The sequence below is a fragment of the Phaethon aethereus genome (genome assembly GCF_964289735.1).
Source record: "Phaethon aethereus genome assembly, chromosome: 1".
In the NCBI taxonomy this organism is placed as follows: domain Eukaryota; kingdom Metazoa; phylum Chordata; class Aves; order Phaethontiformes; family Phaethontidae; genus Phaethon; species Phaethon aethereus.
This window is the reverse complement of record NC_138575.1, coordinates 15402034-15546212: the sequence shown is the minus strand read 5'-3', so window position 1 is coordinate 15546212 and position 144179 is coordinate 15402034. Positions and strand designations below refer to the sequence as shown.

At 40.4% G+C, this 144179-nt stretch overlaps 4 protein-coding genes across 7 annotated transcripts; 2 read left to right on the top strand and 2 right to left on the bottom strand.

Annotated features, from left to right (window-relative positions):
• Nucleotides 1-42091: 42091 nt before the first annotated feature.
• Nucleotides 42092-78087, top strand: ATXN7L1 (ataxin 7 like 1; the record flags this gene model as incomplete). 2 transcript variants are annotated; one of them, XM_082009296.1, is made up of 9 exons in its annotated part: nt 42092-42312; nt 55158-55441; nt 60362-60444; nt 61291-61547; nt 63840-64032; nt 66461-66582; nt 69735-70680; nt 74656-74730; nt 78049-78087. In XM_082009296.1, exons 1-9 carry the CDS (start codon nt 42107-42109, stop codon nt 78085-78087), a joined length of 2205 nt encoding a protein of 734 aa, XP_081865422.1. In that variant the 5' UTR covers nt 42092-42106. The 2 variants fall into 2 exon arrangements, with proteins under 2 accessions (XP_081865422.1, XP_081865421.1); XM_082009295.1 differs by having other exon boundaries at nt 78046-78087.
• A 12976-nt stretch (nt 78088-91063) lies between these two features.
• Nucleotides 91064-92614, top strand: EFCAB10 (EF-hand calcium binding domain 10; the record flags this gene model as incomplete). The annotated part of the gene is made up of 4 exons (XM_082006929.1): nt 91064-91163; nt 91267-91431; nt 91712-91796; nt 92336-92614. 4 exons carry the CDS (start codon nt 91064-91066, stop codon nt 92370-92372), a joined length of 387 nt encoding a protein of 128 aa, XP_081863055.1. The 3' UTR covers nt 92373-92614.
• Nucleotides 92615-93412: 798 nt separating this feature from the next.
• On the bottom strand, nt 93413-103999 carry RINT1 (RAD50 interactor 1; the record flags this gene model as incomplete). The annotated part of the gene is made up of 13 exons (XM_082012618.1): nt 93413-93626; nt 94961-95079; nt 95169-95349; nt 96128-96342; nt 97579-97778; nt 98527-98664; nt 99264-99489; nt 99686-99796; nt 101572-101728; nt 102832-102981; nt 103064-103237; nt 103396-103637; nt 103823-103999. The coding sequence occupies 13 exons, from the start codon at nt 103997-103999 to the stop codon at nt 93413-93415; spliced, it is 2304 nt and encodes a 767-aa protein (XP_081868744.1).
• A 2728-nt stretch (nt 104000-106727) lies between these two features.
• On the bottom strand, nt 106728-127266 carry PUS7 (pseudouridine synthase 7; the record flags this gene model as incomplete). 3 transcript variants are annotated; one of them, XM_082014429.1, is made up of 16 exons in its annotated part: nt 106728-106864; nt 107419-107510; nt 109030-109159; nt 112771-112872; nt 113616-113742; nt 114629-114789; nt 115218-115279; nt 115570-115695; nt 115937-116065; nt 117769-117846; nt 119154-119265; nt 121612-121629; nt 123650-123794; nt 124708-124809; nt 124931-125015; nt 126902-127266. In XM_082014429.1, the coding sequence occupies 16 exons, from the start codon at nt 127264-127266 to the stop codon at nt 106728-106730; spliced, it is 1971 nt and encodes a 656-aa protein (XP_081870555.1). The 3 variants fall into 3 exon arrangements, with proteins under 3 accessions (XP_081870555.1, XP_081870556.1, XP_081870557.1); XM_082014430.1 differs by lacking the exon at nt 121612-121629 and having other exon boundaries at nt 124919-125015; XM_082014431.1 differs by lacking the exon at nt 121612-121629.
• Between the last annotated feature and the right edge of the window lie 16913 nt (nt 127267-144179).

Here is a 144179-nt window from a genome sequence, read left to right as displayed (position 1 = left end):
GTTGCAAAATGTGACTGGGATGGTTAGCTTTACATGAGGTTTAATCAACTTCAGTTTAATCAAATTAATTTGAAGGTGATTGCATAATAATAAAAGGTAGCTAGTACTGAGGATGTAATCAATTAAATACATTATGAAGAAAAAAAAAAAAAGACCCATAAATCCTGTGCCCCTTTCAGTCATCCTGACAGCAAAGCAACTCGGTAAAGGGAAAATGTAAGTGGGCTGAACCAAATATAATATCTAAAAGTTTATTTACTTTTAAAGAGATATTACAAAAATATTACCTTGGGTTTGTATGGATGGACTGCTAACAACCAACCAGGAGCAGTTGCATTCATGTTGAAAGGCAGTTGTACGATTCATCACTACTTTTAGCCCAGATTGAAGTAACTGTGAAAAAATGGTGATAGTGGAGTATAGCATTTGTATCCAGTGAATAAGAAAAGGTCTGAAAGTATTAGTATACTGGGAGAAGGGCTTAATAATTTAATGGTGGCGGCTGGTGTTAATTTCAGTGTTTCAACAAGCCATCCTGCTATTTTTTCAAAAGTTGTTTCTTTCCCTTAGTCTTACGTGGTTTCTTCCTGCCCAGCTTCAGGTATCTTATGGTTCTTTCAGTGGCAGAAAAGCTTCTCTGCATATGGTCATAGGTACAGTGGGTACCATAAACATTGAAGTGGTGCGTTAATAAATGATCCACGACAGAACAGAAGAACCTATATAACACCTTGCTGTAGCCTTCCAGAGCTGTGCTGTTTCCTGGACATGACCTTCTGGTTTGAGGAGCAGTATGAAAGTTTTTGTCTTGTTTTCATGTAGGAGGCATATAGAATGATGTTTCTTCTAGATGAGAGTAAAGTAATCCATGTTAGAAGGAACTTTTTGAGCTCTTTGGAAGTAACGAGTTACCATCATTGTTAGTGTGTTGCCTGTAAACCGCAAAGATTCTGTGAGTCACTGTCCTCTTTTTTTCTTCTTCTCTTTTCTCCATTATGCCATTATTTATACAATTCTTTTTCCTTCATTTTCATTATAGAAATCCTGTTACACTGAACAATTGAGCTCATAAGAAATGAGTAAGATCTAAAGAAGAGCTTCACATGGATCTTAATAATTGATTTGTAGTTGCATTGTATGGTGAGAAAATGATAAAAATCTTGCATTAGAGAACAGCTCAACCGTGAGCTGCTTGTGGCTGAATAATCTCTTGCCGGATATGTTACGATATCAGTAGTCCCTTGAGAAAGGTCAGGAGAAGGCCTCCTTTGAGACATTGGTTCTGGCTGCCTTGGGCTCTTCTCTGAAGCAGGAATATTTAATTTTCAGTTTTGTTTAGAGTTTTGTCACCTGTTGGACACAATCAGTTTGGATCAGAATTTGTTTAATTAGGCCATGCAGCAGTATACCTGTGAATTCATTATTCAGTGATACTGAACACACCTGTCAGTAGACTTTGAGATATTGTAGGCTATTATATTTACCATAAAGTGCAGTATTTTACATGTCTTGAATTGCAGCTTTGAAGTTGTAATAAAGACAATGGCATAAGGAAGCATTAGAAGCCACTACTGGGTTTTTTTGGCTCTTGAAGGCTGTGTCACAGGGAGTCTTTATTGCTAGTGACAAGGACTTGTAGGGACCTGTCCTCGAATCTCACCCAGAGTGTGGTTTGTTATTAATAGCTCTGGTAAAATCCAGTCCATATTCTCTCATTAAGGATTTAGGTCCATACAAGACATGTGCTTTATGTTTCTAGATTCCCTGCATTGTGACTTGAAGGTCTTGGCTTTGGAGCAGCACTAGAGCACTTAGTTTAGCGAATGTTTTTGTAACACTTCTCTTGAGCTGTTGCTGGCATTTGCCTTTCTCCAGAACATAAGAAGACCCACTGTTTCCTTTGTCTCTAATTTCAGACATGTGGCAGCCATCCTTGATGGCACTGGGAAGTTATGAAGATTATAGAGGCAGATGTTGTTATTTAACTTTTAAGGGTGTGAGTCCTGTAATATCAAGCAGAAAAAGAGAAAAACTTGGTTGCAGTTCAGGCTTTTTTAATGTGAGGCGATGCATCATACAACCTTAGACCAGTAGAAATCAGGAAGGTAAAAGAAGAGATCTAACTGGAGGACTAGCTTGCTGGACTTGAGAGTCTTTGTAATAAACACAGCATAAAGCTCAGTGTTGCAAAGTAGATCTGTTCTAGCCTGTACGTCAGAGAAATACTGAATTATTTTTAAGAGCAGTTCCACATCCTTATATCTGTGGGATAAACATTTATATCCATTTGTAAGGATTAAACTGTTCATGTACATACGGTATAAGCCCAACTGAAAGAGAGACTTGCTGTTATAGGCTGCTGGATAAACTATAGAAATCAAATAATTTTTTTAAGTCATTCAGTATTATTGTGCACTTAGAAAATAGTATATCATAATGTCATCAACAATAGGGCTGAAATAGTGTTGTTTGCTTCTGAAGCAAGTTCGTTTGAGTAACTTGTTGCAGTGGTACAATATCTTAGATTTATTTTTTTTTTAAATGTGTGGACATGTAGTTGTATTTATTTCTCCATGAAGCAGTTTGAAATGACAAGTGAGTCTAGTTATACAGCCTGTAGCATTTCTAAGTGTACTTGGCAGGGGGGGAATTTTAGTTTAGAGACTTTGTTCTCAAATGCTGACCTCAGTGAAGATACAGAGCACTTCTTGGGACACCAGAAAAGTAGTGTTTTAGTATCCCTGAAGTACCATAACGTTCTTGCTGTTTGTTTGGTTTTTTTCACCAATGTAACTGTTTTCTAGAAGATTTTTAGAGTGATAGTCTATGCTGAGCTCTGTCCATATGATTTCTGTTAACTCCAATTCTGTGACAGTCTGTTGCTTGTTAAGGTGGGACCCATACCACTTCCTAGGAGACGTTTCTGTTTTCCTGTGGCCCCAGAGAGAGTAAAGCTTAATATTCTTATACTGCATTGTCCGTTACTAGACTAAAGAGCATCAGATACAGTTCTAGTTTGTTTTTGTTTTGTTTTGGTTTTTTTTAAGTTCCATACAATAAAAGGCTTGTGAACTTTGTTTTTTTCCTGTTGAAAGGAAAATCTCTTCTGAAGGTAGCTCTGGCGCACAGTGAAGAGCAAGCAGTGTACACATAGAGGGCTTGTCAAAACATCTTGACTTTTTCTTTTAATATGAGGAAATAAATTAATGACGGGAAAGTGTTAAAAGTAAAGTTGGGGGGAAAAGGTGAATTAGCCAAGCTAAATAATGCAGCTTGGTTAAACAATAACTGCAGTATAACCATGGAAGAAAGTTTCCAAACATACTCTGGAACAGTTTCCAAAACTGTGGAGGGTATCTTAATGAACTGAAAGTTAAGATCCCCATTTGATGAAGTTGTAGCATACAGAGGAGAACAATTTTGCTTTGTCAAGGAGAAATGACCATGAAGATCTCTTTTGCTAATTCCCTTATTGGAGGCTCATTGCTATCTATCCTGCCTGTCTCTAAGGTTATTCTAACAGGCTTCTAATTAAAAAGTAGAAATTCTTATTCCTTAAAGAAGAAAAAAATTACCGTTGATTTTCATTACTTCTGAGTTATAAATCCTTGGGTTGACATACTCATGTCCTCATGAAAGTTGGAAAAGGATATTTCCTTTTTATGCTTCTGTTTGTCTATACAAGCATCATTTAAAAGAAAAACAAGCTAGAAAGTAATGGAGTGCTGAAGAATATAAATAAATTATTTTCCATATCACAATTATTTTCCTAAAAGAGGTTATATATTTTGAATTACTCAGACTAGCTGTTTTACATTGTACTAGTTGTGCGTTACAATTTAATGAACCACAATTAAAAGACAAGAAGGCTGAGCTTACAGTATGAATAAGAATGATTTGCTTTCTTAACGTGAGCTGAGACATTACTAGCGGGCATCTTTTTTTACATAAGGATTTTGATACGGGTATCACTGTCACATTTGATGGATTATTCTGTTTTGATTTTTTTTTTCAATTATTCAGTGCCTTGTTTTTTATCAAATACAAGCTGTTTGGAGTTTTGTAATTGTTAATATTTTATCCATTGCATTTGACCTTTTATCAGGGGAATGCTCTTGTGCCCTTCAAGGACAATGGCATTTTGAGCGATTCTCCTTCTGTTACTGCTATTTTCTTTTTTCACAGCCTTGTCAAAACTTGTTATATGATACCATTATTGATTGAATAACTTTCTGGTCGTCACATGGTTAGGTTTCACTGCATAAAAGAATTAAAATAATGAAAATTACTCTTGTCCCTCCTGCTTTTTGTTAAATATGGAAACAGTAGCAGCTAGGCTGATATGAATCCCAGTTTTCTTTTTCTTTGATGGGGGTGGAGTGAGAGGGAATTGAATGTTTTATGGGTACCGTATTTGTACATTTTTACTTGTGCAATTGCCTAGGAGACACTGATTTCATCTGTAACTTTCATTTCCATTAGTTTAAATTGGAAACCACTAGTAGCTGAAAGCATACAAAAAATTTCCTTTAGCTTTACAGTCCTTCTATCAGAAATCTTGTTCTCAAGACCAGGGTACAACCAGTGGCATAACCCTCTGTCTCCTGACTGCGATGAAACTCTAAGCTGTAGTTCCTGCAATGGTACAAGCAGGTTATGTCTGTCATGTCCATGTCATTGCAAGTTCTCCAAGCCCAGCAAAACAGCAGTTGCCGTGAAACTGTGGCCACAAGCCAACTTTTGCACCATTCCCATAGAGCTTAAATAGTACATCGCTGCGTGGACAATCCAGGTAGAGCGATTATTACCCTTGTAGAGGCAAAACGTAAAACAACACTCCTTTGAATTCATCTTTTCCCCTACATATTCTTGGAGTGCCATATTTTTAGACTGTCAGAACAATTCTTGAAACTCTGAATAGGTACAGAAATGCAAAATCTGTCCTTGTTTACTCTTTGGAACGACTGGCTCTATATCCTAACTGCTGATAGACTCTGGCCAGATTTAGAAAAGCAGTTAGATGCATAAAAGATAATTAATTGCCATTTTAATACTTGGTTCAAATAAGTAATAAATAAAAATCCTTCTTAGCCGCTCATATGCGTGGTAGTATTGGTCACCTCGTATATTGGGTCTGGCTGAGATGGAGTTAATTTTCCCCATAGCAGCCCTCATAGTGCTGGGCTGTGTCTTGTAGCTAGAAGGGTGTTGGTAACACACCAGGGTTTTGGCTAGTGCTGAGCATTGCTGGCACAGCATCAGGGCTGTTTCTCCAACATTCGCCCCTCACCGGTAGGCTGGGAGTGAGTACGGTCTTGGGAAGAAGGGACATAGCCAGGACAGCTGACCCAAGCTGGTACCAAAGGGATATTCTATACCACATGATGTCTGCTCAGCAATAAAAGCTCAAAGAAAGGAGGAGGGGGAGGGGGGGCATTCGTTATTACAGTGTTGTCTTACAGCGCAACTGCTACTGAAGCCCTGCTTTCCGGGAAGTGGCTGGACATCGACTGCTGATAGGAAGTAAAGAATAAATCTCTTGTTTTCCTTTGCTTCCATGTGCAGCTTTTGCTTTTATTAATCTGCCTTTATCTTGACCCGTGAGTTTTTTCCATCTTATTTTGTCCCCCCCCACCACTCCCCATGTCCTGCTGAGGAGGGCAGTGGTAGAGTGGCTTGGTGGGCACCTGGCATCCAGCCAAGGTCAACCCACCACACCTCAGTATTGGCGACTGTACTCATCCAGGACTGCAAACAGCTGCTTTTTTTCATATGTGCTCTGGAGAGAGCTCAGTGAAAGATACATTGACAAGGCCATATTCATTCAAGAAAAACAAAAAAAAAATCCCACCTTCTCTGTAATTACTTGTCCACGAAGCAGGAGATTTGGATTTAGTAGCCTTACCACCTAGGAGCTGTTATCTTTCACCTCCTAGGAGAGGAAAATGTCCTAACTACCAGGTGCACTGCAACCCAGGCTAAAACAAGACAAGTGCATGCTTTTTGCATTGGAGATGTGTTGGACAAAGTAAACCTGAATGTGGAGAGTAACACCCAGATCCAAGGGATGGACTGTGATAGGGACTGAAAAATGTGCAGCTGATGCTCAGAGCAACAGTAAGTGTAACATGTCTTCACCTTGCAGGTTGCTGAGATCTGCTCAAGACTGGAAGGAGTTTGTTGTGTTTTCTTTTCTTAGTCTAGTTGAGTGAATTAAAAGTGGATCTGTGTTCAGACCTGCTGACCTGCTTGCTTACAAACAAGCAGCACAATACTTGATAGGGTTGGCTTTTTTAATATTTTCTACTATCATCCCACTGCTTAAGCTGTTTTCTTCTTTGTTGTTACTAATTCATCGTTAGAGACAGAGCCTAAACCAGAGAGGTTCAGGTATAGAAATAGATATGATACAGAAAGAGTTACAAGGTCAATGACTAGCGTAAGTAGGAAGCTGACAACTTCCCATAGATAACTTCTGCACTTCGAAAATTCACCCTAGGTTGATGTGTCAATAATTGAAAATTTCTTCATTCAAAAGATTCTTTGAATGAGAAAGCAGTAACATTTTGGCAGCGTTGAATCTCAGAGGATTGTGCATTGGGGAGCAGTGAGTATTCAAAAGAAGAAAATGTTCGGCAATGAACAAAGTGCTACACATGTATGCAGTTGCTATTAAGCGTAGTCACCTTCTCCCTTGCCCGCCTTACCTATTTCTAGATGTATGTATGAAACTGAAAAGTCTGGAAGTAAAATGTTGATTAATTGTCTTTTCCCTAATTTTTTCTATTAAGTTGTGCCTTTACAGTGCCTTGGCTGTGCTGTAATTTTACAATGCTGCTCTTAAATAAATTGGCACAGGAAATGGATTGAAAGAGTAATAATGGGGCTGGGCTTTTCAGTGCACTGGAAGTGTATTGTTCTAGTTTACACATAATTCCTCTTATCTCTTTTGCATAGTGTATTCATTAATAGTATTTCATTAGTGAACCCTTTTGTATTTTTTTTAACTTCATATAAATTGTGGTAAATGACGCAGGACATACTTGAACTGGGTGATGTTGTCACGGCATTGATGGGAGATACATATCACTTGTAATTTCTTTCAGTCCAGATTTTAATAGAGATGTAGTTTTAAATAGTAACCAATAAGGATTTCTTTTAAGGAGTGTCCATTAATAGAAGTCAGCTGTTGAAGGTTAACTGTAGCATTAGGCTTAAGTTTAATCTCCTACATACTATAATTTACAGGGCTGCGTTTAGTGCATCAAGCTTCCAGCTGCTTCACTGGTGGAGGGATGGGGGTTGTGATAGTGGGGGGCAGGGGAAAGGTATAGTGAAAATTTTCCATCATAACCTGTAAAAATCTGTCAAAATTAGGAGTATTTGGCTTGAAGTTTTCCATAGCATGTCTTACTTGGACAGAATAAGGTGGATGTCTTCCATCTTAGAGAAGTAATGTTTTTAAAACTAATTTTTTAAAAAAACTTCATGGTCCTATTCCTAGATAAAGTCCAAAACAGAATTAAGAGCTTTTTGAATTCACTGTTTGGAATTGTTTTGGTGAGTAGAAGATCAGCAAGAACAAATACTTCTTTATATCAAATTCTGATGCACTGTAAAGAAAGGAAGTTTGAAGTGGAATTTGAATTTGCCAAAGGCCCAAATAAGAAGTCATTGTTTCTTCACTGTATTCAAAAGCAAAGAAGTGTTAAAAGCAAGTCTCTTCTTTCTGTTCTCTCTTTGTTTGTCGTGCATGTGATCAGGCAAGGAAGATGTGGTGGGGTTTCTGAGGGTGAGGTGTGTGGTTTTTGGTAGTACAGGTTTACTCTGGATGTGTTACAGAAGGTAATTAACATTTGGATTAGTCACTACCAAATATTTTAAATTCCATTTCAAGTCTGTAGAAGTCTTGTCTGCATATAGCCCTGCTCGTTGACAATGACCTTTAGCAGTTGTCTAAACATTTTGGGTTTAGTTAATTTTCTGACTGTTGCAATTTCTAATATGTTATCATTTGGCAATTTCTTGCAAAGCATATTACAAGTTTAGGAACTTCTTACTCTCCTTGTACTAAATTTTTCAATGTAAGCTGGCTCATAAAGTTGATTCTTGTCCATTGACTCTTGGCTTTTCCCAAAGGAAACAGCAGCAATTTTTGGGTAGTGTCTTCTCTAGCAGCTGCATGTCTCCTATGCCGTGAGTTGTGGTTGCTGAGTCTGCATGTGAGGTGGCAGGTGGGGCTGGAGGTGCAGCTCAGCTTGTGCATTCAGGGCTCACTTCAGAGCTGGAGAACTGGGCCTGGGAGGTGGTTGGAATGACCCCAGAATATAGCTCTGGCCCTCAAAGCTGCCGGGATTAGGCTACCTTGTTATGTACCGTGGTACGAGTGGAAAGAAAACTGGAGTCACGGTTTGTTACTTCCCAGAAGTACTGCTTCTGTTAGTCTGAAATACTGCTTTCCAACAATGTTTCCATTGCCTTTTCTAACATCTATAGGCCACTTGGGGTGCAGCAGGGAAGACAAAAGTCCCTTGACATGCAGGAGGAGGAGATGGCATATGTCCTTTTTCATAGAGGTGCACAGGTGCATTGGAGAGCAACTGAAATAAATACCGAGCTGTGGTTCAAGAGCTTTATGTTTTTTTCAAGTTGGAAGTTGTTACATTAAATGCCTTTCATGAAGAAATATTTTTTTTTATTTGATGTTTAAAAAAAACTCCTTGTTTTTAGTAGAGGGAAATCTCAGCTATGATAAACTAGCTAGTACAAGGCTTGCAAATCTACTTTGGATACTTTTCCCACAATTTTCAGTAATAATATTTATCCCAGATTTTGTATACCTTCTTAATTTAAAAAATATTTCTTGTTTATTTGAATATGATTTTTTTTTCCTCTAGTATGCAAGCATGTTTGTCACAGCTCCAGCTTTACAATCTAGTGAGTTCTGTTTATTTCGTTTTAATAGTAATACACAACCCTTTGGTACCTGACTAGTGCCAAATATATTCAAAACATTTTATTTGCATGCATAAAATACTGTACTTAAAATTCTCATCATTTCAAATACAGCTGAAGCTCCGTGTGCTTCCCATTTCACAATCCTGTAGTGATTCATATAATTATCTTAATAGCTTATTGCTATTCTATTTAACTGGTGATATTAATGTAATAATTGTCATATTAAAATCTAAAATATTGAATTAGGCCTTGTTCTAAAATATACTTTATTGTTACGGATAGGTTAGATGCACTGTAGGCTTCTGTTTTCAAAATAAAATTTCTTGCATTCATCTAGATAGATTAATGAAATTATATTCTACAAGACATAATGAAAGAACTGTTTAAAATACGTTAGGCAAATGATGGTAGGCAACTCATTCACCTGACTATGTGTATATTTTGATTCAATTTCAAATACTAGCTTCCTGCACCAAAACCTACCTATTGTTAAGATGTCTAAATAAAATTCAGGAAACTTGCCTCATTAGCTATTTATGTTTGTGAAACTAGTGATGCTGTTAACCAGGAACATTTTCTTTGACTAGTGTTCTGGGAAATAACAGTGGGGGTTTTCTTTCCCCCGTTTTTGGATGGGCTTCTTGTTTCTGTGAAATAATCTTTTATCATGCCTAGCATCTGCTCTGCAGCTAGTGAAGTATAACTAATACCATACTTACATAAAATATCAAGCGTTGCATATGAGAAATGTGTTTAAGGCAAGCATTAATGTATCATTACTTGATATGCCAGCTTTCAGTTTATTCCTTTTTGTATAAGGTATTCTTTTCATGAGTATATCATCAATGTTGTGCTTTACTAATGGTATAACTAGATAATTTTTTTTTTAATCTAGTTTTAGGTTTGAGATTGGTGATTGAAAAATTGTTTCATTTTTTGATTCAGTTTGTTAGGAGAAGGATTGGCAGGGAGGAGTCTCATTTTTGGTGCTGCTTTTATCTCAAAATACTGAAACAGGAATAAATCTGTGCAAGCTGAAACATGGACCAGCAATTGGCCAACAGTACTGAAAAGGTCTGCCTTGATTATAAGTGTTTCAGATCGCTTTAGTGTGTGTTTGATGGTGATTGGATTGCATGAATTGTGGAGACCAGTTCATCCTCGTGTGTGCTTTAAGCTTTCTCAAACTTGCAGTAGTGATGTGGGTGTCCAGATGAGTCTGAAGACAAGTGTTTTTCATTCTGTGACACTAGGTAGATAGAAACTTTAAAACATGAGTAAAAATAATGCTTTTGAATTTGGCTAGGACAACGAAGGATTAGTTTGGTGTTTAAATAAATCTTTTTGTCACTGTTTAATGCCAGATGCATTTAGTGGGAATGCTGAAATGAGTAGTAAAGCTTTTCAGCATTTTTGCATGGACAGGAAAGGCATAGTGAGGACCAGACAGTTAAGGCTGTGGAGAAGAGCACAGCGCAGAACTGCATGTTGGTAAGATGAGTATAGAAATGGTGCAGCAAAAAATTGAACCTTGGAAAGAAAAGTCTGGTGTTTATCACTGTGCTGCCAAACAACTTTGTTGACACAGTGTTGTTTTTTTTTTTGACTTAATGGAAACTTGAGAGCTAGGGGGTCCTGTGGAAAGGATTCTCAAAACTTAGCTATACACTGTGGGGAGAAATACTTCCTTTTTGTTTTTTTTGTTTTGAACCAGCAACAAACAATCATTTCCTGTCCACCTTCATAGTAAATGTGCATCATAACCCTCCTCTGTCTTCACTCGTCCAGTTTGACAAGTCCGAATCTGTCTAATTGTCACTCTTGTAGAGACTCCATGTCTTTGCTATGTGTTTTTGTATCTTCCCTAACTCTTCTAAACCATTTTTGAAAGGAGGGAAGAGGTGGTATGATGTGCTGTATTCCTTGCCTAACATTTGGGTTGCCTTTGTGACCACTACAGACCATTGAGATGATAACTTCATAGAAGTGTTATAAGACGAGTGTCTCATTACTGTGTAATAATAATTCAGAGGCGATCGTTTTGTATATAAAGTTAAGATTGTTTTTCTTCTGTCTGTTGCTTTACATTTCTCTACACTGAATTTCATTTACTATTTTATTGTACCATTCAGTAATTTTAGGTCTGATTTTTGTCTGTAGTACTCTGAGTAATTATATACCAAAGATCTTGTTCTCTCACTAACCACCTTATTTTTTTGATCATTTCTGAATATGTTGAATAGTTCAGGCTCTAATGCAGGCCCTTTCTGCATGCCACTACTGAAATTTTTTCTCTGAGGACCATTTTTACCCTCTTTTCCTTGCCCTGTAAGTAGTTCCTTAGCCTTTGGATGAGGCCTTCGAATCCTCCTTCCTGTCTCACAGGAGTTATCTTTCCTTTAAGAAACATGAATACAAGGCCTCATTTCACTTGGAAATGTAAGTAGATTGTGCCAGTTGCATTTCTCTTGTCCACATGTCCCTTTATGTCTTCTAGGACATTTGTTACAACAGTCTTTCACAAAACTACGCAGACTTTTCCCCAATACATCATACTTATCTATATGTATGCTAACTTGGTTCCTTCTTACAGCTTCTGCCCCTCTGGCTTGGATACATTTGAGACTTGCTACTCTCTGTTTCCTTGGGCTCCCTTAAATGTTGATGTTGCCTTCTGATCTTCAGGTACAAGGTGGTTTTCAGTGACAGGCTTTGCTTGCTCATTAATAGCTCAATAACACCATCCATGGGTTCTGGGGAGCTCCTGGACGAATATGGATTCTCCAGCTCTGTCGAGCCACTTTGCAGCCTCCTCTGCCATTGCTTCAGTTGGAGATGAGATCTCCAAGGCCCTTGGAACTTCTGGACCATGAAGATCATTTTTGTCAGGACTAGAAAAGAAGCAAAGTTTTATTTATGCGCATGTGCTATGTGTGCATGTGCATTTCTTTGTGTATACATGTGTATTGGCTGATCAATCCATTGCACCCCAAATGCAATTGTAGCCTTAATTCTAGAATAACTGCTAGGGAGTGGTTTACTGCCGCTTCCTGGCTAAATGCGTTTGGAAAAAAATGGAATTCTTTTTCTATAGCTTGTGGAAGAAGAAAACACACAAGTTTTTCACATTAAAGAAATGGATTGAGTATAACTATTTTTTCTCTCATTTTCTTACCAAAATAAATTTTGTACCTGTAGAGGTGAAGCGTTGCACTTGGCCTGAGGCAGAAATCTTTCTTTAGGAGACTGAAGAAAAAACAGAGGAAATTAAAGTCTAGGTCCACAAAATTATTTCTGATCCTTTTAGCCACTAGTGCGGAGACTAGAACAGTTAATGTGTGATGTGTGAAATTGTATTTACTCTTTTCTTCCCTAATCTGAGGAGAGTTGAATTCAGAGTACCTTAAGCAGGCTACGCAGTGTCAGTGGATGTTTGTAATCACTCACATGGACTGTGTTCTCCTTACAATAAAGAAATGATGGTGTGAACAGGGGTATCTCATCTGCCAGGGAGTGGTGGAACAGCTCTGCTTGTGAGGCTTTACCTGCTTCTCCAATTGTGTGTTTTATATGGAAAAGGAATGGAAAGGATTGAATGAGGCTCAGAATTACCTGCCAGCTGAGGGACTGGGTGGTTCTGCTACTGGAAGACACAAATTCAAGTCCACACTGAATTATTCTCTCCTACTGATGCTTTTATTTTGCGTAAAATAATTAAATAGCTATTGAAAAGAGTAAGAGAGAGAATTAATCCCTAACTTTGACAAGTAAGATACTTGGGATGCAATCTGTGGTTCAGGAAACGTGTTTATAAAAGGTTGAAATAATTTCAGCAGGAGAAACAAACACCTTCAACACCCTTGACAATGCTTTGTCCTTGTAGTCAGAGCCCTCTTCAGCAGAGGGGAAGATTTGGGTTCAGACTGATTACAGCAAGGTGAGTTCTTTAATCAGGGAAGTAGTCATCTAACTGGGGTTCATCACCTTTCTCTTGTTTAGAGACTTAGCATTTAAATATCTTTTTAATTAAAAAATATTTAGAAATATTTAGTATTTTATCAGTCAGAATTTTGAAAACAAATCCAGTCTCTGAAACCAAGCCAAAGTAATAGAGAAATAAAGAGTCACAGAAATAAAGAAAATAAAATAAGAAATAAAACGAGTCACAGAATTGTCAGAGAATCGTAAATTAGTATGGGGGGGGAGGAGGGGGACGCATAATAATATCAGCTCCTGTGTTTGTTGGATCAGTGGTAACTACTGATGTGTCCTGAACATAAAATAATTTTGAGGACAGTCAGGATGCTCAGACAGCAGTTACCAGCAGTGGGTTGGTTGACAAAACCTGAGTGTTCCCTTACAATTTGTCTGTCTCACCACTGCACAGCTCGTGTCCAGTCTGGTGGCTGTGGTGAGCTATGGGCTATTATCTGCACTGAGTTAAATATTGTCTAACACGTGGCATGATAATACCCCAGGTGCCCTGCAACATTTACCCTATTGAGGTAATTTTTCTTCTTTCTTGCAAAGAGGTAAAAGGGGAAGAAAAAAAAGAAAAGACACTCCCCCCTCACCCCCCCCAAAAAAAACCCAACAAACAAACAAACAAACAAAAAAAAACTACAAAAAAAACACCCCCAAAAAACGCCCAAAAAACCCTTTATATTTTCCCCTAAGAGCAGAAGAATGACATGCACAAGGATGTTACCCGCAGCCCCAGTGCTGCAGTTCACATTTCTAGCTTGGATTCCTGGAGTCATGAAAGCTTTGCCTAGTCAGACTTGGGGAAAAACTGAAGTATTTTGGGGTTTCTTCTTTTCCATGGCCCAGATCCCTACTGTTCCATAAGCTTTATTTGGCAGACTGGGAATAAATCAGATCAAAATTAGCCTCTCTGCATTTGAAAAGGGGCAGGAATGAAAGGTCAACAGCGATGCTGCAAGGAGGAACATGCTTAGCAGGGTTTTGGGCTTTTTAAGGGAACTAGGAAGAGAGGCAGGTCAGGATATTTTCATATCCAGTCCATGTCATGTTCACAACTTTCACTCAGGTTTATTTTTGTAAACTAGAGACACAAAACCACAAATACTGGACTACTATGTCTCACAGGCATTAATAGTTTTGAGATTACTATGATACCCATTCAGTCATTGCCCAATTTCGGAGTTCTTGGGATCAGACAGGCGAAAAGATTTTTATCTTACAGTTAGCATGGGTCAAGTGAAGATCCTGCGTGTACACGCTCGGAGGTCCTTCCTTCTGCGACGTTTCGTGCCAGTTCTGTCCAGGTGCTTTCCTGCCTTGCCGTCGCGGTTCTCTCTCAGCACTCGCAGTGAACGGTTGTAGAGTCATACGGGAGCAAAGCTGAATTGTTGCTGCTGCCCTAATTTGAGGATGCCCCGCCATCTTGAGCCTGTGAGTGGCCTGTTCACTCTTTGCGTGATGAAAAGTCAGAACACAAAGGCAGATTTTGGAAGTGCATGCAGGAAGAGGTGCAGTGCCTTCCTCCCTTGCATTTCTGGATCTGTGTCAGTGACACCTGGCAAAGTTGGCTTCAGTCTCTTCTCTTTGCTTTCATCCGCACAGGGGGATTCAGGTTACCCTCTAGCCCCTGTTCTTGGACAGATTTATTTCCAGTTGCTTATCATGTGATGCAGTTATATGAAGGAATTACAAAGTTGTTGCCAGCATTTGCACCAGAAGCACTGCCTAAGCAGACAACTTGGGTTTGGTTTTAACTCAGGGGTGTGGATGTGACAATTCTAGCTAGATAGTATCGCTGAGATGAAACAGAGTTCAAATAAATGGTACATAGAGCTTCAAGTACCATGAATTCAAGAGAGACCTATAGAACAACAAATATGTTCCACTGCACGTTTAAAAATTCCGCTAGGTTGATGCAAGACTTTGTTTTAACCATTAGTTACTCATTAAGTTTTTGCTCTGTAGTTCCATTTTATAAAACAGAAAGACTTCCACTTTTTAAACTCTCTTAATTTAATGTAATTTTAGTAGAATTGCCATGTGCCTTGGTTTTGGGTTTTTTTAATTTTGACCTTTATTGTAGGGTTGGATTGATTTGATTTCCCCCCCAAAACTTATATACAACACAAAAAAAACCTCCACAATGTAGTTTTTTTCTTTAATGCTTAAGGAAAGTCAGAATATCTACTGGAAAGTTCTGATTAATAGCAAAAGAATAGATGTATGCCAGCTGACACTCTGCAGTCAGAGTTGCATAATGTCAACTGTTAAGCAAGTAAAACAGGTGATGCTTTTACTTGTTTATGATCTAACAAAATTGTCATCTCTGCTGCTGCTGCACACCTTTATTTTGCAGCCTTCCCTTCTTTAGCTTTGGCAAATACAAACTGTACTCCACTCGGATCTACCCAAGCAGGTTTCTGAGGGGGCCACTACTACTTTCATTTTTTGAAACCTCTTTTGTGAGAAAATCTTCTTGAAAAAAGTGTTACAGCCTTCTTAGTTTCAATTAGCATAGACACATGAAACTTGTGTGTCTGTCTGTGTAAGATTCAGCTAACTGAAGATCTGACTGGGGCTTTTTATGTCTGTGAAGGAAGTTGATGCATAAAGCGTGACTTAACTCAGCTTTGTAAAGCATACCTTTGGAGTTACATTGGATGCCAAGGAGGCATTTTCTTTATGGTCTTTTGGTGCTTTTCTTGTAAATTTGAAAGCAGTCATTTCGTGTTCTTATGTGGCTGTACAGCATCTGCTTAAAAAACTTAATGTTAATTTATAAAGTATAAGTTATAAGCTCTTTCATCACAAGTAATCTTACTGGGCAGTCCAGACAGCATAAGATCTGAAGGTGGTCGTTCAAATGCATCTTCTATCTCCTCTAAAACTGGATGTAATATCAATATGGTGCCTCTTTTGATACACACGTGTCTGTGAAGCTGATAGATTTGATGTTTGGTTTACTGCCAGCAGCAAATGTATTAAGTAAGCGCGGGGAGTTGTGACACAGGAAGGGCTCAGACCCTTGCTTCATTCAAAAAGGAAGCTGCTCAAGCCTCAGTGTTTCTGTTGCAAATCGTGCTGTGCTTTTAAAGCCTCTGTTTTACCCAGCCTGGCCCTTTTTTAGTGCAATTCACGTAAGAAATTTACACTGGGTGAGGCAGCATCAGTATTGACCTAAGCTGGTTTTACTGGTTAAGCTTTGCCATTCTCATTTTTCTGATATGCTTTATTCTTTGTATTCTTTAAAGCTCAGCATCAGCTGAGCCATATGGGTCAGCCCCAATCGTTTTTTAAAATGTTCTATTTTACAGTTATCTGGGGGGAGGTCGGTTTCTTCTAAAGTAGTTCAACCCTGCAAGTTGAAGGAGGACCCTGGATATAGCAGAGGCATGTTACGTTATGCAGGCATAGCTGGCTTCTTTGAGATCCTCTTGGTTAGCAGAGGTGTGTACTGGTCTTGTTTGGGAGAAGCGGTTTTAGGGCTCCGAGTCTGCAAAGTTTCTGCCCAGAACTGCCAGGTAAGTTTTCTAAGATTTGATAAAGTTGAATGGCCACAGTGCTGAGCTAGTGCCATTCCTTGCATGCTCAGAGGATAAAGTATGGTCAACGCAATGTTTTACAGCCTTAGGGACTGCAGTGTCTGTATTAATTGTCTGATTCAGATCACCTAAGGAAACCTCTGGAAATTTTGAAACGGTATCTATTTTTGTTGTTTAAAAAATAAAGTTTACCTATTTGCAAAACCTAAACTGCTTTGTTTACTAAGAACAAGAAGTTTGATTAGATCATCTAGTAATATGCATAAGAAGTATTGCTAGGTGAAGCTGTAGAAATTAATAACTTGTTTCAAATGAAAAATGGCAGCTGTGCTGAGTATTGTATGGGAAGCTGTGCTTGCGGCGTAAAATACCTTTTGTCTGTTGATTTCTCTGTAAAATGGAAGAATGTTGACATTTCAAGAAACAATATTATTACCAGAAGTAAGATTTTTATCATGCGGGCTTTGCACATATTATCATGTGGTTATTTATTTTATTGCCTTGTATTTTCACCACGATGCAAGAGTATCTGCTTTACCTTCCCTGCGAGCGCTCCTTGGTATGCAGGGCCTCCCCCACGCCGTGGGACTCAGCTGGCCGAGCAGCGCCTCTCCCCATTAGTCATCATCGCCTTCCCTGGCGCTGTGTGCATGAAAGTAATTCTTGAAAGCAGCTGCTCATAGTTCATTTTTTAGAGATTATTTCATAATACATCATTGCAGTAATACCTTCTTGTAAGCATGGACCAAATCTTGGTCGCTAAGCACAAGCAGTTTTATGTGGAATAAAAAAAATACATGGCAAATAAATCACTACTTATTTCCTTTAATCTAGTTTCAAAGTATTCAACTTCTGCCGTTCAAACACAGCTTCCATTCACGTGTTCGGGAAGCTTTTGAAAGCATATGAATGGTAATTTTCCCAGTTTTTCTGGAACTTAAGGTAGTTAACTTCCAGCAATGTCTGCAGCTGGCTGCCTAATAAAAATAACTTGCATACCTAGAAACATTAGCTTGTACTGATGGCAAAAATGACTAAACAATTTTAAAATGTAACCTATACTGTTACATTAAAATATGTTTTGACTTAGTTGATACTAATCTAAAGTAAAAGAGTTACTGCAGTGATTTTTAATAGTGTTTTTATTACCATGGATTAGCCATTGACAGAAGAGTTCTCATATCGTAGCAGTTTGCTTTTTTAACTTTGACTGCAATCCATCTATTCTTACGTTATCGAAAGGCTTCCTGATTTCTGTTGCTTTAGTCACCTCTCTCCTTACTATGTGGAATATCAGTGCTGCAAGAAATGCAATACCTACTTTGCTTGTGGTGCAGATGAACACTTACATCTTCACGCCTAATAGTGTTACACTGTCTTTCATACATTTTTTTCTTTTGATGGGAAATATGTTTTATTTATTCCATGCTGACTTACTGGTTTTTAGTGTAGTGAAACTTTGTTTTCCTGTAGAACTAAGTTTTAATGTTGTTGAGAGGTTGTGTGTTTTTTTTTAATTCTCAACTAAAAAATGGTTTTTGATTAACTAAGAGAGAAAATAAACAATGCAACTGTTGTATTTCCAGTTCATCTTTTATGTGAAAACTTTGGGGCGAACTAACAATGCAAAATGTTTTCATTTTTAAGTTTAGCTTCTAAAGGATTCTCAGTGGCAGGATTAGAATTTTTTTGTAATGAAATGTGTTCAGTTTTTCAATATGTATCAGCTGTATCCCCAGTTTTTCAAAGGCTGGAGATCAGAACAAAAAAAGTGAGGTACTAATATGATGATAGCGTTGAGTCCCAAGTCTAGCGAGGTGCACTGAGTATAGAAGTGTTACAACAAATTCCCTGTTCCTCTGTATTACTTCTCTAATTGTCTTTTCTTATATATGTATAAGTCACTGATGAAGTAGGTCTGCAGTGTCCAGAAGGCTCAGCAGCTCTAAGTTATTCTAATGTTTTGTTCTTGAAAATGAAGCACACTGTTTCTTGGTGATACACAGAGGTAATGAATGAAGGGATTTTCTCCTTCTGTGTCCAGTTCTTTACAGACTCTTGATCACGTTTTACTCATTCTTACCACATTTGTCATGTCCCCTCTACCGTATGAAGGCCGTATCTGAAGGCAGTGAGGTCAGCTAAGGCCAGCCAGCGTGGTACATGTACCAGGAGATTGAGGCCCGACTGCTAACGTTTGCCACTGTTTCCCAAAATAACTTTGTTATAAACAGGGCAGCGGTCAGTGACGTTTTGTGGGAATAAACTGTTGAACCTCGGTGGTAAACCTTCATAGACTGGAAGGAGACCATACAGGTTGGAGGCTCATCTGCGAGAGCAGCCCCAGGTCACGAGGCGCAGCGGTGCTCTTTTCCAGCGTGGATTGATCACCAAGTGAGAGCCGCAGTCCTCATAAAATAAGCAAGAACCTGTTTCAATACCAGCAAAACCTTCAGCAGCTTTAAAATGTTATCACCTCCAGGGTGTCTTTTCTCCTGGTGACACCGGTGCCCTTCTTACACCTCTGTTGGCTATCCCTGTGCCCGGTTGTCGCCCGTTGGGCATCTAAGGGGCACCTGAGTGGATCTAACGGCACGCTGCTGCAGAGGGGCCGAGCCCGCTCCTCTCATCTCGCCCTCCCTGCCCCGACCTGGGATCCTCTTCCTCACCCGCAGCGCTTCTGCTGCTCGTCTCGCCCTGCAGTGGCACTACTCAACTTGCTGTCGAGCAATAGGAGAAAGCTATTCATTCTGATTTATTTGTGGTTTTGCACCTTTCCCCCCTTTCTTTGGTTAGTTTTCTGCTGGTTTGGCAAGCTGAGCTCGCCCATGAAGGCAGCAGGTGAATGCCAGAGACGGTGCAAGGAAAAAGCAGGGAGAATTGCATGGTCCACAGTAGCATTTACAGGGGGAACAGCAGCAGCAGCAGCAATTAATTATTAAATCAGCTCTGCCTGTCTTATCTAAAAGATAATCTTAAAAGCCTATCTTTTGAAAAGGACACCTGACCTTGAAGATGAAAGATTTGCTGTTTGAATTAAAGTGGTATTTTTCTGGGCTATGCCTGTTCGGAGTATTTCTTTGGTAGTTGTTATCTGCAGACTGTGGATATTCCTAAGAACTGGTGGCAGCATGCTGTTTGTTTCCCCAAAAAGTCATGTTCATCTCTAACAGGACTTCAAAACCCCAGAGGGGGATGTGGTAGGGAGTAAGTTTTAATATGTGGAGTAAGCCTGTTAATACTATCTAGAAGACAGAAAGTCTAGAAGGACAACTCAAACTCGACATATTCTGCCTGAATAGGATTGAAGTAAAAGTTGTAAATTACAGAAAACTATACTTAAATAGGAAAAAAATGGTGAGGACTGCTGGACTGCATATCCAGAATATTGCCTTCTGCAGCACTGAATTCAGGAGGGAAGAGATAACAGATTGAATGCAAGTTTCTGCAAAAACTTTGTGAATTTTACTTAGGGATTGCTTTTATTGTACATTATCTGAGCAAATGTAGTCAATGAGACTACATGGAAGTTACAGTTTTTTGAAGGCTGGGGATCAGAACAACAAAAAAAAAAATTGATGTTTAAAACTTTTTTTTAATATTTTTTAGTCTTAAAAGTAGAATTTTATAATATCCATTATGTGGAAAAAAATTCTGGTAGTCTGAGGTGGTACATGTGGTTGCAGAGCAAATAATGGAAAAAAGCTGTAAAATGTGATTTGGGAATTAAAAATGTAGTAATAAAGCCTGTATGCCTTCCATGAATGGAGGTGACTCTAAAACTACTTCTGTATGTTCAAATAAATCCACTCTGGACTGTTTTTCATAAGTCAGTGTTGAGGTACATGTCAGCAAGCAACTAAATACTAGTTTGACGATTTCAATCAACTTGTATGCAACTTGCAGTACATTTTTGCAGTACTGTCAAAACGTGCATACCCGCAGGATGTGAAAATAATGTGAATTTAATTTAAATCTAAGTCACTGATTCTAATGTGAGACTAAGACTAATTGAAATAAAACCTTTATTATTAGTTGAATTAAGTCAGTAAGAGACACCGGCTAGTTCCTGTGATTGTGGAATCTCACGGCTAAAAAATGTAACGTTGGGATGCTTATGAAGATGCATGAAGCGTTGCACACATTGTCAAGCAATGAGCGTGCTCTTGTTTGCTCTAAGTTGTTAAGGATACATTTGAGGCATTTTCCATGTAACACCTTAAGGAAGCGATATGTGTTTAAGGACAAAAGTAATAAACTTAGAAAAGCACTACAACATACAGCAGCATTGCTCCTTTAGGAAATACTGGTTTTGCATATTGTGCATTCAGTAAGTCTTTATGTATCATTTGACATGTAAATATTCTTTGAAAATATTCAAAAGCTTACAGAGCCTTAGAGCAGTGGGAAAAGTTGTATGAGAGAAGTACTGAAGGATCTGTTGTCTTCATGAGCTTGCTTGAAGAATTGCAGGTTTAAGTATTGGAGGAGGAATGTTCGTTCCTTGTTGGGTTAGTTTCATCCGTTGTCCTAGAAGCATGTAAGCATGATGCTGCACCTGTAGTGATACTGCTGAACTCCATGGCACTGGTGAGGTGCCCAAGTGTTTGGTATCATCATTTACAAGCAATTGAGAACATGGACTAGTTTTTATGTGATTGTACAATATTAACGCTAGCTACATTTTGGAAGGACAGTGTGATCAATTCTTGGTACTTCAACTTGCTTAGACAATTTAGCTTAGAGGTTTCACAGCAAGAAAACTGTGCTCAACTCAAAACAGAAACAAAATTTTGTTCTCAGTTTTGTTGTTACAATACTTTATTTTTAACAAGAGAAACTTACCTCTAAGGAACCCCTAGGGATCATGACCAAGAAAAAGAAACCTTGTGCTAGACATTAAATAAGCACTTTCTGAAAAGATGACTTTTTCCTAAGAAAGCAGATGGTAGGCTATCTTGTCTTATGCTGTTACAGTACTTGAAGCTGTTTTTAAAATGTCACTTGTATGCAATGGGCAACAGCTTCTTGGCCTGGATGAAGAATGAAAAGGGAGAGAACCATGTTTATCATACATCTCCGTATGGGAAGGATGGGGCAAACCTCATGCAAGGACTGACTGCAATCAAGTGAAAGGGATGGAGTGGCTGTTCCTTGCCTGAAATATGGACAAATCTCAGATACATGGACAGGGCAAGCAGAAAAAAAGGGAGTACCTCAAGGTATGGATATATCTCAGGCCTTCTAGGGTTTCCCAGAAATCACAGTCTAATTTATGCATTTAGGAGTGAACAGTGCAGGACTAAGGCACTCCTCGGTTAAACCTGTGTTCACTACTTTTCTGCTTCTCGTTTCCAAGAGGTTAAACAAGAAGCCAGAATGCCATGGCCTTTCTGGAGGAGCTGCTGTGAAAATTTGGGAGTGCTGAGGCATCAGTCTATCTGTAGGGTAATGTAGGCACAACTGAGAGTCTGTCAAGCACCACTTGTTACTTGCAGCTTTGTTACTTTGCCTCAGTACAACAGTTGTTTAATTTGTTTGTGAAGGTCTATGATGCTTTAAGAGTAGCAGGAGTGTTTTATAGGCCACAAACACAGCTTCATAGAGTGTGTTTCTGAAAATGGATGAGATGCTTGATCTGTTGGAGTTTTTGAGTCAGGATACTTGGAATTAGTAGAAATCTGGGTCCCCTCTTTTGTTTTCTGCTAAATATGGTTTAGATAAGATACCTGTTGGTAGTTTTTACCAGCCATCTGCAGAAACAATCAGCTAGAGTTTTAGAGATTCTTCTGAAATAACCTCTACAGGCAAAATCAGTACGACTTTGGCTTTCCCAAGTGCTCTGACTTGCACTTCTCCAACACCCCTCTTCTGTCCTTTGGTGCTGAAATAGCCATGGCACTGAAACATAAGAAACCTGATTTGGGGCTCCGAGTGAGAGTAATATACAATTACAGAAAAACCCAAAACACTTCATACAGCTGCCACTCAAATATATGTGCTGGTGTTTTGTTTCTCTGCTGGGTTACATTTTTTTTGCCTGAAGTTTGTTCTATTGTTTTTGCTGGTGCTGAATTGCTGAAGCTGTAGCCTTGTTTCTAGGTGGGGAAAAAACCCTGTACGTTGACCTACCTAGCAGTACAAGGAAACAAAAATTAATTTTGGCACTATTTTAGGCCTGCACAGCTCTAGCAAGAGACATGTATACTCCCAACAGATTGGACTCTTGTTTCTGCATTTTAAAGTTTTAGTCCCAGAACACATTCCAGACTAGGCGGTCTCCGTGTACTGGGTACTAAGGAATGTTCCCAGGTTCAAGTAGCTTAAATGTGCAAGCTGTCTGATAGTGCCAGTGTCCATCAGGAAAGCACTTGATATTTAAATTTGGGGTCTCCTATGGAAAATTTTATGGGAATAGTCCTCCCATGCCCAGCACAAAAAGTTGTTACAAAGTCCTGCTGGTATATCAGGGTTTTTTTTTCAATAGGGACAAACCCAGTTAGTCCAAACCTAACTACAGAGATTAGATGTTTTCTTTTCAAGATAGTCTTGAACCTAACTTTGTGCTGACATCAGGCAAGTTATGTCTCTATCCAGACATTGGTAAATAGGCAGTCTCCTTAATGTTTTTATGTAGTACTACTATTACCAGAGCCACATTTATAGCCTGAAAAAAGCAGGGTACAAAGGAATCACTCTTAGCTGCTCCTTATTTCTTAGCCACTTAATTTAAGCCCAAGAAATGAGCAGAGAGAGTGATCCTTTACAAAAAATAAATCCTTTTTTTTTCCCCCCATATTACCTACAATGAATTGTACTTCTGACTGTTGGCTTGTTTTGTTCTCAGCCTTTTTACAGATTGTGGGTTCTGTAGCTGAAATTTCTGTATTTAAATCATAGAGTTTGAAAATAATTATCTACTGTGCAGTTTTTTTCTCTGAGTGTAGAACTTGTCCATCATTAGCACAAAACTGTCTCTGTTAGTATCACATTGTACAAAGAAAACCGTTTACGGCAAGTCAATCTATAAGGTAAGTCTGTGGTCTTCATCTGAACTGAAAAAAGTCCTTTTATATTTAAATAAGCATCTTGGTATTGTTGATAAATTCCCCTTTTTAGATTGAAAATGAAAGCATTGGTTATCACTTCCTGAAACATTTGGTTCAGGAGATCTATCAATGGATCACTTAAAATAACTAATATTAAGATACAGAAAACTGACAACATCCTGATTGTATCTTAAAACAAAAGCTAACATTAGCCTCTCTTTGCAGAAGATGGATTTTTATTTTCAGATAGCGAAAGCATCATTTTGAATTTACTTCTGTGAGGTTTTTTGCCCGGTTACTATGCATCCCACCCCCCCCACCCCCCGATTCTGGTGCTTTGTTTGTACATGGAATTTCACCCTTCCTTAACATTACCCTGTGTTATATTTTAAATATTGAGAACCCATAGTTTCTTTCAGCCTTCAATTTCTCAGCTTTGCTGGAGCTTTTTATGAGCATGTATTTCTGTTGGATTTTTTTCCAGTCAGTTTTAAACTTTTTACTTAACTATTTGTCTTACATATTGATATTACTTACCTATTATTTCTATTCCTATTACTTGTTTCTCTTCTGGTTATTTCTCCTTCCATATTTTATTTTGTTTTATTATTCCTTGGCTTCAGTGATTGCCTCTTCTGTGAGACATGTATACCTGGAGTGAATGCTATCCTACACAGAAATCCCAGAAGCATTCAGGATTATTTTGCTTAGGTAGGCTCATGCCCCAAACATAATCTGTTTTATTTTCAAGCCCCATGTTCAAATTAAATTTAAAAAAAACCACAAACCAACAGATTATGCACCTTCAAAGTTCTATTAGCTAAATTTCTGGGCTCTGGGTCCAGAGGATCAGGGCGTTTTGAATCCAGTTCTGTCTTCTGCCCTGTTGAAACTGCTGCCAGAAGGACCCGCAGTGCCCAAGGAAGAGCTTGCTTACCATGACTAATCTCTGAGAGTGCTGGTTCTGTATTTTCACACTCCCCGTCCGCTTTCTCTCTTCTTCCAAGGCCTCAGGCAGATGATTCTGTGATTAAGAAGCCTGAATAAATTGGGGCCATTCCCACTCCTGCCCCACTGGAATCCCTGCAGAGTCAGGGAGGGTGTGCAGGTAGGGAACGCAGTGCTCCAGAGAGCATCTTTCAGCTTAATTTCCTGGCGAACACCGCTCCACGCATGTGCGCAAATGTATAGAATTTAATCTGAAGATACCTGTAAGTACCTTGTGATGTGAGCTTGCATTTGTCAATGTGTTTCATGTTGAACACAGCTGTGAGAATGTATTTACATTTAAACTGGGTTCCCATGCTGGTCTGCTGCAAATTCATGGGTTTGGCTGGTTTTAGCGGACAACCCAACAACTACTCAGCTGCAAGAGGAGTTGCATGTACGTGGGGAGAGCCGAGGAGCTGCCCTTTTAAATATGGTTGAAACAAATTACTTGTCATGGCATCAGGTAAGTATTAAACTTACTTCCATTCCGAATCTTGAGAGCTATGCCGAAGGAAGTATTTCTGGTTAATGGGGAACCCTCCATTTCCAGCAGCAGTTGGCTGGAGGAGGGTTTGGCTGTGGGATGCTTTAACATGCAGAGCTGTGCCACAGCAAAGCTCAGCTTGTTGATGTAGCTTTTTATTTTGGGTGGTGACACCACAGCTCTGATATCTGCCTACTTGTGAGTACAGAGTACTTGTAAGAAGAAAAATAGGCAATAAAGAACTTTTTTATCCATCAGGGGACTGTAACAGGATCTTGATTCTGGGTCCACTTGCACACCACTGTGTAAAAATCAAAGATCATCAGATCCTTAGAAGCTTACTGTTTAATTATCAGTTACTGTGCATTATTCTGTGGAGTTTAGCAAGTGCTAGAGCCTGGGAGAGGTGGACAGAGCGTGTAACCTCATCAGAGGGGGCTGAAGCTGTGGTACTGCTGGCTCGTTGTCTGCTTGAAGGACTTGCTTTCCAAAAGCCTTCCTAAACTAAATGAGGAGTTTGACAGCTTTTCAGGAGAAGAATCAAGGGATAAACAAAACAGAGTTTTCACAAGGAGAATTTTTGCATTTACTGTGTCACTTCTGAGCTTTTCACTGTTTGGGTTTTTCCTGCTCATAGCGTTGAATAAGGGGGGGGGGGAGTGGGGGGGGTGGGGAGGAAAGGAAAGATTAATGTTCCCCCCTGGGAGCACGCATCAGTAAATATCTCTCGTTTATGGAGCAGGCCCGGGTGGGGGATTTGCTGGCGGCCGTCCCGCGGCCGCTCCACAGGTGAGCCTGTCAGCACAGCGGCATAAGGTGCTGCTGGTGGGGTTGTTGCAGCCAGGTGTGAACGTGAGTTTGGGTCGCTAAAGGCCCCTGGTTGGTTTGTTGCCACCGACCATGAGCGGCCTGAGAAGCCTGTTGCAGGAGCTGCATGAGGTTATGCGACCCAACTGATGCTGGAGAGAAGCATCCACAGTTTTAGATACCTGTGCGGTGCGGAGGGAGGTGGCAAGTATCTAAGGGCTGTCAGCAACTCTTAAGTCTCCAAACTAGCGTTAACATGAAAGGGTACAAGGGCACCTCTGCAACTCCCGCTCCGGGAGGCTTCTCCTGGGCTGAGCCTCCTGCAGCAAGGCTGAGCACAGCTCTGGCCTGCGTGACTAATTGGGGTAATGCCTCCTGTGGACTGAGGACTTTTTAAAACTGGCCTAATGGTTTATAATAATGTAAGTGAGCAAATCAGAAGTAGACATATGAAGGAGCAGGGGGGAGAGAGAATAGTAGCTCATTCCTTTAGCATAGAAGGACAAAATAGATTTAATTGAGAGTATTTTAGACTGTGGTCAGGAAGTGCCAATACTGAAACGTCAAGCATAACCAGAACTTTGACCCTTGGTTATCTGTACTGTTATTTCCCGCCCCCCCCCCCCAACTATATCAGCATGCTGTTGTAGAGATACGATAGCTTGTGTTGCTTACAGTCTTGGAATCTAATATAGTCTGTGATTTTTATTTTTATCTGCATAAATTACTGCAAGAATTTTTAACTTGTGAGCAGACACTAAGTTCCATTTGCAGCCACTTCAGAAAGGTTAAAGAAAAAACAGAGGCAGGTAACTAGAAACTTAGCTAGACCCATATATGCAAAGAAATTACCATGTTTTGTCCCTTATGCATAGTATGTATTTGTGTATTCTGTGTTTTGCTCTGCCACATGTATTTCACATGTGACAATGTGGTAAAAAAAATAGTTTCTGATTACATTGTAATAGGCAATGTTTTAGAAATATGTAATTCATAGGTGGGGAGGGGTATTATTTGATTAATAACATGACAGTGGTACCAAAGCAGTTTAAACACAATGTGCCACTGTAATGGGAAACTGCTGACTCTTGAATTAGCAGCTGTCAACTTTTTTCTGGACTCCTTTGTATATATTCCATAGAGCTTTTTAAGTAAAGAACAAGGCAATTACTGAGCATTTTCTTTTAGAAGCTTTGATATGGTTCTAGATGTGTAAGTTCAAATTAAAAGGAAGTGAGTACCTTCATGATAACTGCATTATCCTTTAAATATATCTGACTTCTCTTGGTGTGGAGTTCTTGGGAAGAGAGGGATTACCTGCAAGCTTTAAGAGCTATATAGTATCAGGTTTAACGTCAGCATGACCACTTTACCTCTGCTATGCTGTACTATGAGTTACAGCTGAATTACTTGCTGTTTGCATGGATTACAGCCTCCCTCTATTTGTACTAATGAACTTAGAATGAGGAAACCTTAAAGTTCCTTATCTCCATTACATTATTTTTTAAGTGGTTATAACTATGAAATCCAAGTGACACTAGAAAATCTTATTAGAGTTTTGGGGGGAGTGGGGGGTTGGAACTTGTTTACCTGAAACCAGTGTCATCTGATGGAGGTGGTGTCTGTCTAAATCTGTGAAATACTATGGCTGTTAAATGAGCTCTGATTTCTGTAAAGCTAGAAATGTCTTGAGGTATCTGACCAGTATTGCTTTAAATTTAATTAAAATACAAAACCAGCATAAAATAATTTGTTTTAAACTTGCTATGTAACAGATTTTGACAGATAATTATAAAGAGAAAGACAAGTCATACAAAAGTAGAATGTATCACTACAGTATTTAATAATTTTACAGTTAACCAGGAAGCTGGGGGGGGGTGTGTAAGATTTGTGACTGGTAAATTGGCATAAAATTATTAAAAAGGGAGAGGTCCCTGATACAGGATGAATCGAGATTGCTTGTGAAAGCGGCTTCAGTAAGCCTATTCAATGTACTGAATCTCCGAGGCTACCTCTGGATGCAGCAGTCCGTGCTGTGCTTGCAGGACGAGAGCAGTCTGTTCTAGGAAGCGGTTGCTGAAAGACTCAAGGTTATGTTCTACACTGTGCCTGGTCTCTATTCCTGCACTGTAATGCAGCCGTGTATTAATACCAGGTTGAAGCCAAAGGTGAGCCAGGAATGTTTTGAAAGGAAGGAAAAGCACAAACAGAAACGGCATCTCTTTGATCTGCGGTACGACTGCAGCCGAACACGCAAGGCCTGATGCCAGCCGCCACGCTTTGCTCTGGGACCTTCGGGCCGTAAAATTTCACTGTCCTTTTGTAAGTGCCACCTCTGAAGTTCTCTGAAAGTGTTTCACAGTCTGTTGCTAATCAAGTTCCTGGCTAGAATTGATATCTTGGGGCGAGGGGAGCAGTAATGGAGCGGAAAGTTTATGTAAGTGTGGTTTGCATGTATGTGCTTGACAGATAGGCAGCCAGCTTACCTGGAAGTTACAGGCTGAAATTTGCTGTGGCAGTAGCCCCCAGGAAGGGGAAATACTTGGGTGTCTTTTCTCAAGCGTTACAGCAATTGAGGCTTTCAGCAGGGCAGTGGGGTAGTGCAGTGGTTTTGCGTTTATGGTCTTTCCCAGTTTGATGGGGCTTAGCAGGGGACAAGGGGAGTGTTGACCTAATCTTGTTACAGCAAGTAAGAGGTGAAAACGTTTAAACCTCCCGTTGATGTGAATTGTTGAATGTTTAACAGTCTTTTTGCTCCCAGTTGTTTACAGTAATTGATTCCTTTCCCTTCTAGTGCTTGTGCTAGTGTCCTCATTAGTGAGTATTCCAAGGTAAATATCATACACGAGACCTGCAAATACTGTGCAACAGAAGATACTTCTTCCGTTTTTCCTGAATGTTAACACCTTCCAAAATATAGTCTATTCCAAAACTAGTCCCTAATACCAGGAATAAACTTCATGTCCTAAGGTAAAACAGCAAAGACAGACAATAAACTTTCTGTAACTTCCAGTACCTTTTAGGCAGCAGGCATTTAGGGATCTGAAATAATAACTAAAACTGCCAGCGTTCTCTGAGAAGTAATATCTGTCGTAGGGAATTTTGGTCTTGAACTAGTGTTTATCTTGAATTACTCGTTTTTCTAACCTTAAGCGACCTGGAAAACAAGGTATTTGGGACTAGGGAGAGGGAAAGGAGGGGTAATAGGGCTGTAGATTTAGGACCTGCAGATTTCCACAAGTTTCACAAGGATGTTCTGGTGGGATGGGTAACCCTCTTCCTCTACCTTGTCCTACGTGGTGACCCTCTGTTTCTTGCTATCATTTGAAACTACTTGAGCAGTTCTCTGCTACACGTTGTGCTCTTCAGTGTAAATAAACCTTTTTTTCTCAGTATTTAGATACTGAGATAGCTCAGGCATGGTTACTTTTGGTTCACTTGTTAGCCATTGCTGGTTAAATCTGCTGTGCTGTCTAGCTACCAGTTGGCAGACTCAGCAAAAAGCTTTAGAAAAGACTTGCTCTGTGATCCATTTGCCAAATACAGAGTTTAGTTCCTCCTCTGTAATCAAGCTGGAGTCAGCTGATTATAGCTGAGATTTTTCATGCCAGTATCCTGCTTGTTGTCCTTTCCCTGCCTCTTTGGTCAAGTGACTCCCATTGCTGGAAAAAAATAAACTGAATCTCAAACTCCTCCAATTTAGAAGTATCTTTTGTTATCTCTAAACAGTAGGATTTCTTTCAACTATAGCAGCATCAATTTGATGAGGAGGGACAACTTCCAGAAGAGTCTAAAGAGCCTAAAGTCTCTTCTGGAGTTTGCTGTTTCCTGACAGATGGAGAAAGGTTTCAGCCCTTCAGCATGAACACAGATAGTCTGATTCAGAGGAAGCAATTGGCAGGTAGGAAATACAATGTCGGATTTTTTCCATTTTCTTCCCAGTCTACCTTTTTATTTCACTGTCAGTTACACTTCTAGCATTGTGCCAGGAAAACAGCTTCAAGCTGGATTGGTATTGTCTCTTGCTGTGTTTTTCTTACAGTTAGGAAAACACTTGGGTTTAAAGTTTTCCCTTATTTAGAATATCTGGTTTAAATGACTTAACCGTAAATCATAATCTCAAGTGATCTCACAGCTCAGTCCCTCTGCACAGAGGCCATTCCAGCTGTATTTGGGTTTATTAGTGTTTGCCATGCTGGCTGGTGCCTGGCTCCTGCATGGTCACAAGTATCTTGTGCTTGTCTGCACCAAGCTCCCCAGCTCCCCGGCATCCAGGCGGAGGACGCAGCCCTGACGCAGCATGGCAGGAATGCACACAGCCAGCTCGGCCTTGATGCTGTGCCTCAGTTAATAGAACTTCTTGGGACCCAGAGCACAGGGGTAACGCTGCAAGGCAGTGGCTTCACCTGGAGTCTTTGCCAGTTTTCCCCAGTGCTCTTGCCTTTGGAAATGCCATACAGAAACAACCGAAGAGCCTCACTTTCGATTAAAAAAGGACTTCAATCTTATGCTGAAAAAAAGTTGTTGCATAATTTCTGGACCCACGCTGCCCCTATAAGTATAGGAACATTTGCACCAAGCTGCACCTATGGCTGATGAGCCCAGCTAGAGCTGATTTGTTTCTGCATCTCTCGCACAGATAATCTGACCATGGATAATTGAGTGTTGACTCTATAAATATCCCACTTTGAAATCCTTGTTTTAAATTTGTTTTTTGTTCTCCCTGTTAGCTTCCAAGCTTACTCCCCCTGTAATCATTTCTTGGCTGACCAAAGGCTACTCTCATCTCTTGACAAGCAGATGTACTATTCATTCTTCCCACCTGAAGTGACATGTTACACCAAGCATGGATGAAGCCAGGTTCTAACACTGTAAAAAGCCAGCTAAGCCCTGGTAGGAAATAACCATCCTAAAATGTTTTACCTATACTCCAATTGACTCAGGTGGTTTAAATCAAGAATGACTGATACATATCAAACATTTGATACCTTGGAAACATGTTGATTGCATAATTGTTCTCAGAGACCTCCTGTTGCATATTTCGTAGTTAAATGTCTTCAGGTAACACTTGTTCCTTCGTGTGGACTTGCTTGCACACTGGACTTCTGATGATCTTGGTTTGTTTGCTTACTGCCCATGTTAAAACCCACAAGAATTGTTCTGAGTTGAGCTGTGCCTTGTTTTAATGAAAAGTGATTTTTTTTTATTTTCCCCCAAAAAGCTTATGCAAGTAATTGTAGAAAGTAATTAGAGCACCTCATAGGAAAAGTATCCCATGTCTTCAGCTGGTGAGCATCTACACATTTATTTTTCCCTAAAAGTTTTTCTAAGATACAGTCTGTGTGTGCTTCTGAGAAGGTACATAGAAAGTTGGAACCACCTGCACTGGATGACAGGTTGTTCAAGGCATTGGAAGTGGTAGGAGGGAAAGCTGAATTGCGCAGCTGTGCTGTCGCAGCTGTGCTGTCGCAGCTGTGCTGTCACAGCTGTGCCACGATGTGGAGTTCATGCACCTTGGTAGGTAGCTGTAATGGAAATCATCTGTCTCTTTCCCCTGTGCCATTCCTGACACATTAATACATGACAGAGGCAACATGAGTAGGTGAATAAACTTAGAATGCCTTAAATTCGGATCCACACTCTAATCGCCATGTGGCCTTAGAAAATGCCTTTCTTCACACAGCTTCTGAAACACTGACCATGCTTCAAAAAATTTTAAAGTCTCGATATGTTATTAATTGTATAGTAGCTTAAAAAAAATGAGTAAGGCCCGTCTGAAAGAAATCTTTTTTATAGGTAGAACAGACGTTTAAAATTGTAGACAAATGCTCTCTCTCGTTCAGGGCACCGTTGGGAAACAGTTAGTATTATGAACAGGTAAATAGTCTACCCAAAACTAGTAATTTTTAATACGTGAAGTTCATTGCAGTGAAGAATGGTTAAGAGGTGCTTCAGAGGCAGAATACGAAGTAGTTGTCACTTGGACTCTTAGAGGTTAATTTGCATCTATCTGATTCATGTGTGGTTAGGTCTGAGTTTCTTTAGTTTGCACAATTAGCAGCCATAAATGATGCAAGTTAAAGTACAAACCACCTTTTAAAATCTTTAAGTTGCATGAAAATATAGAACTAAGGAGATTTTTAAGGGAGAGGAACAGATAAAAAATGCCCTACAAACCCACTTTTGAATGAATGTATGTCTTTTGGTGTTGTCTGTTCAGTTTTGTTCTGTAGAAGGTTCAGAGTTTGGTTTCTTGTTTTTAAGAGCTGTTGTATATAGTGAGGGAAACGTGAACAAGTGACCTCTTCAGGAATTATCTTGCACATTCACTTTGGAGACTGTGTATTGGGGGTTATCACTTGTGGGTAGTCTTGCAGCATTCTAAATAATAGATCTTATTCTTTGTGGCAAATAATGTGCCTGAAAGATGAGTGAGCTGATTTATGTACAACGTCTGGAATGAGGAAATATTCTGCATGAATAAAGCGAATTGAAACTTAGTATAAGGTCATTCAATTTTCAAAACAAAACAGTGTCCTTAGTTGGGCAGTTCTGTTTGGTTACCTGGATTTTCAAAAGATGTCAGAATATTTCAAGGGGATTAATGCGATGCCTGAGAATATCCATGAGGAGTGGCAAACACAGAAAAGCATGTAAAAAATTTCGTATATAAATTTTAACTTGAGTTTCCTAAGAGTTTATAAATATTGTAATAATTATAGTAGTAGTAGTCAGCAACTGTGAAGAGGCACCTTAATTCATGTGCCCCCAGAGAACAGTTTTTCATGTGGCAGTAGCTCACTTGTGCTGGCAGCTGTCACACGTGTACCTACAGACCAGGCAGAGTTCACCCTGTCTCTTTTGGAGGTGGGGGGCAAAAGACTGTGGATACAGCATGAAAGGGTGAGGGTGCTGCGGGCCGGAGAAGCTCAGGGTAACAGAGGTGGAGCAAATTCAGTGACCAAACCCACAGATTTTTAGAAAAACGTTTTTCATTATTTCTCTGCTTATAAAACAACTTGTTAAGAAATATATTGTTTCACCAGATGCTGGTTTTGGATCGCAAATAACAGAGCTGAAAAAGCCAGAAGGTTTAAACAATAGATTATATACCAGTCCTGCAAAGCTATTATTCTGGGCTAATTTCAATAAAGTTACTGGTTTTGTACAAGTTCTTACTAAAGAATGATAAAATGAGCCAATGTTATCTTGATATGGAATAAAATCTGACATGATATTATGCGCAAAAACAGATCAAGAACATAAGTCTCCTAAAAACAGTAGTTTGTTTTCTTAGAGTTGTAATACAGCATTGTTTTTTGCCAAACCACCTCAGTAGTCCCATCTCACTCTTCTATGGCTTAGCTTTTCTTATTGGTAAAAAGAAATGTCATTATATCTGTTTGGATTAAGTAAAACATTAAGGAATTACCAGTTTTCTGCAATAGTTTTATGATAGATGGGGGAAACATCTGATGAGTTCCTAAAAGAATAATGTACATAGAATTTGTTTTTAATTGTTTTGTAAATATCATTGAAGTTGGAGATGGAGATATGTGAAATATTTCATCTGATAAGTATAAGTAAATAAAGAAGAATATGTATCGTCAGATGACCTTGAATGTGAAAGATCTGCCTCAGGCCTGGGGAAGTGGGTCTGATACACAGGACAAAGTATGAGAGGACGGCAATGCTAAATTTTCTTCTATTTGCAACAATGCATCTGGAGTAAGATTGTTTTAAGTCAGATGTTTGGAGGAATGACTAGGTGAGTTGCTTTTAAATGTGTATATTTAGTAAACTGGAGTGCTGTTCCACTTGTTATATTTCAGTGTTAAATGTAAAGATACTTTTTTTTTTTTCCGATCTCCAACAAATAGCCAAATAAAAGATTTCTCTTCACATATAAAATCACCCACAAAACTCTGATTTGTCAGCGGTGCTTACCTTTACTTGAAAGAAGGTACTGTTGCTACGTTGCTAGAAATATTTGAGCATTTCACCTCATGTACCTGCCCTAAGTTTAGGGCTTATAATACATTTCCTTGCTCTGAGAACAAAAATGGTGGAAATACTATTACTACTGGTCAGCACATAATAAGATACCAGTGCAGAGGAACTGGGGCAAAAGGATGGTGAGGGCTGTCCTTGTGATATAAGCCCCGGACAGGAGGTGTGAGATGGTATTTACCTCAAACACTCACAGACGCCTCAGGTTGTCGCGCTCGTTTCGTGTTGGACTACCAGAGCATCTTCTCCAGCAGAACGGGAAATTTCTTTGCATAAGCTCTGCTTGCCTTTCTTTGGTAGAGTGTCACCTAAAAAAGTGTGTACCCGGGATTCACTTGCTCTGTTATGTTTTTTTCTTGCCCCTGGGATTTTTGGCCTTGCTGAGCTGAGAAATGTGTGTGACTTATATAGCTGAAAATTGTCCTTTTTTTTTTTTTTGCAGTAGCGGTGTGTCAGGTGGCAAATGCTGATTACACATGTGGAATTGTGTCATTACAAGAAGTGATGAATTCCTGCTTAAATCTCCAACTCTTTTTTTAATCAAGTTAATACTCTAAATCATTAATATCCCCTTTTATAGCTGAAGAAACAGGCCTTGACACCAGAGTTAAATCTAGGTCTTCCAGCTCAGCATTTGAAGGCTGATACTGTCACCAGGACAAGGTATTCACTCTTCCATCGTTTTTCTTTCTCTCTGATACATCAGTGATGCCTTGGAGCTTCGCCTTTAGATCTCAAAATCCTTGTAAAAGAAGCAGACAGGTACCCAGCAGCTTCATTTTACATTTTGTGTAATTAATTGCACTATTTGAAGCATATTTTTGCCGTGCTGGAGTTCTATTTGACCCCCCTTTTTTTTTTTTTTTTAAATGCTTTCTACCGAAGAGGAAGGGAAGTGTTCTGGGAAATGCTGAGTCTATGGCTTTTTATGGAATTTGGCCATTTTTAAGAGATTTGGCCACTTAAGAGTAATTTAGTGATATTCTAGAGATTATTCCTCCTGTTTCTTATAATTACCCTGGCAAATGCCAAGTTATATCCCATAAATAGAATATTTTTCAGGAAAACAGCAGGTTCATCCTACTGTGTTAAACACAAACACCCTCCTTTCCCGAATCAAGGAAGAAAAAATGCAGTGTCTTCCTCTAAATATACACTTGTGTTTTTTGCTGCTTTTAATTTTGCACTTTGGTTCATTTCTGCAGTTACTCGAGTTGTATCAACAATTATTTTTAAAAAAAAAAAAAAAAAGAAGGAAGAAGAAAAAACCCGCAGACGTTTTCAGTGCTTGTTGTTCTTGGCACAGGATCAGTTCTGGTGTCCAACTGGTAGGACCTGAAACTTGGTGCTTAACAAGTGCCTGTAGTCAAAACAGTTGGTGTGTGCGAGCGCTGATCTGGTATTTGCTGCGGCAGGTCATCTGCCTGATTTTTTACCGTGTGCAGAATACCTAATCACGTTGCTGTGCTTCTCTGACGGCATCTGTGGCAATGTGAATCGTTTCACATTCCAAAAGTACATGTTTACAGTCGTCGTAGAATCAGATTAAGTTGGCAGCCTGCTCCTCTCTGTAAGTGGCTCAGTTTACATTTCTTCTTCTAGCAGGATGTTTTGCATAATTTTGCTGATCCTACTCACTTGTAGACTTTGTGAAATGGAGAATCGTTTTAGTGGGTTTATGTCAGAAAGCGAAGCTTGTGCTTCTTGTAAATAAACACCAGCGGAACGGTGGTTATTTTAGCACTTGATAATTTCCCAATTATGTCATTTGACCTGGAATGAAGCTTGCGATTGTCGAGCTGTGTTTTATGCAGCGGATCAGTCCGGGCGTTTGAGCTGGCAGTTTATTTCCTTTGTCAGTTTACAAGAAGTATCAAAATGAAACCGACTGTGCTGTTTCCTTTCCAGTGCGCAGTGCAAGAAGGGTGGAACGGTTTGCAGATATTATTTCCAAACTTTTTCAGCCGGACTTGGAATAGTGTTTTGTCAAAAAAGCTGGTAAAGTTATCCTTCGGTCTTGCAACATTGTGCTGTCGTTTGCTAGCATGAAATCCAAATTTATTTTTGCTTAACCTCACGTACTGGGTTTTGTTGGGTTTTTTTCAGACTGCGGCTGCAAAATGAAAGTGCTTACAAGGTGTTTATGAACTCTTGTTATGAACCAGCTGCCAGTTACTGCAGGATGACACATTTCTGCAAGCAGTCTAGTTGCTCAGTTTTCTGGTTGCTGGCTGTTGCTTTTCGGGCATGTGTGGGTTTTTTGCTGTTTTAGTTTTATTAGAATTAATGCCAAGTGTATTTGCAAACTTTGAACTGGGATCAGTACAAGGTGGCAGGTTTCACTTACTATTTACTGAAATTGTAAGTATACATTGCTCAACTTTGCACAGTGAAGGGCTGTGCAGCAAAACACCTCAGGATATACTGTAAATAGAAAAACTGTAATTTCTGCATAGGTGCTCTATGGAGTTACCATAAGTAACCTCTTCATCAACAAGACTGCGCTACGTTACTGGAACAGAATCACGTTGTGGATGAGATACTAAATTTCATTACCATCTGCTTAAATATTGCAAACGGGGAATAACAAACAGTACTCATACTATGTTAGGGGCAGTCAGATAAATTAGTTTTTGCTAGTTTAAGTAAAAGGGCTATGAACTCACGGGTTATGACAAATAGAAGCTTATAAGTTTTATTATTCTGTAATGTTTACTAACAGCAAATAACTTTCTTACCTTTCTGGGTTTTAGCAATTATATTTTGTTTGTTTTTATGAAATGTTGTTTTTTATGTAATGCCAAGCTATAATCTGTAACGCTGGGTCTCTAAGTTATTCGTGGGTCAACCTAAAATTGATTTTTGCTTTAGGCCTCTTGTACGCAGGAAGTCAGATCGTGCTAAACGAGAGTAATGTTTCAAAATGACTAGTGCTGACAGAGCTCTAGTGTCTCTCTTCTGACAACGTTAGAGGGATTTTTTGTTTTGTTTTGTTTCAACTACCTGCAAAAAAAATGCTGCAAGACCAAAGTCATATCTTTCTCTATGCTCAAGCTGTACCGTGACTTTTTTTCCTTTGCAGTCTTCTGTGTCTCACCGATGGAGAAGACACTAACTGTGGGCAGACACTGTTCACTTGATTTGATCAATTTTGAGTAGCACATGTTGGGTAAGAATGGCTGTAGGTGGGCTGGGATATACTAAGAAATGTTTTTTGTTTGTAGTCCAAATTAGAGATATCTGCAGTTTCAGGATCATATAATGATCTTTTTGGGTACAAAACTTCTGTGGTTCACTTGGAAACATATGGTTGGCCTATTTTAGTGTTGTGTCATTGCCTGTAAGGTTTGCTGTGAGCTAAGTGAGTGCTTGATCTTGTGTGAGAGAGTCGGCTTTCTACTCAGGATGTTGTTTAGCCTCTTTTTCCCACACGCTGTGCTTGTGGCTCTGGAGCTCATGTTGCCTCTCTGTTGCTTTGCTTTTTGCTTATGATTAGAAGGAGATGTGGCGTTTCCTGCAAAACAGCTGCTAGTATTCCCTGGTGACCAGTCAGAGGATCCAGTGGAATTACAGATTCAAAGGCAGACCTAGAGGACTCTGGCAGCTGCAGCAGAGGTTTTGGGGAAAGGTAGGGGGTTGCATTGTGTAGGATGCAGGAAGGAGGATTAGAAATGGAGTACAAAGGCATGGGAGAGAAGCTCTGGAGATTCAGGGACTGTAAAGTCTCCAACAACATAAGGACTTCACATCTACGAACAATTCATATTTGGCTGAGAAAGCTGGACTATATCCATGTTTCCATAGGATGTGGAGAATCTCCTGGAATGATTTAAGATCGTTTGCAATGCCACTGATGCTGAGTTTGCAGTGCGCGTTAGGACAATATGTAGCGTTGGGCTTTTAGAATCTTGCCGCTAGAGAAAATAACAGGTATTGATCTGAAATTGATTCCTTAGAAAGTGGAGTTAATTTGGTGAGAAAGTGTTAAACTCCCCTCCGAGATTAATGTCATTAATACATTAACTGTTTGACAGCAGAAGTCACATGTTGCTTGTCACTTGCTGCAGTGGCTGCACTGAGACAGCTGAGAGGTTGCAGAAGGATTAATGCGCTAAAGAGGATTGTAACTTTGATTGTCTTCTCTCTGCTCTTGGATTTGACAGCAACTGGTATTTAGAAGCAAAACAGAATATGTGTTGTTATTTATGTGGAATGTAAACATCCATTTGGAAGTATTTAAATGAATCTGAAAAGTTCTCTTTCATATGTCAAACTTGAGCACACATTCATAGCATTGCAGGCTTCTGCAGAAACTGAAATGCATGTAGAATTCAGGTTAGTATCTTATCAGTGATAACTGATTTTCTAGTTGCCTTGCAGGTTTTTTGTGTTTTTTTTTTTTAGGGGCAAAGATTTTGATTCTACTTTATGTTCATTTATGTCCAGTGACTATGCCACTTCTCTATGTAAACAGGGACAGCCATGTCCAGAGTTGTGTGTGCACGAGTTCACCTGCCCTGCAAGATCTAATCTGTCTGCACATGAACTGCAAACGAGCATAGAAATTTTCACACAGATGGCTTGTTGTCTCCTGAATGTGTTAGTTTGTGAATATCTAATTTTATAACAGCTATTTCATGTGCAAATGTCTATTATTCACATATTAATTTATTACATAGGCTGTATAATAGCAGATTTCTGTATTGTGTGTAATTCCTTGTATATAAGTAAAATATGAATAGACAAATTAGTAGAAATTTTTACAAAACAGAGGTGACCAGGAAACTCAGTTTGATAGAGGAGCACCGCCACCCTGGTTTAGGCAGTTGATTTTGACAGCTGACAGCCTTTGATATGCTTTGTCATACATTCCCATTATTTCTCTTTGAAACTTATTACTGGTGTCTAAAGCTGATTCACTACCACATACACAGTAAGGAAGGAGAAAGCAAGAGGCAACGCAATAGTTGTTGAGAAGGAAGATATCGATATTTAGTTACGATTTCTGGCTCCACCATCGAGATTTGTCTGTGAGGCTTCACGCCTTTGGCAAGTCCAGCCTCCTGTGGCCATGCTTGCCCGGCTCAAACGGTGGTTTTTCGCCCCCATGGCAGGAGTTACTCTTCCAGCTCTCCACTGTGGCCCTGCCTGCACGGTGTTGCTGCCGTCTTCTCCTGCCGACACTGAAGTGACGTTCGCTTACTTGAGTAAAGGTGCAAATTTTACCTGTGCAAGCAGTGTCAGAGAACACCGATGGTTGTGTGGCACTGGCTGTTTGCATTCTTCCTTCTGTATGACTTTACAGTGGTCATAATTTCCATTTTGCTTCTAGGAAACTTTAAGAGAAGCTGGGTAATGCTGATAATTCTCAAATGTGTATCAGAGTTTGTCTAAAACGTGGAAGACTTTCTGTAGCTGGTGTCTTGGGGGAAGAGGGGAGTTTGAGGGGGTAAAAGGAAACGCCAAATATAGCAGTAGGTTCTGATCACAAGAATGACCACTAATTTGACACCCTCAGATAAAATAAGTAATGTTGTAATGTTGTAATCTTTTCCTTCCCTATCTTTTAAGTAAACATTTATTTTAAATGGTGGGATGCATTTTTTTACATTGTCATATCACAACAGTGCCTCTTCCACCATTTTCTATGTTATAGTAAAAAAATCCAAAGTTAATGTACTTGTTTGCTCTTGGGAATTAATAAATTGAGACGATTGTCTAGGGAAAAGCACCAAACATTTAGCTGGACTAAAAATCCAGTGTAAAGAGACTGTTAAAAAATAACTGGCTATGGCATGTGATACTTAGATGACTTTAAAATATAATTTTAGATGGTCAGTATCTTGAATGTCTGTCGTTATGGAAGGTTAATTTTAATAGCAGAGTAGTGTGTTTCACTTCCAAATATATCCATAGGGATGATATCGAAGACACTGTTTACTAGAAGGCGGTTGGTTTTGAGAAAACCAGTAGCTGTGGTGAAGATTGGAGTAATGAATCCTGAATTTATGTAATTTGTGTATGGAAATCATGTTTTTTCCCATGTCTCAGTTTAAATACAGCTTAGTTTTGTTGGTTACATCATCAGTCCTCAAGTAATTAATGAGAAAGTTGAACATTTTTCTTAACCTGATTTAAATTAAGTAGTTGCTGAGGAGGTTGGTGAATCTTGAAACAATAACTGTTATTTAAAGCAATAAATACTCTGTGAATGGAACTCAGCATTTCAGAGGCAGATGCGTAGCTTACACGGTTGTTGCCACAAATGTGAGGTGAAATGAATGTAAATTAACTGCATCTTGCAAAGGCAAAGGCTGCACGCTGAGGTGTGTGGCGGGGTGAAAACTGGCAAATGACAGTTGGCATTTGGGGTGTTAGGGGAGCTACTTTCTGTATTTAAAAAAAATTAAGACACTTTCGTTCTTCAGTTGCAGGAGAATCTGGAAGGAATTTCAGCATGTGTAATTAAAGTTGTGAATATGAAGATATGGAAGAGCTTGATCTTTAATAGAAAATGCCTTTATTTAGTCACTGGAGATAGAAACAGTTTGGAATATTCTTTAGTATTTTTTTTTTTTAGCATTTATCTTTATTCTTGAGGTATTCGCCTATTGCAAATTAATCATGGATGAATCCTGCTACTGGCAAGTTTTTACTTGTGAGGATGCCAGACAAATTGTCATGTTTTGATTCTCTGTGGGAAAATTTTTCTTAGTTATCCTTGAAATACCAACCTAGCGAGCGCCGGGCTGCTGATGTCAATACAAAACCTTCCTTGGCAGCAGCAGGTCGCTACTGCTTCCTTAGCCAGCTCTTGGCCGACGGGGCGATGCTGTGCAAGCTCGAAGAGTAGCACCCACTTGGATTCGTCAAGTGAAGGGCTGAAGGCTTTAGGCGAGATAAAATCTCCGCGTGTTGAAGGAGAAACTCAGCTTGCCCGAAGTTCTCGGTCTGTAATTACATTACGCTTGCTAGGTTTGACTAGTGTGTCAGTGGTGGTGGTACCCGGCCGGTCCCCATGTGGAGGCCCTCGGTGCCGGGGTGCCAGCGAGCCGGACCAGCTGCTGCGGAGCACGGCCCTGCTGACTGGAAAATTCCTCTTCGTGCCGCCCGCTGCCTCTGCCTGGGGAGCCGCGGGGAGAAGGGGAGCCCGCAAATGGGGGAATGGGACAGTTAAGGATTTGTAGTGCCTCTCAGCAAAAAACGACGCCTGCCTCTTGTCATATTTTGTAGCTGCGCTTAAGTTCGCAGCACCAAGCCCCTTGTTCGCAGCATGCTGTGAGCCAGCCGGCTGGCCGAGCACTAGCGCTTCTCCCCTGGAGAAGTATATAATTTGTAAAGAATGGACAAATAACTTCTTAAAACAATCTTTTTATTTAACAGTATCAGGGGTAGGATATTCATATTTTAAAAAAACAATGATAATAAACAAACCCAAACAGTTTTACTGATGTCTGTCTGCCCTGAAGCCTGTTCTGCTGTTGCGGGGTCAGCGAGGCCTTGCTTTTTGCTGTACTTAAGAGGTCTCTGGTGCGAGCCCGAGCAGCGCTTACACAAGGGCCTGACCTCTAGATGCAACGTTTGTGACCCGTATATAAACTTCCTCCTTTTTGGCACTTGCCGTTTGCTCTGTGTGGAAAAAAATAAGCTTTTAGCTTGATTGGAGCTTGGAGATAACCTCCAAGCTGGGAACCAAGCGGAGCCTGCCCCTCTGGAAGGGCTGGGAGCCACAGAGCTCTTGCTACTTTTCCGTCTTCCGGCTGTTTTCCTTGTAGCTTCCCATTAAACTTGAAACAAGGTAGTCATAAAGTAAACTGCCCAGTAACCTGGTGACATGAATTCTTCGTAAACCGTTACAGAAGCAATCATGTCTGTCACAGAGTATTTCACCGAGTCATCTAGGCTGTTGTTACGTGCTCTCCTCTTTCTTCTTTACGTGAAAGAGCTGGGATACCCCGTGTACCTCACATAGGGCTGGTGGTTGCTTATTGCTTAAAAAAGTGGTTTGAGATTTCTTGGTGAAATTTTCTGGTAGGTTATTAGCGTTTATTTTACTATTTTTACATTTTTTAGAGCACTTCATGGAGTTGATTTTGTTTAATTATCATTTGGCTTGATTACATTCACAACAGTAATGAACTGGTGTTCTTCAGAGTGGTAAAATCGTTGTAACTAGCATAGAGAGGAACAATTTCCTCTTCCCTGACTTTTTTTTTTTCTTTTAGCTTATGAAATGCTGTGAAGTTTATTATTTTTCCATTACAGAACGAAGACACGGTTCAATGTGTAAACCTTCCCCTTCTCCAGCTTCTCCAGCCTGTAATTCCAGGACATCCCTAGTACAGATGAAACCGAAATCCTGTATCAGCGGCCATAACCCTGTCAGCAGCAACTCAAAGCCATTCAAAACGCCCAAAGACAATCTACTTACCTCCAGTAGCAAACAGCACACAGTTTTTCCTTCAAAAGTATCACGGGATAAACCATGGTAAGTACCAAAATAACAGTTACTGAATATGTTGGTGTTCAAAAAAATAGTAAGTATCTCGACATATATTTTACAATCATCAAAAAAATCCATATTCTCATCTTATTTAAGCTTACCGTTTAAACCTCTACATTTCCTAAGGGGGGAAACTGGGATGGTTTTAAATTTTAAAAAAAACATATATATATATATAGGAAGAGGAAAAAGGGCTGGATTACTTTTCTGATGTTCCATTGAGTGTCTGCTTTTTTAAGATGCATGTAGCAAGTGAGATATTGACCCAGTTTGCTATCTTTATGGTCCATCTTTCATTACAGTATCAGCCCTTAAAACTGATGCTTTTAAACAGTAGGATAATTTTTGCAGAGGTCTTATTATTGGCTTAACTAATGTTCATGAAAACTTACTGGTTATAGTCATTTATCTTCAATAGCAGCTGCTGTTGGAGTTCATTCTGTAATTTGATAATGTTTGATGCCTTATAAGAAGACAGAAGAAAATTCTGGCTGCAAAAATCACTATTTTGGGGGCATCTTACATCATCTACTGTTATATATATATACCTACAGGCTTTGAGACTGCCAGGCCCATCCTCCCGTGACTGATGATAGCAGCAGAGTTGCAAAAATGTAAATGAGAGCAGAACTGGGTCACTATTTTATAAGAAACTGTTTTGTCTTTAGTTGTCTACAGAAAAGATGCTTTGTGATTAGGTCACTAGGTTGGTGACTCAAGATGTGGGTTCAGTTCCTGGTTCTGCACAGGCTACTGTAACACCTTACTCGGCCTCAGTTCTGTGTCTGTAAACTTGAGATAGTAAGACTTCCTTTTTCTTAAGTTTTATCTACTTACTGTCTAAAGATCCTTCCCTTTTATATGTAATACCTAGCATAAGAATGTCATGATTTTATGTAGGGTTTCTGGACACAGCTGCCTTAAAGCAGTAATCTAATGTAAACCGTTCACACATGAGACAAAGCATAAACCCAAATGATGTTTAAGTAATAGCTCATGTTTTCTGCCTGAAACGTGCGCTAGTTGGTATGGTTTCAAAGAGAGCAGCTTCTGCCTAGCTGTAGAATTTACCTCACACTGGAAAAAACTTGATCAAAATCTAATCTTCATATAAATCTGAGCCCACCATCTCTATAAGCACGATAACCATTGTGGACAATTATGGTATATAATTCTGAAAATAGAACATCTGGATGTTTCTATTACACACACATATACACACAGATGATATAGAGGCTGTTCTAGTTAAGGTATGCCTCATTTACTATTTAAAAAGAAATATTATTGACTGAACAGTGACCTTTTCTTCTGAGTGTTGGAGAGGAATTTTATGCAAGAGAGGATTTGGTTTTTTAAGTCTAATTAAAAGAAAATCAGAAAGGACTTCAGAGTATTAACACTATTGACTATAAACCTGTTTCTCATCCTAGCATTACAGACAGCAACTTACACATCCACATTTCAGCATACTAACTGAATCTGTAAACAATATCTTCCGTTCTGGCAACAGATGGCATTCTGTCAGTCAGTAAAAGCTGGAAGGGAACAAAATAACTGAGCATTTCCACCAATCCCTTTTGCCTTTATTGGGAACATCCCAAACATTTACTAATGATTAACAAGGTAGATCTAGCTTTTTGAAACTGTTGTACTGCTCTGTTAATACTTCAGCAATGAATATGTGAGTAGTTGTACCGGTGAATTTACCCAATTCTTACAGCTCTGCTGGGAGAGAGTACTGTGGTTTTGTTTACCAGTGGGGAAAAAAGAGGCATGCAGTAGTTAAAGATACTGTAATAGTCACATAACAAATCACAAACAGTCTGAAGTGGAGATCAATGAAATTGTCTTTCAAAATTAGTGTCAAGTGCCTTAGATTACATGAGTTGTTAAAGAATAAAATCAGTCTGATAATCATCACAGGTTATAGAGAGCTGGCAGCTCTCTATAAGGGGAATTTCTATTAGGGAAGAAAGTGTTTGTTCCTATTCCATTAGTGGATTATAATTTTTATTTAGAATTCTAGAAAATATTCAGCAGGTCTGATTTTCTTCAAGGAGAAATTATTGATAAAATTTATTCTTTTTTTAAGGTAAGATTGTATCTTCCACTGAGCTATCTGTACAAGCTATAGAATTTCACCCACTTATCTTTTAGAAGAAATACTCAATTGACACAAATACATTTGTCTCAAAAATGCTAGTAGGATTCATCGTGTATCCAGGTGTGTTGTGGTTTATCATCCTCAGAAGCTTTCAGTTTTTCAGTGCTTTTGTCTGTTACGCTGTAGTCTCGTACCACAAATGCTTACTTTACATCAGTTCTTCCAGACAGTTATCAAATTAGCATAATGCAGCAATGTTATCACTTTTAATGATTGCTTTCCAGGCCTGGAATAACCTTTGTTGTGCTTGCCTGATTCTTTCATACAGCATCTCTTTGAAATTTTAGCTGTTACAATTAGTAGTAGTATTTCAGCAATGGCCTCAGCAACAGCATGGCCCAGCAGATCTGTCTGTTGTCATGCCTGCCTACATGTAGACCCAACTCTTCGTTGTTTAATTCATTATAGTTTTGGTTGAGTCATCATCTTAAACATTGACCGAGTAGCTGTTTCTCTTCTTCACACCCTGTGTTGTTCTAGGATGTGCTGCAGAGGTTCAGGTTGCTCCTTGGCTAATGCTTTAAAAAGCATGAGCAGATGAAAGAGATCTGTGTCATTTTTGTAGTCGCTGTTTTAATACTTCCCTTCTTGTAGTTAGAATATGAAGGATTATTGCAAATGCATCATCCAGAAATATCTGTCAGCTCTGATTTTTTTTCCCTGTATCTCTCTAACATCGTTGCTATTAATATAGCAGTGCTTAGAGACTGGAGCAGTGCTGGAGCACCGCTGTGCTGTGCACAAAATAAATGTAAACCGTCGTTTTCTGAAGCTTGCAGTTGAGGTGGTTAAGAGGTGTAGCAAAAGGGTAGAAAATAGAGAGAAAAAGGCAAAGAGTAAGAAGATTGGTGGTAATAACAACAATAATGAGCAAGTGATCATAATAAGAATACCCCAGACACCCTTTATAAAAAGCATTCCTGGGGCCCGGAACTCTCTCCCTCTCTGCTGACCTGCCTCAACGATGCCGCTTGGCTTGTTGTGCCCCAGTGCAGCTTCTGAGCACTGCCCTGGAGGATTTTGGTGCTGTGATGCTACAGGGTGTTCATTTCCACCTACCTGTGATCCTGAGGCATTGTAAAGTTGGGGTAAAGTGTTAAAGTAGACTAGCCCTGTGACACCAGCTGAAGCAAGTCACCCTGACCTCTCTCCATGAGGATCAGCCATTGCCTGCCGGAAGTTCAGAAAATGAAGAGAATGAGATAGGAATTATGTCGTTTTCATCAACATGTAGAAAACTGACAATCTTTCTGTGAACAGAAATAGGATCACAACGTTATACCTATGGGTAATCATTTAACATTTATAATGTCAACCTTTCAAAGGATTTTTTTAATCATCTCTTAGGTTTTTTTTCTTTATGTTAGGAAATTATTCATACTGAGGTTGAGAAAGTGAAGTTAGTCAAGATTTGAGGATATTCCTAATGCAGCGTGGAATTGGAAACAAAATTCAGCAGACTTAACTTGAACCACATAACCACTAAATCACAAATACCTTGTTACATTATAGAGGCGATCCCAGCAATGTAGAATAGAACAATGTTTTATGTTTTTAAATTTTTGCGAATTTCTTTTCTCACAAATTTGAAGACAGTTGAATGAGTGGCTGAGGTTTTTAGAATGCATATAGTTTTGAGTGACCAGAAAAAAAACAGCAAAATTACATAACAGCAAGGAAAAACAATTTCAAAAAGTCTGAAGAAAGGAAAGCAGATGTAATAAGGAGCTACGGGTATAACGAGTGTTGCAACATACTACAGTTATTTTTCTTGCTTGGGAATGACATTGACAAGCAATGGCTTGGAACTAAAAAACATTGCCACAAGATACTTAGGAGGGAAATTCAGTCTTGTTTCAGGAGTTTGTCACAGGTTCTGCTGAAGGAGTTGGCAGGATAGAATAGAATAGAACTAGACTATGTCAGTTGACAGGTACCTACGATGATCATCTAGACCAACTGCCTGACCAAGAACATGAGAAAACAGAAGGAAATCAGTTATCTTACCTGAAAGAGAGAATGAGCTTTCGAAGCCTGTCATGATCAAGCACTTTGTGTAGTCCTCAGGTGTTTTTGTAGCCTTTCTCTGGTTCCCTTCTAATTCATCAACATTGGTATTGAACCAAATTTGCAAATTTGCTCCTTAATCTTATTTGCCATATTCCTTCTTTAATATAAGCACAACAGTACAAGAAAAGCTCATATTGCTTGTCCACTGTGACCACTAAATATTTTTGTCACTATTTTCCAGTATGTTGTTTCCCCGTATTTCACTGCAGACTGAATAGCTTGTTATTTCATGTGTAGCTTTACATTTGCGTCAGTTTGCGCATCAGTTCGCGCCGGCAGGGCGTGCAGGGAAGGCGTGCGGGCAGGGCGCAGTCCCCCCACGCCCGGCACTAGAGGCTCTCTGACAAGTGGCCATCATCCTCCCAGAGGAGGCTCAGCCATGGTCGTCACTCGGCTGAAAACCGTGTCCAGAAAGAATGCGGTGACACAGACAGAGCTCCCGCGCAAGCAGGCGGCTGTCCAAGTATCCGGCTGCAGGGAGTGCCTGAGCCTGTCGGTTGTACCAGAGACCAGCGGAGACACCACCTGCGTGCGGTGCGACCAGGTGAGCAACCTGCTCAGCCTGGTGGCAGAGCTGAACGAGGAAGTGGAGAGGCTGAGAAGCATTAGGGAGTGTAAGAGGGAGATAGATTGGTGGAGCCACACCCTGCCATCCCTGAAGTAGGGGCAGCTGGTGGAGGCTCCACAAGCAGCCCAGGATCCCCTGCCCTCTTGCTGCTGGGCAGAAGAAGGGGACCTAAGAGATGAGGGGAAATGGAAGCAGGTCCCTGCTCAGAGAGGCCAGCGAATCCCCTTCCGGCCTCCCTCACCGTCTCAGCTGCCCTTACACAACAGGTATGAGGCTCTGGAACGTGAGGGACAGGAACATGAGGACCCTGACGAAGGTCCATCCAAGGGGGTGCCTAGGGTGAGTCAGCCAGCCCCACGCATCAAGACATCCTCTGTTAAGAAAAAAAGGAGGGTAATTGTCGTGGGCGACTCCCTTCTGAGGGGTACAGAGGGCCCAATATGTCGACCAGACCCAACTCACAGGGAAGTCTGCTGCCTCCCTGAGGTCCGGGTGAGAGATGTCACCAGGAAACTCCCTGGTCTGGTTCGGCCCTCTGATTACTACCCACTGTTGGTCATGCAGGTTGGCAACGATGATGTTGCACTAAGAAGCCCAAAAGCAGTCAAAAAGGACTTGAGAACACTGGGGCGACTGGTCGATGGAGCGGGAGCACAGGTAGTGTTTTCATCAGTCCCTTCAGTGACAGGGAAGAACACTGAAAGGAACAGGAAAGCACACCTGATCAACACATGGCTCAGGGGCTGGTGCTGTCATCAGAATTTTGGGGGTTTTGACCATGGGGCGGTCTACACAGCACCAGGCCTTCTCGCAGCAGATGGAGTGCAACTGTCTCCAAGGGGCAAAAGGATTCTTGCTTATGAGCTGGCAGGCCTCATCAAGAGGGCTTTAAACTAGATTTGAAGGGGGAAGGGGATAAAACCAAGCTCACTTGAGATGCGCCTAGGGGTGGCGTGCCAGAGTTGAAATCGATAGCCCAGCTCAAGTGCGTCTACACCAATGCACGCAGCATGGGCACCAAACAGAAGGAGCTGGAAGCTCTTGTGCAGCGGGACAGCTATGATGTAGTTGCCATCACAGAAACATGGTGGGATGCTTCTCATGACTGGAGTGCTGCAATGGATGGCTATAAACTCTTCCGAAGGGATAGGCAAGGAAGGAGAGGTGGTGGGGTGACTCTGTATGTTAAGGAGTGTTTTGATTGTATAGAAATCAATGATTGTAAAGACCAAGTCGAGTGCTTATGGGTAAGGATGAGGGGGAAGGCCAATGAGGCAGGTATCTTGCTGGGAGTCTGTTACAGACCACCCAACCAGGACAAAGAGACGGATGAGACATTCTATAAGCGACTGGCAGAAGTCTCGCATTCGCTGGCCCTTGTTCTTGTGGGGACTTCAACCTACCGGACATCTGCTGGAAGTATAACACGGCAGAGAGGAAACAGTCTGGGAGGTTCCTGGAGTGTGTGGAGGATAACTTCCTGACACAGCTGGTGACTGAGCCCACCAGGGGAGATGCCTTGCTTGACCTGCTGTTTACAAACAGAGAAGGACTGGTGAGAGATGTGGTGGTCGGAGGCCGCCTTGGGCCTAGTGACCATCACATGATAGAATTCTCAATTGTGAGTGAAGTAAGGACGGGGATCAGCAAAACTGCTACCATGGACTTCCGGAGGGCAGACTTTGGCCTGTTCGGGTCACTGGTTGAGAGAGTCCCTTGGGAGACAGTCCTGAAGGACAAAGGGGTCCAGGAAGGCTGGACAGTCTTCAAGAAGGAAATCTTAAAGGCACAGGAGCAGACGGCCCCCATGTGCCGTAAGAAGAGCTGGCAGGGTGGGTGACTGACCTGGCTGAACAGGGAGATTTTGCTGGGACTCAGGGAAGAGAGGAGAGTTTATCACCTCTGGAAGAAGGGGCAGGCAACTCATGAAGAGTACAAGGAATCTCGTTAGGTCAAGCGGGGACAAAATTAGAAAGGCAAAAGCCCAGCTAGAGCTCAATCTGGCCACAGTCGTACAGGACAATAAAAAATGCTTCTACAAATATATTAACAACAAAAAGAGAGGCAAGGAGAATCTCCATCCCTTACTGGATATGGCAGGGAACATTGTCTCCAAGGACGAGGACAAGGTTGAGGTACTTAATGCCTTCTTTGCCTCAGTCTTTAATAGCCAGTCCAGGTATCCACAGGGTATTCAGCCCCCTGAGCTGGAAGATGGGGATGGAGAGCACAACCCAGGAGGAAGCAGTTAAGGACCTGTTAAGCCACCTGGATACCCACAAGTCTATGGGGCCTGATGGGATCCACCCGAGAGTACTGAGAGAGCTGGCGGAGGAGCTTGCCAAGCCACTCTCCATCATTTATCAGCAGTCCTGGTTAACAGGGGAGGTCCCAGAAGACTAGAGGCTTGCCAATGTGACACCCATCTACAAGAAACCCATCCTCCTACCAGAAGGAGGATCCTGGGAACTACAGGCCTGTCAGCCTGACCTCCGTACTGGGGAAGATCATGGAGCAGTTCATCTTGAGAGTGCTCACAGGGCATGTGCAGGACAACCAAGGGATCAGGCCCAGCCAGCATGGGTTAAAGAAAGGCAGGTCCTGCTTGACCAACCTGATCTCCTTCTAGGACCAGGTGACCCGCCTAGTGGATGAGGTAAAGACTGTGGACGTTGTCTACCTGGACTTTAGTAAAGCCTTTGACACCGTCTCCCACAGCATTCTTCTGGAGAAACTGGCGGCTTCTTCACTACGCTGAGTGAAGAACTGGCTGGATGGCCGAGCCCAGAGAGTTGTGGTGAATGGCGTTAAATCTGGCTGGTGGCCGGTCACAAGCAGCGTTCCCCAGGGCTCAGTTCTGGGGCCGGTCTTGTTCTGTATCTTTATTGATGATCTGGATGAGGGGATCGAGTGCTCCCTCAGTAATTTTGCAGATGACACCAAGTTGGGTGGGAGTGTTGATCTGCTGTAGGGTAGGAGGGCTCTGCAGAGGGATCTGGACAGGCTGGATCGATGGGCTGAGATCAACTATGAGGTTTAATAAGACCAAGTGCTGGGTCCTGCACTTGGGTCACAACAACCCCATGCAACGCTACAGGCTTGGGGAGGAGTGGCTGGAGAGCTGCCCAGTGGAAAGGGACCTGGGGGTGCTGGTTGACAGCTGGCTGAATATGAGCCGGCAGTGTGCCCAGGTGGCCAAGAAGGCCAACAGCGTCCTGGCCTGTATGAGAAATAGTGTGGCCAGCAGGAGTAGGGAAGTGATTATGCCCCTGTACTCGGCACTGGTGAGGCCGCAGCTTGAATCCTGTGTTCAGTTTTGGGCCCCTCACTACAAGAAGGATGCTGAGGTGCTGGAGCATGTCCAGAGAAGGGCAATAAAGCTGGTGAGGGGTCTGGAGCACAAGTCTTATGAGGAGCGGCTGAGGGAACTGGGGGTGTTCAGTCTGGAGAAGAGGAGGCTGAGGGGAGATCTTATCGCTCTCTACAACTACCTGAAAGGGGGTTGTGGCGACGTGGGTGTTAGTCTCTTCTCCTAGCTAACTAGTGATAGGACGAGAGGAAATGGCCTCAAGTTGCGCCAGGGGAGGTTTAGATTGGATATTAGGGAAAATTTGTTCACCGAGAGAGTGGTCAAGCGTTGGAACAGGCTGCCCAGAGAAGGTGGTGGAGTCACCGTCTCTGGAAATGTTCAAAAAACGTGTGGATGTGGTGCTTCAGGACATGGTTTAGGGGACGTGGTGGCACTGGATTAATGGTTGGACTTGATGATCTTGAAGGTCCTTTCCAACCTTAATGATTCTGTGATTAAAATATTTTTTTTTTATTTAATGAACTTTACCCAACAGTCCATGCTGCTTTTTATAGCTGCCTTTGTCTCTTCATTATTTAGTTTCCATCGATCCTGATTCCATTAGCAAATGTTATCACCAGTAATCTTTTATTCATTTGTAAAGACCAGTGAAGTTTTCAGTCATGTCAGACTTGGTAATGATGGCTGAAAAGTCCCCCTAGCAAGCATCCTTTTTGAATCATAACTCTCTGAAAAACTAATTTTTAATTTTATGTTAACATTTGCTTTTAAACTGTTCTTATTTGTGTTTTATAATGCCTTTCAAAAGTTGGAACATTTTCGGTTATCTTCGTCAGCTTAACTGGTAATCTCATCAAAAAGTGATACCAGACTTCTTTGCTGACATCTGATTTTCAGCAAAACCATGTGAACTAATTGTTTATCAGTTTATTTTTATTAGCTTTTCCATTATTTCTTCCAAGACACTCTGGCTTTGGTTTTCAGTGTGGATGCAACAGCAGCACTCAGTTAGCTTCTCTAAGTGGCAAAATATTCCAAGATTCCATTAGAGAGAGACCCAATATCACTCCAACTCATTTGGAACTCATGGCCACATTATCCAGATTTGCTCAAGTAAACCAAACAAAAAAAAAAATTTCATTTTTTTTCAGCTGGCACTTCACACTGACTGAGGGAATCAAAAAACATTTTTATCTGATTGGAGAGCATTAACATGCTTCCTTCTTAATATAGAAATACTGAACGTTTCTGTCATTTTTGCATCGCTAATTGCTACTTTACTGCCCTTTAGGTAGATGCTGCTATTATTATTAGAATTTCTTTTGTTAAAAAAAGTAAACTTGTCTTTGCTGAATACAGATTTTTCTCACCTATTGTTGGCAATCGTTTGTACTCCCATATTTCTCATTTTTACTGATTGTCTTGTGCCCTTCCTCAGTTTTTATGTTTGTTGCATGTTGTTTTTCTCATTTTCCCTTTCAGCAGTTGTCTTTAATAAATCTAAACAGGCTCTTCATTGAAAAATTCTTTTTAAAATACAGTAAGTAAGATTAAAAAGCTGATTTTCTTATTTTTCTAACAAACTTTTTAAAGAAATCTTCAATTTTCACTCAGAAAACTCAGTTTGGGAAAAGAACTCTCTTTAACCATCAAATATAAATATAAGCATGTGTGATTTATTTACCTTCTTAGTCCTTAGTAGTTGATCGTGGTCACTGGTCCTGCACAGCTTCCAATTTGCTGTTTGGTTACCAGTTAATCTCTATGTGTTATGCTAAGATGAAACTAGAGTTCTTTAATGTTGAATGCAGTACCCACTTATATTTAAAAAAAAAAAAAAAAAAGGAGAGAGAGAGAAAGTATAATTTGTAGCTTCTAAAATCTCAAACAATTTACTGTAGACTGCCAGGAGTCCTATAGAAGGTGTGTCTTCAAATACTGGAGTATTTTTCTTTTTTTCCCTACATTGTGCTGAAATGCATAATGAAGGTTGACTTGATCTGTAACAAATCTAAGCAAAAATGTTCCCTCCCTTGGGCTTTTTCCATTATCACAGTGACCCATCCATATGTGCCCTAGGATTTGGGGTTCTGAGCACTGCAAAACAGAGAAACTTTTTTCATATTTATTAAGCATATTTTGCTACTAGACCAGATAATACATTTGACTCTTTCACTGTGTATCAGTACTTTCACTTAAGGTAGATCTTGGAAACTGGGCCTGAAGATTTGTTGATATGTTTTTACATAGGTTTTATATAGAAAAACTATTTTACAGTAAAAAAATTCTATTTTCAGAAAATGTAATAGCCATCTGTTTAAAAGCAAAAAAAATTAATACCTACCCTGAGGTGTATAATTTTTGTCAGTCATTTAACTTAATAAATCCAGAGCAGTTTAAAAAAGGATTTTAAAAAATCCTCTCTTTCATAGCTCCATGTTTGCATTTATTGAAATATTTAATGAAATTCTAGTTTTGTGAGTTACATTACTTTTGCTTAGTTACTGGCCAGCGCTCTACATTGTACTGCAGTTGGATCTGTATTCTGACTGCTGTATTTATGGTAGCACAGGATATGGATGTTTCATTAAATTTAATTCCAGCTCCAGAAGATGTCTTGGTGTCTAAATCTTCTTTTTAGTTTTACATACATATTGTTTATATCAAGGTTTGTACATTTTTCTATCTTAAAATACCCTTAGAACAAAGATTAACAGCTCCTGTATGGGACAGTTCGCTCCAGCCACGCATGTCACACTTTTTGCTTATCATCTCCAGCAGCTTTGGAGAAATGGAGGTTTTGTAGTAGCCCAGGCAGGTCAAGACTGAGTTATTTTGGACCCTGCTTCCGATGTTTCCGAGGGCGTCCCATGGAGAACGCCATCTCAGAGTCATCTTTGTCTGATTGTAGAAACTCCACAGCCGTTAACCGTTCCTTCTGTAGGAGGAATGCTATTTTTTCAGACAGAATTTATGTGAGACTTGTGAATGGGAGGAAGCCCCAAACCATACAGTGATGTGCAGAGAGGCAGATGTTGCCTGTCTTGGGGCGCTCTGACCACGGTGCGGTCTCTGGCAAGAAGCTCTGCTTACCTGAACTGCAACGTGCCGGGGTACTTCGGAGCATATACTGATTTAACAGCTGTTTGCGTGTGTAACACACGTCACGGGAGTAATGCACTTGTAGTAGCTCTGCACTGCCGTGCAAAATTACTGCAGTAATTAATTTAAACATGCAAGATTGTTCTTTGAGTACAGTTTGTTAAGGAGTAATTCACACTATTTATAAATACATTTCATTTTACCTTTAGCGTGTAAATCAAGTTAAAACTTTAAGATAATAATAGATTAAAGAATCCCCGAGTTTTAAGAAATCTTTCAGTGTGGGACAGCCTTCTCAGCTGTCCCCTTTATGCTGGGGGTTAAAATTACAGAGATTAGGTTAGTTCTGTGCAATTCCGAGAAGAAAAGATGGGAATACTGTTAGGGAGACTCTCATGCTTCTAAATGAGGAATTTGTTTTACCTTTTAAACATCACCATTGCATTTGCATTTAAGGAAGCTTGTCTTTCTTTTGTTTGCTCAGTGTGGAGTGATAGTCTGAAAATTGTCATTTTTGCATGATCCGTGTGTGAATTTGCTTACAAGGCAGATAGTCAACTATTTGGCAAAAGCAACTCTTCAGGCGGTGTACAGGGAGAACTGAATAAGTGAGATGTTTTCATTTGCGGCCTCCAGTGAAACCTGGGCTTAAAGCTCTGAGAATTTAGGGGTTTTAATTAATATTTTCTGTCTGGGTTTGTTACAGTAAGGAAAGGTATATAATTTATATATTATATATTAATTGATAGTCAGAAGACATCCAATTTTGGAGTTGGTGGGTAGGTAAAAAGCAGCTACCATTGCTGGATATTTTCTCAAGCAGATAGGAGCCAGAAATGTTAAAATAATGTTGGAATTGAAAATTACTTGTCTTAATCTTTTTTGCTGCCAAATTGAGAAGGTAACATTTGTTAGTGTCACAAATACGCTGTGATGGTAGTTAAGTCAGGAGAAGTAAGTTATTGCAGACTTTATTCTGAAAAGGGCCAACTAAGCTAATAATTATATTGGGAATTTTTGTTTTTAAGTTCACAAGATTTTATTAAAAATACATTTTAGTAATGTTTATTTTATCAAGGATTGTAATACTTTTAAAGGGAGCTGTTAAGATTTCTATGCTTAAAGCCTCTTTTCTCCTTGTTTCCGGAACTCGTATGTCATTCAGACACAGCTGAGCAAATTAATTATTTTTGTGTTAGTTTAAAAATACTAATATTGTTAGCAAAATCCTTAATTGTCATGGTGAGTTTAGTACAGCATAGACATATCTGATATGTGCTTGTCTTAAAGGCATGAGACCATATATGTTAGGGGCTATGTTTTGCTTACTACCAAAGACTTATTTTGTTTATGGATAGGATTGGATTGGATCTTAAAAAAAAAAATACAAAGGTTCATTTTCATAATTCTCTACTCTGCCAGGCCTTAGCAATGCCTAGTTTTCGAAACATTTGATTGAACAAAAATAGTCAATAATGGTATGAAGTATTTCATTTCAGTCTGCTCTGAAGATACTGTGTCACTTGCATAATTTTTATGTCTGTGGAAGGGGTTTAAGTAACTGTAATTCTTTGGTACAGAAAATGCAACTTGAAGATTTTTCTTTGGTTTTGCAGTGTTCCTGTTCCAGTAGTCAGTCTAGAGAAAATTCCTAACCTAGTGAAGGCAGATGGTGCCAATGTTAAAATGAATTCTGCAACCACTACCACCATCACCTCCTCCTCAGCCTCTTCATCCACCATACCTGCTCCAACTTTGGTTAAATCTGGTTTGACATCCAAGTCAGTGCCACCGTCACCAGAAAAGATTCTGAACGGCAAAGGAATCGTAGCTCCATCAATAGACAAGAAACACCAAAATGGCACTAAAAGCAGTAACAAGCCTTACAAAAGACTTTCAGGTGAGTGATGTCGTAGTTTTTCTTTTGAGGTGGTTCCTCTTTCTTCACTAATATTTCTATAGCTGAGAAATAATGTACTAATAAAATGCGGTTGCGTGGTTTTGGTTTGATTTTTTTGCTGTAAGATGCCAGTTTGCACATATGAAAAGGAAAGTTTTCACACTCTTAGCATGTGTAAAATATTTTAAAAGTACACATTCTGTTTAGCTTGAAATTAAGAGTGTTTAGTGCATTTCTCAACTGGTCAGCAGGCCAAATATAAATTTTTAAGGTAGTAAATCCATTAAAACAGAAAAGCAGAAAGCTTCTTCAAGCCATTATGTAATTTGAGTCTGTTAACCACAAAAGAAAATGTGCCTTGGTTGGGTGACTTTAGTATAGTCATGATCAAGTTCAACAGTTGAGGTTTAACACATTGGATTATCCACCAAGTCATGATTTTTTAAAGAATCTTCTTTCTTGGTTTTAAATACTAGAAAATTCTAAAAAGATATGGGAAATGCTGGGGAAGTCTTAAAAGTAGTAATTCCCCTCCACCCCTCTCCCCCTGCAAATCACACGAGTGAAGACATCTGCAGCATGGGGATCTCGCTCTGTCTCAGGAAGACAGGATGGTGGGGTTGAGGGCGCAGCATTAAATGTGGAAATGCCCTGGGTGGCCTTGGGCAGGGCAGTACTGAGGATGTGGGTCCCCGTGCAAATCTGCCACCGAAGCACAGAACACCCCATCATGGGAGGTCAGGGGCTCTGTTAGAAAGGCTGCCGACCATTGGGAGGAAGAATTATTTTCCATGGAGTTCCCCGAAGGTGACCCATGACAAGTGTTGGGCAGCAAGTAGAGAATTTGCCCCCTAAAGCTGAAAACATATTTTTGTTCTGAATGAAAGGAAACAAAGCGTTTTGAGGGATTTTAATTTTTTCTTTAAAGCAAAAGTAACTGACTCAAGTTTACGGCTTCAGAAGCTGTGCAGGGTCTATTCATCAGCTGGCAGAGCTTTGTGATTTGGGCAGGAACTTCTTGTGTGTACTGAAAGGCTAATTTTGCTAATGGCAGCATGATCCGCATTAGATCGTCAGTTTGGCGGAAAGTTAGTTCACGTGATTTCTAAATGTGCACTAGTTATGAACCAAATATATGTTGTACAAGACAAATGCTTTCGTTTCCAGTTAATGAGTGTGCTCTATTTTTTGACTGAATATCAGGTTTATTTTTCTCATTTTCTCAAATTTGGCAGTTAGCCTATGGTACTGCTGCCTTGGCTGGATTCCAGACCAGTGTGAGGTGTTTGCTAGGGCTGTGTGGGGTATGGAACAACGCCATTGCCTTAAAGGATTCAGTACACTGATTGCTTTCTTAACTAGTTAAAGGTGGCACCGTTGTTCATTTATAGCGTTCCACAAAGGGAAAAAATATTACGAGAAAGTAGCTGATTAGGCTTTTAAATCTTGTATTTCATTTGCTAAGATCCAATTTGTTAGTCTAATAAAAACTCTATATATTCTGCAGTTAATTTAAAATTAACAAATTATTTCCTTTAATGGTTTAGATGCTTAATTTGGCTAATCAATTCTGAATTCCTACTTGGGCAGTTGAAACTGATACTATTTGAGATACTTGTTCTCCTCACGTCACCACGTACCACTGCAGGGCTGTAGGTGGTTCTTGTACCTTTTCTGTACAAGTGCTTGCTGAAATGTGTGCGTAAAAGGAGAATCATTTCTGTAGGGCCTTCCTTCAACTTGCTTGCTTTCTCTGTGGAGGTGACTCCATTGCTATTCTGTCTCTAAGCTGTCGCTTGCAGTGTCTTCTAGGCTAGGAAATGTTTCACTGGTGGAAATTTCTGCACAGGACTGTTTTAGCACTCCGACAGGCATTACTTTACTTTTATATGGTTAACAAATCCACAGGACTTATACTTTTTTTTTTTTTTTTTTTTTTAAAGCTTCTCTGTCATTATCAAGTTTAGAATCTGTTTGGTCTTGCTTCTACTGCCTCATGTATTGATGCTGCAATGCAACAATTTAGCGGTGATGCAAATGGAAGTCCTGAGAGCGCTGTAGGTGAATTGCCTGCAGATTGTGTGTGACTATGATGGATTCCTCTCCATTATTATACAGGACTGTGCAAAGGCTGAGAAAAAGATCTTGGAAGGTCAATGAGATGATTATTTTAGATATCCCATAAAATTAATTCATTTCACATTAAAAGAATGAGACAGCGTCTAGGGGATTTAGGTTTCCCTCAGTCTGCTGCTGTGGAACTGTACAGCTGTTAATTTTTGAAGCTCCTTAATAGGTCTGGCCAGTTTACATCTGTTTTCTTTCCTTTTTAGCAATCTTCACTCTCTCTTATGCCACTTCTCTGACTGTGGCTGAAGTTTGTTTTCTTTCTTTGCTGAGAGCTGGTGGTTGTTTGGGTGATGAATGAACCTGCCCTCTTTTCAGAAGCACTGTCGTTGGTGAGAGAGGAAGCAGCTCGTGGAGCCACAAAAGACAGTCGGTAGCTGCCCAGCATAAGTGGATCATTGTTCCCTAGTAGCAAACAGGAAAAAAAAAAAAAAAATTTTTTTTTTCCCCTAAATCTTCCTTAGTTCTTGTTCTCTTTGGGGTGAAGTTGAAGAATGCAGATTCCCAGTCTACACCAGGAATGTCTGTTGTGTTGCAAACAGGAGTCTGAGACAGTTCAGTTTTGACCCTTCCTCCTCTTTCAGTGAGGTTATAATGAATGCTCTTTACTCCATCCACCAAACATGAAGAAGTGGAATCCATTCTGGAGAAATGGCTTCTTCAAGCTGTGCCTGTGCCCAGGAGTCTAGGGGTTCTCACGCTACACATTTCCGAATACAGAGGTAGTCAGAAGCTGCATTTTGTTACTCATAAGAAGGTGATAATCTTCATTTAATGTGGTGCCCAAACCAGGCGTGTCTGTAGCCTGCAATTAGACATTCATGACTTCTCTGGAACAGCCACGCACGCTTCACCCAAGACAAGTGGTTCTCTGTTTGGTTATCTCAGGGAAAGCACGTTATTTTGTTGTTTGGTAGATGGAGGAGACTTCTGTTTTTTCTGACAATAATTCATTATGTTGATTTTACCTCTATATGGTTTCCTAAAACCTGGCTTTGCTATAATCAGTGCTGCAAGTCTTGCTTGGTTGGGAAGTCTTACTGACAAGTAGCAACCTGGATGCTCCCAAAGGCAGCACTTTCGATTTTTGAAAGATGTTTCATTGTTGGTCCAAAACAGTCCTCACTTGGTGACTTCCAGAACACATTCCACAGCCTTATGATTACCCTCAGGATTTTTCATTTGAAGGCATATTTATAAGTCCATGTAGTCTATTTAGTTTGTTCCTAAATTTGCATTGAAGGTTTTTAGGCACGGGATTCAGGAACCTATGATGGGAACATCACACACTCAAAAACCAGGAGTAATTAACTCCTTTAGTTCATGAGCATGCGTTTTCATCCATTAAGCAGAAGAAAATTTTTATTACATTTAGTCATACACAGCTACTTTTCTGCTTCTGTTGTGCTGTAAACACAGAAACTAGAACTACTTGTGAGAGATTTCAGACCCTTTGTAGGTTTCACCGAAAAAACAGCTGGTTTCTCCAAGCTCGCTTTTTGGTATGTCTCTGCTAATAGGTTGATAACAGAAACAATTGAATGTTTGCTTTATCATTTTTAAGTCCATATAGCAGAATATGTAAAACTGGTAGTAATTGTGGTATCTGGATGACAGTTGTCGTCTGACGTAGGCCACTTGGGCTCAGGTTTCTTTTCCCAGCTGTTCTACTTGCTGTGATGCTGTCATTACATTGTAACATAGCTGTGAATTGCTGTCTTCATCTTAGCTCTGATTTCTTTGTTTATAAAGAATATTTAGATCCGCAGATTAAGTGCTGTATTTGAGTACAGGATGCTTATTATATCTGAATGTAACACCACTGTATAGTTATAATAGGCTTTGGTAGTTTATATTCCACTATCAAACACAAGCAAACCAGTCTGCCAATTAAAACAATTAAAACATTAAAACGATGTCAAGGTTTCTAAAGATAATGGTAGATTTTTTTGCTGGCATAAACTAAGAAGTGTATGTCCATAGTTTTGTTACAGCTCTGTAGTGCAAACCTTAAAATTATATTAACGTAACCTAAAGGAGGTGATGCTATCTGTGGTATATAAATACTAAAATATTAATGAAAATGAAATATGCAAATACAGCATATTAAATATTAATGCGCTTTTAATGTTAATCATGAGTAGAACTCATGTAAATGCCTTTTTTTTCCCCATAATCTCTGCAAACTTTAAATTCCATGCCTCCCTTCATTTAGGGAAATAAGAACTAATATACATGTTATTTCTACAACAGATTTCGGGGACAGATTTAGGTAAACTTCGTTTTTAAGATGCCGCAAGTGATCTTGCATTAACTTTTGAGACACCACTGGTTGTTTTTCAGAGTTTCTGAGTATGTCAAAGAAATGTTGTTCAAAGCACTTGTGATATTTAGTCTGTATGTGTCTGAGCCGAACTCAGAGGCTAGGTTTGCAAATGCTGTATTTCACAGCCTCAGAGGCAGTCAGCGTTAGAGAGGGGGTTGAACTTGCGGGTGTTTGGCTTGGTCCTGTGTTTGGGCCACTGTTGAGCACAGCTCTGGAAGCAGACTTATTTCTATGAAGTCTGTAACTGAAATCCTGCTCTGTATAGTTCGAAATGTGTAAGGACAAAAACAATGAACAACTGCATGAGAGGTGCACGTGGCACTACTGTTGGGATGCTGGGTTGGAATCAGTAGTTCAGGCTGAGCCTGGTTGAATTAAGTTCTATCAGGCAGAAATTATAGCTAATCTGGTTAAAGTTTCTATAATAATCTATTTTTTCTCCTTTTTCTACCCATTCCATCAACCAGAAAGAGAATTTGACCCAAATAAACACTGTGGAGTACTGGATCCTGAAACAAAGAAACCTTGCACAAGATCGCTCACCTGCAAGGTATTTTTCTTAGAAGATAAAATATCAGATGCTTTGTTGTAGTTTAAATCCTACTACAGTAGTTTGAGAGGTCATACCTGCTCCTGTCTTACAGACAATGGGTATGGTATTCAGACGCTGTCTTCAGGTAATTCTTTTGAGTAATTCTGTTTCTTTGAATCAGAGCATCTGCATTATTCCACTGATATTTCTAAAAAGATTTTTTTTTTTTCTTGTCATTTTGTTATGCAAAAAGCTTTAACGTTTCATGTAGAAGCACAAGTGTTATTTTAAATGCTCCTTTTTTGGTTCACTGAAGTATAGTCAATTTTTAGTAAAAAATTAACATGATTTTTGTATAATAAATTACTTGGAGGCTGCCCTTGTGGTAGTAATAAGTCTTATGTCAAAAAGTAGCAGCAATGTGAGATATTTATAATGAACATTTGTATGTATATGTGCTGCCTGTCAGTAGAGATGATCAGTTAAATTCGCTTTAAACTGTATTCACATTTTTCAATCCAATGAAATCAATTTTTCATTGTAAGTTAAGAGCTACAATGATGTTACTACTTAATATTTTAAAATTATTTGAATTATATTTTCTGTCTTGGAAGAGGTAAGTCAATAGATTCTATTATATGTAAATCATCGCAGAAAGTAATTTAAGCCTTGATGTTGGCATTTCTTAACAATGACTTCATAAATTATCAAAGATAATGTGGAATAACAGCTTTATTTCCATAACTGTGGCTAAAGTTGTTTGAAGTAGATTTTATCTTTTAGAGTTGTGGTGTATCGGAAGTATAGAGGACTCATAAACAATGTCATGCACACACAAATGCTTTTTAACCACCCTATTTTTAGACTCATTCACTTAATCATCGACGAGCAGTTCCAGGCCGTAAAAAACAGTTTGACATCCTTCTAGCTGAACACAAAGCTCGATCCAGGGAAAAAGAAGTTGCAAAAGACAAAGAGCATCCACCATCTGCAAGGGAGAGCTATCAGAGCCAGCCCACACCAGCACAGGACTCTCTGTCAGGAACTTCAGTGAACTCTGGGCAAGAATCTAAAGTAACATCTCCTGCAAAATCTAGACCACCAAATTCTGTACTTCCAAGGTAAGCAGTTCTCCAGAGTGGAATGCTGCATTCTGAAGGTGCTGTGAGAAATGTCATTCACGCAGCTTATTTGATAAGCATTTGGTATTTCTTTAGGCTATTGCATGATAAAACACATTAATAGAAGAGTTCTGGTAGCAGTAGAAGATAGACTGTGCTTACATTAACCTCAATCTGTCCATGGTAGCCTGTGGTCTGACTGGGAAGGAGAGTGGTGTCCACCCTCAGCTCAGAATCTCAGACTAACTGCATTTTTTGGCGAAGATGTTCAGTAGTAATTGGGAAAATGTACATTCAGGTCATTGTGGCACATTTAGGGATAAAAGTCTATTTACATGAATCAGGTTAGGTATCAGTAGTGGAATTCTGCGCATTTATGTAGAATTTTTCTCTGCAAATACTTCACCAATTACATCAGTGGAATGTCTTGTCAAAAAAAGGTGTAATTTAGTGTAAACAGCAGTGTAACCAGATAGTTCTTAAAGCTATTGATCTGAAACTGTCCATGTCTTGACTCATTTGGAAGGTTTTTCTTAGAAAGGACTTCAGAAAGACAATGCAAACTTCTAAAGACATCCCTTGAAAAAAACTAGTATGAGGTATTGGATCTACTGAATTCTGATTATGCTCTGGTAAACTTCCCATAGGGTTTGTTTGTTTGTTTGGGGAGTTTTTTGGTACTAGTTTTGTCTGGAGTAGATAGAGCTAAGCTAGTTGATTTTGTTCATATTTATTTTGTTTCATATTTCTTTTCTTTGCAGAAGCCTTGGTCAGGATTGTGTGTCCTTTTGGGGGCTTTTGTACTAAGATAGTCCCTATTTCAAAGAAATATTTGTTGGTTTTGCTATCTCAAGTTTTACAGAGACAGCCATTTACAATGTTTTCTGTGTGTTCATCAAGCCATAATGAAATTTTAGTCATAGAGTGGCACAGGTGGGTCTTACAGGGTTTGAGTGGAAGGACAACGAAAGAATACGCGTAGATAAATTGGTGAGAAATCTGCATAATTCTTGTAAAAGGAGTGGCCTTACACAGTCCTTACATAGTAAGGAGCACAGAGGCAGACGGACAGGCAGACATTGTTTTTAGTAGGTGCTACAGTCAAAGAAACCAAACTGGAATGCGATTCAGCGAGAGTCAGCTGAAGAAATTGCAACAGTAGTGGTACGTGAGGAGGAGGATTTTAGCAGTCATACGCTGTGTTTGTACAATCTGCGCTTCTGTTTCTGCTGCAGTGCCTCTATTCTGTCGTCCTCTCTGTTTTTGCAAGCAGCCGTGCCAGAGGAAAGCCTTGCTACCTCTCTGCTGGGAGCCAGCAAGCCTGCAGCTCTGCTGCTGGAAGAGGTTATGTGAGTGCTCCCTGCTGTGCTGAGGCAAAGGTTGCTGGTTTCGCTTGAAGGTGACTTGGCTTGACCTGGACAGCTTTTCCTGAAGGCTGAGGAGTGCTCGCACAATCTATCCCTTGCAACAGCAACTGCAGAAGTTGTTTCTAGCTGATGGACATTGGTGAGCAATCCCTGCTCAGTTCAGAAGAGGGCACCTGTCTGCAGTTGTAGTGACTGCTCTGTCCTGATAGCATAAATTCAGGAAATGGAAGATCTTCTTCAGATTTTGCTCAATGCAGACAACTCCAACCTCAGAGGTCCACATACGTACTTGGTTGTACAGGGCTGCAACTGAGAATCCTTTTCATCCCTGCTTCTAATCCCATTTGTTTCCAAGCTACTTTTGAAAGGCGAGGCACCGTTGTGCCCTGTGGTGCAAAGGCATCCCCACTTTGTTTTACTGGATTTTAGACAAAGGTAAAGAAAACCTACATGCTGTGCAAGGTCCTCCCAGTTACTTCACTTACTAAGCTAGCTGTAGAGGGTGTCAGCTAAACACACTTATTATATTTAGTACGCTAATTTCAGTAGTATTTTGGTATGAAATAAAATTTCCTAACTGGACCCTTGGGATCAATCAAGTAGCAGAGTAATGGTGCTATGTAGGAAGATCATACCCGGTCTGATTTGTGTTTGCTTTTTTAATATACTTTGCCTCTCTTAAGATCTTAAACTCAACCTCATGGCAAATTTAAAATCTCGGGCAATACAAAGGTGCTTCTGCTAACATTAACTTGATGGTAACCCGTGATATATTTCTGACAAGACCAAATGTCAGCTATTCTGTATCTTACTGTCCTTCTTTATAGGATCGTTTCTGGTATAATTTACTGTGACGCTTGACTCCAGCAGGTAGGTTTGCAGAGCTTTTGAACACTGATGATTTAAACGTATATTCTCCTCCTAGACCATCATCTGCAAATAGCATAAACAGCAACAGTTCTTCAAACCACAGTGGGTACGTACCAGAACTGCCACTGCCTTCCATGGGAGGAGATTTAACAAACAGATTGTCCAGTGATGAAGGAGAAGCGGATGGAGCTGAAGAATCTGAGAAATTAGACTGTCATTTTTCTGGACACCATCCCAGACCTCTTGGGGTATGTGTCTGTCTCTGGCATGCCTTGCCGTTATTCTTATGTAATTAGAGAGGGGAGAAAAAAGAATTAATTTCGTAAAAACGTAAGGAATGAGGATCTTACGTTCTGAAAACTGTATTCAAAAGAGAACAAATACGTTTGACAGAAAATGGTATGGATGGGATAAGGTAGGAGGAGAAGACTGGTCAGTGCATGCGACAAACATTGCTAGGCTGCAGGACTGGATGAGCGGCAGAAAATCAGAAGTTCTAGTTTTAGGTTCTTTTCTCAGTGGACTGCAACTCGGGTCTAATTCTGCTGAACTGAGAAAAGTTGCGTTGTTTTAAATGGGATATGAACAGATCATGTCTTTTGTTGACATAGTTCTTATGAAACTGTACCTTGCAATTGATTATAGTTCTGAAAATCAGATGGCAGCAAAGGACTATTACAGTGCTTTTTTAATTTTTGTAGTCTGGTTTGAAGCAGTAATTAAATATCATTTATGTGAATGTATATGGACTTAGAAGCTATTGCTTCATTCCTCTAAAAATGGAAAGTCTAGAGCACGGCATAGCCCATCTGCTCTGGCGGTGGCTTAAGTCTGGGCTTTTCTGGCAGCTGTTTTTGTCTTTCTCCCGCATTAGTGAGAAATATCATTGTAAGTAGTAAGACCTGCCTTGTGGCTTTACCGCTGCAGTGTGAATTTGTTTACACTGTACGAACCAAGAAGCTATGGGAGAACTCTTGAACTTCTAATGATGAGTTGGTTCTCATCAAAACTGAGCCAAGGAATAAAATTAATGAAGACTTCACTTGTATGTTTTCCATATGATATGCAGAATAAAACGAACACTGGGATAACTGTAGCATTGTCTATATTCCCTAGAGCAAAGGAGAACTTGTTACTGTCAGACACCAGGAAGAAGTATGAGCTGAATATAAAATGACAGCCAGATGAAATTCTGTATTTGGTTCTTAGACAGAAAATAAGAATTGTTATAGTCTATATAATATTATCATATGCAGTAACATCCTACTTCCTCAGTACTCTTGTATTCTATTTCATTTTTGAAGATATCCCTGCTCATTGCGGGAGGGTTGGACTAGATGACCTTTAAAGGTCCCTTCCAACCCAAACCATTCTATGATTCTATGATTTTTGCTGGCTGCTTCTTTATGAATTAAAAACCAAAAGCTTACAGCGTGTGTGTCCACACAGTTTAAAATATAATCTAAGGGCAGACAGTTCTTGTGCAGGCACCATCAGGGAGGCATGGCTGTCAATAGCCATTTTGGTTTAGGATCCCAGTTCTCTTTCAAAGCAAATCCCACCGACTCATCTGTTCTTTGGAACCTTAGCATCTCTCAACTGAAGCAGTTCCTGACGGGTTTCCTTACAGAGTCCCTCTCCCAGCTGGAGGTAGTAACTGACGGGGACAAGGCAGTAGCTTCTTAAACTACCTCTTAACGGTAACTGATATGTATCACTGGGAGTGAAGCTAGTTTATCAACTTAGGCAGTGGTTTTAATTAACCTGTTTGTTTAACCTTGTCGTGAAACAGCCTTAAGATAAACAGTTACAGTCACCACTCACTGTCCATTAAGCTGAAAAGTACTTCAAAACAGATGCTTTTCTACTGCATCAGCAAGCTTCTGCTCTCAGCCAGAATTTGCGTGACTTGGTCCCTGCATGATGGAGAGTTGTCTTGTTTTCTGAGGATGATTTATAATGGGTTTCTCTCCCACAAATAGGTGTTACAGCAGTTCTCTACATAATGTGAGGTCAGTAAGACTGAACTGAAGAAAGGGTAGATTCCTGATCACACCATTTTGGTGTAGTAGAACTTTGCAGGAAGTTCTCCAGAGGAGGTGGTGTAAATGCTTCTGAGCTGTGCAGAATTTTCAAAATATTTACTACTTCTCTAGATGAGTTTCATACACTGTGAAGAGTGTATGCGGTGTTCTGTTGTAGCACAGGTGCCATGGATGATAATTTATTTTTTTACTGAAATGTCACTGGTTTGTTTGTTTATTAAAAAGATACTAAAGATGCTCCCATTGCACCTTTTTCCTCTTCAGTTATATTTTTATTCCTGTTACACAATTATGAGGTTTAATGCGCACAGAACGGTGTAACTGTCATTCTGAGGCAGTAAGAGTATTATCAGCCAGATTTGCTTCCTTAACAGTACCTCAGCATTTATATTCTTTCCCTGCCGCACATAGGTGCCTGATAGTAAACTGATTTGTTAACAAAATACGCAGTATACTTTACACTGAGCTGAAACATTATGCACATATACCATGCAAAAGGTATTTATGCTGAAGATAGTGAAAAACACCTTTTTAAGGGTGTTCCTTGATATATAAATTATAATTATTATAATTATTTTGTAATATAGAAATATTGTTTTTATAAACAATATTGAAATATCTTTTCTTTCAGTTTTGTTCATATGGCAGTCGCTTAATGGGAAGAGGGTACTATGTCTTTGACAGAAGATGGGACCATTTTCGATTCGCACTAAACTCCATGGTAGAAAAACATTTGAACTCACAGATGTGGAAGTAAGTGGGATTTTTACACTTGGTGGGTAGTTTAACATTTTTAATTCTGTAAAACTTCTAAATTGAAGACTCCGTGGACAGTGTTTGTAAAATTACCTCTGTATTAAGTCAAAGCAGTAACATGAGTATAAATTTTCTTTTCTCTGCTAAGCAATATGCAGCACAACAGAACAATCTCCTATTCTGATGTAAATTTCTGCCAGATTTAGGACTTTTTTTGAGTCCCTCTGAATCTGTGGAGGAATAATTCAGTAGTTCTGTAAACATTACTTAAAAGCATTAAAGCTCAGTGTTTTCTGGGTTTGGAGATATGTTTTAATATCATACTGTTTTATAACACACAGGTTAGATTTTGCCTAGATTTTTATACCTGTATCATGCACCCATATCACCGATTCAGACTTTGCTCTGTAAGATTCGCATTGTAAGATAAGGAACTCAGGACACATTTGCCTGTGCGTAAGATGGAATACGATGGTTTTTTTAGTGCATAGTGCCCTTACTGGCTTTGGGGTCTTAAAATTCTGATTATTACTCACTATTGAAGCACCTCTATATCACTTATGCAGGTTCCAAGCACTGTAGAGCTTTGGCTACACAGATACGTTAAAATAGACTGCGCTTCTAAAAAAGATGCTAATTCTTTTTTTAAAAATATTTTGAAAAGCTGATGGCATCTGCAGATAGGATTGATTTTTTGGGGGGTATTCTGCTACAGAACATGCATTCTTCTTCCAATGTAATGACACTAAAGTGCAGTGTTTCATGTCACTGTTTATTATCAGGACTGTGTTATATTCATTGGATACCAGCCATTAGATAAACAAGGTTTGATTTTTATTTAAATATATTTTTGAAACACTAAAGCTTGGCTTGTCTGACTAACCTGGTAACTTGATGATAACAGTGCTACCGTGCTGGGAGACATAGTTTGGAAATGGTTGGGTTTGCCGTCAAAGGGCCAGTTTCATGTTTGGTTAGAGACAGATCATGCTTGATCTGCAAACGGTTCTTCTCTTCTACGTTGTAAATTTGGCTGTTAACTAGTGTCTGTCTCCTTCCACAAGTAAAACTAAATTGGTTTCTCTAAATAGGAAGATTAAAACCTGTTATCTATTGACTTGCTTTGTCAGGAGAAAAGACACTTGGGCATCTGCAAAAATGTGTCACTAGTACCACTACTATCGTGAAAACCAAAAAAACCCTCTGTAGTAGTCATATGATACAACAAATAAACAGGCCTCATCCTGCTCCCACTAAATCCAATTGTAAATGTTTTCCCGAATTCTAGCTTTATGTAATCTCTAATATTTCAATGAATTCCATCCGTACTTACTTTTCTGTGTAACACAGGAAGCTCACCGTGCTTAACCCCAATTATATTCTTCCATTGTCCTCAACCCTCCTCTGGGCTCATCTTTTCCTGCCTTCCCCAAGCCAGGGTATGCGTAAAGCTGTTATTTATAACCGGTGCTAACGCAGCTCTGTAGCTGTGGCTAAAGGTACAGGGATGCAAGGCCATATTTCAAGAACGATAACATTTACAAAATACTTTTTATCCTTAGTTCTCAAAGTACTTTACAAAGGTGGGTAAGAATTATTGACCCTTCTTTAAAAATAAACTGAGGAACAGATCTGATAAGCAGCTCTGTTCGTGTAGCAAGTCACAGGCAGTAGAACTTCCTCATTTCTGGGTGCATAGAGTGTGTGTAATCCCTTATGTAATTGTGCCATAAACAGTGTTCTGTCTGGCAGTCTCCATAGGAAGAATACCTGGAGAGAACACTTACAATTAGGATTTGATTTATGATAAAACAGCACACCCAGTACAGCTCTTCTATCCTACTACTTTGAGGGCAAGAGTAAGCCTTTAAAAACTGAAAATGTGTCAGCGGTGAGGATAACAAGGGCAGAGTTACGGTGATGTACAGATTCTTAACAAAGAGAAATAGAATTAAACTGTGAATTAAATTTTAGCCTAAATAATGAGAAAAGCTCACATGATAATTTTCCAGGAGACATTATAGAAGTCTGGTTCTTTGTTAGCTGGACTAGACTAGATAAAATAATAAAAGGTGGTGGCTGAATAGAAAGGAGTTTGAATACGTTCTACTAATTTCACAGGTAATGTTATTAAATTTTATTCTCAGAATAGTATTCAACTAGTTATAAAGCTTATCAAGCATTGTTTAAGATTTTGTCAATTTTTCAACGTCAGTGAAATTAATCAATAGCGTACCGAGTTAATCCTGTCTAACCTGCTCTCAAATGAGCTCTCGGGAGTAGCACTGCTTTGGGAAAGGGATGAGCTCTCCTCCTTTCCTCTTTAAGCTCAGTGATTAAGTAGCAGAACTCCCCAAGCTGGCTCATTTACTACCCTCTTCAAATCGAACCTGTGAGTTTAGGTTGATGCTGAGACGGTTCCACAACTTCAACTTTCAAGCAAAACATATGCAATGCATGAAACGTAGTGACTAGAATGTTTATAGATCCCACCATCAGGCATTTTATTTGCATTTTTTAATTGTTTGGTAAAATGGAAGAGGAAAAAAGGAAATTAAATTTGTAGTAAAGTGATTATTAAACTGTAACACTATGTACTTCACATAGTAGCAGTTAAGTGGAGCTCAGTTCTGGTTTAACTGAATTACACAGTTTAGGGCCCATGTACCATGACAGAACTCTGTAGGGAAAACTATGCTGCATAGTTCTTTAATCATCTTCTGTTAGGTCTCCTCTGCCTTCACAGATTTAATGTGCCTCATTTCCAACTTAATTTTTAGGAAAATTTACTTCATGATCCAGCTTTCCGGAATCTCTACTTTATTAATACACATGCAGTTTGGGTTTTGTGGTTTGTATTAAATCCCAAAGAACCTCATCATGGAACTGGAAGTTTAAAAAGAGGGAAAAAAACCCTTAGAAGTAAAAGCATTTTTAAGCTATTGTGAAATGCAGAGCTGATTTTGAACTGTGAATATTAAAATACACGTAGTTGGTAGAATAGGAATCAAAATTAGAATGAACTAGGTTTACCTTTTTTAATAAGTTTGCCCTTCCCAGAAATCATTTCCTATCTGCACTGTTCAGGTGGAATTTTTTGATGCATCTAAAACTTACTTTTTTTTTTTTTTTAAATCTTATCTATTTAGGAAAATTCCTCCTGCAGCAGATAGTCCCATGCCTTCTCCAGCAGCACATGTCTCCACTCCTTTTCCAGCATCAGTCTTACAGCCTTTCAGCAGCCCCAGTGCGGTGTATATTCCTTCAACACCTATCAGTTCAAGAATCACTTCTTCTTCTTACATAATGACATCAGCCATGTTATCAAATGCAGCCTTTGTGACAACGTCAGATACGAATTCCATTATGTCACACACTACAGCTTTTCCTCAGATGGCTGCAAGCCTAAGCATCATGGACTCAACTTTTAAGGCACCATCAGCTGTGTCACCAGTGCCAGCAGTCATCCCCTCCCCATCCCACAAGCCATCCAAAACAAAAACCAGCAAATCCTCAAAAGTGAAAGACCTGTCATCTCGGAGTGATGAGTCTTCAAGTAACAAAAAGAAAAAGCCGCAGTCATCGTCCTCATCGTCCTCATTATCTTTGCAGACATCTTCCTCGTCTTCATTTTCAGGGTCCCACAAAAAGAACTGTGTCCTGAACCCCAGTTCGACTCTGAACTCCTATCAGGCTACATCTTCCTATAACAGTATGTCTGTGCACAATACAAATAACGGAACAAGCCCACTCAGTGCCAAATCGGAGCCCTCAGGACGGACTTCATTATCAAGTAGTTCAACAGACTCAGTGAAACACATGAGCATGGTAGTAAGCGGTATTGACTCTTCTAATCTGTCTGTATCTTCTCTTGTGCACCACTCAGGGGACCACTCCCTGGGGGCACATAATGCAGTGTCTTCTCTACCCCTTTCGTTCGACAAATCAGAAGGAAAAAAACGTAAAAACTCTAGTTCTAGTAGCAAAGCCTGTAAAATCACTAAAATGCCTGGTATGAATAGTGTTCATAGAAAGAGCACTGCCAACCTTATTTCTGCGGTGCCAGATCCTACAAGCAGCTCCATCTCTCGGCAGGTAAGGGACTCTTCCTGTTATTTTTTTGCAGGTCATGTCTGACTTACTTGAAATATTTCATGCATTCTGAAAAGCAAATACTGTGTTTGCTTCAGATTGGTTTTATCACACAACTTACTTCCTAGGTTAATACAGAAACATATTTATATTTGTTTTGCACCAATCATAGAAAGATGCTTTTAAAAAGCATATAGTTTAAAAAATATGTATCTGCTTTCTTAAAATACTTTAATGAGATTTTTTCATTCAAATAATAAAATTGAGCCATTGGTATCTCTGAAAGTAAAATTGAATATCCAAAATGAATAAATAATTTTTAGAAATTAATTTTTTATCTCATCTCTCTGAAATAAATTGTATCATTAAAACAGGAAGAGAAGAGTCAGCATTTCTGTTTGTTTCTTTTCCCAAACTTGTTGCTGATTCATTGTGTTAACATTATGCAAGTCTCCTCATTTCTCTTATGTAAAATGCTTGTATCTACCTGTCCCCTGAGGAGAGTCTGAGATGCCTGACCTCAGCTGCTGTTCCCTTTGAAAGTGGAAAAATTAAGAAATTAAGTTCTTAATCAGATGACCTTTAGTGGATGCTTGGTTATCTTTTTCAGTGTGCATGCGTACAGAATATTGAAGTCAGTGCAGCAGATAAGGTTACTCACTCTTGCTTCATTGTCACTAGCAATAGACCTTTGACTTTTCTTTCAGTGATGCTATATAAGGACAAAAGTATATGTGAATTAAAATTTGGTTTGCGAAACCCTCATTTCCTAAGGATATTGCACATAAAATGGAATTTGGAAATGGGAAGGGTAAGATCTTGGGCAAGGCAATCTATAGGTAATAGCAGACAGAAATGGGAGTGGAAGAAAGGAATAAACAAATTCTAAAACTGGTGTAGCAGACAGAATGAAAGTCTCAAAGAATGGCTTAGCAGGTATATTTTTCTCTTTCCTACTTCCAGCAGAGGTGCAACTGAGATGGTTTGTTTGGCTTTTAAAAATGAGTAGTGGCATTGTCTTTCTCTTTTAAGCCTTTTAAATGTGTCCTGTGCAATCAGAACTAATCTTTAAGTCACTGAGATCAGTGGAGGATGCTGTAAATTCTTCATTCTGTAACACACTTGATTTTTGAAATGTGTGTATGCCCAAAAAGACTAAATTGCCCTGAGATACAGGATCTCAAATGGGAAGAAAAAATAAGCACAAATTGTTACCTTGGTACAAACATGGGTAGTAAGGAATCTATTGTATCCTCGTTTCACAGTGTGTAGACTGTCAGTGTAGCTAGTGCAGTCTGAGGAAGTCTTACAGATACATGTGGGAGGTTCCGAGTTCAAATTCTGACTCCCCTAATAATTAAATCTGTTCCTGTGGGATGTTCCCATTCCAGTCTGTGATGTTTCAGCATGCTGCACAGTAACGGAAGTAAATAAACCATAAAGAATCAGAGGTCTTTTCCAAATATTTCTAATATGTAATTCACACTAATATTATTTTTTTCTTTAACTAAGAGGTTAAATATATGTAATGAGTGTAATGATATACACATTTTTAACCATAATATTTTTATATACATGTACAGGTGCATACACGTATGTACGTATATATGCATATATGTGTGTGTGTATGTAAAAGTTGGTCACACTTTCCTCTTATACTGCTGGTCTTTGGAGCTCCACTAGTAAACAAAAATAAAGTGGAGTTGATTGTATTTCAGATGTCTGGATGGCAGCTAATTGTCTGTGTCACCAGGATACTGAATTGTATGCAATAATAAAATAGACATTTCCTACTGTTTATTTATGCTATAAATAAATGAGATTTACACCCACTTAACCATATGGGTCAAAAAATGTTACATACTCTACATATGAATATTAAAACTCTGGAGAATACAATACTTGAAATCACTTTTAAGCTCTGCTGTTTTGACTTGCTGTGTTCTAGAAACGCAATCACAGTAGAAATTCCACAAAAAAAATCAGTATTACTTAAAATCTTGCTGCTGTTCCCTCATGTAATAGAGTAAATTAAATTAAGAGAATAAGAACACAGAAAAAAGCTCAAGTGACTGGCTCAGGTTTTTGGGGGTTTTTTTTCTAGTTTAAGTCTGGCCAGATAGATAATAACTGAAAGTGTTAGCCATTGGGTTTTGAAGTATACCTTATTTTAAAAAGAAAAAAGGGACTTGAGTCCTGGCCTCGCCCTAATCCTTTTGAAATGGCACTCCGGTCACTAAAGACCTGACACAGCTGGGAATCTTTCTTTCTTATTTTCATCGTTAGTCTGTCTGAATTACCTTTCCGTCCCGGAGTGCTGCCCTTCCAGCTCCAAATGAAGACAGGGTGGTGGAGCAGCTCGAAGGCGGCCACAATGCTGCAAGACACGTTGCTCCTTGCTTTGGCTTATGCAGAGGGTCCGTCTGTGAGTCATAGGAGCACTGAATGAGTGGAAGCCTGAAGAGGTGTAGTAGGACCTCAGCAGGTTGATTGCCTAGTGGCTATTTTCTCATTTAAAAGATGGACATGTATTTTATTATGGGTTTATGAATGTTATCATGGTGGGCGTAGAGGAGAAAGGTTTGCAGGTGTGTCATGATGTTCTGAATGGCTAGGAAAGATTTTACAAGGTTGCGTATCTTTAGTCAAAGTTTGTATATTGAAGAAAAGCACGTTACTACCTAGAGAACATCTGTGGCATGCAGAACAACAAGCTAAAGGGAACAGGCTAGGCAGAGGCCTGCCCTTGTAATCTCAGTGCACCACGGGAGCTGCCTTCAGAACTGGCTGTAAATAAAAATTTCAAACATTCCTTCTGGATAGAATGTGAATAGAGAATGCGATTTTAAACAGTCACTGTGTGAGAAAGGGCAGGTTATGGAGATGGAGACAAAGGCTTCCTTACACTATATATGTGAAATGGCAAAATAACAAATGATGTTGCAGAAGGGAAGGAGAAAACTATGATGTTGGTGAAAACCCTGCCAGCCATTGCCACTGTCCCATCTGTTCAGTAAGAAACTTGCAACTGCTTTACTCACTGTTTAGAAGGCAGGTCCTTGCTACCTCTCCATCAAATGATTAAAGTTGATGCTACTTGAAGCCCATTGACCTTGTGAATAACTATTCCATTTGTAGGCAGGTGCCCATGGTGAATTTTTATCAGCCTTGTAACCCCTGAGGAGCTACTTCTCTGACACAACCACTGTCTCCCTTTTTGTATTGCAATGGAAATTATCTACACTGTGTTTACGGGTTGCTGTAGAAAAACCTAAGACAGACTGCTCTTGCAGAGTGCTGTGATGTCTCAAGCGCTGAAATATGCAGATTGAATATTGCAGTATTTTAACTAAGGACTTGTAAAATGTACGCATGTGTACTATCAATTTGCAGTCATTCCCGAGGAAATTCTCTGATGCAGTAAATGGATACAGTTGCAAATTCAAACCTCTGGAGTTTGATTCTTCTGGTTAATATTTGCTTTATTCAGCAATAGCAAGTGAAGACTTGATGTGGAAGAAAATGGAGTAACTTAGGGCATGCTATGGTACTTGGCAGATTGCTTTAAACTCCCCAGGAGCAGGGAAGGTCCTGTGGGGAGGAGTCCGTGACCCTCAGCACTCTGTGCTCACTCAGTCGCTGAGTAGCTGCAGTAAGTGACGTCAGTAACTACAGAAACTAGTATTTCGGTCTGGAGAGGTGGAGTTTTACAATCTATATTCCCTCACTAACTGTTTCTTATGTTATTTTCAGAGCTATAATAGTATTTAGTGCCTTTTAAGAGTTCATTTAAAGTATACAGGCTCTGAGAGATAATTATGATTCTATCTGAATTATATCTTTTGCAACAGCAAAATACCTGTGTTCCAAATGCAAAGCAATTAGTGCCACTTTGCACGGGAAAGGGAAGGCCATTACCAGCATCTGCATTCAACTGACAAATATGCCTCTCAATACTGCTCAATTAATGTCTTTCAGATTGGAAAAAATAGCAGTGTAGCTTTGTCACAATCCAGTCCTTCGAGTGCATCAAACCCAGTACACAACAGACAAGTAAGTTGCTTTAAAAAAAAAGTGTACTTAAGTAGTCTGTAAGCAGTTTTGAAATATTTTATACTGTAAAACATTAAAATACAATTTCTTTATGAATACAATTCTTTCTAGAAGCTGTCTTTTGGTGAACTGATATTAGATTTCTCCTCTCACTTAATTTTTTTCCAGCTATTTTCCCCTCCGAGATTTATGAATAACAAGTTTTCTGCTTGTTTTTCACCACCTGTAATACACTTCAGGTTGGCTTGTGTGCTGCTCACCGGCTGTTGCTTTGGTGATACAAACTTAGCAGCAGCAGCAGCAGCAGCTTGTCTGCGCAGGATCCAGCTAAGCTGATGCGGTTTTTCTATCCAGCTTCCCCTGCTGAGCAAGATGGCACAGCAGAGTCCCCAAACTGGTATAGAAGGGACAGCATTGAAAAATAGGCCAGAAGTGAAAGCAGCAAAAGGAGGACACAAACAGGACAGAGAAGACAGGGCACTCAACTATTCAGAGAAACTAATCTGAAAGCATAACTAAGCTAAGAATAATCCAAGTTCTTAGGCTGTGAGAAATCCTTAGTGCTCCCACCATACCTGTTTATCACACAGACTCCCAGTCAGATAATTAAATTCTGTAACTCTGCTTTTTTGTGAGGACAGGTGCTTTACCTGTGATCCAGCCCTCATCTGTCTGAAGGACTGATAGGCTAGTTTATTTTTTTAATATAGTCCCTACTGTTTGACGCTCCAAGTTGAGTAGACTTCAAGACTTCATTATCAAGATCCTTGGTATGAAAGGTGTAGTCACAAGTAAACAAAAAGTTTGAGGATTTTTCTGTACAACCAGTCAGTATTTTAGAATTCTGTTACATATTCTGGCTAAATTATACAGGAGCAGTTATTCCAAATGGCTGTGCTGCTTAGTTTCTGCTGTGTAGACACAGCAAAAGAAATAGTAATGATTGTAGTAATGATAACCCACAACTGTATCCCCATTAAAAATATTCTGAATCACTCACATCTTGAAATGAACTGCCAAACAGTACTTTTTTTTTTTTTTTTTTTCCTTCCTCCTCTTGGTGCTGAATGCAGAGCAGTATATGTATGGGAGAACTACTCTGAAGGGAAGAAAGTGGAAAGTTTCTTCATACTTCTAGGGACTGGCGTTTTCCTGTGTGCGATGGTGTCATCCAACTGCCAATAACAAGCATGGGATAAAGCTGTTCTGAAGTGCAGAACTGTTTTGGCTTTAACCTCCTGTGTTAGTATAAAATACACACTACCCGAGGAGAAGAGCTTGTTAGGATCTGTTGCCTAGATCCCATGGGGAAAACCTAACAGTACAAAACATTAATTTTGTGGCAGCCTTATGTAAACAGAGGCTATTGCTGAGCTTTTCAGCTGCCCGTTTCCATAACTTTATCAAAAATAGAAGTGTTTGCTTGTTTTAAGCCCCACAAACTGTTTATTGTTAAAAATATGTTTCTGTCAGTTTGGTAGTTTAATATGGAGCTCAGAATACAAATGAAAATAAGGATGTATTAAGTTATATTAAACTTTTTTTTAAACTCTTAACACAGGATTTTAGTATTTAGAACTATGAATAATTATTACCTATCTAATAAATGCTTGTCACTGTCAAAAATAAATCTGAGCTGCTTTGTTGACAGCTTTCATCTCCGATCTAGCAACTCAATACTCTCTAAATAAAATCTTAGTCTTAAACTCTGCTATAATATTTCTTTATAAAGCTGTTATTAATTAGGTAACAATAAGTGGATCTGCAAGTATATGCTGTGTCAGTAAAGATACTGCTGGGGGGAACCTGAGCTCTCTTGTTTTTACTGTTAGTGTTGTTACAGCCATGATGGTCAGGGCGTCCAAGGAAGCGAGGTCTGTAGGGAGGGACAACCTCTGCTATACACTGGGGTTTATAGTTGGAAAAATCAGGCAAGTTTTCACAAATACAAGTCGGAACAACAGACATTTAACAATGCAGTTTGAAGCAGGAGTGCAGCAGTCAAGGTAAATGTGAGTACAGAGCAGTTACTCTGGACTGCCTCCACCATGCTACCCGGTCAGGCAACCTGTTGGGGCTGTCTGCTGGTGCAGAGGAGGAGTTAGAAGGGAGGAGAAGCTTGTTGTTTCTCAAGAGAAGGGAGAAGGGTCCTTAACTCAACATGAGATTGAGTGACTGGGTGAGAATGAGGCCTTTGGGAAACTGTGGTAGGCTGTAAAACCAGCCTGGTTTGAACCTGTGATCACCTGCATACAAGTCCTGCTGAGGGACCTGGCTTCCGCACTCGCCCACCGAAGGTGTCCAGTGGGAGCTGAGAGGACACACGGCAGTGCTATGAAAGCCACCGGCCACTGATAACTGGGTGCTTCTCGTTACTGAGTTGTGAGATAAAGGTGCCCCGTGGTTGTTTAGATTTCAGACAAGTAGTTTCTTTCGGTCGTTTGCTATGTTTGTTGAAGTACACTGTCCTCTTGGGTTCTCCTGTGGGGACTGGTGGGTTGTGAGGCTCACCGTTGTGGGCCTGTCTGCTCGCTCCCCTCCCGTTAAACTCAGTCAGGTTAAACTCAGACAAATTGTTCTCAATTCATGTTTAACTTGACTGTGGCTGAATCTATTTGAGACCTGAACAGGGGCTTGTATATGTAAAAGCATGCCTGTTTTTCCAACTATTGTTGCTTTAATTAAAAAATACTACTTTTTCCTACAAAAACTACTTGGATTTTTAACAAATATTAATGAAATGGTAGCTTTACAGTCAAATTATTTGTGCTTGTTAATACAAATCATGTATTAAAAGCTTCTTTTCTCCAGATTTTATCTTGTTCTAGGTTTATAACTAATCAAGTGTTTTTGTCTTCGTAGTGCTTTTAGGTGCCTGAATGTGTTAACACTTCAAGACCTCAGTATGCGGTGGTTTTTAAATACTGAGTAACTAGATCATTTTATTAAGGGAAGGTGACAACGTGTATGCTGTATGGGGATTCCTTGTGCATGAAAACATGCTGTGTAGAGGAAAAGATTCTTCAGAGCTGTCGTCTAATTGCTGCTCTTTATTTGTAATGATACACCAAGTTAACGAACATGAGATTCACCAAAGCTTACTAAAATCGGACAGTCCCAAAAGGAAACACGCTGCTTATTCAAAGCAGTTCCTTTTCGTAAAGGTCTAATGTAATCAGTAAACAGGGAGGGAATTTAGTTCAGGGACTTGAAATAAATTCCTTCTTTGAGTTCTGTCAGCCGCAGATGTTATGAAAGTATTATATACTGAAAGGCATTTTGTGATTTTGAACCTGGCTCTGGTTTCTCTTTTAGAAGACATCAAACCGGACTGGTAGAATAAGGACTCTTCCATAACAAGGAAAAGGAACCAGCCTATAATCTCTAGCTCTCAGCAGCCCTACTCCACAGGGTTTTTCTTTTCTATGTCCTGCAGATGATTTAAACTTTTATGAATTTGTGGTTTTAAAGAGAATTAAATTTACAGAAAACTGTAATAGTGATTTGTTTAGTTTTTCACTTGTATTTGCCACTGATCTGTGCGTTTTGCTTGGTTATGTTTCACGCCTTTTAAAGCTGTTAGCGTTGCAATGCTCCTTTTGTTTCCTTACAAGAACACAGCGGACATTCCAAAAAAAATCCAGATCATTATTTGAATTTAGTTAAAGGATCTCCAAATTTTTTCATTAAATAAAAATTACAGTAATTCTGTATTTAAGCTTGTCCTATGGATAAAAATTGAGTGCATTTCTTAGTAATTTGCAAACAGCTGGGGCACTGCAACTTTAGGGACTAATCCTGACTGGTGCTCTGTACCTACAGCGTTTAATAATTTCAGTGGGAATTCTGAGTGTTCAGCCTCTTCCAGGATCAGGCTCTTACGGAATCTGTACTTCAATCAATGCATAGAGGATTTTTGCACCAAACTGTGATTAATGTTATCAGGGGCTCAACATGTAAAATCCCCATATCTTGGTGGATTTCTAGACACTTGAGATCATAGCACTTGGTAACTTGGAAAAAACAGTTTGGGTTTGCAAGGACAGGAGTTGAGCAGATTGGCTTGCATTAATAGAATTGCACTGACAGTGTTTCTTATAGGATTACTGAATAATTTTTTAATAAAATATAGATTTTATAATCAGGAAGCCAATACTAGGTACTGGAACAATAGTACGGAGGAGTTAATTTTTATTTCTACAGTGTTAAAAGTGCACTTATATGCTGGTTTATTTACATCTTGGGGAAAGGCGAGAGACTGCAAAATAGGGAGATTATTACTACTTTCTTTTTTAAAAAAAGAAGGCTTAAGGCAAATTTTAAGACTAAAATGTTTAAGCAATTATAAACAAGGCTAGACCCTTTGAAAAAAGTTTAGAAATATTCTTAAAATAAATTTTTATAGTGTTAATTTTGTAATAATTTATGTTTTGCTATACTCAGAGCTAACTGACCGGTATAGTTTCAGAAACAGTATGAAACTTAGGAAAGTTTAAGCAATGTTTATATTTTTAAAATGTTCTTTGAATTATGTTTTTATTGTACATTTCTTCAGACTGAAAAATGTGTACATATCTTTGTTATTTTTGCACAATTTTTGTCTTGTTCAGTTTTAGGAGCAGTACTATGTTGATTTTTTTAATTTATTTTGAGTTATAAAACTGCAGGAGTTTTAAAATCTCAGTAACAAGGTCATCCTCTGTAATCAATGAACTGCTATTTCTAGTTGTTGGGGGAAAACAGTGGTTGTGAGATTCAGTGGTTGCTTCTGAGAAATAATGCTAATCAATGACTGAAGGAGCAATTTTGTAGTTTTAGGAAGCTTTAGCTCTTTCCATGCATCTTTTAATTGGAAAGCTGGAATATGGAGCCTGTCCTTTGAATGCTGCTTAATTTTTTTTTCAACTGGCTTACACCTGACAGCATTTCAAGAACATTAAGCACCCAGTAAAATCCCACAGTGTTCTTTTATCGTCAGAGGATCATTATTTGATTATATGTATCAAAAATTTCAGCCTGAAAAGTGAAATGGAAGTAAACATTTGAAAAAAATTAATACAAACTGGACCAGCCTATAATGCATTATTAGTGTAGCATTCACTCAGTAGTTCTTTTTCTTCCCCATATGCCTGAAAATCTTGTGATTTGTTTCCAGCAATAGAGGCTCAGAAGCTTTGGTTGTTACACATACGCAATGCATAGGCCCGTCAGCCATAAAAAGCGACTTGGATAACTTGTATGCCTTCTTTTGTATTGATGTAAGAATTGTAAATAGTGCTGATCGACCTTTGTAGAGAATAGTTTATACAGCATATTCTATTATTGCTGATTCTCAGTGAACTATTGTTTTAAAAAAAAAGAAGAAAAAAAGAAATTTTTCTATTTACACCTTATATTTTGTTATGCTGTTGACCCATGGCACTTTAACAAAACTCTGTGGGTTTTGCATAGCTGGTCAGTCATGGGATATATTAAATAACTGTTGTTGCACAGAAATGAATTTGCACCTGCTATATTGTGCTTTCCTACTACAGATTTTAGAACCTTTTCCAGAAGACTTTTGAAGAAAGCATGTCCAATCATTCTAAGAAAAAAAAATGCCATACTTGTACAGCCAATTTCTTTTCTACAATCCATATTTTGTAACACTAAGTATTTTCATTCTTTGTCCTGCACCTTTATGTATTAGCAGTATCAAATAGAATTCATTCCATGCTTGTGATAATTGTAAGCAGAATAAATGTCTAAAGTAGGTGTAAATAGTAAATTCTATGGCTTACAGTTTAAAAAAGGAAAAACAGAACAAACATGTATCTGATTGATACTGCCATGGTTCAACACCGGGCCTGGAGATATTCTCTAGTGAGCGATTGTATTTTTTGTTTTTTTGCTTTATTATTATTATTTTTTTTTGTAACATGGCTTTGTAAATAAAATAATTTATATGTTTGTAAGAAACAGATGGGTTTTGTCATTATTTATCTTTGCAAAGCAAAAATTATATGTATTGCAAGATTGCCCTTTTTCTTCCCAGAGGCTGAAATAGACTGTGCAAATAGCCAGCACAGAGAATCCGACTGGTAGTTCAAAAGATTGGCCCCGCTGTCTGTACCAGGGCTGAATTGCTCTGGGATTATTTTTGGCATTTGTGTCTAAAATATTTCTGTATTTACATGTTAGGACACGTGTGACGATCCACTACTGAGGTTGTTGCGCTGATAAATCGGTTTTAAATTCCTTCGCTTAGCTGAATGCATTTTCTTATTTCTTATCAGCGTAAGAATTAACTTTGCTTGAGCTGCTAGATTTAGGAATTCTCACTTCGATGAACAGTACAAATTTATAACCAGTCTTTTTATCACTGTTAATACTAAAAGTGCAACTTTTATCTAGGCATTAAGATTCTTGTTCTGTGTAAAGCCTGTTCCAATTACAGATCAAATGAGACTTAAATTGTTCATTGGCTTGTCAGCACCGCAGAGAGGATTGCAGGTTTTTTCTCTCACAGCAAACCTCTTCTGCAAATCTGGGGAAGATGCACATTCTTATACTCCTTTTATGAAGTATCTGGAAACTCAGTCTTGGAGATGCTGTAAGGAAGACACAATTATGGTATGATCTTTTTTAAAAGCAATAAATTTGGACTGCAAGCTGCGTTTTTCTGTGCATACACTTAGAATTGGCAGAGGAGATAGAAAGTTGGCCTGCATTACAGGAAACAGCAATTAGAGGAGGAAAATTTTACCTTCTAGGTAAACAGCTTTTTGTCTAATGTCGTGCATCTTCTGATGCATGTGGCAAAAGCTAATCCTGAACTTTCAATTTGTGCCGTGGTCCGAGCTGCTTATATTTTGAGAAATTTTTTTAATCTTGAATTTATCTTTCGTAGTATAGAAAAACCAAACATCATGAAGTAACAGTAGATACTGAAGTTTCATCTGATAGAGAGTGGTCTGATACAGCTGAAGAGTGACATTCTGTGTGTAAGATACTCTGCTATTTCTAGCAGCCATTAGAAATTAAAGCCACAGCCAAGAAAATGGAATATTGCAGCCATGAATTATTAGTTGCTTGCCGTCATTGCCCATGGCCAGCAAAGGTCAAAGACCACCTAGTTTATTTTCCAAATATGAATCTGAGTCTTTTTTTTAGCACTTGCAGGTTTGTTAGAATGATTTACAAGCTGTTCTCTATTTGGAGTTGGTTTTCCCCCACCCTTTTTTGGGTTATGAAACAATTATTTTGCTTGTAGCAGTACTCTTTGGTTTGTATTATCTAACGTGCTCTAAATGCCACTAGTTTCAGATGGAAGCAGATCACACAGTAACTTTTTTATTCATTGAACTCTAGTTTTTATGCTTCTGTTTTTACGACAGTAATATTTATTTTAGAAGAAAGTTGTTGCTGTCTGCAACTAGTATCTGTTTTGCTCTTCCAAATCTGTCAGGATTCATAATTGGAAGAAATGCCAAATACTGATTCCAGAAATATTTGGAGGAGATTCATCCAACAGATTCAGACCTTGGAACACAAGAATGTTTATTTCATGCAAATTTTTATGCTGTTTTGCTCCTTGAGTACCTCTTGAAAGCTACTACTCAAAACAAGTACAAACGTCTTTTAAAACATACTTTCCTAAGTAGAAGACAAAGCTGATAATTCAGCAGCAAGTCGCTGTTTGCCCTTCGACCAGAGAATCCATGCCAGATGGTATGAATACTCTTGTTCTCATTTTGTAATGCATCACAAATGACATGGGCTGAATTCTTTTGCATGTGGTTTTTTTGTTGTTTATGACTGACCTGCAGAAATATTTAAGTGTGATCTGCTCTCCCTACAGAAGGGAGAAAGGAAACTTTAGGGAAGCTTGCCAGAAATAACAGTCAGAATGCAGGAGAACTTGATTTGATGGTAACGATACCAGTAGGGATTCGAGATGCTGCACAACATTCAGCTGCCCTGTTGCAGATTTCCCAAACCTGAAAGATTTCACTCTGAAATTGAATCTGAGTTTGATTAACTTCGAGCAGTTACTAATGGTGGTTGATGTGATACCACACAAGAGAGTGGTTTTTCAGAAAAGTTGTCTAGCATGAGGAAGGTGTATTTACAGAAAGCCACAGGTATAAAGGCCTGTTGATGTAAATTGAATGGCCCGATGAACTCATGAGTGCAGCCCTGGGAGTCCTGTGTCTGTGTCAGCTATTTCCAGCCTGGCCTGTACTGAGGCAGAGGAGGGACTGTCAACAGAGTAAGCATCACTGCAGAAGAGAAACATCATCCCTTCCCAGTGGCAGATTTACTCAGTGCTTATTTGGAGAGCTGTGTCACGGGTGAGTAGACAGGTCGCTGGAAAAGAATTACTCAGGCTCAATCCTTTAGCCTTTTCCACGACAGATGCAGAATATATAGGCCTCTCGCCTTAGTTCTGAAGATGCTCTCAACAGCCTATGCAAGAAACTTTCCCTTCTGGTCAGCTCCACTCTTAAATTGCAACAATTTGCCTTCCTTTTTCTTTAGTTCTCTAATTTTGACACAAAACCAGTTGGGGGTGGGAGAGTGCCTGGGGGTGTGTGTGTGTTTTTGTTTTAATCTTCCCTTGATTCCTTCCTTGTTAATTCTCTCTAGGATTTGTGTTTGGACCCCATAGCCTGAGCAGTAATACCAGCACACTGGGCTTGTTTCTTCATTACCAATGAGACACCAAGAAGGTGCAGAAAGCTAGTTTTAACTTGTGTTATTTTGCAGAGCGCTTCCAAGGCCTACAGCTTCACACTCTAAGCATGGATGCTTCCCAAGAAAAAAAACATTCAAAGGCAAATGCTCCATTTGTGTTCTTTAACCTAGAAAAAGCCAAGCGTATGTTTGCTCCTGAGTACCTAACAGACTCTGTGTTGGGCCTTTTGTTCCTAACAGGCAATTGTCTAATGCCTCTTCTACTTCGTTCCTAGCATATTACTGGACCACTCACTCCCATGACCTCTACTATTGATCTTCTAATCCCAGGCTCCTTTCATCTGCACTTAAATGCCAATGAAGCCTGGAAGATACTAGCTGCTCCATCTCAAGCTTCTGTCCAAGGCCTTTGCGCCCAGACAGGCCTTAAAAATCCCTTATAAGGTTGCCAAGACAGGAAAAGAGGAAAAGAAATTGAAGCACCAAGTGAGTGGGTGAGCACTGTAATGAACCTCTGACTCCAACTGAACCACTTGACCTGACTTAGGGGGACAGAATAGCAGCCTGCCAATACCTGTGTGGAGGTCACCAGGAGATCAGAGCCAGTCTCTTCAGTGCTGCGTGGTGGGAGGGCAAGAAACAATGAACGTAAGCTGACACAAAGGAGGTTCAGACTGGATGCAAGGGAAAACCTTCCTGCCATGGAGACAGCCAAACATTAGAACAAGTTGCTTAAGGAGAGGTAGGTGCAGTCTCCAACTTTTGAGATTTTCAAGCCCAAAATGCCTAAAGCTCTGAGCAACCTGGTCTGACCTCAGAGCTGACCCTGCTTTGAGCAGGAAGCTGGACTACAGACCTTCTGTCCTATGATCTAGACGTGAAGAAAGCAATAATGGTGTTCAAACTCCTCTCTCGAGGACTCATCTTTTAGAGTCATTTTCTTAGAAATGCTCCCTCAGGCCTCCTTAGGGTATTTTCCCAATACCAAACCCTCTTTATTGCTTCGTCTTTGTTATTCATTAACCAGTGTTTTTTGGTAGCAATAATTCCCACTCGGAGCTGGTGACACCCAAGACCTTACCATTGGTCTTTCTCACTCTACTGTGGCTTTCCTAGAAAGATATTTCACTGTCTTTTTTCCAAATGTCTCTGAGATATACCACAGTCTCCTTTGAATCACTTTACCTGCTTTGTGTCTAAGACAGCATAGGATGAAGCAGAGAAACTACTGTCCACTCTAACAACTCTTGTCTTTTTACGTTCATGGAACAAAGCACTTTGGATGTTCTCCAAGAATGTTAATCTTTTGAGGAATAATGAACATCTTTACACTAAGGATGGCTAACTGTGTAACAGACTAGATGGCATTATTTTCTAAATCTACTATGAAATCTACTACCACAGTAATCAGCACATTCTCTATTATAGCATGTGCACTGTTGCAGCTTACATGAAGAGCATGTCTATTCTTGACACCTGTGGGAAACCATCTACATGGACATTGAACTCCACCAAATATTGATGCACCCAGGAGAAGTTTGGTCTGTGGGGGGTCAGAGAAACTAAGGCAATGGAGATGGATCTCTGATCTCTACCACCCTAAGAAGTGTGAACCCACTCTTGCAGATACTGCTAGAAGCATCTGTGGTCTTAAGGGCTATGGGCTCAGAGCCACTCTTGAGCAGGCAAATATACTATATATCTCAAAGAATGAAGACTCCTACTAAGTATGTTCTTTTTTTCCCGTTGCCTTCAGCAAAAGACCCACTGTAGTTCTAAGAAATCAGTTTCTTGGGTTTTCAGTTGAATGAAAACCCAAGGGTTTTTTTTCAGTTCTGTAAGAGCGCAAAGTTTCCTGATATTAAACTATCCTTTTTTTGTGACCTATTCTTACTTCTCTTTGACTCGGAAACAGTAACTGGAGTGTTTTTTCTAATTCCTGATATTTAATTCTTCTATGATTTTTGATGGCAGGTTTTGTCTTTATTTTGCAGTTGACTGAAAAAAAAAAAAACAAACCAAACTCAACCATTCACAGCTTAGCCTTAAAACTGCAGGCTTTTGTTGTTGTAGAGGGGACTGGGATGGCAACATGGTGGAGGCACAAGTGACCCAGGCTACTTCTGTACTACATCAAGGACAATTTCTTGACAGAAGTGCTCAACAAGCTGAGTCTGGCTATGCTAGACATGCTACTCACACATAAGGAAGGGCTGTCTGGGAACATTGACATTGGTGGCAGCCTTGGCAGCAGTGACTACAAGATAGCAGAGCTTAAGATTCTGAGCGAAGTGAGGAAGATAAATACTCGAACTGCAACCCTGGAATTCAGGAGAGCAGACTTTGTCTCCTGCAGACATTTTGTGGGCGGAATCCCACAGAAGACTGCCCTGAAGGGCCCAGCGGAGCTAGCTGGAACACAAGAACAGTCCATTCTGACATGCAGGAAGCTGAGCAGACATGGGAGAAGGCAAGGGTGGCTGAATGGGGAACTCCTGTCTGAAATCAAATCCAAAAAGCGAGTATACAGACTGTGGAAGCAGAGGTGGGCTGCTGGAGGAATACAGAAATGCTGCCTAGGCATGCTGAAGCAGTAAGAGGAAAGCCAAAGCTCAGCTGGAGTTGGAATTAGTGAGGGATGTGAAGGGCCCTTTCTGTATGTTAACGTGGAAGCAAGGCTAAGGAAAATCTGGGCCCCACTATGTGGGGTAGGTAACCTAGTGACAAAGGACATGGAAGTGACTGAGGTGCTGCCTTTGCTTCAGGTTTTGAGAGGTTTGTACTTGGGTCTTTGGGCAGTCTGGGGAGTGAGGTACTACCCACATGAGAGGAAGCCTGAGGTAAGGACTACTTACCCTGGATCTATACCAGTCTACAGAGAAAGCTGGGCAGGATTCAAGGATGCAGGCTGATACCACTACAAGGCTGCTATCATCCTTGAAAGATCATGGTGAACAGGGTACAGGGTTTCTAAGGACTGGAAAAAGGCAAATGTAATGCCCCTTTTCAAGAAAGACCCAGGGACCTACAGGCTGCTCAGCCCACCCCCAGTCCCTGGCAGATTATGGAACAAACACTCCCGGAAGCCATGTCCAGACAACATGGATTTACCACGGGAAAACCATGCCTGACCAACCTGCTTGCCTTCTGCAATGAAATGACTGCCTCCAGGTGCTGACCAGAGCGCAGTGACTTGTTTGACCTTAGCAAGGCTTTTGTCACCATCTGCTTCTGTATTCTCACAATAAAGTAACAAGAAATGGATTCAAAGCATGGACTATGAGGTGGGTGGAAAATAGTCTCAGCAGCAGGGCTCAGAGGGCTGAGGGCAGCCATTTGGAGTCTGGATGGTTGGTTGTTACTAGTAACATGCTTCAGGGGTTAATCCTGGGCCAAATAATGCTGAAGGTAATTCTGAAGGGCTTCATTACTGTCCTGGATGTTGGGATGGGTTGAAAATTCAGAGATAACATCAAATTGGGGGTAGGGAGGTGATTGATACAGTAGGGGCAGGCATGTCCTTCAGAGGGACCTTAACAGGCAGAAAACTGGGCTGACAGGAACCTCATTAGGTTCAACAAAGACAAATGTGGAGTCCTACACCTGGGAGGGAGGCATAAACCCATGTCATTGAACAAGCTGCGTGCTGACTGGCAAGAAGACAACTTTGCAGGAGAAGGGGCTGGTGGACAAGCTGAACGTGAGTCAATAATGGGCTCCTGGGATGCTGAAAGCTAACCACAGCCTGAGCCGCACCAGTAAGAACGCAGGCAGCAGTCAGAGGGGACTGATTGTCACCCTCTGTTTTGGCACTTGTGAGGCTGCAGTTGCAGAACCATGTCCAGTTTGGGCCTTCACCATACAAGATGCAGCATGCATACTGAAGTGAGTCCAGTGGAGCGCTACCAAGATGATGAGTAGCTGAAGCATATGATGTGTAAGGATATGTTAAAAAAATGTTTTGGTCGGTTTTAAGACAAGAAGATTAAGGGGGGAGAGGAGTCCGAGTGCTGTCTTCAGCTACAAGATGGGTGATTGTAGAAAAGATGGCGCCAGACTCTTCCTGGTGGTGCACAACAAAATGGCAAGAAGCAATTAATTAAAAATAAGGTAGAGCAAGGGGAATTCTGATTAGACACAAGGCAAAAATTCTTTGCAATGTAGCTGAGCACTGGAACAGGGACCAAGCAATGTTGTGGAATCTCCACCTTGGAGACAGTGAAAACTTGACTGGACACGGCTGTGAGCAACCTGATGTCAACTTTGAAATTAGCCCAGTTTGGGGGAGGGGGAAGGTGACCACATGATCTCCAGAGGTCCATTCCAACCTAAATTATTCTGCTGTTCTACCAGTAATGTGCTGGGTTTGGCTGGGATATAGTTAATTTTTTTCAGTAGTAGTAGCTACTGAAGTAGTTAGCTGCTAGTATGGGACTATGTTTTGGATTTGAGCTGTAAACAGTGTTGCTAATACAGAGATGTTTTCTTATTGCTGAGCAGTGCTTACACAGAGCCAAGGCCTTTTCTGCTCCTCACACCACCCCGTCAGTGAGTAGGCTGGGGGTGCACGGGAAGCTGGGAGGGGACACAGCTGACCCCAACTGACCAAAGGGATATTCCACACCATATGACATCATGCTCAGCATACAAAGCTGGGGTAAGAAGGAAGTGGGGGGATGCTCGGAGTGATGGCATTTGTCTTCCCAAGTAACCATTACATGTGATGGAGCCCTGCTTCCCTGGAGATGGCTGAACACCTGCCTGCCCATGGGAAGTGGTGAATGAATTCCTTGGTTTGCTTTGCTTGCGTGTGAGGCTTTTGCTTTCCCTGTTAAACTGTCTTTATGTCAACCCACGAGTTTTCTCACTTTTACTCTTCAGATTCTCTCCCCCATCCCACCGTGGGGGAGTGAGCGAGCAGCTGTGTGGGGCTTAGTTGTCGGCTGGGGTTAAACCATGACAAGTAAAGGAAAAAAAAAAGTTCTGGCTGTTGAGATAATTAATACCCAGAAGCTTAAAGTTTCTGCTGTTAAGCACTTTCCCTTATAAATGTGTAGTGTAAAATCCACTGGCAAGAAACTCACTTGTATCTTGGAAGTCCTTGAGGATGCTCAATGGAAGGATGCAGTGGATCTCTGCCCACACAGGTCCAGGAATGGCAGGACCCAATCAGGACAGCTCCACCCTATGCTCCCTAAGACAGAGTGCTTTCTAATGTCCTTGTTGAGGAGGGGCAGGAGCAGGTAAAGCCTTAAAGGAGCTGCTACTCAGCATGTTCACAGTAAGCGCATGGCACACCTAAGCACCTTTCCCAGCCCTTATTGCTCCTGTCTCTTCCCACAGCCCTAGACTTCAGTCTTCTAACACTCCCATTTGGAAGAACATGTCCATCTGCCTGTTTCCCCCAGCAAGACGAATACTTGTTCTGCAACCAGCTTCTTACCTGACCTGCAGTCCCTGTTCCTCTTCATTACAACCCTTAAGACTCCTGGTAGTCTGTTTAGTCCTATGTAATGAGTGAAAAGGCTTATGTTATTAATGATATTCTGCAAAAGGCTCAGCTTCTGTCACAACAGGTATTAAGTCTTTCAATCAAATTCAATTTTAAGTAACCAGGACACTTTAAACGCATGAAAATAGATTTGATCCTTGAGTTCTTGATTAAAACTCAATTAGCAGCACCTCTGTTAATTGGAACCAGAAAACTTTCAGGTGTTTGTCAAATCCTGTTTTCCTTAGTCACCAGAAGTTCAATTTCTCTTACCAGGTGAGCTTCTCACAAATTGCCCTAAACTGTCATATTTTTAGGACTCGTATATATAGCTGATATATCATTGTATGAACTGAGAATAACAAATCCCCTACATGATGCATTATCAGGACATTTTTTTCAAGGAAATAAATTATGTTTTCTTAACAGTGTAATGGAATTTAAAATACTATTTCTAGCTGTAAATCAAATTGGGGTTTGCTCTGCTTAGTGATTTTTGAACCATTCCTCAGAGAAACACACTTCAATTCCTGTGTTTATTCTTAAAATTTCAGCCTTCTACATATGTGTTTCATATCGGTTATCTTTGTTGGCCACTAACGGAGAAACTTTCTTTGCCAGATGCTGTTTTCCCTGCCCCAAACACTGACTCACCTACCTTTCTCTCCAGTCTTTCATTCACTCCTTCCTTTCCACTCAATCTTCCTGTCCTTAGGTTCTCATTTTCATGAAAATATTTTCCATGTCTTTATTTCTCCTCTGCTGGCCAGCTCAGTCTCTTGTCTCTACTTCTCTGCACTTCAGTCTACACCTTCTCCCCTCACTCTTCGTTAGGAAAAAAAAAACACCTTTGCTAGTGCTTTGCAAACTCTTTTGAAAGATGTAGAAAAGTCAAACGCAGGAGTGGGTTCAGTAACTATGAATTGCATTCCTTAGGAAAAGGAGGTTTCCATCACTGCCAGGTAGCTGTCAGGGGAGGTAACTGTTGAGAACCTACAATTCCTCTAGCCCTAATTAAGACTTGAAGCAGATAGCATAATCAGTTTAAAATACTAAAGAATACAGAAAGAGCATGGCTGTACAATCTCTGCCTTTCTCCCACTTCTTCCTCTAAGAAAAAAAAAAAAAAAGGTGAATTCTATCAACGTGTTGTCATATTTCTGTTTTGGCAAATAGTTAAATATAGACAGTGCTAGACTTTTTTACAGGAATAACATTTTTTCTTTACTATATGCTTGTTTATAACTGTCTATTTTTATTTGAGGGCAGATGGTTATGTCTCTGCAATTTGTTTGAATTTTCTTTTTTTTAGTGGGTCACGAGTATCTGTCTCTCAGTGACATTGCATAGTACAATAAGGCTCGCTCTTTGATGTCGCTTCTCTGTTTGCACAGGCTACGCTGCAAACCTCAATAGTGATTTAAAGATGTAAAACTTTCTTACTCAGAGTTGCTAATCATCGATTCACTTATCGAGCACATATTACCCCGTTCCACTAGATGGCACCTGGACATTTTGCTGTCCGCTCGCATTTAAGTAGGCTTGACCAAGACCGCCTTTAGCGAGGGAGTCCCGGCAGCGGGCGGTGTACGGGAAAAATCAAAAAGTGGAGACTGCATTGCCGCATGTGGAAGGAAACGTGGCCAAGGCTGAGAACACTTGCATAAATGTTAAATACAATAGCGGGCAATTTGCTTTCCCCACGAATTAATGCAACTGCTGTACAAACTCGTAACTTGGCTGGAAGCGATGATTTTTCTCTTCCAGTGCTAACGTGATGACATCTAGGCACATTAATTTTTGCTTCCCGCTTTCCAGCCATTAACCCCGGGGCTGCGTGGCCAGTGTAAGTAAGTCTCCGTAACCCGATCTGCTCCGCCTGACTCCCCGGGCTGACGGGGGGAGCACCACAGCGGCCGCTTTCCCTCCCGCCCCGAACGCCGCGGCCCTTCTCGTATTGCGCCGCCTGCCCTGACGCCTGTTCCCCGCCCCGCGCGTACCGGCAGCGCCTGCCCTCGCCCTTCCCGCTGCCCTCCGCGCCCCGCTCCGGCTCCGCAGGCCGTCCCGCCGGGATCGCCTCACGCCGCCTCTCGGCGAGGCGGGAACGGCTGTTAACGGCCGGCGGGCGGCGGCGGGGCAGCGCGCGCCGTCGCCCAGCAACGCGGGATGGCGGCGGGCGAGCAGCAGGGCCGCGACTACTTGCAGCGCCACCGGATCCCCGCGCTGCTGCAGCGCCTCGCCGCACTGCTGCTCTACCACCGCCCCGGTGCGGCGCAAGGGCCGGGGGGGGGAGGGTGGAGAAGGGCCGTCGTGGCCTTCGGTCACTAGCTGAAGGTCCTGTGTCTGCGGGCAACTTTGCTTCCGTGCAGAAAGGCCGCGCGAGTTCCTGATCCAGGCACTGGAAAGGGTGAAGGCTGGAAGACGAGCCGAGGGGGACTACCCGTACCTCATGGACGAGGGCAACCTGGCCGCCATGTTCGGCTTGCTGGATGTTGTAGGCCAAGGCCGCATAACGGCAGCGCAGTACAGAGAAGGTGCGTCTCACCTGAGCAGCAAGTCATACTGAGGTGTTTGTGTGTCTTTTTGCAGGGAATTATTAAAACAGTTTCAAAGCTACACATACGTGTACTTCAGAAGTATCCACGCATCTGCCAATACACAACCTGGAACTTGGAAAGTTTAAAAAGTGACCTTTGTTTAAGTTGTGTATGTTTACATTGCATATGTTTGCCTTTTATTATAGCTAGGTCACTTTAAGATGTTAAATTAATCTTTCTAAGACTTGCATAAGAAATTCTCTTTCTTTAACTTTAGCTCTTAAGACTTTGGGGCTGAGCACTGGAGATCTGCAGTTTGGAGATGATGTGAATATCACCCTGGATGTATTCAAGGAAGAAGTGTAAGTTTAATTGAAAGAAAGAGGGCTGTTTTTTGGGGGGGTATGCACAGGAGATGTTTTACTGAGATTTATTTTTTATTTACAAAACCACATCATGGAAGGACTTGCTGGTTTAAGCTTAACCCCTTTTCTTTGCATTGCAAAGATGTAAAAAGGTCAGTTAGTGCCCAACCTTGCTTGTCTTGCTGGAAACTGAGCCAAACCCAATGTTTTCATCCCCACCTCAGTTCCAGGACCCTCTCAGATTACCTGCCCCGCAGGTCAGGCAGACGGTCATCAGCAATGACCTGAACCCATCAGGGCTCAGATACTGATCTAGACCTGTGCAATAGTGAAGCAGCATTGTCATCTTTGCCAGAGGTGAAGTACCACAGTACAACAGCTGTAGATGAAACAAGCTCAGGGTTACAATCATTTCTCATGGCCAAGGTACAGTCCTAGGGGCAATTTTTTTGGTAACTGTTGCAATCACGAAAAGTAACTGGAACTAATTATCATCAGTGTTAACTAACTAGAATTTTTTTTTTTTTCTGTCTTAGGAAGAAAAAGATGCTGGAGAGCTGGGCTGTGTATTAGTTTGAGCAGCTCTGTATATTAAAAATGGGCATTTTGCTCAACTTTTCATCTTCTACCCATCAGCTACTGATAGCCTATTTTAAGCAGTGCTCGCTTCCTCATTATGCCCTCGTTTCAGCCGATTGCTTAAAAGGACAAATGACACGAACTTGTTCATGTTTACCAGGCACTAGCAGGGTATCTTTTGAGAATTGTTTTTTTAAAAAAAAAAAAGTAGTGTGTCTCTTACACAGCTAAAATAGGATTTTTGGAGTTTCCTCTTTCAGTTTGTAGCTTTCAGTATTCATTGTCATTACCATTGAATAAAATTAAGAGTTGCGCTGTTTCTTAAGTTGTGGTGTTGCTTTTTTGTGGAAAGACCAACTTCAGCAAGTTACGACAAATGCCCACAGGTGAAGAAAGGTAGCACTTCCAAGTAAAATGCTGTTTTCAAACTTACAACACAGTATTTATGCAATTCTTATCAAGAAACTTTAAAAAAAACTAGGAGAAACTCTGGTACAGCAAAGGAAAAAAGCATTTAATTAGTTTAAATAAAGAAAACAAAGTGATATATTCCTTCATTTCTGCCTTATGTGCTCTGTTTATACACATTTTAATACAGAACATCCATTACCTGGGATTTAGATAGAGATGTAAAACATCTCTGTTTAAGTGAAGGTGGACCAGTTCATAGGGCAGAGTTGCCCATATTGTACACCAGTGTATTTACACTGTGAATACGCTGTCATCCTTGGAATGATGTTACAGCATACAGCATTGACAAGGCAGACATAACCTTAGAGATGAAGACAGGTTTGGCTTCTAAACACAATGGCAAGGTGGCCATGGAAATAAGATCTGTGCCATTAGAAGCCAAGTCAGTAGCATTTTGAAATGTTTATTAAAACTGTACACAATAAGGCATAAGATTAGGTTAAACCAGTCATTTGGCATACACTATTGAACAAAATAATCCAAGTATATTACAACATATTTGCTTTGCTTTTGTTTGAAATAAGTAATCTAGAACAAGATATAAACCATTTCTGAAGAAGTCTTTATTTTCCTGCATTTGGCCAACTAGCTCTCAAATTGAGAAGAATCTCAACATCCTGTTGAGCTAATTTATAAACTCCAAGTTCATTTAGTGCTGCTGTCGCAGACGGCTGGTTTGGCTTTAACATTTCACTTTCTGAAGCTGACTGTAGCACATCCTTCAGAAGCAAGGCAGAGCCAATATTCAGGTTCAGGATAATGCAGGCTTCTTTTATGCTAGAGGAAAAAGTTACATGGATTAATATGAGATACACTTAATTTTATGCATACGGTGATTAACAAAACAACCTCCATGGACTTCTGAAAAGGATCAGAAGTATTGAACTGAAAAGCACCGCTTAGATCAAGGCAAATAGTATACTTGTGCTTACTGTCTAAGCCTTTTCCGTTATGCATGTGTATTTCATAAGCAGCAATATTTTGCCTTCCAGTGCTCAGCCTGGCTTTTGCTTCTTAAGTTTCTCCATCAGTATTGAAAATCATAGAATCTTTGGGTTAGAAGGGACCTTTTAAGGTCATCTAGTCCAACCCCCTACATTGTAAAATGTAAAAATACAGAACAGAATTTACCACTTAATCTGTCCAGCTTTCCCCAGCTACATTTTCCCCTAAGATAAATAGAAACTTCTTATTCAGTATATTTTAAGAGCACAGTTTAGCAGACAGTTGCTAGAATATGAACATTGTCCCTAATTAATATTACTGGGTAGCAGATACCCTGTCTTTGTCACATTGTTTCTAGTCTAAATACAAGAGATAGCCATGCACCCATTATGCATTATTTTTTATGTTTCCTAAGTCCATGTTTCCTCTTATGCTGGGAGTAACATGTATGTATCAATTACCTTTATGAAGATGATGCGCTCAAAAAAACCCTTAAACCTGAAGATACTACATGAATATTCCAATTAAAAAATGCCAATATATATGGCACCTGTGCTCTTCACCACAAAAATGCCACCTTTACTCTTCAAGTGTCCAAGACTGAATGCCATGCTCCATATTGATTTTTAAAATATTAAGATTTCTGCCTCAACTAGCGTAGGAGTTTAGCGCTGCACTCTTTAGAAGGCTGTGGGCTATTTAAAAAAAGACTAACCACAAAGAAGGTAGCAACTTCTTATCAAGGAGAGCAACTAAACTGCTATGCAGGGCAATTCTGAGCTGGAACATAGCTTAAAGTAGTCTTTCTTCTAACAATAAAGAAAATTTATTGTGTTTTAACCATATCCTTGAGTAGTTTCTTTGGCCCCAGTTCCAAAAGTCTGTGCTACTTCTCTTCCTTCTATAAGTTAATTTATCTAGACATCCTGACTGCACAAAATACTCCAGACCACATGCCACAGTCCATTGCTGTCTGAGTACACAGAATCACAGAATCTGTGAATCTGCAGAATCACAACTTTCCTAGTTGCAAACATTGGAAGCCACGTATTTTAAGCGTGGATCAAAACTAACTGTGAAAAAAATCTTGGTGACACATAAAACACATGTATTCATCTAGGCATTCACTTCTGAAATACCGATAGATCAGAAGTTTGCCTACTTACTGCTTGAAGTAGTTTTCTGGCCGCTTGCAATAGTGTGAAAATAAAGGGAACAGATTTCTACTCATGTCAAACTGGAGTTGTGCTGCCCCTCCTTCATTGAAGTGATTTGCCATAATTATCTACAAACACAAAAGAGACACATCTATGGTTTAGGCCAGTCACCGACACCTACACTGTACTGCATAGGTCACATTTTGCTGATACCTACTTCCTGATATATGTATATATCCACTTTCTCTGCAAGCATTTGCCAGACTATTTTGAACAGTGAGTGACAGAGCTGCTGTTCTAGTTGTAGCAAGCGGTCTCGTAGGGTCAACAACATTGGGCAAGCTGTGCTCGATAAAGACATTACTGCTTGCTCTGCTTGAGATGGCAAAGATAACCACCTAAAAGAAATTATCACACTGAAGTCATTATAATGAAGTTATTCATATTATGATAACTGAAGTTAAATTATCCTTTAAAAAAAAACCAAACAACCTTACCCATTTACAATGGTTCAGAGAAAGTTTTCCTCTCCTATTTCAAATCTAAAAGTAATCAGTCTAATGCTACGTTTAAATTTCATTTAATATTAAACTCATGCTTTAGTTATAAATCTCTGAACATGCCATTCAAAGAAACCCCATCTAATCTAGACTAATCTAGAAAATCACTAAGTTGTTGTATTCCTTTTATAAAGTACTTCAGAAATTATACTCGGGAGCAATCATTCAAGAGGCCCTATCAGTCTGCAAAGACAGAACAATCATTACAGGACATTTTGTATTAACTCTTTAAATACAATCATAGGATAGGTTGGGTTGGCAGGAACCTGTAAAGGCCATCTAGTCCAACCACCCTGCAACGAGCAGGGACATCTTCAACTACATCAGGTCGCTCAGAGCCCTGCTATGAAGAAAATAATTATTGTCCAAACTACAGCGATCCAGAATTCTTCCTAGGGTTTTTCAGATAACGTGCCCAGTAATTGTAGAAATATTTTAGAAAACATAGCATTAAAATAGCCTTAGAGTAAGCGCTAAGAGACTCTTCCAAAACTTACTACCCTTTCTATTCAGGAAAATAATTTTGCCTATTAGCTATTCCTACCTTTATTTACCTCAATATTTTTAACAGGAAATAATATTGTAACATAGGAAGAGAGTAAACAGACAGAATCACCTCTCTTTTTTGTACAGCTTTGCAGCATCTTTGACCTCTCTGAAGACATGATCTACTTGACGAGTCAGCATGTCATGTTTCAGGCGTTCCAGGAGGTTAATCATTTCATCGAAGACAGAACTCTCCATCGAAGCCAGCTGCCCTAGCTGTAGTTTACTGACAGCATTACTTTCTGCACGAACCTCCAGTTCAGCCTGCTGTAGCTGCAAGAAGAACTACAGAAACAAAACCAGATATGAATACTACCAAAAAAAAAAAATTTACCATTTGAACTTTTCATTGGTACTTAACAGGCACAGTTCAATAAAGCACTCTCCGGCACATTTATAAAGTTTACATTTTAAGATTTTAAAAACACTTTCTTATCTTTCCCCATGGTCCCAATTCACTGAGAGAAAAAAAACAACCAACACGGTGATTTGTTCCCAGTGATGGAACTGATGTGGGTTTCAGATACAACAGCAGATAGGTAATGGGAATAGATCTAGAAAAATACTAAAAAGATACTTTAAGATTGACAGCAGAATGCTTGAGACGCCGATTTTGACCTTTTAAATGTTTGCAAAAGTAAACCAGAATCTTTAATTGTAATTTGTTTTAGCAATAATTGTTCATTGAATCATAAATTTGCTGGGATGACAACAGCAAGAAAACGGATCAAGTTTAATGTGACATAGTGCTAACAGCCTGTTAGTTTTGCTTTTAAGCAGATCAAGACGCTTAGGTAAACACAGCCATACAATGTGAAGGCTGCTGTCCTATCAACTCAAGATTATCCTCTGCTAGAGCCACAGTTTCCTGTGAAGACAAAAAGAAATTGGAGGCTGCCAATCTCGCACACAATACCTGTTTCTACACGCTTTACGTGTAAGAGTTTTTTGACCTTTTGTACCAATAACCATAGAAAAGTTGAAATGCTACAGAAGAGCTATTCTGCCACCAGGCTATTATATAGCAAAATAATTAATTCCCAGTTCCCAGCTATCAGTGAGTGGCTTTTCTGAGCAACACCTAAACTATGTTGCAAGGCAGATACCCATGCTGAATCCATTTAAGCTAACCTGCCATGGGAGCAGTTCAAGTGTCATGCACAGGCTACCGCATGCACATCAAAGCTGTTAATACTCCAAAAGGGAATGGACTCAATAACTTTTTACAGTACAAAGCATGTAAAAGGAGACTACCTTTTTGTCTGTTCAGATCATTCCATTCCTCAGGCTCTCTTTGCATTTCCCTATAAAGTTTATAATTAATACAACTTAGGTCTCAAACAATAATCTGTCCTTATTTATGCATCTTTCATTAAATCTGAATTTACACCTCATTCTATTTTTTCAGTAATTCATTCTTCTGAATACACTTAGATAAATAGTGCTGAAAATAAAATGTTTGTTATGAAACAAACATCCAAAGTCCATTTTTGTAACTTTTTAAGTAAAATAATTACTTACCACATTGTCAGCCCAGTCTGCCAACACTGTTGCTATGTAGTTAACAGCATTAAGGATTGCGCAGTATCGGAAGCCTAAGGAAGCTCTAGTCTCTTCCTTCATTACTTGAGTTAATCGTATCCTGAAATCATCAACTAACTCCTTCTGTAAGCCCAGGAACTGTAGTTTTCTGGAAGCTGTTGGAAGATTCTTATACCTGTCTGGAAAGACATTAGTAAAATGCTTTTAAGTTTTCCAATACAAAATAAAAGCTTTTCAAAAAGAAACATTACAATCATCTTACTACACAACGTTATGCCTGTGAGAACATCACATAGTATTTAAAACAGCTGACATAGTTTAACGATTTCTGGGAAACTGCTCAATACAAAAGCTGAACATGTAGAGGAATGACATTCTTCCCCCTCCTGATTCCCCTAGAATTAGAATTTTGTGTCCTAATACTTTAAGCAATATGTGATTAATACCACAACATCCAGTTTGGCCCCTAAAGCATACTCACACAGAGTGAGATAGAACCATTGAACATGCAATTAAGTGTCTCCTGAAAACTTTCTTGCTCTTATGTTCTGTACCAAGAAAGCAGACGTTACTTAGTAGCTTCTAAATTGTCACGGATTCAAAAGGAACAGCAGGTTTTTTTATTACTGCATTGTAACAGATTATACTCTCAGGTATGAATGAGTTTTAATATGCTAAATAGAAAATGTATTTTTTTAATTATTGCTTTGCAAACATGTCACTAGCTCAAGATTATTCACGCTTGAGTTAGTATCCAAAATACAAAGCGAACAGGAACAACACTTTTATTAAATCGCAAACATCACAACTTTGCAACATTATCTGGTGACACTGCTGACAATGGATATTTAAGTAAAGAAAACTGTTAGATGAAGTTTTTTTGCTGTTCATTACAAACAAGAGCAATGCCTCTAGATGAATAATTACCTGTTATAACTAACAACAGAGTCATAAATGTTTCAGCACAGTCTGGGACTTTCATTTCATCTACATCAGTGATATCTTTGTATTGTGATATCCACGCAGCCTCTGATGAAAGCATAGAGTCCATTTTCTGGAGAGCAACTGAGATGCACAAGACTTGTAAATTGTTTAAGTATTTAATAAAAAAAATTTCTAACAAAACCCCCTCGAAAATATATAAACATAAAAGCCTTATCTCTAGCAAGTTAATCTTTACATTTTCAGGTTATAAAAACTACTGACGACTGGCTTCATACAAAACCAGCTTCAATAAAAGTGCATTTGCAATTCTGTTAACAACCATGTCGGAGTTGAATCTGGATTTTGTTTTGGTTATTTAATAGTTGGCTTGCTCCTTTCTGATATATTTCCTCTTAATTTCTCAAAAGTTAATACCCTTCCCCTATTTCAACTTAAAGTCCATCCTTGTCTGCACACACATAAATATAACATTTGTTGAAAAATAAGCCTACTGGATTCCATACAGCTTAGGGACAAGAGTCCTACAAACTACAGAAGCACTATTAGTCTAACCAACTTTTAGTCAAAATAATCACAGAGTATAAAACCATATATTTCTTATGTAGTAGCCCTGTCTTGAGTGACTTATCCTATTTGAGAAGGCTATTTGTGTAAGTATACACACTCTTTCTTTCTGATTGTGCAATATAAAGGCCAACAAAATCCAGTGGAAGTCTTACATTTTTTTTCCACTGTTAGCCACCTTTGGAAGCAGGATTCTTCTGACAGAATATGCATGCAACTGGGAAAGCTGCTGAGGTAACCATGAACGCTGTATAACTCTCTCTCAAATAGAAGTACCTCGTCCACAAGGTGACAAAAGAGTGTATCATCATACAACAGGCAGGGAATATCAGCAGCCAGCTTCTCCAAAATCAGCATTACTAGAGCACGAGAGAATTCAAGCTGTTGAAAGAAAAAAGTGAGTAAGATGTCAGAGATAGGAAGTATTAACATGTGCAAACATGTACATAACAAACTGGTACTGAACTGAGTTAAGTCTCACCACATACTTCGTGAAATCAGTGGAAGTGGGCTTGCACCAATATCTGTCAGAAGTTGACTTACATATTCATGTACATAAAACCATGAAAGTGCTTACCCCAGCATTCACTGGAGATCCTGCCTTGTCCAGTATTGGCTGGATTTTGTCATCAAGGAACTTTGCATGATTTCCAATCCACATAAGTACTTGTGTTAAATACCACTCAGGCTTATTTAAAAAAAGAAAAGAGAATCTTAAATGCATGCAAACAAGATTTATTCAAGTGCTACTAATATTTGAAGAGAAACTTCTAGAAATACCAGTCTCTTCCCCTGTCTTCTCTTGATCTCAGATCACGCAAGTCCTTCACTGTGTTCTCCTTAGCTTTGATTTTCATAAAAGCAGAATCAGAAAACTATTTCTGGATTTGAATTGTCTTAAATGCACGAATTATTTTGTTTCTGCTCAAGCAAAAGCTGCATTTGTTATCTCCCCCTTCTCTACTGCTTTCTCACTCATGAGGTCCTTTTTTTCTGCTTCACATACTTCCTCCTGTTCTTCTGTGTGGTCTCTGTTTCTTGGAACAGCAAAAAGGATGCACTCCTGAGAAAACTCTTCCCACTAGCTCAGTTCTTACTGTCATTGTACCCAACCTCAACCCACACTGGAAGTGGGGAATCTATCACCTTGTCATTTCACATTATAATGCCTTTAAGCTTTTTCAGTTTCCACACCTAAAAATATGGGCTGTAGTTTTTGATGAACACTTCTTTCAGTGTTAGTGCAAGCAGAAGCAGTTCCTATCCTCCTCGCTCCCAATAGCCAAAGAACCTTCTGTTGAACTGCACTCACATTCTCTAAATTTTGTGAGCCTGTTTCTCATTTCTGTATTAATTTTTGCTTGCCTACTGAATTTAATCAGGTTTTTTTTTTTTTTGACATCCCCTCCCCAACTTGCCCAGATCATTGTGAACTCTGAGCCTGTCCTCTGCAACATTTGTAATCCCTTCCAGGTTGATGTCTTTCAAATACTTCACATGGTTATTTTCTTTATTCCATTATCCAAGTTATTACTGAAAACAAAACAAAAAACCCAACCCTAATTTGAGCAAGGTCCTGTTGGGATACCTTTCTGATCTGATACTAGATTACCTGTAAACTTTTCTTTACAAGTTTTTTAGAAAAATGGTTTTTCACCTATTGCTTTTCACAAAATTCATCTCTTGAACATAATTTTCCCGTTTGCTTATGAAATAATTTCCTTCATTTCTAAAAAACCTCTTCCCCATTAACATACGTAACGTTACTTTAAAAAGCACTGTAGCAGCAACTATCAGGATTGCAAATATATTTACATTTACCCAAGATTGTCAACACAAGCACAGAGACTTGTGCAACTAAACTGTTACAGAACAGCTCTCAAACTCTGCTGCAGATGAACTACAGCAGCATTAACACATTGAAACCTGTTCCAATGATAATTCTCAGATAATTCTCTTAGAAGACTGAGGATATTTAATACAAAAAGTGAATAAGTTTCCAACTGGTAAACTGGACAGCTCTTGTTGTATGTCAATTAAAAAAAAATTTAAAAATTTAACCCAGAAAATTAATTATATTAGCCTTCAGACTAAGCACATTTTATATACTAACAGCAGAATCCAAGATTTTCAGTTATGTGCAGGTAGCAAAACACAATGCCAACAATGGAAGTCACAGCTTTGTGCAGCCTTTGAGCTCAAGCAATAAGGAACAGGGCAAAACCACTTACAAGGACACAGAGGAAATTAATCAAAGCTTCTGAAGTGATGGGAGTCAGTCTAAGATTGTAGTAACGCTTTCTAAAAGTTCTGGGCAAGAGAGAAATATCACCTGGCCCAGAGAAAATGCTTGCGGCACAGTTTTGAAGAATCTTAATTTCAGAAAGGAAAGTGTTAAAGCTATACGATTTAGAGCAATCTGTTGCTAAATAAATAAATAAATAAATCTGCTTTCTCCCATACCTTGTTTAAAACATTGGTTTGTTTATTTCCAGTGAAGTGATACTTGAATCTTTTCTGAAGAGGATTCAGCATGATCTGTATCGGAAGGATAATGGGTGGCGATGGCGGCAAAGAGTACTTTTCTGGCAGTTGTTTAGGTTCGGTTAACAATTCGTCTCTAAGTTTGACAGTCAAGGACAAATTTAAGTGTTGAATTCTCCCAACATCATCATTTCAATCAAATGGTTTTATAAAAATGAACATTTCTTAGTTCTACATCATTGTCTGAAGGCAGTATTATGCAATCAATACAATTCCTCAAATATGAAGGATACTCAAGATATTTCAGTTTATATAATATTTAATACGACTCAGGCTGCTAAGGATTATTTATTCAATGACAAGTCACTGAAGTCAGAAAAAAAAAAGACCACAGAAAACCACCATTACCAGTACCAAACACAGGGGTTGTCCAAGAGACAGGCTTATCCATATTTGTTAAAGGAGGATAAGATTCATGAGATTAATAAATGCAATACATGTTTTCTCATTTTCATGTAACTGATTTAAGTGACCCAGTCTGCCAGATCAAAATTGTTACCAACTCAGGGTTGTGTAGAATGGCCTTGTATCTTCCCACTCCATGATTAAAAACAAACCAAAAAACAATTATAAAAAAATTGCTTGGTTGAGCTTTAGCTGCAATTTAATTGACACAAATAAAAAAAAAAAAAAAAAAAAAAAGAACAGGATGAGCAGCAGTGCCTTCTGATTAACCTCAAAGGCAGGCTACTATTGCCGCATAATGAAAATCCTTCTGTCGTCTCCCCTTTCTTGCAAAGCCTCCTTCCAAGACATGTATCTTTAGCTTTCCCTCTTTTCCTTCTGGGATGGGACATATTAAAGTGATTAAGGCTGATTTCAAATAAGGCTATGAAAGGAAAAGCATTAACTGTGTAAAATAAAATATACATCACCATTTTTTTATTAACATGGGTGATCTTGCTGAAGCATGCAAAGCCTGATCCTCATGAAACCGGAGCTGCCAGCTACCATAAGATCACTAGATGGGATGACTGAGTTACAACGTTGCTACTGACAAAAAGGACAACTTTGGCACCTGGCATTTTCTAAATTAAAAAAAATTACATTCTAATGTTAATACAAAGTAACATAAATTTAAATCATCGTCTGTCTTTAGGGAGAACAAAATTTGTTCTTGAGAACATGCTTATCTGACGTGTTATTCTTACTAAAATACACAACTATTTAAAAGGATACGAGGTTTGCAATTTCAGAAGCTGACAAAACAACATCTCCAAATTGTTGTATACATCAGGAGCACTGGCTACTGCAGAAAGGCCAAATGCCTGAGATTGCGGTGGTCCCACAAATGGCCAGCGGAGCTGGGTTAGTACCTCTTCAAAGTCACTGCGAGGCAAAACAAGCACTTCAACACGAACTTACAGTACAACACAACACAAAGATGAGGGAGTGACAGTACATCTCTTACCTCGACAATTTGTCCTTAAGAATTTTATGCCAGAATTTAACAGTGGATCTCACAAAAGCAAGAAGATGGCAACACGATGACTCCTGAAGTTTAATATCCAGTTCTGCCATGAAAGCTAGAGTACTGGCTGCCTCTGGAACGTTGTTGGTCATCAGATACTGCTGAATGCTATCACTATAAAATACACAAAAAGTCAAGGCTAAAAATTCATTAACAAAAATAATAATTTGTATATTGAAAAATGCAGATAAAACTTTCTCAAATGTAAAACACGTTAATGGGACAAACAAGGTTACCAGTCTCCGAACACATATGCAGTACTCAAACTTTACCTTAACTCTTCTATTCGTGAAATCCATTTAAGATAGGACAGGTGTCGTTCAATCTCTTCTACTTGGCTAATCAGTACATTGAGATCCTCCATCCATGGCTGAGCTTTCAGCAAGTGGCTACTGATTGAATCAGATAGAAGAGTTTCTTCCTCCAGAAGCTGACTCAGAGACTTTTTAGAATCTTCTGCATTCTTTAAGGCATTCTGAATTCTTTTAGGAACTTCTGATGAAACTGTAAGCACCTACATTCACAAAGAAGTACTAAGTCTGACATAAAACCACTGTACTACATAGAGTATGTATGCGAGTATATAGAGTGTGTATGTGCAATATTTGAGATATTAATACATTGCTTTAATTTAGTTACATATACTTAATCAGTCATACAGAATATTCAAAAGAAGCAGGGGGAACGAAAGATGCTTACCTGTTCTTCTAACCGCTTTTTATTTTCAGATAGCTTATCAATAAGGTTGTCTAGCTTCCTTAGAGAATCATAGTCATTTCCAACTTCTCTTTCCACAAATTCAGAAACGTAGTATGGGATATCACAATGATCTAGATCTCTACTGACTTCTTTCTTTCTAACAGCAACGGTTGCCATGTTTTCTTTCTCTGCAACACTGATGTGTACAATTTCTAATTAGTCATCACTAAGACAACACAAACAACTATCGATCTATTGAGGACACAAAACTCCATGAAAAGACGTGCAGTTCAATTTAAATTGAAACTTAAATAACACATTCAGTAAATATACTGCTATGAGACAATTTGCTGCTGTAAGTCTTACCTGAGATATGCTACAACCTTGCTTACACATCCAACTGGTGATTTATCATACATGAATTACTGAAGAGAAATATGCCTGTTAGTTTCTTCCTTCCCCAAAAGTGTGAATTTTGTTAAAAAGTTAAATACATATGTAGCTTCTACTTATGTAGAAACTTAATGAAAAATAGTGGAAAAATATTTTTGTAGCATACAAGGAAGATAACAATGTTCTGCTTTACCTTTTCATGCAGTTTAGGATGTACCAGGTATATCAACTCATGACTGACGTACTACTAGCAGAGTATCCTCTTAGGTCACAATAATTTGTGAAGTAAAAGCATCAGTGAAATATTTGTAAGAAAACCCACACAGTATAACAGAAGAGGCACTTGCTGATCCACACATTTGGCAGCAGCCAGAGAAAACCAGACTTGAAATTGATAGGATGATCATGTACGGTGAAACAAAAGGAGGCAACAGTGACGACTGTTTGGCTAGTTCAATTCTCAACTTTTTAATATCGCTTTGATTCAAAGAAATCCAAACATAATAAATTTAGACTCAATAGCATTAAAGTGCTTAATAACATTTTGATGTTATTGAGTCTAAATTTCTTAAGTTTGGATTTCTTTGAATCAGCTTTCAAAACTTTAACTCGGTGAAAATCCCTATTAAACAGACAAGCGGGAAGAGTGAGAAAACAGTGCAACTGATGAGCCAAAGTCGGAGAAGCACTAGAGAGCAGCGGGCAGAACAAACTGGGAGACCAAGTGTGCTGCTGAGGAGGAAGTGAATAAAAAAAAAGAGAGTAGTAAAAAGCACAACGCTGTTTGCAGCAACGAAAACAAGTAACACCGCAGAAGACCAAGCACCAAGCGGTGCTCTCTCCACACCAGAGGACGGGGACACAGGGTGAGGGAGGAACAGGACACCGGGCAGCATCCTCCAGCTGCCTCGCTGCTCGAGCACGCAGCTCTGCACCCACCTTCGCCAGAGGGCCAGGCCTTTCCAAGGAGCGGCAGAGGGCTCGGCGGGACCCGGGGAGGCGCTGGGCGAGGCCCCTGCTGCCCACGGCCCAGGCCAGGCGACCAAGCAGCCCCTTTCTTCCCCCGCTCCGGACTCTGCCCCCTAGGCGGCGCTGTCCCTGGCAAGCTGGACGGTGCCCAGCGAGCGGCCGCAGAGCTCGGACAGGCCCGCCGAGGCAGGCCAGGGCCCCCGCCCGCCGGAGGGGCAGCTGCTGGCGCGACTCGCCGCAGCGCGGCTCGGGCCCGGCGCGCTGCCCTCAGCGCCCGGCGCCGCCGCCCCGCCCCTGCCACGTCAGCAGCGCGCAGCCCCCGCGGCCAGCGGGTCACGTGCGCGCAGTGCCGCCTGCGGGCGGGGCCGGCGGGGCGCATGCGCACTGCCGCCCTCCGCCTTTGCCCGGGTGAGAAGCCAGCGGCAGGCAGGGCTGGCTGCCCTCCGCCAGCAGCGCGCATGCGCGGCTGGCAGCCAGACTCGGCCGGCAGCCAGACCCGGCCCGCCCCGGCCCGGCGGCGGCGTGCGCCCCCCGGATGGCGGCGGACGGGCGGCAGGGCCGGCGCTCGGGGCTTGAGGAGCGCTGGGCTTGGCTGGGGTCGAGGAGCGGCCGATTTCGTTCCCGTGTGGAAAGCGCAGCCCCGCTGGCGCAGGAGCCGTCACCGCTTCGTGCGGCTGGAGACGCCGCCTCTCCTGAGGTCCCTCACGGCGCGGAGGGCTTCCAGCCACCACGGCACGCAGCTGTGGTGAACGTCTTCTATTTACATGACTTCTAGCAACACAAGCTTTTTATTTGGCTTAGAAAGAGGCTGAAAATGCAGTGTCTTTTCAGAACAGCTTTATAATTTTTTTTTTTCCCTACCCGAAGCCCGGCTCAGCCCTTGCCAGCAACGGACAGACAGAGATGTGGAAAGGAAGTAGTTACACGCTGAAGACTTTTAGGTTAATTTATTTTCAGTACCTGGTCTTTGGTACAGTTATTAGTAAAGCTGGAAAAATACACACAAGTATTTTCCTCGATGAAAAGACCAACTAATTAAAACAGCTGTACATCTTTACAGCACATAAAAAGCCTTGCTAACAGAATCTTCTACTGCATCAGCGCAAATGCTACCAGCAAAAACTCCCCGATACAAATGTTCATTGATACCTGAATTTTATTGTAATTTATTTTCCTAAGCTGTAATTTAATGTATTTGAAGAGACTTCAAAGTGTGCTAAACTCACTAAAACATTCAGTGCTTGCCAAAAAAAGCAAGCTAAACATTCTTCCCGGTCTGAAACTATTACAAGCCCCCTTCTTAAAATGCACCCATGTTAACGGCTCAAGCAACTTACTCATTTCATTAAAAGCACCAGTGACTAAGATCTATGTTATATTACAACAGCCATCTTGCAAATGACTACTGAAGTTAAATGCTAGCACTAATAAAAACTTAAAAAAATACAAATCTCTTGCTACCAGTCCTTAAAGATTTGTACAGAACATGTAAATAGGAGAACACTTTATATATGTTAAAATCTAAGTCCTTTCTGCAGTTCATTCAGCGTAACCAGGTAGTATTCAGTTGTGTCTGGTTTTTTATGCTTGTGTCCATTTTCAAAACTTCTCGAATTGCCATGGTAGCATAAGTGGATGGGGGAAGGGAGAACTCCATCTTTAGTGCCCTGAATTTACCATCTGTCATAAGGGGTAAGAGGAGACACAAAGCAAGAAAAAGTTGTTAAGGGTGTAACTGATGCTTATTCTGGATGCCATCTAAACAGGACCACATTTTTCCATGACCAACCCCCCAACCTATAAAACAAACTAGCCACCACCACCATACTCCAATTTACAATCCACAGTGGAATTTCATAAAACAACTTCTTTTTAATATTTTCTTTCAGCAGGAAGTGATGGTTTTCTTTTTTTAAAAAGAAAATAAACTTCTGTTTTTTCAAAACTGAATTCCTAGTCTCTGTTCATTTTTTGTGGAAAGTAGCGTCAAAAGACCTTCTGACCAGAATTATATAAAAAAATTTTCCATTGAATTATGTTAAGTATTTAAGTAGTGTCTTGAGAAATAGGGGTCCTTTTTTAGACGCCTAACTTGGGATATCTTCAATACCATTAGACTTACCCATCTAGTTAAATGAAAGCTCTTCCTTAAAAGAGCTTTCAATATGTAGCAGTTCAAAACAACAGCCAGATCAAACTTCTATTTTGCAAACATCAGCAGAAAAATAACTTACCTGTAGGAAGAACTGGTAATGGTCTTCCTTCCAGCTTATCCAAATCTGTAGTAAATAACGGGATTCTGGGATCGTCATAAGCAACGACCTCCCTTTACAATAAATACATGTAAATTTTAAAATTATTATTTTAATTATTTAGAATAAAAATTATATTTTTATTGTTTTATCTAAATCTATAAATTTTATCATTATAATACTGTCACAATTTGGCAGTTACAACTGAAATGGAATTGATTTTCTAATAAAACAAGGTAAGGCAGCATTTATGGTGCAGTAACTGGTAAAGCTCTATGTAGAAGATTCACCTCTGTTTGATGCAGATTATTAAAAAAAATAATAAATTACTGATAAGTTTCTTTGCATAACTCATCTGTTTTACCTCATGGGCTGTCAGGATTTCCAGCTATACAAGAAGCATAGCTTGTGAAATTATGAGAAGAATGGTGTTAACTCTAAGAACACTTGGGGATGGAGGGGGGCAGGGAAAAAAAAACCAGGAGCCTTCATTTTGAAGAAAGCCATCTAAACTTCTTTGAAAGAGCTTAAATACATACTATACTCCTGCCATTCATTTAACAGAAATTCCACATGTAATGACAAGGCTGAAAAGTCACTGGGAAGTAGATAGGCTTTAAACAATAGCACTAATTAAAACAAAGTGTAAACATTTGTATTTTTTGTTTCCCTCCTAAACCCTCTGTATTTTTTTTTCTATGCATCGGTGATCAAGTCTTTCTGCACATTTTTACAGTCACCTATTTGAAAGGCGTTTATTCAGTTGCCATAAGACAACTAGGTTGTACCTCTAGCAACAGTGATTTAGTAGGTTTAAGTGATACAGATCTGACTGACAGGTAATTGGAGCCCAACTTTCTCATAGCAAGGCTACAAAAAACCTGTTTTAAATATTATCAATTATGTTTCAACATAAATAATTACCTATGAGGCGTTCAGGCAAGCCCTTGCAAGGAGTGTAACAACTAGACAGATGTCTTGACACTCATGCATCACAAAACCAGAGGACCAAGGAAGAAGCTGAGGGAACTGGGGTTTAGTCTGGAGAAGAGGCTGAGAGGACACCTTATTGATAGCTCTTTACAGCTACCTGAAAGGAGGTTGTAGCGAGGTGGGTGTTGGTCTCGTCTCCCAACTAACTAGTGATAGGATGAGAGGAAATGGCCTCAAGTTGCGCCAGAGGAGGTTTAGATTGGATATTAGGAAAAATTTATTTACTGAAAGAGTGGTCAAGCATTGGAACAGGCTGCCCAGGGAGGTGGTGGAGTCGCCATCTCTGGAAGTGTTCAAAAAACATGTGGACGTGGCACTTCAGGACATGGTTTAGTGGGCACGGTGGTGCTGGGTTGATGATCGGTCTTCATGATCTTAGAGGTCTTTTCCAACCTTAACAATTCTATGATTTTAAGTAAGGCTATGGTTCAACTTCAACTGCGTAAAAACTGTGAGGGAAATGCAGACAGATTCCTCCCCACCTATACTTCAGTCTACATGTATGTCCTGTGGGTCAGTCTAATGGTTCTTGCACTTAGTCATCCCACATATACTCTATGCTGTCAATTCAAGTGTAATTTCCTTTATCCTCCTACTTACCAATTGACATTCTGGGGTCGGATGATAATCTTTCTGTATGCTCCAGAAAGTGAATAATCTCTGATCTTATGCCTCATGTTGTTGATATCAAGATTGTCAGCTACTAGCATTTCCTTGTAGGCCTCACCAACTGCAAGAGAGGAAAATCTTTAATAGGAGAGCACACAGTGAGGACGATTGAAACAGCACGTTTTCATGGATCAGTTCCTTCCCTTATATTTAGTAGTTTTCGGCATATATGGGATAAATGTTACACAGAAGTTTAAAATTACCTATTGCAAATCTTATTACCTACAATGTTTGCTTCTACAACCTGATTAGTAGAGGCAGTAACCAAGAGAGAATCTTAGCAAATTAAAAATTTCAGCTGAAACCAAAATTTACAAAATACTTCACTGACATTTCATTGACATCTCATGCATGCTTTTCAATTATCTAAACTTCGCAAGACTAACCTCAGATAGATGGAGAAAAAAAAAATGGGCCAGATTACCCATTGCTGTATCTTTGAATAAGCTGCAGAGTGAACTGAGTTAAGACAGCCCTCTGAAGAAATTAGCCGGTAGGAACCTTTAAGTACACTGCCAACAGAAGGACTAATTCTGTTACAGTCTTGTATCCTTAAGTAAGGGTGTGTGCATTCATGCCTGGGAAGACAGGGAAGGCGATTGGAAATACAAGAGTATACTGTGGCTAAAAGGCTGTCTGGTGCCTTTGATTCGCAGTGCAATTGCCAGCATTGCTTTATGCAGTTGGGAATTTTAAACAGGAATAAGTTAGGCTTACTGTGGGCAAATCCCAGTATAAACAGATTGAACATAAAACATTGCAGCTTTTCCTTCCAATCTTTTAACTTAATGTGGTTCAGTGCCACACCTCATCACAAACAGATTTTTACCTTCCAAATGTTTCAGAGATGGGTGACAAACAGGATCCTACCTCTGGGACTTATTTCTGGCAGGCAGAGAGTCTCAAGAGACCTGACTGGTCTTTCAAGGACAACCAAGTAAAAGAGCAGTTCAACCAAACATTGAGGAAACAAGCACATGTATTGGGAGACTGGTTTGGCTAAGTAGGAAACTCATGACTCAGCTCATATGTAAGGACACAAAGTACGTGAAAGCTAGGGCTGGCTACAAAAAAAGAACGAACGAGTATACAAACATTGTCCAGGTACACAGGGATGGTGTTAGGAAAGCCAAAGCTCAGCTAGAATTGAAATCGACAACAGACATCAAGAATAACAAGAGTTACACTGCAACATCAGGAATGAAAGAATACAACAAGGAAAATACTGGCCTGCTGCTAAATGGAGAAGCTAGTCTAGTGACAGCTGGTCTAGTGACAGACATATGACTGATGGTCTCAGTGCCTTCTTTGCCTCAGTCCTTACCAGCAAGTCTCCAAGTTCCTAGAGGCAAGGTTCAGGAAAGAGAGGGACTACAGTAGTGGAAGAAGATACAGGCTGAGTGAGCTGGCTCACGTCATGATAAAGCTTTGCTCTATCATCTCTGAGAGATGGTGGTGATCTGGGGAGGTCGCAGGCGACTGCAGAAAACCAAGTGTTGCACCCATCTTTAGAAAGGGCAAGAAGGATGATCTAGGGAATTACAGACCAGTCAGACTCACTTTGGTCCCAGGGAAGATAATGGAACTAATCCTCTTGGAACATGCTTCTGGGCACACGATGAGAACAATAGTGAGCAAGATTTCACCAAAGGGGGGAAAAGGAAAAGAAAAACCAAAAAACCCACCAATCTTACTGCCTTCTATGCTGAAATTATTACATCTGTGGATGAGGGGAGAGCAGTGCCTGTCAACATGTTCCCACAGCATCCTCATATCCAAGGTTAGAACATTAAAATGGGTGGACCGCTAGATGGGTAAAGAACTGTCCAGCTCATCGTCTCAAAAGATAGTCACTATTGGTTTGAGCTCTACCTAGAAGCTCATTACAAGCAGAGTTCCTCAAGAAACAGGGATGTGTCCTGTTAAATACCTTTATTAGCATACATGGAGGAGGACCTGGAATTCACCCCACCAGGTTTGTGGACAACATCAAGCTGGGGTGGCAGTCGATACACTCAAGGGCAGGACTGCCATTCAGAGGGACCTAAGCAGGCTAGAGGAATGGGCCAAGAGGAACCTCATGAAATTCAGCAAGGACAAAGTCCTGTACCTGAGAGGTACAGGCTAGGGAGCGACTGCTGACAGTGACCTGGGACTCCCAGTGGAATGCAGACTTAACAGAGCACCCTGGCAGCGACAAAAGGTAGTAACAACAGCAGCTTAGCCAGTAGCTACACCAAGAAAAACAATTACTCCCCTTTGCTGGGCACTCAGACTGCACTTGGAATAGTGCGTCCACTACAAAGTAGATGCTGATAAACTTGAATGAGTCCAATGGAGGACCATCCCAACGGCCAGGGGTTGTAGCACATGTCCTGTGAGGAGAGTCTGAGAGAACTGGGCTCTTTAGCGTGGAGAAGACTGAGAGAAGAACTTAGAGACTATTTGTTCTTGAAAGTTTCATACCTGACAGGACAAAGCCCTGAGCAAGCTGGCCTGAGCTTGCTTTGACCAAAAGGTTCATCAGATGGCCTCCTGAGGTCCCTTCCAACCAAAATGATTCTGCAACTCTATCCCTTAATAATAACATTGTATGCAATGTAGATAATTATAGATCACTGAACCTACTCCATTAAAAACAATTTAGATCAAATACACTTCATATACAGGAGATAAAAGATACACTTTTTTGGTTCTTTTAAACATTCATATTGGTTAATATTTAATTAAACAGATCTGGTTCTCTTTTTTAACTTCAGGTGTTTACTTGGGTTACCAATTCTAGCAGTTTGGTTTGTTTTCTAATCTAAAAATCAAATGCATTTCAATTAATATTTCACCTTTTTTTTCCCTCATTGTGCTGAGATAAATAATTTTGCCTCAGTAAAAAATGTCTGTCTTTGGAAAAGCAACTAGCTAAAAAGAGATACGAAACAGATTTATGTTAAATGAAACAAGTTACAATGCAGACTATTATTTTCACAATGGGAGAAGCTGACAGTAATGTATCAGAGCTCTGACATAGTGTATTTTTTGAAATGGTCCCTGAGGTTGCTGTCCTGGTTTCAGCTGGGATAGAGTTAATTTTCTTCTTGATAGCTGGTGTGTTGCTGTTGATAATGTGCTGATGTTTTGGGTTGTTGCTGAGCAATCAAGGACTGTCCAGCTTCTCGTGCTGGGCTGCCAGCGAGCAGGCTGGGGGTGCACGGGGAGCTGGGAGGGGACACAGCTGGGACAGCTGACCCAGGCTGGCCAAAGGGATATTCCATACCATATGATGTCATGCCCAGTATATAAACTGGGGGAGTTGGCTGGGGAGGGGCTACAGCTTGGGAACTAACTGGGCATCAGTAAGCGGGTGGTGAGCAATTGCGCTGTGCATCACTTGTTTTGCATATTTTTCATTATTATTGTTGTTGTTGTTGTTATTTCCCTGTCCTATTAAACTGTCTTTATCCTTTATCTCAACCCACGAGTTTTACCTTCTTTTCCTCCAATTCCCTCCCCAATCCCGTTGCGGGGGGCGGGGGTGAGCAAACAGCTGTATGGTTGTTTTAGCTACCTGCCAGGTTAAACCACTACAGTTGCATAGATCTCATCTTCCTTTTAAGAACAATCTTAAAGACTACTTACATTTTCAGAGTAAGTACATAATTTAACAGTCAGACGTACTTTTATGCTTTGGATAAATAACATCAAATCCAGGCAATGGCATCACTACGTCGTGGATAGTGTAGTTATCAACATCTCCTTCTTCGATATGAACAGCTGTGGCTACAATCAGGACAGAAAAATGAAGAGTTACCAGTATGGATGCCTGTGACAGTTAACATTAGCTAAATTTAAAATGAACCACTTGATTGAAACAGGCCTACTTTGAGAGGGGTAATTACTGTGTTTTATCTCCACTTAATAGACAACATTTCCAAGAAGAGAAGTAATAGTCTTCAAGGCTGTCACAGTCACGAGCAGAATCACAGCCCAGTTTCCAGTGACTTTTAAAGCTGAATGAAGTAAGGACTGCTAGATGAACAGTTCCCTAACCAGGCATCAAGCATACATGAAGGAGAAATACTGTGGATATTCTCACCCCAGGGAAGCGCCAGAGCAAATCCCAGTGAAGGAAGTTTGAACTGAGTGGAGTCTCTGCTTTACAAGATGCTAATGCAGACAAAAACTTCTGTGGTTAACACAGTCATAACATCCTTCCATAGTTCTCCATAGCTCAGGTAGGTTTGAGGTCATTCTTGAGAACAATCAGTCCTTCATAGTCTCTCTTTCCTATCCAGCTATTTGGAAAAACAAGCAAACCAACAGCTCTTGGAAGTGTAATACCTAACTTCTGATTCCTTGCAAATTTGACTAAAACTGGCCAATGGATTCAGAAATCACTGGACCAAAATGGGCAAGAGGGAAAAGAAAACATGTATGCAGTATCACATAAACAGGTATGTGCCTTGTTTTTCTAGGAATCTGAACTACACAGCATCACTGGCTTTTTGTTTGTCTGATCTTACCTCCTTTAAGTGTAAGATCTCCTGGTACAGCTCTAAGCCCGTATTCTTCTATTCTCTTGCTCACCATATTATTCCACACATAACTCTGGTAGCTATGAATATACATTAAACGATTATTTCTTGGTATCTAGAGGTAAAGAAAAAAAAAAAGGGAAACATTAGAAAGGTGTATTTTAGGGTTTTTTTTCCCTCAATCATAACCAAAAAAGCATGTATTTGAAATGTTATCTTCTCCAGCAACAAGACTAACACAATTTCTTGGTATAGAAATTTGGTTTTTGTTCATTATTTGGGAAAAGGGTATGTGAAGAAATAATGCTTTTATGCATTTGAAATCCATACAAAAAACCCTGTGCTTAAATTAAGAAAAAAAAAAGCACTTTTTTAGTTTGTTTTTTTTTTAATTCAACAGCTCAAACACATGGGGCTATTATAAAACACTGAATTAATACTCAGCCTCCTGAAATTGTAAGTAAACTTCGCAGATGTTAAAGCACAGTATTATTCTAACAGTCTTTTTCATAAACAAGAAATTATTCCTTGGCTCCTACAATGGGCTCAGTACTTTGCTGGCAATATGGTATTTTCTCCAAAGACTTGATCTTGATTACAGTACCTGAAAATGACAGTGAATCCACCACCTCTATGCCAAGCTGATTCATTAGCACACTATCAGTTTGATTTATACTTTTAAAGCAACAGCAAAACTCTGATACTGAACTTTTGCACAGTTTTCAGATCTGTGTTATACATGGTTACCAAGTATAACTGTATTGCTTCCAACATACCAGAGTTGTTGTTGTATACATTGGAAAGCTCATTATGCATACATTAATTACAGATGTTGTCAGTTACCATGCAGCAGTACTTCAAGCAAGAAGGCAGGATAAATGTAAAGATTTTACACTTAACCTTCTACTCATCGAGCATCTATGAGTCTATTTCAAATTCACCATGATACCATCAAAAGAGCATTTATTCAACTAAATACCCCACAGCACTTTTACACTCACTATGCCAAATGCAGAGATTATGTTCTTCATTCCATACTTTAAGAGTCCGCGTAGAAGCTGTCCTTCCACGCACCTTTTTACAGGTAGTTTCTTGAGGGCTGCTGCTGGATCTTTAGTCTTTGCCCATTCTTCTCTGCATTTTACTAAGTATCCCTTTTCAGCTAGAATGAGGATGTGAAATAAAAATATTTTAACTATGCAGCAGAAAGCACCCATCTCTCCTTTGCTTAGAACAGTTGAAAAATTGAAGTTTCAGTCACAGTAATTACACAGGTTAACAGAATCACAGATAGCTGAGGTTGGAAGGCTTCACGTGGAGTCTGAGCAGACTCTGTGTAGAAATATTCAGGTCCCTTTTCACGCCCACTGCAAGAAACTGCACAGCAAGGAAAGAGAAGCAGAAAGGCAGAGGGTCTGAGGATTGCTTCTCCATTGCTAAACTGGTTGAAGTTTAGTACATGCAAAGCTGTCTTCACAAACATCCTTTCAAATGAAAAGAATCAAAGTCTAAAAGTGTTTTTCCTGAACATGCAGTTCTTGGAGGAGGAGAGGCAGAAACACTTTGATGTAGCATTTTTTCAGTCCTTACCTCCTGGTCGTGGTTTTAGTATCAAATCCATTACTTCATTCCAATTGTTCTGTAGAATAGCTCTAAGATTCAAACAGTAAAGTTTATTAAGAACTGTATAAATATATTTTAAGAAGATTTAGCCAAATTATCCGAAAAAAGAAGTATTAGTGTTTAGATTTATGCAATATTAAAAATAGTGGTATTATGCAAGATAGCTGCTGAAGCAAGTTCAGAAACAAGTTCTTTCATGAATCTAAAACTGGCACATGCAATACGCTAGAAAAACATTCCCAAAAATACATTAGAAGTTATACAGCAATAAAAATAAAATTAAAAAAAAAAAAGAAAAAAGGATGAAAACAACACATACCTGCCAATTTGATACGTAGGAACAGCTGTGGTTCCAAATCTTTGCATTCCATAGTAATTAATGAATCCAATTTCCCTGAGAGAGTGCATTGCTTGCTCTATCTGGTCATCAGTTCCTGTTATGTTTCTAGCAGTAGAAAAAAAAAGTTCTAGACAGATTATTAAGGGCTTACACTATTTTGTGATCCCCGTATTATTAAAGCTCAACAGCAACATTATATAGAACTTATGAAATTCAACAGACTCCTGCCAATAGAAGGAGTTTTCTTCTTTTTTGTAACACAAGATGCACTGATATCTCTCACCTATTTAAAGAAGGGAAAAAAAAAAATCTAACAGAATTGTCTAAATAAATACTAACATATTACCTGAGAACAACAGTGAAATGGTTCCCTTGCAGTTCTCCTAATTTCAGTGGATGGTTCTTGTAACTGAAATTTCCTAATTTGAAATTCATCAAACATTTATTCAAATGAGCAAGTCTTTGTGCAGTGATTCTAAAAAGAAACAGACAACAGTCACCCACCTATGTTTAGAAAAGCTGAGAGTTACATAAATATAGAAATGCCAGCATTGCAAAACAAAAAGCAGTGAGTCCAGTTTCCCCAGTTTTCTATCGTTGCCTTTTCCAAGTATTTTAATGAAGTGTCTAAAAGAAAAGAACAAATAATTCTGAAGGTTACTTATACAAGAGAAAAGGTATACTGTGACAAAGACTGTTAGTACTGTCTTTTCACGCCTATGTTACAGTATGCACTCATAAAAAAGTCTTGCAGTAGCGATGTATACTGTACCCCACAAGCTGAACTCTGCTTTATTCAAGTAACTACACCATGAACACACTCCAGTGAGCGCAGTCATCAACACAAGAGTTAAGTAATTAGCCACTGTGTAAGGTCAGCACAGATGACACAGTATGAAATCCAACCTGTCACTGATGCCTGTCACTTTTGTCGCTGGTACTTTCGGAAGCACACCCTGTTCTTTGCATCACCGAGCTGCTCTTTGACACTTCTGCTAAAGTTTCTACCAGGACAGACAGGTTTATCAACTAGCATGGCCAGCGTACGCAGCTCAGAGTGGGCTGATACATGGAAACGTCTCCTCTCCTGCGCCATCCTGCTCCAAGGCTGCGCGGGAGCGTTGGGTACGGTGGCACTACTGCACAGACACCGCAAACCAGTACGTCCCCCCCAGCCAATGTTTACAACCCCCGAAGCTCTTGGACACACCATTAAATGCGATCACGTTAAAGGTGAACAGAACAGCACCTGGGATGGCTACACCACAAGTTTGGTTAATTGTCATCAGTTTGCAAACTTGCCTTGCGGCAACAAGAACCCGGGGCTTCTCACAATTCACAAATTAGTAATTCCTTTTACATGTGCAAACGTATGCACATGCAAACCACTGGAAGGAAAAAATGAACAATTACGTAGTGAATGCCCTCCTTTTAACAAGGATTTGATCAAATTTCTGGCTCTCAAACCTTGGAATTCCTCACTCGAGGAGCATGGTTTTCAAAGAGTTTACATTGTAGTCCGGGCAGAACGTTCCAGCTAGCTAAACAGATATTGTAATATATGACTGCAAGGCATCCATCATTCTCAGTTATAGATGTAACGCTAATTTCAAGTGCCCACAAACCACATAATTATCTCAGAATACAACAAAATAAATTTTATTTTCTCTTAGTAGGTGACTTATGGGAGTAGGTTAAGGCAGGAAAAATTCCTCATCTTTTTTTGCCCCTTCTGGCTACTCACAGATGAGCAAAGGCAGTGGTTAGCCTCCCCTGGAGCTGTTCAGAGAGCTCACTGAGAAAGAAAATAGGATTCCAGCTGGAGGAAGGTGGAAACAAAGGTCAGGAAGGAAATGGGACACAATTTTCACCCTGTCATTCTGTTTTTCTGCTGTTGCATGGGAGCCACGTAGCGTAAGAGCACGAAGGCAATTTGGCCCACTGCTTCAGCCGCATACGTGTATCCAGCCTATGACTCGGAGCACCGCTGGCTGAAGATATTAGCAATCACTGTGGAATAAAAAAGGATTATAGCATCTTCATTAATACATGTGCTTTACAAGATCAGGACCCGAATCCACCATCTGTGCCACATGCTCACTGAGTCTTCAAGGCATTTAGTGCAATATTCAAGCTATCACAGCAGGAGTGCAAATACTCCAGTATACTTTCACTTACCTAAGAACAGCGATCTCTTGAACTGTTATAGCCCTTTTATCTTTAGTTCCCATGTAGGAAAATATGTTTGGCTTCACTCTTAAAAGCAAGAGTAACACATATTATGTATATGAAAATAGCCATGGATTGAACATAATTTTCAGCATAATTACCTAGAATTATTAATCTTCTATATTAAAAATAGAACATATACATATATTCCCCAGAACTAGGCTACAATTTGACATATGTGTGACATTTTCTAATCTCGTCTGTAAGTACATAAAACACAGAGAAACTTCTGTTTTAATTATACATCAACAGATTCACTGTTACCACAACTGTGCTTTCAGAATATGAACTTTGAAGTACTTCTTTATATACATCCACTCAATCCACAAATGTGCAGCCACCACTCATTTCACTAAAAAAAATTCACGTCCATTTCTTCCTTAAACTTCAAGTAACATGTCTATTTGAATACTGTGCATGCACATTATGTGAGAATATGAGAAGTTAATTTAAAATTTGATCAATTTCTTTCCTTGAGAGGAAAATTTCCTTTCCTTTCCACTTTGTACTTTATAGCCTGTGTTATACAGGGAATATTGCCAGTTATTCCAGCTATGGGCACCAGGGGGTAGCAGGATTGCCATTACATACATTTTTCCACCAAACTATTCTCATACCATTCTGTTCTCAAATACAAATACTAGTAGTATACTGGTTAGAATCTAGCTTATAAACATTTATTTTTGGACAGGAAGGGCAAAGGGAAAAGGAGGGCAGAAGCAGGGAAGTTCCCCTACGAGTAGATCACTGAATTGACTCAATTTTAAAATGGTCCCTCCTCTGCAATTCGCTTTGTTCACATCACGCCTTTGGCAAATCTTTTTGTTGCTGCTCTTGATGGGGTGAAAGGAACTAAGACTGTGTTGCCATGAAGAAATTAATACATGGAACAATAGTTTACCAACTGTAACTGCTTAGGAACTGATCAGCATATTATCACAACAATATCTGACAGGTTCATAAACATACTTGCATATCTTCACACACCGGGGAAAAAAGTAGCTTTTAATTCAGGTTACGGACATTGAGGCTTTGAGCTGCCAAGCCTTTCTCAGATCGGCCAGCTTCAATTGTGGACCTTTTCCCATTGAAGTAGTAGGGTATAGTCTTTTAAATTTCTTGAGATCATTTTGTTCCATTCTCACCTCCTTCCAAAACTTACAAGTTTCAAATTTGATATTCTAAAATAACTTTTTTTTAAAACACTGGCTACAAATTATGGAATAGTAATCACTTGTGTTGCTCTTACATCTGCAGCATAACATTTGCAGTAACATGAAACATACAGGGGGAGGACTGCATGCTCGCCACGCTGGCAGAAACAACAGCCTTACCTTAAAAATTTGGATAGGACATTAATGGCATCCATAGTATCCTTGTTCTCCTTGTACAGTACGAAGTGGCAGTAGCTTCCCCTAGATTTTGGCCAAGAGTGTTTTCTTGGATCTTTAAAAACAAAAGATTAAAATTTGTAAAGTGTCATTTTTTTAAATTTAAGGAGTGTCTTTGCCATTGCAGCTACGTTTAAAACAAATATGCGAGAGTCAAATTCTGCTGATTTCCATCTGCTTTCTTATTAAAAAAAGGAAAAAGAAGTGAATTACTGACAGCAAAAGCTGCAAAGCACATTGCAAAAGACTTTCTCCCCTTCCACTGGGCTGTAAACGTCTCTTTAATCAATTCTGTCACCTAGGAGAAAATCTGCAATAAAACGGTGATTGTTCCTTTGTCATTAAATTACCTTAAAATGTACCCTAGTCATTTAACTGCCATATTGCCTGATTAAATTTCTCAAAAACATTATCATTACACTAACTTTCAGCAATAAAAGCCATTCTTCATTTCAGTGCCTTTTATAATTAATAGATGAGGACGACTGGAGCCCTGTTTATGGGAAGACGATTATAGGACTGCCATATTCTTTATTTCTGTAGGATCTTTTCTGCGTGTCATGCAAAAGCATGGGCCGTATCTCTACAAAAGCCTAAAAAAAAATACTCACAAAAAATTATTTTCAGGTGATTTTTTTTTTTTTAATCCTATGGGAGAGACAAATCTGGCACAATAGAGACATTAACAAATAATTCAAGCCAGATACTATGCCGTGTTTAGAGAACGCCAGGAGGAGAGAGCTCCTGCACACTAACAAACGATTTACAATTCTGTACAATTATTTGGCGTTTTCTGGAGAGGCAAGAAAACTGTCAACTTGTCAAGCTTTTGTTGCACATAAAAGCCTCCAGAGATAAAACTTGCCTGTTACAATCATCCACTATTGATGGATTACTGGGGAGGAGGATTGATTCTACACAGGTTTAGCAACCAATTTTGAGGTGCTTTGTTTATCAATTCTTTGTTTTCTAAGAACAAAACTAAGGATTTGTTTTGTTTTAAATGACAAGTCCCTTATCTCTTGGTAGCCACCAAGCATACATTGCTGGTTTTGTACAAAAAGGGCTTAAGAGTCTTTCATAATCAGCAAAAGCTAACTGAAGAAGCCAGTCCTATTCCAGCATATAAACACCAATGCAGGAAGGAAGTTCTTGGGAAATTCTGCTCTTTTTGTTCAGGCTATTTTAATAAAGCCCAGATATCCCACACAGACAGTGAGTATCTTTCTGGTAAAAGATAATTATTCTTGCTTTTTCTGAGAAAGTGCCATCCATATACATGCTTCTGCAAAAAAAAAAAAATCACATGCTACAGTATAAAATACTATACACTTAGTTTTTAATCACTTAAAAATTATTGCAACGCTTGCCTTGTACCATCAGTTTCTAAGCAAAGCCCCCTCCTATGGAGCTTCCTAGGACCTAAACTGAGCAGAATGGTCCAAGGCCTGTTAAGAGACCTCATGCTCCTGCTGGTCTCCCTTCTGAGCCACCACTGTTCCTAAACAGTCAATGAAACACTGCATTCAGCTTGAAGAACAAGGTCCTTCATGAAGAACTTGATAATCAGAAGAGAAGAAAGGAAGACAGAGTGTGATTCACGAGAGCCTTTTCCAGCTGGAATTGTTCTTTAAATTTAACTAATCCATCTTGCACGCAGTCATTTCAACACCCTTCAAAAAGTGAGCCCTAATCTGGGCTAGACTAAAAGGACTCTATAGGTACTGTATATACAAATGGGCTCCTCATGCTTTAGGCATCACAGCCATGTGCCCCTCCACTGCACTGCTGGCCATGCTGAGTACTGGGAGGCTGCAGCTACAGTCCCAATATTTAACCATTCCTCACCCAACACGTCAAAGTATTCAACTGAGAGATGGACCAGAGGGACAGCCTGCAGTCCTTATTGCTATGTTTCAGAGTAATGTTACATTTCTGACAGTAAAACCGTACTTTCAAGCACTTTTTCCAAATCTTTTGCTGCAATTCGAGGGCTGGAAGCTCTTTTTAGTATCGAGATGTATGATGTATACTTTTAAAGTTTTATAAATACAGATGGTGGCGTTTGAAATACAAGGCTGAAGGGCAAAGGCTTGGCTTAATGAAATCAATGGAAAATTTACCATAGATGTCAAACAGTATTGTCAAAACTGGTAATTCTCATCACTTATTACTGGCAGACTTTCTCTGCACTGAATGACTACTGCCTATATTGCACCAGAAAAAAGAGGCATTGGGCACATGCCCAATTCTTGGCTGTTTCAGGGAATTTTAAGCATTACTTATGTGTAGGGTTTTTTAAAGAATTTATTGTTACTAGTTTGGTTAGTCTTGTCGCTATTTAGGAGGTCGTAACAGTTGGCATTTCATTTTGTTAGCATGAAATGTCAACATCTCTTACCTGTTGCAGTTCTGACCTCTGTCCCAATGCATAGCATAAAGAGCACAAAAGAGTAGCATTTAATTTTTAGACTGTCAAAGGGTTTTTGGAGGTGATCATGCAGGTTTATGGTTATGGGATTGTTTATGCTTTAGAGAGCATCCAACAGTTAGGTGGTGGATGACAGCAATTTAGACAGTTATGCAATGGAATCGTGCAGAGGCAAACAGTGAACATATGGAAAGCTTCAACTGGAGATGCAACAAACTTCATTTGTGGACAATGATGAAACAGCAGTTTACTGACCATTTAGTAAGGCAGTATTTTAAGTATTTTGGGCGTACACTTACTATAGACACAAAGCAGCTTCTAATTTTAAATTTTAGGAAAGTATGTTTGGTAGCCGTTTACATTATTAACAAAAGTAATCAGATATCTCGGCTAATATTTGAATATTCTACACTTCTGAAATGTTTCTTGCCTGGGGAACCCACTCAGGACTAAGATGTGTTAGTGCCTATATAAACACAATAAATAAATATAATTCTGACTAAAACGAACTTGTGCTCTTAAATCTTACATTCATAAGCATTTACACACACTCACTGAAACTGCACACATTTTCACCAACATGCACAGGTGTTCGTAGCATCACAACTTAGGAATCCAAGTTTAAAGAGACGATGCTTCTCTGAATCACAAGATGGTGCTCCAGATAATGTTTTACTCCTAGAGACACATCACTAAATTTTTTTCAGCATATTTCAAATACTTAAGTTCTTTTATACAGTATCTCTTAAGTCAGACTGGTCAGCTTAGCAACAACCACTTGACTGTAACGATGGTTAAAGAATAGAAGCAGCAGAAGGAAAAGGTGGAGGTAAAACCATTACAAACCAACAGAGGACAAACTGGCTGAGGAGAATTTTGTGCTGGTAAGTATACATACTCCATGCATAAACCATGCAAACATACAAATTTTCTAAACATGGTTAAACAAGATACATAAATATGTTATAACTGTACCAATAAAAGTACAACATTCCCATATGTGCTTAGAACAAGCCTTAAAAAATAACTAAATTGAATGTGGAGATGGTGTTACTTCCAATTTTAAATTATCTTCTCTCCCTATCCTTTCTCCATCCCCTTAATCTTTAAAATTTAAGGGCTAGGTTTACATACTGTCATTTGTAGTAGGTTGAAATGACGGAGGAATGCTATCAGTTTAAACCAAACCAAACCAAACCTTAATACCTTTCGTTAAATATGCAACATGCTGGATGTAGAAAATCCTCCCAACTTAAAGTAGCAACAAATTTGTAGTAACGTTAAAAGATGTACAGCATATGAATTTATCCCCAAAACAGTTTTTGGCAAGATTAAGGTGGATAGTGCTTCACTTTGAAAATCCTTCATTACTTTGATTATTCCAGAATAGTAACTGTGATTTATAATGAATAAAGACAATTTTCTGCAAATATAATTAGCCTTGGAAGCAGAAGTAGTCTTAAAGATCATGGTAAATATATTATGTTCATATAAAACTATAACTCTGGGAAAACAAATAGGTGCTTGCCTCTATTCAAGTAATCGAGAATTTTGTCATGGATTTTCAAGACAGTCAATATTACACCCACTGTCTGCCTAATGTACACATTTCCACTACAACCTCTTACTTCCACAATGAACATTTACACATCCAGGTAAGTTCATGAAAGCTAAGTAAGCTTACCTAGCTAAGCTAGACAAATTCAAACAATACTAAAAATAAAGCCCCTATTTTGCTTTTTCCCACTGAAACAACAAAAGATCCTCTCACTTCTAACACGGTTGTATTTGATAAATGATTTAGAAAGAAAAACAAGTTGAAATTTAAATTCCAGACACTCTTTGTGTTCCTAGTCATTTTAGATGCACAGCATCAGTTGCAAAGAGGAAAAAGCAACACCTGACTACATTAGGAGGTACGGTCCAATTGAAGTACTTACTAACGATTTTTATTTTGGGGATAATTTTAGCATTTACTTTACCCAACTGCTGTGATACTGAAACTCACTTGCCAGTGCTTTTTTCCCAGCAGCATGATAAGCAATGATGTATTTTTTTCCATCTCGATCTTCTGTTTTAGTCTCCAGTCCAGGAAACAAAGACTTCACAGCCTGATGAATAACTGTTCTTTTTTCTTTGGTGTCTTCAATTACCTGTGTTAATACACACACATGCAGAAACCAAATAAAGTAATACGAAAGGGAAGGCATTCTCTGAGTTAAATTTTGCATGCTTAGAGAAAACCTACCAAATCACACTAAAGTACTGAACTGGTCTACTTTCAAAACTCTGGCCTACTCATTAAAATTAGTTTGAAACATAATAAATAACTCTGCCACAAACCCCAGTCTCAACATTCACAAAAGTAAATTCTCAAGATTTTTTTTCCCTTTTCCTGTGCTTAATAAAATTCCCCCTTCTGATGAAAACTCTGGCAAAACAAAGTTTTTCTACACTCATTAAAGGAAAAAAAATGGCTAGATGAGATTATTTAATCTGTGAATGCTTAATTTGAAACTACCAGATTTAATCCTACTCATCTCTTTGTCCCAAATTTAGCTCAACAGTTATTCTTCAAATGTATGGAATATTTTGATGTTTAAAAATATCAAGTTTTAATTTCATTTTGTACCTTCTTATTTTTCTTGTTACAGAAAAGCATATTTATCTCCTTTTCTATTAAATCACTAAACACTAGCCTTGAAAATAGTCCTTCATGAGGATGGATATTTTATTTAATCCTTCTTACATAATTATCCTATAAAATACTACTAGATAGAAAACCAAAACACTGCAAGAAAATTTTAACACCACAGAAATTAAGACATGTTTTTGAGTCTATGAGTACAGTCCCACCAAAATCAAAATGACAACTCAGATGCATGAATTTGAATGTATCTGTAAGGCTTTCCAGATTGGAACCCCAAACTGGAAACATTTTGGTACTACCTGTTGCATGACGTTCAAACTGCTCTTATGCCTTACATGCACCAGAAAGCATGTACCTTCCATTCCCTCCCTCCTCCTTCCGTCATCCCCAAACTTCATATAACTTATTAATTTTACCTCTATGGCAACACTAGTTTCCTTATTCTTAAGAAGCTGGAGCTCCTCTAAACGCTGCTTGTCTTCATCTGACAAAACTGTAAATGTTTCTTCTGATGGGTCCTAATCCATGTTTGGGAGGGGAAAAACAAACATCCAATAACCCTCACAGAACAACTTTCAGCCTTCCAAGGTTTTTGCTTAAGGAACATAGCCATTACCAAATCTTTACCTCAAAATTTACCTCATCATCCACTGGAACAGAAAAGTCATCTAAATGACTCACACGTCCATCTTTGCCTATTTCATGGACAACAAAGTCTGAGTATCTGATAGGAAGAAACACACATTAAAATTGTAATAAGAAAAACAAAAAACCCACATGACATGAAGTCCTTTCCCAGGAAGCTGTTTGTTAGCAGAATTCATTCATGAATTCTGAATTCACATAATTCAATTCACATAAGAGAAACACCAACCATGAGAACGCTGTACCTATTCCCACCCCTTGGAAAGATACCACGAGAACACAGAAGAAAGTCTGGCATATCCAAACACAGCAGACTTCTTTGCAGATAACCAACCACCTGCTGTAGTTACTCTGAGACATTTTCTAACTAGCTTGCAGAGGCTGGTAATGCATATCCTCAACCTCAGTCATTACGGACAATTAAGACTCTGCTGCATTGCTGCAACATGAACACAAATGCAGTAACTCTGTCACTTCAAATAACCTGCAGAATAAAGCGCGCATTAGCCACTCCTTAAGCAGGTCAAATTCAGCTCTATTACATATATTCAATTATAGAGAACATCTTCAAATAAACAGTTACTCTGCACACTCTATGGCAGCAACAAAGAATTTGACTGCGACATTTTTGATCAAGTCACTATGTCCAATAATAAAAACATCCTGATTTTTAACAGAGCAGACAGTCTATGTTGCAATTGCTAAATGTTTTAGGTAGCAATTGTCTGTAAAGGGCAAACAAAGAAAAAGAAAAAAATTCTTAGTCTATGTATGTCAACAGATGAGTAAAATTTCACCATGGGAATGTTTCTACTGTATCTCCCCCAAGTCCCTGTTTGCCATACCTCTGTGCAGCCATACATCATACTGGTAGAATTCCTTCCTGAGGGGTGTTATGTGTCCTCTCTCTTATTATCTGTAGCTGTCTAGAAATGCTAGTGACTGGTACCATAAAAATGCCAGGACTAAATTAATGATAGGTGTTATAAACTAGGATCAATGAAAAACCATGAGCCCAACAAACATTTCTACCACCCGGCTACCTTTGGCCACCTTTGTTCAAAACTGGCAGGTTTCCCAGAAGGAGGTTCAGCACAGACTGTGTTCCCCAGTGGAGGATTATACTAGCTGCTTAATGCTGCATATAAAGATTTAATACATACATAATATGTACATATCACTTTATTATGTAAAATGATCTATATATGAAGACAGGATTTAAAAACAGGGACTTCTTGGTGTACAAACAAAGCATATTCAACTGCTTTGCTAAGTCAGGGCAACAATGATTCTCACTTCAGTGAGGTTTTTTATTTGCATTCTGTTTTATTCAAAGATGTTATTTAATTTAAAATTTAGAAGTTTCATTTAAAAAGTGCTACTAAACCCCAAACACCTTATTAAGTATATAACATAAAATTCCACACCCTGAGTTAAAAAATTCCCTTTTATGTTTTATAAATCACATTACAACTGAATAGACAATAATTTAAAGCCTAATTGACATCTGACAATATAGGTGTTTAAAGACATTAGCACAAAAAAGTCAGGGAAAAGAGAAGAACTAAAGAGGGATGGTTTCAATTCCATTCTCCAGTGCACCTTGTATCAGCACTGAAGAGTGGTACAAAAGGTGGGTGTACTGCGTAAAGTTTTATGCTGTATGCTGCTGACAGAGAGCAAGACAAACAGCAAAGATCAGTGTAATCATATATTTCTAGCCACAGACACCTTCTTTCTTCAGAGCTCCATTTGACAGGAAAGAAGGGGGGTGGGGAAGAAAAAGCATCTAGAAAAGTCCCAAATTAAACCTTTCTTTCAGTCTCAGCACTAGGAAAAGAAAATGATGAACCTCCTAAGTGGTCACACATAATCCAGTTGCAACTTGTGAGCCAGAAAAGGAAAGATGAGAACAACAGCTGCTTAACACAAGGAATTAACATACATAACAAAACAAAAAGTTACCTCTCTTTTAAGATTCCAGAAAACCCTTTATGAGAGCTAACAAATTCAGTTATGCCAACATCACTTTCTGTCAGTCCATGCTTCATCATGTCTGCAAAGCTCTCCGGATCTCCATCTTCATCACTGTCCTCTAGTTCCTCATCTTCCTGCTCCTCACTTTCCTCATTGGGCATTACTTCATTTTTCGTGTCCTCAAGCAGAGATTTGTCAGGTTGTTCTGTTACAGCCTCAATGCTCTGCCCAGAGTCGTTCCCTGTCTTAGACTTCTCTGAGATCTTCGGTCTTTTAATTTCATCTACATTAGCCACATCATCCTCAGAGCGAGGACGTTTCAAGGATACACTATTCATTTCTATAGTTTCCATGTTTAAGGCACAGTGTAGGACAGAAAGCCCTGAGGAGCAAGAATGGCTTTTTTCCTGTCTGCTTAAGAGCAGTATCAATACATGGTCTCTTCACTCCAAGAACTCTGCACCCTGCAACAGTTCAGGAAAACCACATAACTTTCTGCATTTTTAAGTTAAGCATCAAGTAAAGATTGGATACACCTAGAAACAAAATGTATTTGGGAAGAGAGAAGGCAGATGTTAAGAGGACTTAATACCCACCCAAGGCAGCATGCATGTTAGGCCGCAGGAGAGCAGGATTCAATACTACACCATCGTCCCTCTTGCCAACTCTTACACAGCTGCATCCAGCCCTGTGCACACAGGCTCTGCTGTTGATAGTGCTTTAGTGCCTTAGAAACTTTTTGTCCCCAAGCCTTCTGTTAAACATGACTACTCTTGATTATTCCCTGTTCTACCAAGATTTCGTCTTGCAAGGACTGAGAGAGGATGGCTCCATTCCCCCAAACCTGAAATCTCATCTCTTCTAACACACACAATCCCATACAGAACTCAAGGTGGCAGCAATTCAGACCAGAAAAGGGATGAGATAACAAAATCATTGAATGAGTGGGACAAACAAAACAAGGAAGTGAAATGATCTCTGAAAAGAACATGACTACTCACACTGGTGGAGCAGAGCTCTGACCCTTCCCTGGCAACTTGAGCTGCCACCTTTGCGTCAGCAGAACTAGTACCTTCAGATCTGAAAAACAGAGGAAAACTAACCCTTCAAGAAAGTTTTAGGAAAAAAACCCAACTATGAAAACATGCATCAATGTGATCATTACAGAAACCGGCTGCCTCTGTACCCAGGTATCAGTAGTTATACAGGAGCAGACACTACTCAGACAAATTACTAACAAATACAATTGTATGTCACTAACTTAGTGACATAAGACAATATTGCTATTTAGCAAGCTACAGCAGAGAAGTTTGGGTTTATTTCCATGTTTGTGAAAGGAGATCAGAGTTCCTATAATGAGGCAAGGACAGGGCCTTTCTCCCAGCATCACCCAACTGGCACACCAGTGTGTTGGGGATAAACTGCAGGTTTTGGTAGCAGGGGGCTGCATGGGAGGAGGCCATCAACTGCCCTGTGCTGGTCATGGCCAGTTCCAGCTGGCTCCTAATGGACCAAACCCACCGCCTGCCAAAACTCCAACTCATCAGAGGACCAGACAGTGCCTCTGCTCCAGCTTATTTAAAAAAGGGAGGAGCTGCTGATGGCAGAAAGCGCAATGGGAAGCACAGGTAGAGGCGTGTGACAGCACACTAAAAAAGACATGGGGGGAGGCACGGGGAAGGGGACATTGTTGGGGACGCAGCTGGAGATGCACTCCTGGAAGGAGGCTGTCCACACCAGAGCAGGGACACCACTGAGAGGACTGCAGCCTGTGAAGGTGCCCGTTCTGGGGCAGGGACACCCCTGAGGTGACCATGGCCCATGGAGAGGCCCACATGGGAGCAGAAGAAATGAGAAAGAAGGAACAGAAGAAAAAAAACCTCTATGTACCAATCTCAACCGCCTGTACCACCACTGCCTCGCCCAAGGGACAGAGTGTAACCTGTGGGGCCAGCCAGTGCAGGGAAGACAAGGAAAGCAAGGGAGGGGAAGTGTCTGGAGTGAAGTTCAGCCTGGGGAAGGGGGAAGAAAGGAGTTTTCCCCAAGTGTTTATTCAACTGGCCATCTTCTAGCCAAATCAGTAATTAAAAGTTTATGTTAACTGGCAACAAATTAAACTCCCCAAGTTAAGAGAGTTTTGCCCACAACAACAGGCAGATTTCTAAATTAATAGGATTAAATTGTTACTAAGAAAATAATCTAGACATACAGCGGTATTTTAGAGCTACACACATCATCTTGTGTTATTTCTTCAGCCACCAGATAGCATATTCTATTTCACGTTAAAGGGTATGTTTTTAAAGACTCATTACTAACTTGATAATCACCACATGCTGGGTTGTTAACTAACTGGTACCAGTGAGCTGTTAGCCACACTGGTTTCCTTGCCTGGACTTTCCGTTGTAGAGGTCACAAACTTAGGGTAAAGAGACAGGAAACTGTTTTAGAAACACCTGAAACATTTTGCTCAAATGAAGAGCTGAAATGAATGCTAGAAAAAAGACTAGACAAAAGGGAAATGGGAAAAGGCTTATAAAAAAGTGTGTGTATTGCCTGAAGAGAGGAGTGACAAAACACACAGAGAAGAAAGCAATGTACCTTCAAGCACAAAGCACCAATTTCAGTTTGTCCTCAAATAAAAATGAAAGTACATTTAAAAAAAAAAAACCATAGCCAAGAGAAGCCATTCACCATCATTTCCAGATTCTTCTCCTATGTACCCAAATTTACGGAGCCTGGGTTATAAAGCACTGATGTGGAAGAGGCTTCTAGGCAGCTTGCGAATGTCTTTGCATGGTGAACAAAACACCACTCGGCACAGTGAAATCCTCCGAGACACCTGCCAGAGGAGGTAACAAGACAAATCTCATGTTTCCAAACCAAAATTGTGACACCTAGTTTTTGAATGATACAAGCTGTTAGAAGAATTTAACGTTGGCCGCAAATACTCCAAAGTTGTCAGATACGGCCTGCTCTCTCAGCAAATGACTCACATACAACAAAGTACTATCCTGTGCCAAATGGCGGCCATCATGTGGGAAGATTTCTGCAGGATAATTACTTGAAGGAGCAAGTTGAAGTGAGCGGGGCACACACTGCCTCACTTGTGCAGACTGCTAGTGAGAGGCGCCTGTTATTTGACAGCTGCTCAACCGTCTCGGTCCCTTCCCTAGCAAACAGGTGTTTCCATAAAAGCCAGAATCTGCATAAACAGCAACTCTGCAGCAATTTCAACCATGTTTCAGCAGAGACTGAATTTACTGCTGCTAATACAGGGCTCGATTCTCCCCAGCAAGAAATGCCGAGCGATTACTGCCGGTGTCGTACCCGTCAGGCAGGCACGGGGCTGGTGGGGGGGCTAAGGGGTGCGGCCCTCTAAATAAATGCAAGAGCCGGCGCCCACCAGCGCTGGATAGGAAGCTGACCTCTCGTGAGACGAGGCACATCGGATTAAAAGGCGACGGACGAGAGGGCATGATGGTTGAGCAGCGCCCGCGAGCCGCCCCCTTGGGCGGGGGCGGCGGGGAGCCCGCCGGGCCGCGGGCCGCGGGCCGCGTCTCTCGGCCGCGCGGTCTGGGAAGCCGGCAGCGGCCCGGCACCCTCGTGGAGAGGTGGTGCGGGGCAGCGGGCAGGGCCGGGCCGGGCGAGCAGCAGCAGCAGCAGGTCCCGCGGCCCGGCTCCGCCGCTGCCAGCCCCGTGGCTGCCGGGGCAGGGCGAGAGCAAGAGAAGAGGCTGGGGCAGGCGGGAGGACGCGGAGGAGGCAGGAAGGGGCTGCCGCTCGGCTCCCGGCACCACGCGGCTACCGCCCGCTCGCTCGCCCGCCCACCGCAGGAGCCCCGGAGCTGGCCGGGGAGAGCCTGGCGCAAGCGGGGGGGAAGCTGCCCCGCGGCCGAGCCCCTCGCCGCCACCAGCCCGCGGGGTCTTTGAGCCGGCCCGGCCGCGGAGGCCGCGGTTCCCGCGCGCTGAGGCGCCCTAGGCGGCCACGGCTGCCGGGGGAGGGCGCGCCTCCGCCCGCCGCCGGGCGGGAGCCGGGGAGGGGGTGCCACTTACCGCACGCCGGCACGGGAGGACGGGCCAGGCGCCAGCGCCGCGGGGAAGGAGGCGGTGGCGGGCGCGAGCGGCGCGGGCCCGCCCCAGCTCCGCGTGTGCGGAGGCGGCCTCCTGCCTGCGCCCGCCCCCGGCCGCCGCAGCGGCCCGGCCCGGGCGGCGGGAGCGCTGCTCCCCGTCCCTCCGCCCGCCGCAGCCATTTGCCGGCGGCAGCGCCTCCGCGGCCCGGCCGAGCCCCGCAGAGCCGCCGCTGTATGGTACAGGGCTCGGCCGCGCCTGCCGGAGGGCAAAGCGGGCAGCGAGCCCCGGCACCGGAGCCCGCGGGGCCGCGTTGGGGCCTAGGGCCGCCCGAGGGAGCAGCCGGCGGGCAGGTGCCATGTCAGGGCGCCGGGCCACTGCGTCACCGTCTTAATTACGGCGCGTCCCGGCCGGGCTAGCCGGGCGAGGCGGAGGTGGTCCCCGCCGAGCGGCTGCTCTTCCCTCTCCTCTGGCCTGCCGAAGCTTCCTTCGACAGTAGAATCCAGTTTGAAGCATCTGGGGGCAACAGACAAGAATTTGCAAAAGAACGGCAACTCCACAGAAAAAGTTGGGCTTCCCAAACGCAGTTATAGCCAAAGCAGGGAGTGATGTGTTGTATGAGATGGGGGCCTTCCTGAACAACCCTAATATTTGAAACAGATTGAACGTTAGTTCCAGGACACTGGCATGTTTGAGTACCATTTCAAAACCCACACGGTATCGATGCAAGTCACACTGACATTTTAAAACTGAATAAAACAAGGTTGGATCTGTACTGTGAGTCTTTTCTGACGTTGTCAGAAAGTCATCTTTGACCCTCCGTTCTATTTTAAGCAGCGTTGCAAAGAACATCCTTTCATTAACTTCAATATGTATGATTTGTCTTTACTTTTAAGACCATTTGTGTCATATCTTAATCCTAGCCAGCCTCAGACTTCCTCTTTGCCAGGCTATTAATGCCACTCTTCATTTTCTCACGCTTCTCGTTCTCTTAGGTGTATTATATTCATCTCACTTGTATGTGATGAGATGTACAACTGCTTTGCATATATGGGTGACTTACTTTCTCATCCCTTGTACTTTCTTGTTTTACTCCAAGTGGGGAGTTAACGCAATACAGTGCTTTGATTTGGATTTAAAAAATCCCAGGTATACATCCATTGCTAATAAAAGACCACATCAAGGAAATGCATGTTGCAGTTAGTTAGAAAGGAAGAAGCAAAGATTTGTGGCTATCCTTAGTTCTGAGGGGAGATGGATCTATGGAGATTTATTTTACCAAGTACTAGGGGACCAGTGCTCTGTAATATCTTCATCAATGACATAGAGGGATCAAGGGCACCCTCAGCAAGTTTGCAGATGATGTGGTTGACACACCTGAGGGACAGGATGCCATCCAGAGGGACCTGGACAAGCTCAAGGAATGGGCCCGTGTGAACCTCATGAGGTTCAACAAGGCCAAGTGCAGCGGCATGCACCTGGGTCAGGGCAACCCCCAGTATCAATAGATGCTGGGGGGATGAAGGGATTGAGAGCAGCCCTGCAAGAAGAAGGACTTGGGGGTACTGGTGGATGAAAAGCTGGACATGAGCCGGCAATGTGCACTCGCAGCCCAGAAGGCCAACAACATCCTGGGCTGCATCCAAAGCAGCGTGGCCAGCAGGTCAAGGGTGGTGATTCTGCCCCACTGCTCCACTCTGGTGAGACTCCACCTGGAGTCCTGCATCCAGCTCTGGAGCCCTCCACACAGGAAAGACATGGACTTGTTGTAGTGGGTACAGAGGAGGCCACAAAAAAGATCAGAGGGATGGAACATCTCTCCTATGAGGACAGGCTGAGAGAGTTGGGGTTGTTCATCCGGGAAAAGAGAAGGCTGCGGGGAGACCTTACTGCAGACTTACGTTTCTTAAAGGGGGCTTATAAGAAAGATGGGGACAGACTTTTTAGCAGGGCCTTTAGCAATAGGACAAGGGGTAATGGTTTTAAACTAAAAGAGGGTAGATTTAGACTGGATATAAGGAAGACGTTTTTCACAATGAGGGTGGTGAAGCACTGGCACATGTTGCCCAGGGAAGTGGTAGATGCCCCAACCCTAGCAACATTCAAGGTCAGGTTGGACAGGGCTCTGAGTGACCTGATCTAGTGGAAGATGTCCCTGGTCGTTGCAGGGTGGTTGAACTAGATGACTTTTGAAGGTCCCTTCCAACCCAAATTATTCTGTGATTCTATGATCAAAGCTTTGTCTTCATCTGTTGTAGTTTAAGCCCAGACAGCACTAAGCCCCACGCCGCCGCTTGCCTACTCCCCTCCCGGTGGGATGGGGGAGAGAATTGGAAAAGTAAAAGTGAGAAAATTCGTGGGCTGAGATAAAGACAGTTTAAGAGGGAAAGCAAAAGCCACACACACAAGCAAAGCAAACCAAGGAATTCATTCACCACTTCCCATGGGCAGGCAGGTGTTCAGCCATCTCCAGGAAAGCAGGGCTCCATCAAGTTTAACGGTTACTTGGGAAGACAAGCACCGTAACTCTGAATGTCCCCCAACTTCCTCCTTGTTCCCCCAGCTTTATACACTGAGCATGATGTCTTATGGTATGGAATATCCCTGTGGCCAGCCTGGGTCAGCTGTCCTGGCTGTGTCCCCTCACAGCTCCCCGTGCACCCCCAGCCTGCTCGCTGGCAGTCCAGCAAGAAAAGCTGGACAGTCCTTGACTGCTCAGTTACAACTGAAAACATCAGTACGTTGTCAACATTATTTGCAATCCAAATCCAAAACATAGCCTCACACTAGCTTGAATGAAGAAAATTAACTCTATTCCAGCTGAAACTGAGACACCATCACAGAGCTTTAGTTTACTCCCTGTCCACCCCTCACATTTGGAATTTAAATAACCTACTAGAAACCAGCAGGGACATCAGGACTGGGTTTAATGTGCTCCTGTGAACAGGTCAACAGTGGACTGGAAACAGCGATAAACATTAGCGATCGACAAGGCAGAGTATGATGCTTCTGAAGACTGTAGCATCACTGAGGAATACAGAGCTAGGACTACTATTGTCCAACTCCCAGGCTGCCTCGGTAGTAGGGGCAATACACAAAGAGCTATGTGTCATGTGAAGATTGCTGTCATCTGACCAATTACTATAGCCGTGGTATGTAAATGTTGAAAGGTTGTTCCTTCACCACTCCCAGGCAAAGATGTATTATCTGGCTGGGGGGATCCTTCAGCAAGACTTCTACCATGCACGGGTCCAACTTTTTTTCTCATGTAACTTTTTGCTTTGATCTTGTGCAGGAGAAGTCCCCTAAAATACTTATTTTTCCCCCTCCAAATTCCTACATTAAGTGCTTCCCTGTCTACAAAATCCTTGTCAGTAATTAAGTAGCTTGTATGTTACAGCCTGTGCTTGGTATGATAATAACCCTGCTGTTAGTTCTCCCTGTTGACTATATTCATCTATCATCCATTACCATCAGCTTGGATTGAATAGAATTTGGAGTGGTATCAAGTGCCTCATACAGTGAAGAACCAGCATTTTGAAGGACCTGCAGGTGCTATCACAAGGTAAATAGCTAATATATCATTACTATGCATTTCTCAAGCTTTATAATATATTCAGTAAAGCTTATTACTCCTTTCTCAATACCAGTAAGCAATCCCTGACATATTAAAGAACTATTTTCCCAAGTCTGAGAATCTACAGACAAAATCCTTGAGACCGTCCTTCCTATGGCTCATGGGCTGGGAGGAGGGAATCTCTAGTTCTGCTTCTGAGATAAAACTGGGCCACTCTGGCAAGTAGACACCATTAGTACTTAAAAGATGGCATGCTCAGTCACCCTCTGTTATGGTCTACCCATTACATAGCTTGAGAGTGTGGGTTGGCCAAGGGCACATAGTCATCATGACTTTCTCTTTCTATTAATCAAGTGTTCCTTTTGTGTACAGAAGTATAGTGTAAAATATAATAAGAAAATAATTATATGGCTGCAACTTCAGCTTGATTTTTTCCTCTGGTTTGTTTAACAATTAAAAATACTCTAGTATAAACAGTATAATACACCCATCATGGTATCATTAAAATATTTTTTTAGTCTCAATTAAAATGTGAATATCAGTATGTTCCCATAGAAACTTCATTTAATGCAACCTAAAGGAAGTTTGTTTTGTGGAAAAAAAGTTATGACCGACTGTAGTTATGACCTATAATAAGTTTATAATGTCTTCCTACTCTCAGGCTCCCCAGGAGGGGAAATCAGGATACCACATGTTGGCAGATGGGAGCATAAATCCGGTTAGGAAGAGAACACAAGTGAGAAGCCTGTTGAGTCAGTCTCCTCCAAAGATGCTTCTTGAAAACTCAAAGCTACAGATTTGAGCTCTTCCCACTCCATAGAAAAAACTAACAAAATAGAGCACCAATAACTATACTCACTCCTCTTCAGTTTTATGCCTCTCAGGGGCACAGACAGTCGGGCAAGTAAGTTGTAATTTTACACGTCTTTGCACCAGCTGCACTTAACTGGCCTGATTTTTACCTGTCACTAATAGCACCGCAGAGAATTAAAATTAAGAACTATTAAAAGCCTAACATATTTTTCATATGTAGGTTGTTTGCATTTCTAATGTTTATTTTGAAGCCTTGCATGGAGCGAAAAGTTATCACCTTGCAAAATCTAAGAGTACAGTATTATGAAAAAAACTGGATTTTTTTCAGAGGTAGAGAACTTAATGTACAAGGTAAGTCATTTCAGTGAGGAGGATCTTTGAAGCATGTTGAAAACAGTCCAAAAAGAATCATACAGGTTTCCAAAATAACGATAAAAAATGGTTTTCAGAGAACACAAATTATCACGTTTTATAGCACTTTAATAGGCCATCACCTTTAAGTTGATTCTTCCCCTTTTCCCTTCCCCCATTCCTGCTTCTTCTTCAAATTCATCTCTCCAAATTCCTTGGTCAATTACTGTGCAATAGGAGACAGGTGGAAAAGCATCTTATCCAGACAGAAAAATAGAGTTTTAGACAGAGAGGACTGGGGGTTTTTTTTGAGCAAGTTTGTTTCTCTCTAAAAACCTGATGATATAAAGGTAGCTGTAAACAAATTGTCAGGTACTCTGCTGTACAGGGTCATTTTAAATTTAGACTGTATGTGACTGTAGAAGATTAAGTAAAACTTCAACCATGGAATTGGGAGGTAACTGTGAAATACATTTTCTTTCTCTACCTTTGTATCGCTGTTAGAAGTTTGATTCAGGGACGTTGTAAAGCTTTGCAGCAGTGCAGTCAAAACAGGATGTTATCGCCCACAGATCAAGTATCTCTGAGTGGCAGTGTTCAATTGTTGCAAAGACAGTAAAGAGCAAGTATTATAAGAAGTACAAATCTGAGCTGGGGGAATAATTACATATTTCTGCCCTCACCCACAATTATCTCGAGAGGCCTTTCACCTCCACGGGCTGAAAGACCTTTCTGTGTATTTGGGCTAGCGCCCCGTGCATGGGAGGAGGAAAACAGCCGAGACAGGACGAGGAGCCTGAAGCGAGAGCTGCCGGCAGGGCGGGCTGCTCCCACTGTGTTCACAAGGGCCGCGAAGGGGCGAGGATGCCCAGTGGTGCTGCGTGGGACCGTTTCGGGCAGCAAAGCTGCTGCTCACACGCAGGAGGACAAGTGGAAGGCTGCAAAGGTGGAAGGAGAAAATGAGCTATTCTGGCAGCTCATGCTGCTCAAGTGCTGGCCTGCAGGGTAGCAGAATGTGCTCCTTTATATGCCTGCCTTGCCTACGCCTGCTGTCACACTTGGTTTTCCATGAAAGCCGTTTCCATGCTGGCCCTTGTTCTTGTAGGGGACTTCAATCTACCGAACATCTGCTGGAAGTATAACACGGCAGAGAGGAAACAATTTGGGAGGTTCCTGGAGTGTGTGGAGGATAACTTCCTGACACAGCTGGTGAGTGAGCCCACCAGGGGAGGTGCCTTGCTGGACCTGCTGTTTACAAACAGAGGAGGACTGGTGGGAGATGTGGTGGTCGGAGGCCGTCTTGGGCTTAGCGACCACGACATGATAGAATTCTCGATTCTGAGTGAAGTAGGGATGGGGGTCAGCAAAACTGCTACCATGGACTTCCAGAGGGAAGACTGGCCTGTTCAGGTCAATGGTTGAGAGAGTCCCTTGGGAGACCGTCCTGAAGGACAAAGGGGTCCGGGAAGGCTGGACAGTCTTCAAGAAGGAAATCTTAAAGGCACAGGACCAGACAGTCCCCATGTGCCGTAAGAAGAGCTGGCGGGGAAGGTGACTGACCTGGCTGAACAGGGAGATTTTGCTGGGACTCAGGGAAAAGAGGAGAGTTTATCACCTCTGGAAGGGGCAGGCAACTCACGAAGAGTACAAGGATCTCATTAGGTCAAGCAGGGACAAAATTAGAAAGGCAAAAGCCCAGCTAGAGCTCAGTCTGGCCACAGTCGTAAAGGATAACAAAAAATGCTTTTACAAATATATTAACAACAAAAAGAGAGGCAAGGAGAATCTCCATCCCTTACTGGATATGGCAGGGAACATTGTCTCCAAGGATGAGGACAAGGCTGAGGTACTTAATGCCTTTTTTGCCTCAGTCCTTAATAGCCAGTCCAGGTGTCTACAGGGTATTCAGCCCCCTGAGCTGGAAGATGGGGATGGAGAGCACAATGTACTCCTCATAATCCAGGAGGAAGAAGTTAAGGGCCTGTTAAGCCACCTGGATACCCACAAGTCTATGGGGCCTGATGTGATCCACTCGAGACTACTGAGAGAGCTGGCGGAGGAGCTTGCCAAGACACTCTCCATCATTTATCAGCAGTCCTGGTTAACTGGGGAGGTCCCAGAAGACTGGAGGCTTGCCAATGTGACACCCATCTACAAGAAAGACCAGAAGGAGGATCCTGGGAACTACAGGCCTGTCAGCCTGATCTCAGTACTGGGGAAGATTATGGAGCAGTTCATCTTGAGGGCGCTCACAGGGCATCTACAGGACAACCAAGGGATCAAGCCCAGCCAGCATGGGTTAAAGAAAGGCAGGTCCTGCTTGACCAACCTGATCTCCTTGTATGACCAGGTGACCCGCCTAGTGGATGAGGGAAAGGCTCTGGATGTTGTCTACCTGGACTTTAGTAAAGCCTTTGACACCGTCTCCCACAGCATTCTTCTGGAGAAACTGGCGGCTCGTGGCTTAGACAGGTTTACTCTTCGCTGGGTAAAGAACTGGCTGGATGGCCGAGCCCAGAGAGTTGTGGTGAATGGCGTTAAATCCGGCTGGCGGCCGGTCACAAGCGGTGTTCCCCAGGGCTTGGTTCTGGGGCTGGTCTTATTCAATATCTTTATCAATGATCTGGATGAGGGGATCGAGTGCTCCCTCAGTAAGTTTGCAGATGACACCAAGTTGTGTGGGAATGTTGATCTGCTGGAGGGTAGGAGGACTCTGCAGAGGGATCTGGACAGGCTGGATCAATGGGCAGAGGTCAACTGTATGAGGTTTAACAAGGCCAAGTGCTGGGTCCTGCACTTGGGTCACAACAACCCCATGCAACACTACAGGCTTGGGGAGGAGTGTCTGGAGAGCTGCCCAGTGGAAAAGGACCTGGGGGTGCTGGTTGACACCCGGCTGAATATGAGCCGGCAGTGTGCCCAGGTGGCCAAGAAGGCCAACAGCGTCCTGGCCTGTATCAGGAATAGTGTGGCCAGCAGGAGTAGGGAAGTGATTGTGGCCCTGTACTCAGCACTGGTGAGGCCGCACCTTGAATCCTGTGTTCAGTTTTGGGCCCCTCACTACAAGAAGGATGTTGAGGTGCTCGAGTGTGTCCAAAGAAGGGCAAAGAAGCTGGTGAGGGGTCTGGAGAACAAGGCTTATGAGGAGCGTCTGAGGGAACTGGGGTTGTTTAGTCTGGAGAAGAGGAGGCTGAGGGGAGACCTCATCGCTCTCTGCAACTACCTGAAAGGGGGTTGTGGCGAGGTGGGTGTTGGTCTCTTCTCCAAAGTAACTAGTGATAGGACGAGAGGAAATGGCCTCAAGTTGCACCAGGGGAGGTTTAGATTAGATATTAGGAAAAATTTATTTTGTGGAGAGAGTGGTCAAGCGTTGGAACAGGCTGCCCAGGGAGGTGGTGGAGTCACCATCACTGGAAGTGTTCAAAAAATGTGTGGACATGGCGGTTCGGGACTTGGTTTAGGGGACATGGTGGCGTTGGGTTAACGGTTGGACTTCATGATCTTGAAGGTCTTTTCCAACCTTAATGATTCTGTGACACTGTGATTCTGTGAATTTTTTATGGCTGCCTTTGTCCACTTTTACTGGTGTGAAATTTTGTCCCCTATTAAGCTACTGGTAAAATGCCTGTTGTCTTCTGTATGACTGGATCTGGTCACTAAAAATACTTTAGAAGTCACAGCATTCATGTCCAAGATTGACAGACATTAAACTAAAATGGATTATGACAATACCTATAGTATTTTTTTACTCATAGCTGTGAATGACTTTAAAATCTCATTCCCCATCATCCATACAGAAAATCCCAATATCTGCGTTTGACTAGCTTCTAGGCTGTAGCCATGCTGTAGTATTCCCTCTTTCCAGACCTAATTCTTCATGTGGTTTGTGGACAATAAAATCCAGAATACAGGCAATCCTCCACCTTTCTATCACCCTTCTCTTTCCTGCTGCCTGGAGATACTATTGATCCTTCATTCACTTACAGAGTTGTCCAAACTGATTCGCACTGGTGAAAATAATCCCTGGGTCTTCCTGGCTACTTGACAAAAGGAGCACATCTGACTTCAGTCTGCTGTCTAGAAGGAGTACAGCAAACACTCATGATTTCAGATAGGAAATAGGTAATAGGAACATATTCCACCACAGTGTCATTTCACAGCAAGTTGTTTAGCTTGGGCATTCACTGGGCCTGTGCATTGGTACTGGGACCACACAAATAAACTCTTCTGTGCAGCTGAGAGTGAGGACCAGAATCCTGAAAATATCCCATCAAAGTTTTACCTGTTATATGGAGTGAGAGGTACTTGCCAGTTTTGAATCATTGAGCTCAGTGACCGGCATGACAACATTTTTCTGACAGGGTAATTATTTACAGGCAGTTGGAAGGTCCGTAAGGAGGTCAGGAGGCTGGCTCAGTGGCAAACTTCAGAGGACGCCTTTCAGCGAACCTGGTCTCTCTGGTACCTGCTTCGTGGTCAGCTGGAAATGTGGAGTACGTCCTAAGAGCAACCACCTTCACTGTATTTTTCAGTGTACAAAGTTACCTTGTAATTATGAAATAAGTGCAACGTTAGGGAGGATTCTGCTTTGAGTCTAAGCTTGGCTGTGGGGCATGCTGGAAGCCATACAGGGAGCTGATACAGTAGTCTGCTTGTTTCTCTTTCTTGTGTCAGACACTTGCCAATGTTGCTGATAAATAGTAGGGGGAAAAGAAATCTGAAAATGCCCCAAACCAAGTGATAAAATAGAATATTAGTTTCGTATTTCTGCTGCCAGATAGTCAAGCAACCCATGGAGTTACTACACAAGGTTTAAAATGTTGAGAGGAATTCCAAATATGATTTTTAGTATCCGGATAACTTTAGAATCTAAACTCTAAATACAGCTTTTTACCAAAATGAGATGATAATTAGTCAACACTATATGCAGACTCTTTTGTTAAAAAAACATTCATTTCTGCAGAAAGGCACCCAAAACCTGTACTATTCGTGCTACTCAGTTTCTGTGGAAACTGTGTGTTGGAGTGGAATAGGAAAAACCGGGGGGAGAGGAGGAGAGGTGAAGTCTTTTTGGCTGAAGTCCCGTTGGCCAATCATAGTTTCAGTGGGGCTAAGTCAGGGAAACAAGCCCTCAGTGCTGAAGTCCAGGCAGTTTTCTTCCCTCCTCCCATAACTTGTGGCGAGGGAGGAGTCTGGTTCAACAAACACCGTTCAAAAAGTGGCTGCTTAAGCAATTTATCTGGGTTTCCCCCTGATTTTTACTCATATTAAAAAGGTGATACTTACAGATTTTTTATGCAACAAGAATTTTAGTCAAGCAGTAATGTTAGTCGATAGCTACCTAAAGTTGTAGAGCACATTTCTCTCTGAAATGAGACTTCCATTGACAGACACGTTACAAAGTCATTGGTCTTCAGAAAAGCACCACTGCATCCTTGAAAGGACACTCTCCTCTTCCAAGGCTGAAAAGACACCTTTTTGTCATTCTGGGGCTTCCAAAATATGCGTGTTTTCAATTAATTGCTATGAAAGATGGACAGCCTTGACTAATAAACTCAGCTTTTTATTTTCTGTTCCCTGATAACTGTTTCACTGACAGCCATATTGCTTTCTTCTGGAGTAAGACACCTGTCTTAAAAATAATACCTAAATTAACAAAAGAATATATTGTGATTTTTTTTCTGTTGTTGATCAATATTTGCCTGCTACCTGTGGCTGTGGTTCAGGGTAAAAATTCTCACATGACACAGCTGTGATTGATGGCCTTATTCTGTGGAAGTAGAAGGTGGTGGGGTCTGTTTCTACAACATACAAGCAAAAAATGACCAGACTATCATTGTGGTCTGAGGCTCCAAGTTGAAGAGCCCGGGCATTTTCCTGTCTAGCCTCAGTACACACATGCTGCCACAGAGGACCAAATGGAAATGTGCAGCACATAACATCATGTCCAAAGTTCAGTAGAGAATTCTGAATTACTGCAGGAAGAGGAAGGAACGGAAAAAGCAGCTTGCAAGAATGGAGATTATGGGAAACAAATAACCAAGGAAATTATATTATCTTTTCAAATTCAGGTATAAAGTGTGTGCAGACCCAAGAATTTCAGAAGAATTTCTTAGAGCCAGAAGCTAAAGGGAAGGGCCAAACTCAGAGGGACAGTAGCTATGCATGTTCAGGCCTCTGCGTGGAGCAATGCACACCTACTTCTTGTTCTGCTGCTGCTTCAGCTTCTTGGTAAGACATTACAATCTCTTCAAGTCTCTCTCTAATCTCTATGCACGGGAGTTAGCAGTCAAACATGAAGAGAGTTAACTGGAACAATTCAGGGAACCCTGCAGTCGTTTCCCTTTGTATGCCTGTAGTGTGTTGCGCTGTGCATGAAAGCAGCAGGAAGGGAAAAGAGAAAAAAGCAGAAAAACAGGCAGTTGGTATTGGGCACTGGTGCTCCCTTCATTCTTCTATGTATTAATGTTTTCATAAACTACAACTGAGTTGCAGTTCAACTTAACTTTTCAGTTTTCTTTGATTCGTAAGCCATTCTGCATTTTAGAAAAGTGTTTATTGTTTACAGTTGGCAGGTCTGATTGCACTCTTTTTTAGGCTGTTCAGGCTTTGAGTTTGACAGCTTAAGAAATATCTGTTTGTTGAAGTGCTTATTGCTGTTCACCCATTTGTAATGAATAGGAAGTTCAGGCCACACTAAGACATTGATACAGTCAGAACATGCCAGAAACACAATACATTGAAGCAACACTCCATTAGCCCAAATTAAGTAGTGCAGAAAAGTGATCACGTTTATATCAATCTATGCTTTAGGAGACAAATTAGCCTTTTATTCACTGTAATCCATGAAATTCATCAGGGGCAAACCAGAAGGCATTAATCAGCAGCTCTTTGGCTCTACACTGCTCCCTACAATAGGGTCTGGAACTGCCCTTTACAAACTGAGAAAACGTGAAAGGCTCTCTCTGGTGCAATATGAAAGTCCCGTTTGAAAATCATGATAGCTATGCTAAGTAAACAACCTTCACAGAAACACTGTGGCTCGCTGCTGCACTGCAACATCACACAGCAGCCATAGGTGGCCAGTTTCTATACAGCAACTTTCTTATGCACAACGCACTCCTCTATGGAACTCCTCTGTTCTTTGCAGAGACCCATTAAGTTTTTGTGCCACTGTTGGTCATCACTGGTCTACAAATAATAATTCCACTTATCTTCTTGGTATTAGTTTTCCTGCTACAGAAATACAGTCAAGGATAGAGTGGCAATTACAGTAGGGATTATCTTGTACAAATGCATTGTATTTCCAATGCTTTCTCTTTTGCTGACAACCATACACTCTAATAAACCACAAAAGCTTCTTCCCATATCTTGAAGCATCCCTCTGCACAGCTGTTCAATCACATACTCACTTGAGATATAATCAGAAGAGATCCCTTCAAGAAAAATCCATAGTAGGTGTGTATTTCTACGAAATGCATTGATGTAGTGCGTGGGCAGCAGCTGCATCCTCTAGCAGCGTACAGTATTTGCCATTGATACGATACTGAGAAAAAATCCCCTACAACACACTGCAGACAGATTTTTAGAAGAGTTCTGCATCAGGTAGGTTGAGGAAAACTGAATTGGCTCCAGGTAGTTCAAGGCAACCAGCTCACAGTGCTGTACCCAAGTTAAAAGACTTTAGGTTCAGGATTTTTCATCACTTTTACAAAAACTGCAGACATGACAAGGGCAAGTCACATGCGTGCCACTCTGCTCAATAACTGTTTATTGATAAAGGTATGCTCAGTTTTTCTCAGCAAGACTTGCCATATAGATAACACACTCGGCAAGCAGGCAGCTTGACTGACTGCATGGCTGCAATTGAAGCAACACACCTTAAGCAAAGTTGCAGCTCAGACTAAGAAATCCATGGTTTGCTTTAAAGAACAAGATGCCAAATACTGATTTTCTTTTGTAAGACTATATAGTTCACATAACTGACATAGAGACAGTTGTACTTTCTAAGCTAAGAATACCTACAAAAGATCTGTATTTATTTGACTTCAAATATATTTGAGACACACTGGTAAATATGTGAATAGAATTTAGACATTGGGAAGAATGCAGTTCAACTAGTCTATGAAAGAATAAATAAGAAGCTCTGAACTTGGTGAAAACAAGAAAGTATTACCTTAGAATCATAACCCTGCAATTTCTCTTGCATCCCTCAATCCGAATCGAGGAGTAAGGTTCAATACTCATTTTAAAACCTCTCTTATTTATAAATCACAATATGTTCATTAGCTGAAAATAAATGTGATGATAATTGAACCAATTTCTGATCACTCAACTTACCAAATTTGTAAAGCCAGAACCCTCTGATTTGCAAATAATGTTTTCTCAAGTTTGAAAAAGATATGGAAATCCCCAAACTGTCCAAATTACACAATCATTTATACCAATCTCTTCTAATGT